The 144179-nt window shown below is 43.1% G+C and overlaps 1 protein-coding gene across 1 annotated transcript; it reads right to left on the reverse strand.

Annotated features, from left to right (window-relative positions):
* Positions 1-5037: 5037 nt before the first annotated feature.
* LOC144493570 (scavenger receptor class A member 5-like) lies at positions 5038-98574 on the reverse strand. The gene is made up of 9 exons (XM_078212673.1): positions 98316-98574; positions 81599-81741; positions 68521-68652; positions 53346-54020; positions 49715-49795; positions 48579-48683; positions 31078-31131; positions 27225-27416; positions 5038-5364 (listed from the first exon to the last, which is right to left on the reverse strand). The coding sequence occupies exons 2-9, from the start codon at positions 81714-81716 to the stop codon at positions 5228-5230; spliced, it is 1494 nt and encodes a 497-aa protein (XP_078068799.1). The 5' UTR covers positions 81717-81741; positions 98316-98574; the 3' UTR covers positions 5038-5227.
* Between the last annotated feature and the right edge of the window lie 45605 nt (positions 98575-144179).

The following is a 144179-nucleotide window of genomic DNA, read 5'->3' on the forward strand; positions in this document are numbered from 1 at the left end:
GGCGCTGAGTCCATGAAAAGATCAGCCATGATCTTATTGAATGGTGGAGCAGGCTCGAGGGGCCAGTTGGCCTACTCCTGCTCCTAGTTCTTATGTTCTTATGAGTGTGTGGACTTTGATCTCAAGTCAACCGTGATATTGGAGTCATGTGTCTCCTCAATTTACCATCTCTATTGATGGATTGATCTTGATAAAATGAACTAACTGCCTGTGGAGACACAGCAGATACCGACAGCTCACCAAAGTAACATTTATGAGGATCGAGACCCAATTTCAGTCCAGCCTTTGCCCTCCCACTCTGCCACGCCCTCCATGTGTGATGCTCATTTCAGGCAGCCCAGAAACTGGCCTAGAGCGAGTGTGTGTTTTTTAAATGAATTGCTTATTTTGTGTTTACCCTGCAGCTTCCTGCAATTATCTTTTCTTTTACAGTGAAAGAAATAGAAGACTATCAAAATGATTATCAAATTTTATTTTGCATAACCTGAGGTAAATTTTCAAGCAAATACTTAAATCTGTGCATTGTGGCTGGAAACAAGTTACAGACAGTCATACTAAGGGACAGCAGAGTACTTCATTGTTCGAGCTGTCCAGATACAAAATCTGATTGAAGTATGAAAAAGACATCAGAAATGAAAATCGATCAAATCCTTCACAATTAAACAGGTGTAACTTTCATACAAAGTACTAATTTGTGTCATAAAAAGGCCCTACTAATGGGTGATCTTCTGTAAAACACTCCCAAGTTCTAAAAGTTGATAGGCTGATGCTCTCATCACTATTACTACAGAATTGATCTCAGTGCTAGAATAAAAGATTTATAATAAATCCCGACCATATCTCCGGAGGCAAAACAGATGGAGGACCTTCATGTGTAAAATAATTCTATGCTAGTTGCATTGATTTAAGATCTGCCAGAATCCCAATTGCAATTTTTGCATGTAACCTAATTTTCGTATAAATTCACACTTTGTTGTTGACAAAGAATGCTTGCAAGTCAAAGTCAGAGCATTGGAGACATTTGAATGGGAGAGAGTTAAAGCAGGGAGCAATATTGAAAGGCATCTCAACTCATCAAATATCTTTGCCATTGTAGAGAGGGCATGGAATAAAGAAGTGGCAGTCAAAAATGAATGAAAAGAGACCTGTATGTTACATGTATCTACAGATAAGTGTGTATAGCATTTGGCCTCTCCTTTGATGGCTGCTGAAGTCAAGATGGTGCAGTTGTCAGGTGAGTTTTCCTCTGGCATTGCACATGAATAGTGTGGCATTTACAGAATAGTTATTCTGTTGGATTGTAAAGGACTTTAATTGATCTTAGTGCTATTGTAAATAGGAAGCAGGTGCCAGGAGTTTTACTCAGCGATAGCGAAGCAACAGTAGTGGTTTGGAGGGGATATTGCAGGTGGTGGTGTCCCCATCCAACTGCTGCCCTTATACTTCTAGGTGTGGAGGTTGCAGGTTTGAAAGGCGCTACTGAAGAAACCTTTGTGAGTTGCTACAGTGCATCTTGTGTATGGTGCACATTGCTGCCACTGTGTGTCAGTGGTGAAGGAGTGAATGTTTATGGTGATAGATGGGTGTCCAAATTTATGCTGCTTCCTTACTTGGCATTTGGAGCAGCACACCCTCGGGAGTAGCGTTAGTTGGTACATGCATGGAGATGTGGAAGATTGTTTTTCTCTCAGAGGGTCTTGAACTCTCTTCCCTAGAGGATCATTGGATATTTTTAAGACAGAGCTAGATAAGATTGTTGAAGAATAAGGGAGTCACAGGATATCAGGAGTAGGTAGGAAAGTGGTGTCGAAGCCTCAATCAGATCAGCCATGATCATGCCAATTGGCAGAGCAGGCTAGAGAGGCTGAATGGCCTACTCTTGCTCCTACTTTGGAAGTTGCAGGGCCCTGGAGCGGTTAATGCTGAATGCATCTCCATCACTGGCACAACAAAATCCAGTTCATGATTAACGACACTTTAAACAGTCTCAGTTAGTGGTGGTGTGGGATGGCCATTCACAAGCCTTCCTGCTCCAGACTTATTCAAGGCAGAGGCAGGAAGTCAGCCCATCTGCCACTCCCCTGTCCGATTAAATGCCCCCCACCAACAAACTCATTTCAGGGGTGACAGTAAATTCTGACCTAAGTCGGATTTTGATTTATTTGATTTATTATTGTCACATGTATTAACATAGTGAAAAGTATTGTTTCTTGTGCGCTATACAGCCAAAACATACCGTTCATAGAGAAGGAAAAGAAAGAGTGCAGAATGTAGCTAGGGTGTAGAGAAAGATCAACTTAATGCAAGGCAAGTCCATTCAAACGTCTGACAGCAGCTGGGAAGAAGCAGATTTTCACTCAGTCCCATTCTCCCATCATCCCTGTGCTTGCTGATCTAAGTCGGCTTCCTGTCAAGCAAAACCTCTATTGCAAAATTCTTATCCTTATTTTTAAATCGCTCCATGACCTTGCCCTTCCCTATTTGCATAATGTCCTTCAACCCTACAACCCTACCACCGCTCCTCTCTACCCCACCACACCTGATCACTGGAGTTCACAAATTCTGGTCTATTTTAATTTCTGTTTTTAACTATTGTATAGTTGGAACCCTTGGGTTGGGTGCTAAGGTCTGGAATTCCTTCCCTATATCTCTCTGCTTCTCTTCCTTCCTTGAAGGCATTCCTTAAAACCTACATCTTTGGCCAATCTTTTTGGGTCATAACATCTCCATGTGTGGCTTGGTGTCAAATGTTGTTCCACAATATTCCTACAAAGCATCTAAGTGTGCTTTATTGCTTCAAATAAATAAATAAAAGTTGTTGTTGTATCACTGTCCTTTCACCATTGCTGGGTCAAAATCCTGTAGCTCTCCAACTAAGAGCACTGTGGGAGTACCCTTGCCGCATTGTTCAGGAAGGCAGCACACCACAACCTTCTCAAGCATATTTCGGGATATGCAATAAATGCTGACCTTGCTCATGACACCCAGATCCTGTCAATGATTAACAAAATTAGAAACTATGGAGGAACAAAGAGATTGTGCCCACCTGCCCTCATTTGGCAGATATAACTTGAGGGCCTTTTGTCCCCTTGTAAATATATCATCCTATCCTCTCAACCTCCTGCATTAAGGTCGCCATATCGGAGACCTTGGGAGCTCTGACTCTGCCCTATTGCTCCAATGTTTCCTACATTCCCTCCAACACTTTCTGACACAGTTCCAGCAACTGCTGTAGTATGAATGCACCTTCTCTTTAAGAGGGGCAGGCTGCCTTTAAGAAGTGTAGGCTGGCTGTACTTGGTACTAGCCACACACATTCCTGAGCCCCTTGCTGAGCATACAGCCTGTCAGCAGCATGTCTTGGCTGTGCTGCAGGCCACAGTTATTGAGATGAGTCTGGCATTCGCGTGGTGCCTGCCTCAACTCATCCGGGTACAGGGTGATCACACATTGTGATCTCTGAATTGGACTAATCTAAATTTTAATCCAAACTATTTCTTCTGGTGGGAGAATCAAGAACAGCAGGATATAATCCTAACATTAAAGTCAGACAATTCGGGAATGAAATCAGAGAAAACTTCACAATGCAGCTGGAAGAATTCTGAAACTTTCCACCCCAAAAGGCAGTAGATATTGAGACAATTAAAATGTTCAAAGATTGAGATCAATGCGTTTTTCTTAGATCACAGGAAATATGGGGCTGGAGTGTACAGTCCCCACTGCTGAGGGCAAAACAAAGTCCAGCTGGTGGCCTGCCCACTGCCAACCCGTGTGTCCCTGCCCCCACCAGTAGAGGTGTGGTGTCAGGCGGCCAGCCACTAGTGGGCCATTTGAAAAATTTAAGTTGGCAAATAAATCCCATCTAAAGGCTTCACCCTGCCATTACAATGGGCAACTTGCAATGGGAGGGACTCATGCCAAGCAGTCAACGCGGCAGGTTTCCCTGCATGGGCTGGTGGCAGCTAGTGGGCAGATTCCACCTGGGCCCATCGAAGAGGCCCCAAGGTATATCTGCACCCACCATGCACACCCCAGGTTCCACTTCCTCCATGATCTCTCAAACCCAAACTCCAACCCCCTCCCTGATGCCAGCGATGGATGCCCCATCATCACCTAAGTGCAGTACCAACAGCAACAATCATTCTCATTATTGGGGAGCTGCTGGCCTCTGATTGATTGGCAGCTCTCTGAGGTGGGATGTATGTGTCCCTGATGGGTGAAAGTCCCACCTCCATTCTATTAATGTCCATTCTTCACCTGGGCTCCTCCACTGACCTTTTAGTCATTGGGATGGAGGTATTGGTGCCCTGTAAAATCCAGCTCATGGAATAAATACAGGTAATCGTGATTGAGGCAGAGATCAGCTATGATCTAATTGAATGGTGGAACAGGATTGAGGGGCTGAATGGTCTATTCCCTATTCTTACGTTCTAACATGTTAAGAGCAGGAACTTGCCACGTAGGAAGCCACACGCAATTTGCTTCATCCCATTGCTGAAAAGATATGTTTGAGGATCAGGATATTGAATTATTGTACAGCTAAATGTAGTTAATCCTTAAACAAAATTGTGCCATTGTGCTCTGGGTAAGACCATAACTACTGTTAATGAATGGATTACTTGAAGACACATCTTGGAAAAAATAAATTATTGGTACAACAAATTAATGAGATTTTGTTTGGACATTCAGGGTGGGATTTTTCGGCCTCATTCGTCCCAAAACCATAAAATCCCGCCCAAGGTCAACGGACCTTTCCATGTTCCACCCCTCACCCGCTCCGATTCCCGTGGAGGGCGGGGCGGTAAAATTCCGGCCTCGGAGTACCAATCTACCCCAGATCATCCCAACATACACATTGTAATGCAACACCAACACACTCTTTGGGAACAAATGACAGTAGCAGCATTTTCTGCTATTGCTGCTTTTCAACATCATGCCAGCAAAATGCAAAATAAAATCAGGGCCCATATTCTTCAGTGCATAAAATGTGGTTATCAAATTATGTAACTATATTTATAATAATGGTCTTGTCTTTTTCACACATAATACTTTTTTGAATATAATTGCTTTCCACGGATGTTGTGGCATAAAAATGATAAACTTATGGAAAGGAAAGAAAAGGTTTTCTTTTAGTAAGATTTTAACGATAGGAAAGAAATGAAAGCAGAAACAAATACCATTCAAAATGAACGATGCCCTTTAAATGCTTAATGGTTCCCTTTCTGAATCAGTCAGTCTTGCAGATTACCCCTGCATCCTCCGCATGCCCACAGTTATTCTTTCCCCATCCTGAGAATTTGCATTGAAGAATTGTGTCCTCTGCTCCAGTACAGGCAACATCATCCATCCAGATACGGCCAGTACCTGCAAATAATCAATCCATTTCTTTTAGTGGATGAGTTGCCTTTTAAAAACAATACTCAAGGTGAAAGTTCTCATTGCAAATATAAAAGTAAATCCAAACAATCTGATACTTTTGGGTTAATGACTGAAAATGAAACCATGTTTTCCAAATCTGTCTTAAATTTAATGCCTACGTTCAAGTCTGTTATTTGCTGATCTTCCCACAATATTTTGTGTTATTGTTCCAGATTGAAAGCGCTGATAGTTTCTGGGAACAGAAAATATAACTTTGTATGCCAGATTTAAGACATTAGCACAATTGTCCTGAATATGGTCAACACTGAAATGAATTTGTCCAAAATGTGCTTCTTTCAGCTTTTTTAGGAAGTCACAAAATTTGCACAGTCTCCATCTTTTCAGCTTTGGGATAGGTTTTGGTTTCAGAATTCCATTGTGAACATTCCTGTGTATTTTTCTGGAAGTGAAGTGGACTGAGAAGGAACTACATGGTGAGTTAACTGCATGTAAGGAAAATGTAACACATTTAATACCTGCATTTTAATAATTCAATGTTATAGTTCGTGATTCAAAGTGCTGACAATTTCTGGGAACAGTATACATAACTTCTGTGCCAGATTTAAGGCACTAGCATATTTACACAACTACAAATGTGCATGCAGTACTGGAAAGGAATGGCTTAGAAATCTGATATTGCTGTGCTGTGCTTGTTTTTCAGGCATTAAAGAGCAGCATTATAAGGAGATGGTGGCATAGCGGTAATGTCATGGAACTGACAATCCAAAGGCCCAGGGCTAGTGTTCTGGGGCCATGGGCTTAAATCCCAGTATGGCAGCTGGTGGAATTTAAATTCAGTAAATGCAATCTGGAATATAAAGTTAATCTCAGTAATAGTGACCATTAAACCATCACCAATTGTCATAACAATCTACCTGGTTCACTGATGTCCGTTCAGGGAAGGAAATTTGCCATCCTTACCTGGACTGGCTGACATGTGATTCTAGATCCCAAATGTGGTTGACTCTTAACTGCCCCCTGAAATTGTCTAACAAACCACCCAGTTCAAGGACAAGCAGGGATGGGAAACAAATATTGGCCTTGCCAGTGATACCCTCATCTCAGGAAAGAATAAGTAAAGCTAAGCCTCCAATGTGGTGGGTAGAAAACATGGGCCAGAATTTTACATCCAAAGTTTGGACAATTGCCTGACCTGGAAGCATGTGAAATCGCGTGAGAAGATGTTGGGCACACATCCTGACATCATTGTGCACTTGCATGATATTTTGGTCAGTGGGCGTGAGCAAGAGTTGGAAATGTACCCACTGACAATCGCGAAGCCAGTTTAAATTAATTAAACACCAAGTGACCAGAACTTTACATTGCCCGTCTACCTTTATGGTTTGTGGGCAGGCCAATTGGCAAGATAGTCTTTATGTTTCAGCTGCAACCTCCATCCAGGGTGGAAAGAAAACCAGGTCTTAAAGATACAGACAATGTGAGTGGAGGGAGCAGTAAAGGAAATTTAGCATGTCCACTACGACTCTCACCAACTTTGACAGATGCACCATAGAAAGCATTCTTTCTGGTTGTATCACAGCTTGGTATGGCTCCTCCTCTGCCCAAGACCACAAAAAATTACAAAGGATTGTGAACGAAGACCAGTCCCTCACGCAAACCAACCTCCCATCCATTGACTCTGTCTACGCTTCCCGCTGCCTTGGAAAAGCAGCCAGCATAATCAAGGACCCCACTCACCCCGGACATTCTCTCTTCCACCTTCTTCCGTCGGGAAAAATATACAAAAGTCTGAGGTCACGTACCAACCGACTCAAGAACAGCTTCTTCCCTGCTGCCATCAGACTTTTGAATGGACCTACCTCATATTAAGTTGATATTTCTCTACATCCTAGCTTTGACTGTAACACTATATTCTGCATTCTCTCCTTTCCTTCTCTATGAACGGTATCCTTTGTCAGTATAGCGCGCAAGAAACAATACTTTTCACTGTATACTATTACATGTGACAATAATAAATCAAATCAAATCAAATGTGTTGAGAGATTGAGGTATGTCTATGATTGTGCTGTAAGAGTTTTAACAACACCAGGTTAAAGTCCAACAGGTTTATTTGGTAGCAAATGCCATTAGCTTTCGGAGCGCTGCTCCTTTGTCAGATGGAGTGGAAATCTGCTCTCAAACAGGGCACAGAGACACAAAATCAAGTTACAGAATACTGATTAGAATGCAAATCTCTACAGTCAATCAGGTCTTAAAGATACAGACAATGTGAGTGGAGGGAGCATTAAGCACAGGTTAAAGAGATGTGTATTGTCTCCAGACAGGACAGCCAGTGAGATTCTGCAAGTCCAGGCAAGTTGTGGGGGTTACTGATAGTGTGACATAAACCCAAGATCCCGGTTTAGGCCGTCCTCATGTGTGCGGAACTTGGCTATCAGTTTCTGCTCAGCGACTCTGCGCTGTCGTGTGTCGTGAAGGCCGCCTTGGAGAACGCTTACCCGAAGATCAGAGGCTGAATGCCCGTGACCGCTGAAGTGCTCCCCCACAGGAAGAGAACAGTCTTGCCTGGTGATTGTCGAGCGGTGTTCATTTCATTAAAACTCTTACTGTGTTTACGCCAGTCCAATGCCGGCATCTCCACATTGTGATTGTGCTGGCCAGACATTGGTGGCATAGCTTTTCACAGGTCAGCAGCTCACTGAGACAGCTCCACTGTGGCTGTGCCTCTGAAGGAGCATACTGGAAATGTCTGCCCACACCCTCCCTTTACTTGGTGGCCACCTCTTCCATGCCCCCCCCACTCCCGCCTCCCCCCCCCCCCCCCCCCCCACCCCCAACCCCCACCCCCACCCGCCCCAGCGGTGCTCGGACTTTCACACAATGCTTGTTTCATGCTGGCTGGCTGGTAATTGGTCAGCCAGCGTGAAATCGTGCTCCAGGGCTGTCTGCGGCCGGGAGCGGGTTTTGCACGAGCTTCTGGACCCGCTGAGTGCTCGCATCCCACAGACACAAAATTCAGGCCCTGCTCTTATTTAGAGCTGATAAATGTGTTGCTGCCACATTGGTATAACGATAAAAATAGGTGACCAGGTATCATGCCTGAAAGCATTTGATCAGTCTAATTGAAGCATCACTTACTTGAAACTAGCTGAAATAGTAACCAACAGTCGGAAGTGTATCCCAGGACATTGTGGGAGGCTAGGGAGGAAATTGCGGGTCCCCTAGCCGAGATAGTCGATAGTCACGGGTGAGGTGCCTGAAGATTGGAGAGTGGCAAATGTTGTGCCTTTGTTTAAAAAGGGCTGCAGGGAAAAGACTGGGAACTACAGGCCAGTGAGCCTCACATCTGTGGTGGGTAAATTGTTGGAAGGTATTTTGAGAGACAGGAACTACAGGCATTTAGAGATGCAAGTACTGATTAGAGACAGTCAGCATGGCTTTGTGAGTGAAAAATCATGTCTCACAAATTTGATTGAGTTTTTTGAAGGGTAGATGAGGGCAGTGCAGTTGATGTTGTCTACATGGACTTTAGCAAAGCCTTTGACAAGGTGCCGCACAATAGGTTGTTGCATAAGGTTAAATCTCATGGGATCCAGGGTGAGGTATCTAAATGGATACAAAATTGGCTTCTTGACAGAAGCCAGAGAGTGGTTGTAGAGAATTGTTTTTCAAACTGGAGGCCTGTGACCAGCGGTGTGCCTAAGGGATCAGTGCTGTGTCCACTGTTATGTGTCATTTATATTAATGATTTGGATGAGAATATAGGAGGCATGGTTAATAAGTTTGCAGATGACACTAAGATTGGTAGCATAGTGGACAGTGAAGAAAGTTATCTCCAGTTGCAATGGGATCTTGATCAATTGAGCCAGTGGGCTGACGAATGGCAGATGGAGTTTAATTTAGACAAATGCAAGGTGATGCATTTTGGTAGATTGAACCAGGGCAGGACTTACTCAGTTAATGGTAGGGTGTTGGGGAGAGTTACAGAACAAAGAGATCTAGGAGTACATGTTCATAGCTCCTTGAAAGTGGAGTCACAGGTGGACAGAGTGGTGAAGAAGGCATTCGGCATGCTTGGTTTCATCGGTCAGAACATTGAATAGAGGAGTTGGAATGTCTTGTTGAAGTTGTACAAGACATTAGTAAGGCCACACTTGGAATACTGTGTGCAATTCTCGTCACCCTATTATAGAAAGGATATTATTAAACTAGAAAGAGTGCAGAAAAGATTTACTAGGATGCTACCGGGACTTGATGGATTGAGTTATAAGGAGAGGCTGGATAGACTGGGACTTTTTTCTCTGGAGCGTAGGAAGCTGAGGGGTGATCTTATAGAGGTCTATAAAATAATGAGGGGCACAGATCAGCTAGATAGTCAATATCTTTTCCCAAAGGTAGGGGAGTCTAAAACTAGAGGGCATAGCTTTAAGGTGAGAGGGGAGAGATACAAAAGTGTCCAGATGGGGCAACTTTTTCATACAGAGGGTGGTGAGTGTCTGGAACAAGCTGCCAGAGGTATTAATAGAGGCGGGTATAATTTTGTCTTTTAAAAAGCATTTAGATAGTTACATGGGTACGATGGGTATAGAGGGATATGGGCCAAATGCGGGCAATTGTGATTAGCTTAGGGGTTTTTTAAAAAAAGGGTGGCATGGACAAGTTGGGCCAAAAGGCCTGTTTCCGTGCTGTAAACCTCTATGACTATATGACACTATGACTCTGATTTTTTTTTCCACAATCCTCTCTAATTTCAGAAGTGGGCCCTAGTGCCACAATGGGTCAATGATGCCCAGCATCAATGATACCTTGGGCCACACTATTCTGGAAAAAATAATGGGTGCTTCCAAATTTCTAAGTACTTCTCATTTCTAATACTCTCAGTTTATTCCGGCATCCATATCCATCTCCCCAGTATAATCACCTGGCACTCCTCTCCTCTTCCTACCTAGTTAAGCACACATGAACAAAATGGAAGTGATTTTCAACCAGTAGATATGTGTGTTACTTGAAAAATCTCCAACATCCACAATCTATTCCAGATCTGGAAGATCTGACTTAAACACTGGGATTTGAACTCACAGCCTTGTGACTCAGAGGCAAGGGAACAACAACTGAGCCACAACTAACACTAGAGTTAAATCACTGCACACTGAGAGCAGGAATTTACATAGCTGATAGGCAGCCCAGCCTGCTGGTTGCACATTGCAGGAAATTGGTGGGAAATTTTAGGCAGGATGCCCACTACATCTTGCTGTGTGCTTCCCCTCACCCCCATCAGCAGTATGGACAATCACTCTTAATAAGTCATGGCAAAACTACTCAGATATTTATGTAGGATGGTTCATGGTGCTTGGAATCATGTTCAAAGTCTCAATTAAATGCAGACATCTGTCTTTAATCACAATTTTCTTTAAAGTCTTACAGCCAACAAATATGTAGCCTATCACCCTGACAAAGCCATCTGTGTAACAAATGGATGTCATTTTTTCTAAGGTGAAGTGAATTGTTTTTGACATTTTTTAAATAACTCTCACTTACAATGTTTCTTTGCTTTTCTCTTTCAAATAATAGGGAAATATTTGTAACGATCCCACTTAATGCACATAAATAATAATCTGGCTTCCCTCATTATAACATATTCTAATTTATATCAAATGTAAAGGCAAGAAATGCTGCAGAATAAGGTTTTTTTGCAAACAGAATTTGTTCTTTATGTAGAAGAAAGAAATTATGTGAATTTCCTGGAATCAAACTGAGAGCTATATACTTTTGTAACTCATTACATTTGCCCACCTGGGCTACAGCTACAACAAACTGGAAATATGAGATATGAACATTCTTAACAATCAGTCTGTACAAAGCTCTTTGATTGGGATTCTCTGGCCGTTCTTGCCCCAAAATCAGAGAATCCCGCCCGAGGTCACTGGACCTTTGCATGGTCTGTCACCCCCAACGCCCACTACAATTCCCGTGGCGGGCAGGACGGGAGAATTCCCCCCTTTATTTCTTTATGCCAAGTTTTCTTCTGGTAGATGTGTAAACAAGTGCAGCTGATCATCAGTAAGTTAATTTGGCAGGCACTAATTTAATTTGTTTTTGTTTCCTTTCATGTTCCCATTCAGTTGATGCTGACAATAGATGAGTAATTAGCAATAATGTGCATTAGAATATCAGAACTGGATAACAAATTCTGGAAAGCTTTGATAACCAGCCGATAGCTCCTTCTACTCGTCACATGGACTCACTAAAAATGGTCATTCAGAAATAGTTTTTCTCTTTGGCAAAGAGTCAAAACATTAATGTATGGCACTGGGGTATGTGTATGAATAATAAGCAATGTTACTTCAGTTGTGTGGTGTTCTCAATCTGGGAATGGTTAATACTTAATGCCAAAATATTAAATTGCACCCCCTCACCTACCAAAATCAAAAGTCCATAATCTTCTGTTAGTTAAAATATATGGATTAATTCCTGATATGTAACTGGAATGGGAATTCATAAATTAATTCAGAATTCATAAGACATGTCTTCTGTAACCCATTGCACATTCCTGGGTAATGGGATTATTTTTAGTTTTGAAGCTTTATTGCCTCATGAATCATATAGCCAACTGAATTTATGCAGATGTTTAGTTATATTGCTATAGAATGCCAAAGCTCAAGGTACATTTGGAGCTGATTTTGCACTTGATCTGTAATGCTGGCAGAAATAATTGATGGACCACAATCCCTCGCACAAAATGAATTCTGATACTAATATAGGTGAAAACTTCAAATGAAGTTTAACCCTAGCCTATTTTGAATACCAGATAAAACATGGCGCATTCACAGTAAGACCCAGAAACTGTGGTGGTGTGATTCTTATCTTCGGGATGAAGACCTGCCAATCCAGGACTTCCGTCCACCCTTTTATATCAGCCTCAACTCCATGTCATGTTCCCGATTTGGGCCTCATTAAGTATGAATTGTGGGAACTTTGCCCACCTTAAAAGGGGCAGATTTATTTTCCCAAAAGTGGGAAACTAAGGCACAGTGCAGGCCTTAGTAGAGGTCTTTACTGAGAACAAAATGCAGAGAGATTAATTCACTACAAGATCATTATCCCTTTTGCATCTCAGGGCATTTACCACTGCATCCTGAGATAGTTCTGGAAATTAGTAGCAACACTGGAGGAAAGAAGAAAAATGCTTTGGGATATAGGTTCCGACTTTCGCATGCAATGAGCAGGAAGAGGAAGACGGTGGGGGTGGGGTGCGGTGAGTGTGGGGAATTGTGATCACGGCTGTGAAGCATTGGTAGGCCTCATTGTCCCATTTTCCTGAAATTCCGGTCAAGGTCTCAGCAAGTTTAGAGTGCAGTTAGGAAGAAAGTTCCTCCAAGATGTTTATTCTATTAAAAAAAGCCTAGTTCTAACAGATCAAAACAATTATGACTACACCGAATGATTATTTGAAGATTCTAAATAACCTTTAGAATTCAGAAGGGCTTTCTAAATATCACTCCCATCTTTAGAAATACAGAATAATCTGGGCCATATTCTGGAATCCCCAGTCTCCACAAATGTGACAACCTCTCCCTCTGTGGATCTTCCTGAAACTTCAACTGGCGAGCGGCACTGGAACACTGGTTTTGATTCCCCACAGTTTAATTATTTCAGGTTTAAACATGGCTGGGTCCTTAAAAGGCAGGGACTGTTTCATCACAGAGTGGGGTTATCCAAAAGTCAAAATGGACCCCAATGAATTTTACGGGGCTTGCATGATGGAATATTGGCAGCAAAATAGGTGTGTCAAATTTACATATAAGTACACAATATATAATCCAAGGAAGAGTTATCTAACTCAAAAAAGTAGGGAAACAGTCACATTGTGGCAATATCACTGGGCTAGTTATCCCCAAATGAAAGCTGTGGTGATAAAGATTGAAATCCCACAAAGGTGGAATTTTAGTTCAATTTAGTTAATTCAATTTTTTAATTGGTTAGCACTGCTGCCCCACAGTCCCAGGGACCTGGGTTCGATTTCTGGCTTGGGTGACTGTCTGCGCGGAGTCTATACATTCTTCCTACGGGCTCCTGTTTCCTCCCACAGTCCAAAGGACGTGCTGGTTAGATGCATTGGCCATGCTAAATTCTCCCTCAGTATAACCGAACAGAAGCCGGAGTTTGGCGACTAGGGGATTTTTTTCATTGCAATGTTAATGTAAGCCTACGTGTGACAGATGCATCTATCCATTACTGTCATTATTATCCATACCACTCATATTGATATGAGTGACCAGCGCACAGTCCTTGTGAAGATGAAGTTCTTTTTTCACACCGAGCATACCTTCCATCGTGTTGTGTGATACTAACACCATTCTAAATGAGACAGATACAGAAGATATCAAGCAGCTCTGAACTGCATATCAATGAGGCACTGTGGGCCATCAGCAGCAGTGGAACCACAGTTCATAACTCTATCATTGCTATCAATCTAGGGAATCAACCTTAGTTCAATGAGAAGGGCAGCAGGGCATGCCAGAAGCAGCACCAGGTGCCTGGTAAAACTATAACACAAGACTACTTGCATGCAAAACGGTGGAAGCAACATGTGATAGCCAGAGCTAAGTGATTTCAAAACCAACAAATCAGATCAAAAATCTGCAGTCAGTCACATCCAATTGTCAATTAAACAACCAACTGGAGGAGGAGGCTCCACAAATATCCCCATCCTCATTGGAGGGGGAGCCCAGCACAGCAATAATGTTCAACTGATACATCTCGGCCTCCTCCTCACATCCCCAACATCACAGATGCCAGTCTTCAATTCGATTCAATCCAATCCATGTGACATTAAGAAATGGGTGAAGGCAGTGGATGTGGCAAAGGCTCCTGACAACATTCCAGCCCATGCTGAAGATTCACACTCCAAAGCTAGCTGTGCCCCTAGCCAAGTTGTTCCAGTACAGCTACAGCATTAGCTTCTACAAAACAGAGTGGAAAAACAGTCAGGTTTGTCCTGTCCAGAAAAAGCAGGGCAAATTCTCTGAAATTGCTCAGCAAGCCACTCAGTTGTATCAAACTGATTGGAGAGGTGGTATGCAATGTCACTGGACTAATAATTGAGAAGCCCTGGCTAATGCTCTGGGGAAGCACAGTAAGAAGTCTCACAACACCAGGTTAAAGTCCAACAGGTTTATTTGCTACCAAATAAACCTGTTGGACTTTAACCTGGTGTTGTGAGACTTCTTACTGTGCTTACCCCAGTCCAATGCCGGCATCTCCACATAATGCTCTGGGGACACATGTTTAAATCCCACCAAGGCAGCTAGTGCAATTTAAATGTGTGTCAGCTGTGTGTTTGGCACAGGTTGGCACTGTGAGGTTGGCACTGTGCCAACCTGTGTCACGGGGTGGCGCCAGGGTTTAGTGCCCGGGCTTGTCCCTCTTTGCCAGAGGCTATGCTCACCTTTGCGCCCCCAGAGGGATTTCTCGACAGGTTTACATCTGGGTAAACTTGTCATGTTGGCAAGCTTTGAAAATACGGCGATGTGTGAAAATACGGCGAGGGGGGAAAATATGGTGGGGGCATGATAATTAAATTAAAATTTATTCAATACATGAAAATGAGGTTCTCGCTCTTTGTGAGTGTGAACCTTGCAACGTCATCGGCAAGAGGTGAAGAAAAACACGAAATGTGATCTCACCAGAGAGAATCGCGTTTCTCGATTCTCTCCGGATTTTCAGCCTGCATCGCCGTTCTCTCTAATGGTGAACATGGGCTGAAAATAACCCACAGATTATAAGCTTGGGAATTTAAACTGCAGTCAAGTCTTGCATGAAGTAAGCAAGTGATAATAGGGGTTTAAAAGAAAAGTACTGCAATAATCACAAGTGACTTTAATTTTCACATCGATTAAACAAATCAAATTTGCAAAGATAGCCTAAAGGATGAGTGATTAGATTCAGGACAGTTTCTCAGGCTATTTTGGACCTGGTAATGTATAATGAGGCAGAGTTCATTAAAGACCTGATTGTCATAGAAATCATAGAAACCCTACAGTGCAGAAAGGGGCCATTCAGCCCATCGGGTCTGCACTGACCACAATCCCACCCAGGCCCTATCCCCATATATTTACCCGCTAATCCACGCATCCCGGGACACTAAGTGGCAATTTAGCATGGCCAATTAATCTAACCCGCACATCTTTGGACTGTGGGAGGAAACCAGAGCACCCCGAGGAAACCCACGCAGACACAGGAAGAATGTGCAAACTCCACACAGACAGTGACCCAAGCCGGGAATCGAACCCAGGTCCCTGGAGCTGTGAAGCAGCAGTGCTAACCACTGTGCTACCATGCCATGATTGTAAAGGATCCTCCAGGCAAGAGTGATCATATCATGGTAGAATTTCACATTCAGTTTGACAGTGTCAACTCTAACCTGTGCCTTCATTTTGGGCTATGGTGAATTGAAAGAAAGGAGCTTTCTGTAAAAAGGTTACAAAATTCCTGAAGATGAACTGATGTTGTTGGTTTCTATTTTTCTATTTCTAGTACATAAAACCAGAAATACTGAGAGAAATAATCAACTGCTGTCTACAGCTTTCATACTAATGGCATCCTTGCTAGAAAGAGGTAACATCCAGGTTAAAAGAGAAAACGCTGGAAAATCTCAGCAGGTCTGGCAGCATCTGTAAGGAGAGAAAAGAGCTGATGTTACGAGTCCGGATGACCCTTTGTCAAAGCTAAAAGGCATAGAAAGTGGGAAATATTTATACTGCAGGGTGAGAGAATGAAGGATGAGTCACAGACATAGAAACCAGGGGAAAAGATTGCTAATAGCTGTCCAGAAAGAGAATAAAGGGTGTGAATGGCCAAATGGCAAAGAAGCTGTAAGCTGTGACAGATGAAAATGTTGAGGGGGGGGTGGGAATGGGACAGAGGTAGAATGTAGAAAAGGGGAAGCAGGGGGAGAAAAGGGAAGGGAGGGGCGATGAAGTAGGGGGAAAGAGTGGGGGGCAAGGAAAATGAAGAAAGACAAAGAAATGAAAGGTAGATAACACTAAAAAATTAAACAAAATGGAATGAAAACAAAAGGGGCCAAGATGGGGTAGAGCAAATTATCTGAAGTTGTTGAATTTGATGTTGAGACCGGAAGGTTGTAAAGTGCCTAGCCAGAAGATGAGATGCTGTTCCTCCAGTTTGCATTGAGCTTCACTGGAACATTGCAGCAAGCCAAGGACAGACAAGTGGGCATGGGAGCAGGATTGTGTGTTAAAATGGCAAGCAACTGGAGGTCAGGGTCCTGACTGCGTGCAAACCGAAGGTGCTCAGCAAAGCATCCAAGTTAAGATAGCTGGCATCATAAAGTAATAGAGTGAAGTATTTTCCTGCTAATAAAATTGAGGGGCGAGTCATATTGGGCATTTAAAGCAACATGTCTTCCACCAAACGCTCACTGCATCTATGGGAATTCTACCAGTTTGCAGTCCCAGACTGCTCATTTTCTTTGCTTTACAGATTCATTTAAGAATGTAATCGAAAACTCCATTTAAGTGATGCATTAGTGACCACCCTTATCCTGTGGCAACTAGTACTGTCTGACCTTTAGAAGAATGTTACCTGAGGCTATCTAAAACAACAGTTGTGGGTCATGACTCCAATTGGGATCACAGAAACATCAAGTGGGATCATGACAAATAAAATAACGTTATTCTCCCACCACCACATATTGTCCCAGCAGTGGGAATTAACCAATCACAAGATGAACACCCAGCATTGGACACTCTGATTGGCTGTGCTGGCTCTCATTGGGTGCTGTGACGTAACTATCTATCTATTTAAGTATGTCAGAGGTTTCCCGCAGCAACTTCTTGAAGCAGCAGTGATGGAAGAGGACGCAAATTTAGCAACTGGCGGAAGTCACTGAGGACCCAGATTTTATCACAGACTTTCACATTTATACCATGCGTTGATTTATAATATGCAAACTTTAAGAATTATATACTGAATGTTAGTGCACTAGTGCATTGCTATTTTGTTTTGGCTGGTGTCTGGAATCGCCTTAATTTTCAAATGTTAAAATGGGGCAGTATTAGGAAATATTTTGGGCAGCACTGACCTGGAAAGACGCAGTGGCAAAAATATTCAAGGAAGCGGGTATGTTCACTGCTACAGATAAAGTTACAGGCCTCATTACAGCAATGAGCTATGTATCGAGCAGTTGGCATAATTCCCCATTAACCTCCAGAGAGAAACACAGCCCTTTAAGGCATTGCAGGTCAGGAAAATCACTACAGAATTGGAGATCTGCAAACTCCATGAAATGAGTCTAACTGGTTTGGAAACAAATGTCTTCTGTGGTGCATTACTTGAAGTTTCTCTGATCAAGCCTATTTCATTTCTTTATCTCCTTCCTCTTCATAACACAGGAATAGAAGACCTCCCATTCGGAAATCCTTTTCCTCAATGCCAAATTTTAATTTGTCCCATACTCGCTTTAATGTGAGGAAACCTCTTCAGTGCAGTGGCATTGCATAAAATACCAAAGCTAACTGTCCTGTGAAACTTATAATAAGACGCTGTTCGGTTAAAAAAAACAACATCCTGTACGTTTTATCCATCTCAAGGCTTCACTTTGTTGAGCTCATATTGCATTTACATTTTGCATTTTGGATTTAGGACATTTGTTGGGAACAATTGAAGGGATATTATGGCCATCCCAAAATATTGCTCCCTTGCCACCCCCCGACCAACCCCTTACCACCACCCTTCTCCCCGACCCCTGCCTCTGCCTTCCCCCTACTGATTTAAATGTATTGAATCAGATGTAAAGTAGGCAGTTATCAGATTTTGTAAAGGAAAGTAAAGTGTATTTATTAGTCACAAGTAAGGCTTACATTAACACTGCAATGAATTCTCCTAGTTGCCACTCTCCGGCACCTGTTCGGGTCAATGCACCTAACCAGCACGTCTTTCAGACTGTGGGAGGAAACCGAAGCACCTGGAGGAAACCCATGCAGACACGGGGAGAACATGCAAACTCCACACAGACAGTGGCCCAAGCCGGGAATCAAACCTGGGTCCCTGGCGCTGTGAGGCAGCAGTGCTAACCACTGTGCCACCGTGTCGCTCATCATTTGGAGGGGAGACATGTGGCAGTTTCTTCAGGGCTTGATCGTGATCCAGACTTTAACACCTCAACCCTCCTGTAAAGGAGCGACATTTCAAAGGTAAAATTCTGGCCAACATTTTTAATGCCTACAATAACATTGAAAACTCGAAAGCGAATTCCCAGCCATGTGCAACAAACATACTGCACTCATTACAGGCAAAGTTAAAAGGAGCCCATATGTGAGGAATCACAATGAGCTCCTGCCCCTGAAATTAAATATTAGAATAACATTCTGCAGCTTTTTTCTGTTAGGAAAACATACTGTGACTATTTCCTTCAATGTGCAAAAGAAAATTTAGGAAAATTCTGAAGTCCGTCCTGCCAACTGGTTTTTGAAATATAAAAATATCAAACATCAAAAGTGAGATGATGTTTAACATATAAACAATAATAAGTTAAATTAAATCCTCCCTCCACTATTTATCCAGCACTTGCCATTAAGCTCCACTTTGTTCCAATATATTGGTCACTTCTGAAGCTGACTTCTCACCTATATACGAATCTGTTATGAAGCAGGATCTTTGAGGCATTTTTAAACTTCTAAAGCTGTATGTCTGGATCAAATTGATACAAGATTATTACACATTGTTTGCAGATGCTTTGTCTGGTCCATTCATTTATTAGTCACTGTATTTTTTTCAGCAATGTTAGCTCAGTGTGCTTGGAACTAAAGTGTAATATTCATTCCAATTTACAAAAGTGAATTAATTATATACCAACAATCATTGATCTGTTTCCATTTAAGTAAGTACAAAGCAGCAGAGCTCACAGGCCCTGAGCAGAACTCCAGTTGTTGACACATCACAGAAAGACCCAAGATGGGTGGAAGGTGTGGCCTTCTATATGAAGGAAGTGCCCAGTTTTCCAGCAATTCTGCAAAGCACGTGGCAGAAAGGTCCATTGGCAACTGAAGTGCATTAGAGCAAAGGCTGATGCAGCTGTAAAGAGCTGTGCACTGATCGAAATAGACTGCACACAACAGGTACCTTCAAGCAATAAGAATGACCATCTGGTATGCTGACAGAAACATATATATGAGGTGACTGACAAACCAAAATGTGACGATGATGTTCATGATGACGCAAAGAGCAGGGGACGCATGATTCACACCACAGTCTCGAGGGAAATTTAGATATCATCACTCATTCACACATGGGCACACATTGGACTGGTTTTTGAAATGTAAAAATACCAAACATCAAAAATGACCTGATGTTTAACATATAAACAATAATAAGTTAAATTAAATCCTCCCTCCACTATTTATCTAGCACTTGCCGTTAAGCTCCACTTTGTTCCAATATATTGGTCACTTTTGAAGCTGACTTCTCACCTATATACAAGAATAACAGTCTACTGGCTGAGTATGAGCAATAACATTGAAGTTGTCGTCAAGTGTGAGACAAGTCAAGAGCATATGCCAATTAGCACAAACCACCATTGATTCCATATGAAGTTCCTACCTATACTTTGTCCAAAATTGCACCTGACCTCTTTCATGTCCATGGCACTGACTTCATTATCATCATCGACTACTTTACCAAGTACCCATTTGTAGTAACTGGCCCTTTTAAGGGGTGTACACCAGGAAGGTCATGTGACCCAATTGCCCAATGGGGAATGAGCCCAGGGATCTTGGTGCAGAGTGCAGGTTTTTGCAGCCAGAGTAGATCCTAGATTTGAAGTGTTAACATCCTGAAAGTTCTCTGTATATTTATCTGCTTGTAAATAAACTGTCATAGTTTGTTATATACTAACTGGTGACCTGGCATCAATGCTGATATAGAAGGAATTGGGAAACAATGTGACCAGTGACAATTACAGCAGAAGTTACCTGCTACAGCCCCATTGCACCCTTGGAAATGGACAGGTCGGTCATGGGTGAGAGTTCACATAGATTATGTTGGCCCTTTTATGGGCTCAATGTTCCTTTTGCTGGTGGATACCCATTTAAAATGGATGGAGGTGTTCAAAATGAAGTCCATGAACCTCGGGCCAGTGGTTTTAGCTGGGGGAAGGGTAATTATGAGGCTATTAGGAGAGAATTAGGAAACATAGGTTGGACTAGGAGATTACAGGGACTGGGAACGTCCGACATGTGGAGTTTTTTCAAGGAGCAGCTACTGCGAGTCTGTGATAGGTATGTCCCTGTCAGGCAAGGAGGAATTGGTAGGGCTAGGGAACCGTGGTGCACCAAAAAAGTTTCTTTGTTGGTTAAAAAGAAAAAGGAGGCTTATGTTCGGATGAGACGTGAGCACTCGGGTAGTGCACTAGAAAGCTTTAGATTGGCTAAGAGGGAGTTGAAGAGCGAGCTTAGAAGGGCTAAAAGGGGACATGAGAAGACTTTGGCGGATAGGGTTAAAGAGAATCCTAAGGCGTTCTATAGGTATGTCAAGAACAGAAGGTTGGTTAGGGCAAGTTTAGGGCCAGTTATAGATGGCAGAGGGAAGTTATGTGTGGAACCGGAGGAGATTGGTGAAGCATTGAACCAATATTTCTCTTCGGTGTTCACGCAAGGGGACATGAATATAGCTGAGGAGGACACTGGGTTGCAAGGGAGTAGAATAGACAGTATTACAGTTGATAAGGAGGATGTGCAGGATATTCTGGAGGGTCTGAAAATAGATAAATCCCCTGGTCCGGATGGGATTTATCCAAGGATTCTCTGGGAGGCAAGAGAAGTGATTGCAGAGCCTCTGGCTCTGATCTTCAGGTCGTCGTTGGCCTCTGGTATAGTACCAGAAGATTGGAGGTTAGCGAATGTTGTCCCATTGTTTAAGAAGGGGAACAGAGACTTCCCCGGGAATTATAGACCGGTGAGTCTCACTTCTGTTGTCGGCAAGATGTTGGAAAAAATTATAAGGGATAGGATTTATAGTTATTTGGAGAGTAATGAATTGATAGGTGATAGTCAGCATGGTTTTGTGGCAGGTAGGTCGTGCCTTACTAACCTTATTGAGTTTTTTGAGAAAGTGACCAAGGAGGTGGATGGGGGCAAGGCAGTGGACGTGGTATATATGGATTTTAGTAAGGCGTTTGATAAGGTTCACCATGGTAGGCTTCTGCAGAAAATGCAGATGTATGGGATTGGGGGTGATCTAGGAAATTGGATCAGGAATTGGCTAGCGGATAGGAAACAGAGGGTGGTGGTTGATAGTAAATATTCATCATGGAGTGCGGTTACAAGTGGTGTACCTCAGGGATCTGTTTTGGGGCCACTGCTGTTTGTAATATTTATTAATGATCTGGATGAGGGTATAGTTGGGTGGATTAGCAAATTTGCTGATGACACCAAAGTCGGTGGTGTGGTAGACAGTGAGGAAGGGTGTCGTAGTTTGCAGGAAGACTTAGACAGGTTGCAAAGTTGGGCCGAGAGGTGGCGGATGGAGTTTAATGCGGAGAAGTGTGAGGTAATTCACTTTGGTAGGAATAACAGATGTGTTGAGTATAGGGCTAACGGGAGGACTTTGAATAGTGTGGAGGAGCAGAGGGATCTAGGTGTATGTGTGCATAGATCCCTGAAAGTTGGGAATCAAGTAGATAAGGTTGTTAAGAAGGCATATGGTGTCTTGGCGTTTATTGGTAGGGGGATTGAATTTAGGAGTCGTAGCGTTATGTTGCAACTGTACACAACTCTGGTGCGGCCGCACTTGGAGTACTGTGTGCAGTTCTGGTCCCCACATTACAGGAAGGATGTGGAGGCTTTGGAGAGGGTGCAGAGGAGGTTTACCAGGATGTTGCCTGGTATGGAGGGGAGATCCTATGAGGAGAGGCTGAGGGATTTGGGATTGTTTTCGCTGGAAAGGCGGCGGCTAAGAGGGGATCTTATTGAAACATATAAGATGATTAGAGGTTTAGATAGGGTGGATAGTGATAGCCTTTTTCCTCTGATGGAGAAATCCAGCACGAGGGGGCATGGCTTTAAATTGAGGGGGGGTAGTTATAGAACCGATGTCAGGGGTAGGTTCTTTACCCAGAGGGTGGTGAGGGATTGGAATGCCCTGCCAGCATCAGTAGTAAATGCGCCTAGTTTGGGGGCGTTTAAGAGATCCGTAGATAGGTTCATGGACGAAAAGAAATTGGTTTAGGTTGGAGGGTCACAGTTTTTTTTTTAACTGGTCGGTGCAACATCGTGGGCCGAAGGGCCTGTTCTGCGCTGTAATGTTCTATGTTCTATGTTCTATGTTCTATGACTCCATATGCCAAAATTGAGAAATTGCGCCAAAGTTTCGTCACTCATGCCATACCAGGAGTGCTTGTCTCAGACAATGGAACAGCGTTCTCAAGGGCCAAGTTCCAGAAATTCATGACATTTTATGGAATAAAGCATATCTGAACCACACCATATCATCCCTCAGCAAATGGATTGGCCAAACACGCAGTTCAGACTTTCAAGGCTGGTATGAAGGAATAATTACCTGCATCACTAGAAACCAAGATAGCATGCTTCCAGTTAGCCTATAGAACCATCCCGCATACCACTACTGGAATGACTCCAGCTGAGCCACTGATGGATCGATGCTTAAGAGCCATGTTGAACCAGGTGGTTCAAAATTTGGAAGGAAGGTGGAGACGAGGCACAGTGGAAGGAGCATTGGAGGTAGACGATCCAATTTTTGTAAACTATTTTGGAAGCGGACGAAGTTGGGTCTTAGGAACTGTGGTGGCCAGGACAGGGCATCTGTCCTATGAGGTGAAAGTGTGTGAAAAAACACAATCATTTGCAGATGTGGGGGACATCCCAAGAGCTGGTGCTACTGCTTGATCCAATTGTGTAAGCAAGTCGTGCTGTTGTTTGTTCAAGGGATGAAGAGGCTGAACAGCCAGTGGCAGGCCAAAGTGCTGCACCCCATGAAACCGAGGAAAGTGAGATACAGAATCTGGAACGACGGAGGTTGAGGGGAGACCTGATAGAAGTCTACAAAATTATGTGAGGCATGGGCAGAGTGGATAGTCAGAAGCTTTTTCCCAGGGTGGAAGAGTCAATTGCTATGGGGCATAGGTTTAAGGTGCCAGGGGCAAGTTTTAAAAGAGATGTACGAGGCAGATTTTTTACACAGAGAGTGGTGGGTGCCTGGAACTTGTTGCCGGGGGAGGTAGTGGAAGCGGATACGGTAGTGACTTTTAAGGGGCGTCTTGACAAGTACATGAATGAGATGGGAATAGAGGGATATGGTCCCCGGAACGGTAGGGGGTTTTAGTTAAGTCGGGCAGCATGGTCGGTGCAGGCTTGGAGGGCTGAAGGGCCTGTTCCTGTGCTGTAATTTTCTTTGTGCGTTGTTCTTTGAATAGCAGCAGTCTAACTTCCAAAATGGGAGATATTTTCCCATAAAATTGAACATTAAACCAAATTATTGCTGTTAATTATTTCACATGCTGCCAAGTAAAAGATCAATCAAACGTGGAATGGGCATCTCACACAATTAACCAAATGGCTCCCCGTTAGAACTGGCTTTCTATGTTGCTTTTAGAGACAGGTTTGGTGCACATGTCTACCTAACGGCTATTTTTGCTGAGACTTGTCTGGGTCTTGAGCATTAAATGAGCAGAATTCTTGCATACAGAGCAGGAACGGAGGGATGCCTTTTAACTTGCCCTTTCTGGAGTCGCTCAAACTCCGTTCCCACCTCACATATATTGTTAAGGGCAGCAGGTCTGCCGGCCGGCCATACTAAAGCCTTGACCACGGGAAAATCCCACTTCCCAGCAGACTGGCAGTGGAGTCAGGATTGGTTCCAATTCCCGATTTTTGCCCCCATTAGGACAACCTTACCCAAAGTATCTGCCTTGGCACGGTGGCACAGTGGTTAGCACTGCTGTCTCACAGTGCCAGGGACCCGGATTTGATTCCTGGCTTGGATCACTGTCTGTGTGGAGTTTGCATGTTCTCCCAGTGTCTGCGTGGGTTTCCTCCGGGTGCTCTGATTTCCTCCCACAGTCTGAAAGACGTGTTGGTTAGGTGCATTGACCCGGACAGGTGCCGTGGTGTGGTGACTAGGGGGATTTCACAGTAACTTCATTGCAGTGTTAATGTAAGCCTTACTTGTGCCTAATAAATACATAAAATTTACTTTACTTTACTTTGCCTCAGCATCATTTATCATTTGTGCTGTTTTGGAATGGGGCATCATGCATAATGGTGATGGTCAGCTATAAGATGAACATTGAAATCCATGACTCACTGGGCATAGGAGCATATAAAAGTTACAACACAGAAAGAGGCCATTTAGTACACTGTTCTGTGCCGGCTGAAAAAGATTAGCTGCCCGTTCCAATCCCATGTTCCAGCACCTAGTCCATAGCATCACAGGTTACTGCACATCAGGTACCGATCCAGGTGATTGTTAAATGAGTTGAGGGCTTCTGCCTCAACCACCAATTCAGGCAGTGAATTCCATACTCCTACCACCCAGTGGGTGAAAAAGGTTTTCCTAATACCTACTTTAATTATTCTACCAGTCACCTTAAATCTGTGCCGCTTTGTGATTGACCGCTTTGCTTGGTAAAACATTCTTTCCGGTCTGCTCTATTTAGGCCCCTCATAATTTTGTACACTTCAATTAAGTTACCGCTCAGCTGCTTCGGTTCTAAGGAAAACAAGCCTGGACTGCCTGATCTTCCTTCAGAGCTGGAACTGTCCAATCCAGGCAACATTCCTGTTAATCACTTCTGTACTCTCTCCAGGGCAATTATGTAATTCTTGTAACCAAAACTGTATGCAAAACTCCAGCTGTGACCTAGCCAGCGTTTTGTACTGCACCAGTATTACATCCCGGCTTCTTTATTCTATACCTTGTGGAATAAAGGATAACATTCCATACACTTTCTTCACCACCTTATCTACCTGTCTTGCCAAATTCAGGGACCTGTAGATATGCACTTTAAGGTCTCTCACTTCCTCTACCCTTCTTAATATCCTCCTGTTAATGGAGTCTTCCCTTGCTTTGTTTGCCTTCCCAAAATTTATTACCTCAGACTTTTCCAGATTGAATTCCATTTGCCACTTTTCCGTCCACCTAGCCGAACCTTGGCTATCATTCCTGAATCCCCAGCCATCCTCTTCTTTCTCCACTAAACAGCTGATTTTTGTGTCATCTGCAAATTTCCCAATCATGCCCCTCACATTTAAGTCCAAATCATTAACATAACATATTAACTTTTCGGGGCAGCACGTTGGCACAGTGGTTAGCACTGCTGCCTCACAACTCCAGGGATCTGGATTTGATTCCTGGTTTGGGTCATTGTCTGTGTGAAGTTTACACATTCTCCCCGTGTCTGCATAGGTTTCCTCCGGGTGCTCCGGTTTCCTCTCACAGTCCAAAAATGTGCGGGTTAGGTTGATTGGCCATGCTAAATTGCCCCTTAGTGCCCCGGGATGCATAGGTTAGAGGGATTAGCGGGGTAAATATGTGGGGCTACAGGGTAGGGCCTGGGTGGGATTGTTGTTGGTGCAGACTCGATGGGCCGAATGGCCTCCTTCTGTACTGTAGTATTTCTATGATTTTCATGATATACCAAAGGCCATGATATACACTCAGCCCTGTGGAACATCACTGGAAACTGCCTTCCATTCACTAAATCATCCTTCGATCATTACCCTTTGTTTCCTGTTAATGAGTTAATTTTGAGTCCAACCTGCCACATTCCCCTGTATTGCATGGGAATTGACTTCACTTTTCTGACCAATTTACCATGTGGTACTGATGCACTATCAATCAAGTCAAGACTAGTTGTGAGCAAGACAAATAGGCTTTTATTAGCAAGAACTTGGAGCCATCCCTGTCGGAGATCTGGTCTGTACTGAAGGCTAGGGGGAGGAGCCACCGCCTTTATACCCGGACCGGGGGGAGGAGTCTTGGGCGGAACCGACAGGGATGTGCCACATATACAGGTAATAATAAATACTAACTAACAGTGGTTAACCACAATAGATAACAGATAACAGTGGTTTACCACAGGTACCTTGTCAAATGCCTTACTGAAATCCATGTAGACCACATCCACTGCACTATGGTAGTTGCAAACCTCAGGAAGAAGGTGTGCGTATTGCCATGCCTACTTCTGGTCTCTGCAACTCATTCATACCATGCCTTTGGTCTACTTTGTAAACAGGTTTGTAACGTTGAACAGTTTCACGTGCTTAAACATTTCAGTCTATTAATATTATAATTTTAATAGTGCTGTGTTAAAACCTGCACGTCTGCGGGGAAAGAGCAGGGCAGTGGGACTAATTGGTAGCTCTTTAAATGAGTTGGGACATGCAATGATTCGGCCAAATGGCTTCCGTCTACGCTGTATGATGCTATCATTAAAAGCTCCCATTCTATCTGAATTTAATTGGTGAAAGTTTGACGGTCGGAGCAATGCAATTTTCATGTAACAGTCAAATTGGGTATCACACTGTCAGTCTTTCTCAATGGGATGTAACATCAGCATCCCAAATCATTGGACTCTTTGGATGAGAAATTTATCTGCGACAATTGGAAAGCAGCCAGGATCAAACTGAATGGCAGAACAGGCTCGGTGGGCCATATGGTCTACTCCTGCTCCTATCTCTTATGGTCTTTAATGTCCACAGTTCTTTAAATGGAAAACGTACTGCTGCCCATCCAGTATAACATTTGATTGATGAAAATAGAAAATCTGAACACTCTTTAACATTTTCATTTTCTCAAAACCAGAATGTTACCTTGTCCAAATTTATTTGCTGTATGGATTTCCGAAGCTTCTTTGAAACCGAGCATCCTGCAAACCACTTCGGCATCTGGCTTGTCCCATTTATCATCGCAAACCGTCCCCCATAGCTGTTCATAGAAAACTTCCACCCTGCCTTCATGAGGTCCTGTACCATTCACCAGTCTTATGATCGGTCCAATTTCTCCTAATGAAAACATGAACAAACTGATTAACATCAAAGCAAGATAAGTACATCCTCAGCGTACTCAAAGAAATAGATCAACTTTGGGGGGGAGTGGGGGGGTTAGGAATTTTGGGATGGTGGGGTTTCCCATCTCGCCACCTGAAGAATCAACAGGAAACACAACCTCACCAGTTATAGCTGTCCACAGCCATTTAACACTCCAAGGTGCCTCCAAGGGCGGCACGGTAGCACAGTGGTTAGCACTGCTGCTTCACAGCTCCAGGGTCCCGGGTTCGATTCCCGGCTCGGGTCACTGTCTGTGTGGAGTTTGCACATTCTCCTCGTGTTTGCGTGGGTTTCCTCCGGGTGCTCCGGTTTCCTCCCACAGTCCAAAGATGTGCAGGTTAGGTTGATTGGCCAGGTTAAAAATTGCCCCTTAGAGTCCTGAGATGCGTAGGTTAGAGGGATTAGCGGGTAAATATGTGGGGGTAGGACCTGGGTGGGATTGTGGTCGGTGCAGACTCGATGGGCCGAATGGCCTCCTTATGCACTGTAGGGTTTCTATGATTCTATGATTTGGCCGGACTGGTCTCCCACCTCTCACATGGGAGGAAGTCTTGTTTCCTAGAGCTCCTGGCCAATCTGATGCCCCAGCACTGTCAGTGGCAGTGTTGGCCAGGTAAGTAAGTGATCTCATGACAGGGTGGGGAGGTGAGTGGGTGAAGGAGGTGTGGGGGACTCTTGAGGATAAGGTCGGGGTTGGAGTGGGAGGGATGGTGGCAGAGAAGGTGCAGCTACAGGGGGCAGACCTTGATATGGAATGGGAGCCCTTGAGGAAGGCACTGCCTCCCCACTTCCTGCTTGAGGCCTGAGCAGGATGACCTGCTGAGCTTCTTCCCTGCTCCTGAACTCCCTTCACCAGCCTCAAAATGGAGCCCTGGCAGGAAGTGGCCCTTCAGTGGACAATGATTACACACTTAGTGGCCTCAGTTGGGGGTGAATACCAGGGGGGGCCACCCTAGGTCTTACCTGTCCCACATAAAGTTGCAGACAGGTCAGGGGTGAATAAGAGGGTGATGGTGAAGCCACCCAGGAAACTTTACAGATACCCACCCTCCCTCACCCGGCTGTAAACCTCTGCCCCAGGAAATGCTGAGCATTTGGGGGAGTCTAAGCTGATTGAGGAGACGGCATGGATTTGTGGTCTCTCTAATCTTGTTGAATTATTGTGAAGAGATTATTAACAAAAATGAAAGTGGACAAAATTGGAGGTAACCTTACGACATAGATTGCTGTTGGTTGGGAGATAGGAGATAAAGAGAAAATAAAACCAAGGTAGACTTATGAGTGATAAATTCAGAGGGTGAACAAAATGTTATTGTACAGCACAGTTTGAAATGAACATGAGAGTGCAGTTTTAACCATTACAGTGTGTTCTCAACAGCTGTAACAGCGGTGTATGAACCACAACAGTGTCGGAAGCGGTTAGTGTGTTGTGAAAAAGTGGTCCATAAAAGTACCACAGACCAAACTACAATAAAAGAAAATATTTATAGGAATTGAACCGCAAACTGCTATACCTGAATAGTTAAGATAAACAATTCAGATGGGTCAATCAGGTAATTCTTAACAAAATAAATTTCCTTTATCCCAAATTGTCACAGAATCATAGAATGGTAATGGCACAGAAGGAGGCCATTTGGCCCATTGGCATGTTTCTTCAAAGGAGAACCACACCCTGGTTTTTCTCTATAGTTCTGCACACTCTTCCTTTTCAGACAATAATTCAATTCCCTCTCGAATACCTCAGTTGAACCTGAGTTTCTACATCTAAATGATGATTTAGGCAACTTTTCCTAGCCCACCTCCGAACATAGCAGCCTCCACACCATTTCTGAGTGACTCTCATTTTCAACCATTCCTACCCTTGGACTGAACACCCGCTGTTCCTTCTTTCTGAGTTGTGTTTGTGGAGTTGGGAATTATGTCAACTGTATTCCTGACCTGGGAGTGAAGATTTCAACACAAGTGGGAGGCAGTCATTCCAAGGGGGCGATCTTATCAAAATAATTCTAAGTCCAGAACAGGTGTGAAAATGGGAGAATTCCAGATCCGTTTTCTCAGTGAGGCTCCCAGTCGAATCTTATTCACTCTGTGCAATAAAAAAACCTCGATCTGATTTCCACCTGTAGGGGGAATGGCCAGAGCCTAAATCGCCAGATAGCCAGCTGATAGCAACAGAGGACACCACTGCACATGTGCAGGTCTCTGTGCTGAGACGTGTCACTGCCTCTACTGCTATCAGTCGGCTCCATGGCCCAGCACCCCCACACGCCCCGCACTACATCAGAGCTCACTGGCCATTCACGAGTCCCCCCCACCCAAAATGATCACGACTCCCCCCACCTAGCCCGGAATGATTGCCACAATGGTTCCCCCCCACCAATTGCAATGCAGAATGGCAGTGGTTCCTCCTCCATCCCCCTACCGATCGCTGTGCAGTGTGTGCAGTGGTCCCCCTCCCTCCCCCCACTGATCGCTGTGCAGACTATGCAGCAGTACCCCCTCCCACCGAACAGCCCTCCCCCGGTCTGGCCCCAGTAGGGCCTGCCCCCTTGGCACTACCCAGTGCCCAGTGGGCACTGCCAGTGTGCCAGGCTCGCAGTGCCTGGACAATTCTGTCCCGGGCTTGCTAATTCCATTTAAATGAGCTTTAAAATAAATTTAAATGATGTATTCAGCCTCGTACCCATTCTGGGTGCCAGTAAGATCACGAGAGGTGAGAAATCGAGCGCGAACCTGATTTCTCGGCTCTCTTGCGAACTTACTGGCTCACCTCTCCCATCAATCGGCAAGGCGCAATGGTAAGATTGCCCCCCTCATGTGTTTTGTCTGTATAAATGTGTCAAATACACTGGTGAGAGAAACAACCCACGTTCCATTACTAATGGGACAAAATCTCAATCTAATTCCTTACATAGAGCTAAATGCTCTAATTATTACTGGGTGATTCCTATTCAATGTCCACACTAGAAGACCAAAATTGCAAATGTGGATTATTCTGATTGTTTGGGAGTTCCTAGCAGTGCTTTACAACTTATGATTAATGGTTAACAGATGGTGCTGCTAGAAATACTTCCATTTACAAAAGCAGGCCCATAGGGTCTGTGCAATAAAAAACCCTCAATCTGATTTCTGCCTGTAGGGGAGTGGGCGGAGCTTAAATCATGATGGGAAAATTCACACACTATATTACAAATTGGCGTAGAACGCACTAAATTCTCCGGACCGGCTCCGATCTAACATGCTCTGCACTGGGCACGACGTGGCCAGAAAATCACGGCCAATGTTTTTATTGAGCCTAAAAAAATGTCACTGCCAGCCCATCTGCCATTGGTAAACAAATGAGTCTCATGTGAGAAAATGAACAGTGCAGACTTGATAGTCTAAATGGACTGATTCTGTACTCTAACATTTTCTAATTGTGCAGTAAATCTTAAACAATTTTGAATTGCAGCAGAACCTTTTGGGTGCAGATCAGTCTTAGCAGTCTTCTACATACCCAACAGAACCTTCCAGAACCAAGCGCCCCCCACAAAGCACCAAGTAGGAATTATCTCAGCACACATGGGCTTTACTAGCACTGTCTTTTTTTAAAAAAAAGATCCGCTCAGGCACTCACCACTATCGCCCTTCTCGCCTTTTTCTCCTTTTCTTCCTCTCTCACCTCTGCGACCTTTAAAATAAATCACAAAAAACATGTATGTTAACATACAATGTTCATCTTTTAAATGAATTTGAACTTTTGCTTCCTATGTTGTAGGCAGCAATCAAAACACATGGAAAGAAAACTTGGAAATTACCATGATGATAAAAAGATGTTTTCTCAAAGAAGAACAAAGAACAAAGAAAATTACAGCACAGGAGCAGGCCCTTCGGCCCTCCAAGCATGCACTGACCATGCTGCCCGACTGAACTAAAACCCCCTACCCATCCGGGGACCATATCCCTCCATTCTCATCCTATTCATGTAGTTGTCAAGATGCCCCTTAAAACTCACTATCATATCTACTTCCACTACCTCCCCCGGCAGCGAGTTCCAGGTACCCACCACCCTCTATGTAAAAAACTTGCCTCGTACATCTCCTTTAAACCTTGCCCCTCACACCTTAAACATATGCCCCCTAGTAATTGACTCTTCCACCCTGGGAAAAAGCTTCTCACTATCCACTCTGTCCATGCCCCTCATAATCTTGTAGACTTCTATCAGGTCGCCCCTCAACCTCCGTTGTTCAATTGAGAACAAACCAAGTTTTTTCAACCTCTCCTCATAGCTAATGCCCTCCATACCAGGCAACATCCTGGTAAATCTTTTCTGTACCCTCTCCAAAGCCTCCACATCCTTCTGGTGGTATGGCGACCAGAATTGAACACTATGTTCCAAGTGCGGCCTAACTAAGGTTCTATAAAACTGCAACATGACTTGCCAATTCTTAAACTCAATGCCCCGGCCAATGAAGGCAAGCATGGCATATGCGTTCCCATCATGACTTTTTACCTTATTGGTTATTGTTTTGGCATAAAGTGAGGATTATTGTAATCTATTACTGACTTATAAATTTGGCCCCCAATGTATTCACAATGTTTGTTGAATACTGCTAGATGTTGAATAGATTTAAAATAAGTCAATTGTAAAAATGCATAGAAAAATATATGTAACAAACTCACGGGTGGGTTTTCTGGCCCTGCTCGCCCCGAAACCAGAAAATCATATTGAGGTCAACGGACCTTTCCATGGTCTGCCCCTAGCCTACTACGATTCACACGATAGGCAGAATGGGAAAATTCACCCCAATATTTAGTTACACCAGTAGAATAAGCAAGATGAGGATTTTTTTCAGGTAAGTATTCTGAGCATTAAAGGTGAGGTATAATGTTACAGTTATGAGGTTTGTAATATTATTCTGTTTGGGATAGTGTTTTTAATTTAGGATCAAATGAATGGGGGTCATGTGACCTTTTCAACAGCCCTGGGGCTGTTAAGGATTAAAGGAAGGACTAGATTGTTTTTCTGGGAAGAAGGTGCAAGGGATTCACACTGGGAGATAATATCTGCGTTTACAGTGGTAAGGCTGCTAGTTTTCAAAGTCCCTGGAAGGTTTTGAGAATATCAGTTGTGCTTTAAGCTGTCTATTAAATTCCAAGATAGAATAGGATTGTGGTCTAAAGAATAGTTGATTAGCATTTCTACCTGAATACAAAGCCCATGATGTTCATGTTACCATGGAGGTGGGCTATGAGAGGAAAGGGTTTCTAAGATATCCCTGAATGTGATTCACTGTGCAGGAATGTGGATGGGAGGGTATGTGCCGATTTAAAGACCAAATTTGTGAGGATTTGAAATGAGTCTGGGAGAGTTGTCTAACTCAGACTGGTGGGAGAATCTTCAGGGAAAACCCTCATTGTGAAAGATAGTTATGGGGTTACCTGTGAAGTGGATTTATCGACTATTTTAAAAATAAAAGGGGTAAGTTTTGTTCTGGAGTTTAAAGTATAAGTTGTCTACAAAAAGTGTTCAGTTGATAGTGTTTCAGTCTGTTTGTTACAATAAATAGCTTTAATCATGAAATTTTGTGGTGACACCCTTTTAACTATCAACTATAAATTCAAATTTCTCTACGGGGATTGAAATACCAACAATGGTGTTTCTGCGGTTTCACCAATATGTTAAATTATTCAGGTGAATTGTTCAGTTCCTATTGAACATTTCTTATTGCAGCTATTTATTTCCCTCAAATCAGAGGCAGTGTAAAACTACTTTACTTTTTAGCTGAGTGTTTTTTTCAGTTAAACAGGAAACCGGAAGTAGGCCGTGGAGAGGCCTGGGAAGGTTTTTTGCCCAATAAATTTGAACGGGGAGGAAACCCGAGACTCTACACGTGTACAGTCTCCCACCCTCCCCCCTCCTCTAACCTAAAAAAAAAGACTCGGAGTGAGAGCAGGGAAGCTTTTTTTTTCTCTTTCATTTCTTAGTAAGGGAAGTTAGCAGGGATGTCAGTGCAGGCAGTGCAATGTTCCTCCTGTGGGATGTTTGAGGTGAGGGACACCAGTGTCCTGGCTGAGTACACCTGCAGGAAGTGCATCCAATTCCAGCTCCTTGAAGACCGTGTTAGGGATCTGGAGCTGGAACTGAATGAACTCAGGATCATTCTGGAGGCAGAGGCAGCTATAGATAGAAGCTACAGGGAGGTAGCTAGTCCTAGAAATGATGATACGTGGGTGACGGCTAGAAGGGGTAAGAAGCAGTCAAAGCAGCGATCCCCTGGATCCCCTGTTCCTCTGTATAACAAGTATTCTGTTTTGGATACTGCTGGGGGAACGACTTAACAGGGGTAAGCCATGGGGTACAGGTCTCTGGGACAGAGTCTGTCCTTGTTGCTCAGAAGGGAAGGGGGAGAGGAGTAGAACATTAGTCATTGGGGACTCCATAGTTAGGGGGACAGATAGGAGATTCTGTGGGAACGAGAGGGACTCGCGGCTGGTGTGCTGCCTCCCAGGTGCCAGGGTCTGTGATGTCTCAGATCGTGTTTTCGGGATTCTTAAGGGAGAGGGGGAGCCCCAAGTCGTGGTTCACATAGGCACCCAAGACATAGGTAGGAAAAGGGATGGGGATGTAAGGCAGAAATTCAGGGAGTTAGGGTGGAAGCTTAGGGCAAGAACAAACAGAGTTGTTATCTCTGGTTTGTTACCCGTGCCACGTGATAGTGAGGAGAGGAATAGGGAGAGAGAGCAGTTGAACACGTGGCTACAGGGATGAAGCAGGAGGGAGGGATTCAGATACCTGGACAATTGGGGCTCATTCTGGGGTAGGTGGGACCTCTACAAACGGGATGGTCGACACCTGAACCAGAGGGATACCAATATCCTGGGGGGGAAATTTGCTAATGGTCTTTGGGAGGGTTTAAACTAATTCAACAGGGGGATGGGAACCTGAATTGTAGCTCCAGTGTACAGGAGGTTGAGAGTAGTGAGGTTATGGATAAGGTTTCAACGTCGCGGGAGTGTACCGGCAGGCAGGAAGGTGGTTTGAAGTGTGTCTACTTCAACGCCAGGAGCATCCGGAATAAGGTGGGTGAACTTGCAGCATGGGTTGGTACCTGGGACTTCGATGTTGTGGCCATCTCGGAGACATGGATAGAGCAGGGACAGGAATGGTTGTTGTAGGTTCCAGGGTTTAGATGTTTCAGTAAGAGTAGGGAAGGTGGTAAAAGAGGGGGAAGTGTGGCATTGTTAGTCAAGGACAGTATTACAGTGGCAGAAAGGACGTTTAATGAGGACTCATCTACTGAGGTAGTATGGGCTGAGGTTAGAAACAGGAAAGGAGAGGTCACCCTGTTGGGAGTTTTCTATAGGCCCCAGAGATGTAGAGGAAAGGATTGCAAAGATGATTCTGGATAGGAGCGAAAGTAACAGGGTAGTTGTTATGGGGACTTTAACTTTACAAATATTGACTGGAAAAGCTATAGTTCGAGTACTTTAGAAGGGTCAGTTTTTGTCCAATGTGTGCAGGAGGGTTTCCTGACACAGTATGTTGATAGGCCAACAAGAGGCAAGGCCACATTGGATTTGGTACTGGGTAATGAACCAGACCAGGTGTTAGATTTGGAAGTAGGTGAGCACTTTGGTGATAGTGACCACAATTCGGTTACGTTTACTTTAGCGATGGAAAGGGATAGGTATATACCAAAGGACAAGAGTTATAGCTGGGGGAAAGGAGATTATGATGCGATTAGGCGAGATTTAGGATGCATAGGTTGGGGAAGGAAACTGCAAGGGATGGGCACAATTGAAATGTGGAGCTTGTTCAAGGAACAGCTACTGCGTGTCCTTGATAAGTATGTACCTGTCAAGCAGGGAGGAAGTGGTCGAGCGAGGGAACCATGGTTTACTAAAGAAGTTGAATCTCTTATGAAGAGGGAGAAGGAGACTTATGTAAAGATGAGGCGTGAAGGCTCAGTTAGGGTGCTTGAGAGTTACAAGTTAGCCAGGAAGGACCTAAAGAGAGAGTTAAGAGATACAGGCTATTAGACTAGACGGGATTGAGGTTAATAAGGAGGAGGTGTTAGCAACTCTGGAAAATGTGAAAATAGATAAGTCCCCTGGGCCAGATGGGAATTATCCTAGGATTCTCTGGGAGGCTCGGGAAGAGATTGCAGCGCCTTTGGCCTTGATCTTTATGTCGTCATTGTCTACAGGAATAGTGCCAGAGGACTGGAGGATAGCAAATGTTGCCCCCTTATTCAAGAAGGGGAGTAGAGACAACCCTGGTAATTATAGACCAGTGAGCCTTACTTCTGTTGTGGGCAGAGATAGGATTTATAATCATCTAGAAAGGAATAATTTGATTAGGGATAGTCAACACAGTTTTGTGAAGCGTAGGTCGTGCCTCACAAACCTTATTGAGTTCTTTGAGAAGGCGACCAAAGAGGTGGATGAGGGTAAAGCAGTTGATGTGGTGTATATGGATTTCAGTAAAGCTTTTGGTAAGGTTCCTCACGGTAAGCTATTGCAGAAAATACGGATGCATGGGATTGAGGGTGATTTAGCGGTTTGGATCAGGAATTGGCTAGCTGTAAGAAGACAGAGGGTGGTGGCTGATGGGAAATGTTCATCCTGGAGTTCAGTTACTAGTGGTGTACCGCAAGGATCTGTTTTGGGGCCACTGCAGTTTGTCATTTTTATAAATGACCTCGATGAGGGCGTAGAAGGATGGGTTAGTAAACAGTATATGCAGGCAATGGTAGTTACAATTGTCATCCACAAATTTACTAACCCATTTTTATAATTTACAATTCAATCACCAACAATGGGCATAACATAAATTCTAAAAGTTCATCTTGGAATTATAAAAAGCCACATATAATTCAGAGGTAGGGAGAGAGATAGCTTATTTCAAATTTTATACTCGGAATTTAAGTTGGAATTTAAGTTTGAACTGTCATAGTGGGAATTGATAATTATTTCACAAAGCACCAACATTACCGTAAGGAGCTGAGTGTCATAGAAAATGCTAGAACATGTATAAGAAATTAGCTGAAAGAGGAGAAAGAACTCCTTATAGGAATATGATGTTCGGCTAGTGAGGCATAATAAGTAGAGTGCTCTGACTTCTCCTACTTGACGGCTTTGCTGACAAATTGGGAAGTGAGAAAAGTGGGAAAATGATAGCAAAAGGCTTTGGAAGGGACAGGAGGTGAGCAGCCAATTATGCCAATTAATTGGCCTAGTGACAGCCAATCTGTCTGGTTGCCAGCATTTGGCCAGTAAAGTTTATTTATTAGTCACAAGTAAGGCTTACATTAACATTGCAATGAAGTTACTGTGAAATTCCCCTAGTCACCACACTCCGGCGCCTGTTCGGGTCAATGCACCTAACCAGCACATCTTTCAACCGTGGGAGGAAACCGGAGCACCCAGAGGAAACCCACGCAGACAGGGGGAGAACGTGCAAACTCCACACAGACAGTGACGCAAGCCAGGAATCGAACCCGGGTCCATGCCACCCCAATAGTGGCATGGCATTCTGTCAAATGGGAAATCCACCAGTTGCATTGAGGCAACCTTCCAGTGGCTTCCCTGGCTGTTGGAGGGCATGGGAGGTTGTAGGGGGAATGGGGTTGGGGAAGGGGGGTTGTGTGCAGGTTGAATTTTGCTTTCCAGAGGCTCCATGCCCAAAGAGGGCATCACCAGCAGCAATAGTTGCCCCCATGGCTCTGATTCTGTGAGAATTCTTCAATGCACATGAAGAAGAGATTAGAGAATTCTAGTGATATATTTTGATGAGGAAATGTAGTGGGAGGAGGCTCAAACACCAGCATGAACTGATTGGGCTGAATCGTTTCTGTGTCATATATCCTACGTATTCCTTTGTAATATGATTGGATGTTTAACCTACTTGAGGACATCAGTATTGCTGGACACTGAAGTTCCCATGAACTGACACCAGAATCAAAGTAACATTGTGAAAGGAAAATTTAGGCCATAGATATTGATATATCTTTGTAGGCATCTGTCTTCAAGGTCAGTTTCTTTCACCATGTCTTGCTGCTGACTGTGAAATCCAGGCTATTACTTTTCACAGATGCAGAATGTTCCAGGCTCCATAGGTCACATTACACTATTATATAAATATATATACAAATATACTATTTAAATGGAGAGAGATTAATAAAATTAAATGGAATCTGAATGTCCAAGTACATGAATCACAAAAAAATAGTGTGCAGGTACAGCAAGTGATTATGAAGCCAAATGGAATGTTGGCATTTAGTGCAAGGGGAATGGAATATAAAAGCAGGGAAATTTTACTGCCAATATATGGAGCTTTGGTGAGACAACATCTGGAATACTATTTACAATTTTAGTATTCTTATTTGAAAAATATAATTGCGTTAGAAGCAGTTCAGAGAAGGTTCACTTTCTAAAGCCTTGGCTTTAGAAATTTAATGGAATTCTTTGAAAATGTAACTAAATAGTTGTAATTTACTTGAATATTTCAGAAAATTGAGTCATGTTGCAGAAGCTTTTTGTCTTGCATTCATCAGGATAAACGTAAGAATGCCAAATTTCAAACAATCATAACAATTTATACTAAAGGAGAAAAGTGTGCTGATCGGTTGACAAATTGTTTCTGATTGGCCAAGGCATTGCCATGGAGAAAGCAATGGAGAACTTTAGACTTTTCAAATTCCCAGGTAACTCAAAAAAGTCACAAGGCTTAAACATATTCCTTTTATTTGCAAAAAACAGGTCCTTACATATAAATGTATGTCACTTCTGGCAAGTGTAAATGAGCCTTGTTACAAGTTCAACTGATTATCTTAAATTGATTGTTAGTGTGGCTAATGGCAGGACTATTCATTAAGAACTGCATTCACTCCACCCAGCACTCAGAGTCACTTTTGATATGGGGCAGTCTAATGGGCTCCCTTTCCTCGACATGCTAGTTGAGAAAACTGCCAATGGGTTCTCCACTATTGTCTACTGCAAGCCTACCTTTACTTTACTAATCAATATACATGTTGGGATTTGTATAGATCCACATGCTATAAGAGTTGTCTCCATGGCAATGCCTCAGCCAGTCAGAGTTGACTTGCCAACCAACTTTACTACTATTGTATAAATTGCGGCGTTTGTTTGAAATTTGGTATTCTTGCATTTGTCCTAAATAGCGCAAATAAAAAGTTTCGGCACCATGTCTCCCTTTTCAAATTCTGGACAATTTACTTGGATTTGCTACAAGCATTTAAGAAAATGTTGAGTTAAGAGAGGAAGTTGTGGTTCATGGAATAAATGACATTTTCTACATGGCTTAACAAAATCACAGAATAATATGATTCATAGAAAATTTTCTGCCTGGAAAAAAGTAACTTCTTATGTTCCACAGCAATCTGTTCTATGACTTCTCTTAATGAAGCATTGAATGTCAATAGGGCTCATTGCCAGATAGAGTTTATCCTCGAATTCTCAAGAAATTTAAGAGTAGTTTGTGAATGATATATGGTGTACAATATATACACAGTAGATGGTAATATTGTTATCATAAAATCATAGAATCCCTACAGTGCAGAAGGAGGCCATTTGGCCTATTGGGCTTGCACCAACCACAATCCCACCCAGGCCCCAATCCCGCAACCCCACACATTTACCCCGCTAATCCCCTGACACTAGGGTCAATTTAGCATAGCCAATCCATCTATCCTGCATATCTTTGGATTGTGGGAGGAAACCAGAGCACTCGGAGGAAACCCACGCAGACACGGGGAGAATGTGCAAACTCCACACAGACAGTGACCTGAGGCCAGAATCGAACCCGGGTCTCTGGCACTGTGAGGCAGCAGTGCTAACCACTGTGTTACCGCGCCGCCCCAAAACCTGGATTGAGACATCTTTCCAAAGGTAAGTTTAGTTTCTTTTTTAGTGTCACAAGTTGGCTTACATTAACACTGCAATGAAGTTACTGTGAAAATCCCCTAGTTGCCACACTCTGGTGCCTATTCAGATACACTGAAGGAGAATTTAGCATGGCCAACTCACCTAACCATCTTTTGGACTGTGGGAGGAAACGCACGGAGACATGGGGAGAATGTGTGAACTCCACACAGACAGTGAACCAAGCTGGGAATTGAACCTGGGTCCCTGGTGCAGTGAGGCAGCAGTGCTCACCACTGTGCTACCGTACCGATGTTCAATTTGGTTATGAATCTGTAAACCTTTGATACCAGGTTGGGTTCCATGTTGGTTTGAAGTAACATTTCAGTGTAGTACCTTAGCCATTTTGTACATAGTTCAGTATGAATTTCTGCTGGTGAGATCATTAACATTTAAGGTATCCTGGGAACAGGAAGGCAGAAGTTTGTATGGAACTATTCTTGATGAACCAATGACTTTAATGATGTCAAAAGATCTAGGTTCAGGTTCTGGTATTTGTTTTAATTACACTGTGCAATCCAAGGATTCCTTGTCAGCTTTCAAGAAATAAGCAAAGGATTCGATTTGTGCAGCTTGAAACAAGAACCAGCCGTTCACTCCAGCGGGATTCTCCAGTTCCGCTGCAGTGAGCGGAGATTTGGCTGAACGGCAAATTCGCCATACTCTCTGTCAGCAGCAGCAGGGCATGAATAGAGTAATAGAAACAGGCTCTTCAGCCCAACTTGTCCATGCCGCCCTTTTTTTTTTAAAACCCCTAAACTAATCCCAATTGCCCGCATTTGGCCCATATCCCTCTATACCCATCATACCCATGTAACTATCTAAATGCTTTTTAATAGATAAAATTGTACCTGCCTCTACTACTACCTCTGGCAGCTTGTTCCAGACATTCACCACCCTCTGTGTGAAAAAATTGCCCCTCTGGACACTTTTGTATCTCTCCCCTCTCACCTTAAACCTATGCCCTCTAGTTTTAGTCTCCCCTACCTTTGGGAAAAGATATTGACTATCTACCTTGTCTATGCCCCTCATTATAAGTACATAAGAAATAGAAGCAGGAGTAGGCCATCTGGCCCCTCACGCCTGCTCCGCCATTCAATAAGATCATGGCTGATCTGATAGTGGGTTCAGTTCCACTTACCCGCCCGCCCCCATAACCCTTAATTCCCTTATTGGCTAAAAACCTATCTATCTGTGACTTAAACACATTTAATGAGGTAGCCTCTACCGTTTCATTGGGCAGAGAATTCCAAAGATTCACTACCCTCTGGGAGAAGAAGTTCCTCCTCAACTCTGTTCTAAATTGACTCCCCCGTATTTTGAGGCTATACCCCCTAGTTCTTGTTTCCATTGTAAGTGGAAACAATCTCAATGTTTCTACCCTGTCTAGCCCCTTCTTTATCTTATATGTCTCTATAAGATCTCCCCTCAACCTTCTAAACTCCAAAGAGTACAGGCCCAGTCTGCTCAATCTCTCCTCATAAGCCAACCCCCCCCATCTCCGGAATCAACCCCTTCCAAAGCCAATACATCCTTTCTTAAATAAGGGGACCAAAACTGTACACAGTACTCTAGGTGCGGCCTCACCAGCACCTTGTACAGTTGCAGCATGACCTCCTTGCTTCTATACTCCATCCCTCTTGCGATAAAGGCCAACATTCCATTTGCCTTCTTGACCACCTGCTGCACCTGCAAACTGTGTTTTTGTGATTCATGTACAAGGACGCCCAGGTCCCTCTGCACAGAAGCATGTTGTAATTTTTCACCGTTTAAATAATAGTCCCTTTTCCTATTATTCCTTCCAAAGTGGATAACCTCACACTTACCAACGTTATACTCCATCTGCCAGATCCTCGCCCATTCACTTAACCTATCCAAATCTCTCTGCAGACTCTCTGTGTCTTCCACGCAATTTGCTTTCCCACCCATCTTAGTGTCATCCGCAAACTTTGTTACCCCACACTCGATCCCCTCCTCCAGATCATCTATGTATATGGTAAATAGTTGAGGCCCCAGCACTGATCCCTGCGGCATGCCACTAGTCACGGATTGCCAATCAGAAAAGCACCCATTTATACCTACTCTCTGTTTTCTGTTAGATAGCCATTCTTCAATCCACGCTAACACTTTACCCCCAACTCCGTGCACCTTTATCTTTTGCAGTAACCTTTTGTGAGGCACCTTATCGAAAGCCTTCTGGAAATCCAAATACAATACATCCACCGGTTCCCCCCTGTCAACCGCACTCGTCACCTCCTCAAAAAACTCCAGTAATTTATTCAAACATGACTTTCCCTTCCTGAATCCATGCTGCGTCTGCTTGATTGAACCATTCTTATCCAGATGTCCTGCTATTTATTCCTTTATGATAGATTCCAGCATTTTCCCAACTACGGATGTTAAGCTAACCGGCCTGTAGTTACCTGCCTTTTTTCTACCTCTTTTTTTAAACAGTGGCGTTACATTAGCTGTTTTCCAATCAGCTGGCACCTCCCCAGAGTCCAGTGAATTTTGATAGATTACAACTAATGCATTTGCTATTGCCTCTGCCATTTCTTTTAGTACCCTGGAATGCATTTCATCGGACCAGGGGACTTGTCCACCTTTAGTCCCATTAGCCTACCCAGCACTACCTCTTTAGTAATAGTGATCGTTTTAAGGTCCTCACCCACTACAATCCCATGACCGTCTATTTTTGGTATGCTATTTGTGTCTTCCATTGTGAAGACCGACACAAAAAACTTGTTTAAGGCCTCAGCCATTTCCTCATTTCCCATTATTAAATCCCCCTTCTCATCTTCTAAGGGACCAACATTTACTTTAGCCAATCTTTTCCTTTTTATATATTTGTAAAAACTCTTACTATCAGTTTTAATATTTTGTGCTAGTTTACTTTCATAATCTATCTTTCCTTTCTTTATTGCTTTCTTAGTAGTTCTTTGTTGCTTTTTAAAGCCTTCCCAATCCTCTAATTCCCCACTAATCTTGGCTACTCTGTATGCATTGGTTTTTAATTTGATACTCTCCTTTATCTCCTTAGTTATCCATGGCTGGTTATCCCTTTTCTTACATCCCTTCTTTTTCACTGGAATATATTTTTCGTGAGTACTGAGAAAAATCTCCTTAAAAATCCTCCACTGTTCCTCAACTGTCCCACCAATTAGTCTGTGTTCCCAGTCTACATTAGCCATCTCTGCCCTCATCCTATTGTAATCCCCCTTGTTCAAGCAGAGGACACTGGTTTGGGACCCTACTTTCTCACCCTCCATCTGTATTAGAAATTCAACCATATTGTGGTCACTCATTCCAAGAGGATCCCTCACAAGGAGATCATTTATTTTACCTGCCTCATTACACAGGACCAGATCCAAGATAGCTTGCTCCCTCGTAGGTTCTGTAACATACTGTTCGAGGAAACTATCGTGACAGCATTCTAAGAACTCTTCCTCAAGTGCACCGTATCCGACTTGAGTTGACCAATCAATATGGAGATTAAAATCCCCCATGATTATTGCTGTTCCATTTCTACATGCATCTGTTATTTGTTTGTTTATAGCCCGCCCCACTTTGAAGTTATTATTTGGGGGCCTATAGACTACGCCCACCAGTGACTTTTTCCCCTTACTATTCCTTATCTCCACCCACATTGATTCCATATTTTGCTCCTTAGAGCCTACATCGTCTCTCACTACCACCCTGATGTTATCCTTAATTAACAGAGCTACCCCACCTCCTTTTCCTTCCTGTCTATCCTTCCGAATTGTCTGATGCCCGTGGAAGTTTAGTTCCCAGTCCTGGTCACCCTGCAACCACGTTTCTGTAATGGCCACTAGATCATACCCATATGTATTAATTTGTGCTGTCAACTCATTCACTTTGTTTCGAATGCTACGTGCATTCAGGTAAAGTGTCTTTATGTTAGTCTTTCCTACCTGGACCCGATTTGTTAGTGCATTCCTTTGTTTGCATGCTCTGTCCCTTCCTATCACAGACTGGTTTTTCTTCCCCAGCCCAACTCCCTGCACTGTGTTGACCATCTCCCTTCTCATACTTGTCACCTTTTTTACTTTGCCTGAGGTTAGATTCCTGCCATCTTCTATACTCCTTGTTCTATTACGTGGTCTGGAAACTTTACTAACCTCTCCTGAGGCTCGTCTCCTTTAACTAATTGAAAGTCCTCATCATTAACCTGCACTCCTACCCTCTCCTTTACCTTTGATTTTCTAATTCTCCATACCACTGAACCCTCCCCCCCCTCTTTAGTTTAAAGCCCTATCTACAGCCCTATACGATTCGCCAGGACTCTGGTCCCAGCACGATTCAGATGAAGACCATCCCATCGGAACAGGTCCCATCTTCCCCAATACTGGTGCCAATGTCCCATGAATTCAAACCCCTTCCTCCCACACCAATCTTTGAGCCACGCATTTACCTCCTTAATCTTCTTAACCCTGTGCCAATTCGCTTGTGGCTCAGGTAGTAATCCAGAGATTATTACCTTTTTTGTTCTGCTTTTCAATTTAGATCCTAGCTTTTCATATTCCCTCAGCAGAACCTCAGTTCCTGTTCTTCCTATATCGTTGGCACCTATGTGGACCACGACAACTGGATCTTTACCCTCCCACTCCAAGTTACTCTGCAGCCCAGATGAGATATCCAGAACCCGAGCACCAGGCAGGCAACACAACCTTCGGGATTCTCAATCCTGGTCACAGAGAACAGTGTTAATGCCCCTAACTATACTATCCCCAATTACCACTACATTTCTTTTTTCTCCCCCCACTTGAACGGCTCCCTGTACCATGGTGCTGTGGTCAGTTTGCTCATCCTCCCTGCATTCCCATATGTGCCCGTCCACACAGGTAACAAGAATCTCGAACCTGTTGGACAGGTTCAGGGACTGAGGCTCCGGTAACACTACTCCCTGGATCCCTCTACCTGCCTCACTCGCAGCCACACCCTCTTGTCCCTGACCACTGTCTGAATTCAAGGTAGTTTTTCTAAGGGGTGTGACTGCCTCCTGAAACACAACGTCCAGGTAACTCTCCCCCTCCCTGATGTGTCGCAGTGTCCAAAGCTCAGATTCCAGCTCATCAACCCTGAGCCGGAGTTCCTCAAGCAACCAACACTTACTGCAGACATGCTCACTGGGAACCACAGTGGGGTCCACCAGCTCCCACATCATGCAGAAACAACACATCACATGACCCTCCATCCTTATTGTATATGCTTAGTTTTTACAGGAAAAAACTTATAAACAAAGCACTAAACCTACGCTGCCTCGCCCGTTTCCTCCTAAGCCCGTTGAGCCAAAGCCCTTCAGCCCTCACTCTGCTACCTGCTCACTCCGCTGCCCGCTAACGACGCTGCCTGCTGGATAGTGCGGCCTGTTTTTTAAAGCTCCCGTGTGCTTAATAAATTTTTCTTCTTTTTCCCAGGTGGTGACCACGCCCGGCCTACTTCTGCTTTTCCCTTAAACTCGTAAAAGAGAAACCCCGCGATAACGTAATGAAAATAAAGTTATTCCCTTACCCTTTTTACTGTATTACAAATCGCTCCTCTCAGCCTTGCTCCGGTTGAACAATAACCTTATAGAGGTCTATTTTATAGACCTCTATAAGGTCACCCCTCAGCCTCCTACGCTCCAGAGAAAAAAGTCCCAGTCTATTCAGCTTCTCCTTATAACTCAATCCATCAAGTCCCGGTAGTATCCTAGTAAATCTTTTCTGCACTCTTTCTAGTTTAATAATATCCTTTCTATAATAGGGTGACCAGAATTGCACACAGTATTCCAAATGTGGCCTTACCAATGTCTTGTACAACTTCAACAAGACGTCCCAACTCCTGTATTCAATGTTCTGACTGATGAAACCAAGCATGCCGAATGCCTTCTTCACCACTCTGTCCACCTGCGACTCCACTTTCAAGGAGCTATGAACATGTACCCCTAGATCTCTTTGTTCTGTAACTCTCCCCAACGCCTTACCATTAACTGAGTAAGTCCTGCCCTGGTTCAATCTACCAAAATGCATCACCTCGCATTTGTCTAAATTAAACTCTATCTGCCATTCGTCAGCCCACTGGCCCAATTGATCATGATCCCGCTGCAATTGGAGATAACCTTCCTCACTGTCCACCCTGCCACCAATCTTGATGTCATCTGCAAACTTACTAACCATGCCTCCTATATTCTCATCCAAATCATTAATATAAATGACAAATAACAGTGGGCCCAGCACTGATCCCTGAGGCACACCGCTGGTCACAGGCCTCCAGTTTGAAAAACAACTCTCCACAACCACCCTCTGGCTTCTGTCAAGAAGCCAATTTTGTATCCATTTAGATACCTCACCCTGGATCCCATGAGATTTAACTTTATGCAACAACCTACCATGCGGTACCTTGTCAAAGGCCTTGCTAAAGTCCATGTAGACAACATCAGCTGCACTGCCCTCATCTATCTTCTTGGTTACCCCTTCAAAAAACTCAATTAAATTTGTGAGACATGATTTTCCACTCACAAAGCCATGCTGACTGTCCCTAATCAGTCCTTGCGTCTCTAAATGCCTGTAGTTCCTGTCTCTCAAAATACCTTCCAACAATTTACCCACCACAGATGTGAGTCTCACTGGCCTGTAGTTTTTAAACAAAGGCACAACATTTGCCACCCTCCAATCTTCAGGCACCTCACCCGTGACTATCGATGATTCAAATATCTCGGCTAGGGCACCCGCAATGTCTGGAGAATTCTGGCCCATATATTTTAATTAAGTTCTAGCTTACTAAAAGCCTTGAACTATTAACCATATTTGGAGGACAGAACACCTGAAGATATCTTGCTAAGATATTTCCTGAAGATACCTTGCTAGGAGCTACTACTAACATATATTTTTAATTACCTTAGTATCAGTGGGAATAGGTTAACATGTTTAAATGAATTATTTACAACAGCTTGTATTATTAAGAAGAGGATGTCACATTGTACAACTGCTCTTTATCTACAAGGATGTGTCATGTGTTTATAATGGAGGATAACTCCTGGAGCCTAAAGAAAATAAGAGATGGGCATTTGTCTCAGCTCTACATGACTAATTACAAAGCTGGGATGACACCAGATGTCCCTCACTCTAAACCAATGAAAAGAGATAGGGTTTAATTCTCCGGCTATTTGCTGACGGTGAGATTCTCTGGTCTTGGCGGCAGCGTATTCCCGCCCAAGTGTTTCCAGCAGCATGGGATGGTTTCAATGGGAAATCCCACTGACAGCGATGGGACCAGAGAATCCTGCCACTAGTGAACGGCATGCCATCTTCTGCCGCAGAGAAACATGTGGCTGGAAGGCCAGAGAATTCCAACCATAGTTTGGACTATTTCCTAATAAGGGACAAGGAACAATTAGACTTAGAGATTAAAGTTGGAAACTCAGAGGCACAGTTTCACCATTGCTTCTATAATGTCATTCTTCTGTGATACAGTTCAATGTAACATTATTTCAGAGACTGAAGAAGAAAGGCATCACTGGCAGTCTTCAAGGAATCCTAGGCCTTGAGGGATAAGAAACTTCCATGCTATCTTCATTGCTTTCCTTACGTATTTATAACATTTTGCTTAATACATTCTATATGATTCATGAATACTTCTTACTAGGTCAGCTACAACTGCAGACCCCATTGTTGTAACTTAAGAATTTGGAGCCTAGATATTTGAATTGCAAGGGTTTTATACCTCAAAATCCCTAAAACTTACCAAGTAAAGGTCTGCGTGTGGATAATGAGCCACAAGTAGATTCATTATTTTGGAGAAACATGCACCAATTAAATAGTGCAGTAAGACTTTGATCTAGATAATGGTAGACTAATATGTGAACAGTGGTGAGGCCAATCTTGTAATAAGGTGTGCAGTTGCGGTGACCACAAACTAAAAGGATATCAATGACACAAATGTATAAACTGGAGTTAGGTTCTTATAATAGCAATCCACAGGACCTGTGAAAGAGCTAGTTATTGCCAGAAGGGAGTCAGAGATGGAGTTATTCTAATGATGGATTGACCTGTCCCTGGTCTGATATGAAGAACTTTACAGCGAATGAATTAAAATGTTTTATTTTTCCCTATTGTAACATCAGTGTTATAATGAAAGAATGTTGACCGTACCAAGGTGAAGTGATGATTCACTATAAATCAATGACAAAGAAAACCAAACCACTTAACAAACAATAAGCACAGCACTAAATGATGTAAGTGCAAAATCTGCAAGTCCTGGGAAGATTTATGGGTCTATGAAAAACTTTCTTCCTCAAAAAAACTCAGGAAATCTGGAATGAACTTCCAGAGAAGGTAATTGAGTCAATTTGCTCTTTTAAGAAGAAGGTACATGAATATTTGTTGAGGAGAGGAATTGGGTTAAAAATATATCACCAGCAATGGGGGAAAGGAAATTCTCTTTTCTTAAAGTAGATGATCAAAAATGGTAAGGAGGTGGTGGGGGGGGGGGGGGGGGAGGGGGGGGGGGGATGATTATCAGAACCATGACAGAATAATTATACATGAACTCTTAATGGAATAGAACTTGAATAGTTTCTCACTCTCGCTTTTCCTATGTATAGTGCCTGATTCTAGTCTGCATCCTTTTGGAACACCAGCTGAAGTTGGAAATTTGTCAGTTAGGGAATATTTGAAGAGAGCTATAACACCATGGTGAACTGTAGTAATTGTAGGAGCGATGGTCTGCCACATCATGCCATCAGGTGAAGAAAGACACATTGCTTTTGCACCTTGAACCTTGAACAAATCTAAAAGCAACTATGCCTAGATTGAATGGGGGATCATCTTCAGAGTCAATAAATTCCATCAGTTCCTATATAGGAGAGAGTTTACATTGCTGACGGACCATCACCCACTCACTACCATTTTTGGGGTACACAAACCGGGTCTGCATGGGTTTCCTCCGGGGGCTCCGGTTTCTTCCCACAGTCCGAAAGATGTGCTGATTAGGTGTGTTGACCTGAACAGGCGCTGGAGTTTGGTGACTGGGGGAGTTTCACAGTAACTTAAAGCAGTGTTAATGTAAGCCTCACTTGTGACTAATAAATAAACTTTACACCACAAATAAAGTTCCATTTGTTTTTACCCAAAGTGCTCCCAAGTGTCATGTCTCCAAATACACAAAAAATATGGGAAGATAACAGCATACCCCATGATCCTTTTTGTCCCTTGACAGAAATTCCAGGTAGTCCACGCTCTCCTGGATCTCCTTTGAGTCCTTCTATTCCAGGTACTCCAGCCAGACCAGGTAAACCTAAAATGGAAAATTACAAAGAGTTACTAATATCTGGATTTCTAGCAATACAGTTAAAAGTAGATAAAATTACGAAGAGGAACATAGAAGTTCTCATATTTTGAATGCTGTAATAAAAAGATAATTAAAGTGCCACACAATAAAAGTACAAATGTACTCTCTCTCGTTCCCCAGCCCTCTTGCCTCTCCTCCACCCCTGCACTCGTGCCTAGATTCAAGTTAGAAGGCGCATGTCTGAAGTGTGCTTTGCTTAGCCCAATCTGAACCTGCCCATATGTACACTAGACCCAATTTGCCCTGGTTCATGAGTCCCTTCAAAAACCTCCATTGCCTATTTCATCTCTGGGGTGGCATGGTGGCACAATGCTGCCTCACAGTGCCAGGGACCTGAGTTTGATTCCCGGCTTGGGTCTCTGTCTGTGTGGAGTCTGCACATTCTTCCCGTGTCTGCATGAGTTTCCTCCAGGTGCTCCGGTTTCCTCCTACAGTCTGAAAGACGTGCTGGTTAGGTGCATTGACCCAAACAGGCACCAGAGTGTGGTGATTCGGGGAATTTCACAGTAATTTCATTGCAGTGTTAATGTAAGCCTTATTTGTGACTAATAAATAAACTTTAAACTATTTATTCTGTTAAAAATATATATTCAACTGACTACAAGAAATATGGGCAATTTATGAGGAAATTATAAATGATAATTTAAAAATTATTTTGTTGAAGAACTCTCATTTAACTGTTTTATTATCATTATTTATTTGGCATCACTTAAATATGGATTGACAGTTTTTAATGCTTCTTGTTTTGTGGAGGCTTTTGCTACCAGGATTTCCTTTGAAAGTACATCTGCTGTTAATTATTATTGATTGTGATAGGCAATCCTCCTCCTTGCATCTACGTTGTGGTATCAGTTGAGGAAAATTTGCCTTTGGAACAAAACTTGTTAGGCTAAAGTTTTTTGTAAAGTCATCTAAAGGAGATTCGCTCTTCAACATCATAACATTATTTTCCGCGTAGCATTTTTTATTGAACTCACCTCTCTTCCCAGTTTCGCCAGGAAGTCCAGGAATTCCCTCCAAACCTTCATCGCCTTTGTCACCTTTTGGCCCAGGAGGCCCTAAAATGTTGAATAGTTAGTAAAGCAATTGAAGTGCAGTTAGTCAACCTCTGTAGGTAATTCTATTTCATTAGAAAATGCAATAAGTTTAGACCTGATCAGTTGTTTCAAAGATCACTGTTCATCCACCTTTTTGCTATTTATTGTGTTCTCAGATTCTACATATATATTATAATTTGCTGAAAATTCATGTCTTAACACATGAAAATCCCAATAAAATACATTCTGCAGGGCTCCACAGCACCAGTGATGCCACGCATGCAACCAGCATATGTTGGGTTATCAGAGGCATGTTTTCACCCGTGACCAGTTTAAGAAAAAAATGTAACTTACTTTCTCTGCTGCTTTGTTCTGATCATTTTAAATGGTCTTATCCAAATTCTGAATATTGCTGGCAGCATTGAGGAAACTGTGATGTTGCACAGAGACCAATAAGGCACCTTTTATCACCGTCAGTAACTTTCATTCATCTCACCATCGAACCATATCCATATCTCTGCAAATCCTCCCTGCATTATCTGGTGTTGAAGCTTTTAGTAATGTAATTGAATACTTTCCTTCCCATAACCAACACATAAGCCACCAGCTAATCTACTCATTCATGCTTTATTACAGATATTATTCATGGCATTCATGGTGGAATCCTGCAGAGGTACACTTCAGATTTCAAATGAACTGTTTCCCAGTTGCAGAGATCACTTTACTACTTAACTTTGGCATTCTCCTTAAACTTTTCTGAGTTTGGTTCGTTGCCATGTTTGTGGTTTCTAGAGAATGGCGAGCTTTCAGGCCTCAATGTCAGAAAATGTAACTATACTACAAGTAGAGCACTTGTACTTGGCTGTGTTTGTGACTTAATCAGACACAGAGGGACAATGTATGAAAGAGTAAGTACAATATGTGGAAACAAGCATGGCTCGGTTAAGGTCATGTGCCATGAGCATGTAACCACAAACCAAAGATTAAAATTCTTTCTACTTATTAAAGACTTTCAAACTTCTTTTTGTGTTTATGTTGGTCTGGAACAGTACAATGTAGAGCAGGGTATATAATGACTGTAGAGTTCAATTTAAGGCTTAGGAATATAGGAACAGTAGTAGGGCATTCAATCCCTCGAGCCCGGTTCACTTTTCGATAAGACCATGGCTGATCTGTGGCCTAACTCCATGTACCTGCCCTAGATTCATATCCTTTGATACTCCTGCTCAATAAAACATTGTCTATCTCAGACTTCAACGTGACAATTGAACCAGCATCCACTGCTGTTTGAGGAAGAGTTCCAAACCTCCACCACTCTCTGTGTCTGGAAGTGTTTTCTAACATCTCTCCTGAATGGCTTGGCCCTAATTTTTAGATTATGGTCGCTGGTTCTAGAGGCTTCAACTCATGGAAACAGCTTATCCTTATCCACCCTGTCCTTCCCTGTAAATATTTTGTAGACTTCTGTCAGATCACCCCTCAACCTTCTGAATTTGAGAGAATAAAGGCCTAATTTGTCTAATCTCTCCTCGTAAATTAACCCCTGAAGTCCATATAAATACATATTACATATAAAGTATTATTCTTGCTCACTGAGCAGCTGAACTTAAAATTGTGCTGAAGGAAGTCAAGCAATAGGTTGCCTGCCCACCTTTCTTATCAGTTATGGTGAGTACTTGAGGAGGCCCAAGATGGAAAAAGGGCTTAATCTCCCTTTAACATAAAAGGGAGAATTGCATTCAACAGCAACATAACAATAAATGCATGTGTTGTAAAGTGAAACAAAATATGGTCCAACTTGGCTTATTTAAAATGCTTAGTAGTGATCTTTGATGAAATTATTCAATGCCCCTGACATTGGTTGAATCTACACCCATAGCCACACCACGAGCACTAAATTGTCCGATGTGGTGTGTTAGAAGTGTGATGTTCTGCACATTTGTTAGGGAAGAATAAGAGTTGTCCAGTGCCTGAAAACAACATTAGGCCATTTACAAATAAGGGATCTAATGCTTATTTGAGAATCTCAACTGAACAGAACTCAAGAGATATGGGACTGCATTTTATGGGGTGCCATATTCTCTGCCTCACCCTGACTAAACAGTCATTAGAGAACCTACCTACCAAAATAAATCAGCTGTAGCCATTTTACGCTGGAAGCAGCATTGTCTTAGAGTGAGACTTCCACCCCCCATTTGAAGAGGATGTCCTGTCTTAGAGAGCCGCTAATCTGATGGGCTAGCAGCTCTGTAGTTCCAGCAACACCAGGTTTGAGCAGCGGCCACTTTTGGGATTACAAGGCAGTCCTTGAAGAACAGGAGGCTATAGAGACAGACTTCATGGTATGTCGGGGTACTGTTGGGGACTGCCTGGCAGACCTCAGCAAGGAGGTGATTGTGGTGAGGGGCCGGTTTTGAAAGACCAGGGAGGAGGGATAAAAAGGGTATAATCTTGGTTGGGGTGCCTCTGATGAGCACAGGGGACCCTCAAAGGAGGTTTCCCCTCACACTTGCCTAACAACAAAATGCAGAGAAAAGGCTGCCAGGTTACCCACCTGATGTGAGCCTCCTCATGCCATGGGTAAAATAGCTGCAAAGGAAAATGAAGCATGGTAGGCCGGAGCAGGGGAGGTGGGGGGGGGGGGGGGGGGGGGGGGAGATGGGGGGTGTGGTGGGGTGGCTAAAATCCAGTTCACAGCTACATGTGGCTTGATAGCAATTCATAAAGGGACAGTTGGAGGTCATTGTCAAAATGATAGGCTTCTTGAAAATATTAACCTGAGTGCTTCTCCAATGCTGAACTCCACTGGCACCATTCACTTGACCACTTCTGCCTGCCCTACCTTCCCACCTTCTTAGCCCTCTGCCAATTGTTTACCGCCCCTATTAACCCCCTCGCTCCTGATTTCTCTCCCTCTCACCAATTGCTTTTATGCTCCAATTGTTTCCCCTCTCCTGATCATCTCCTACCTTTGTACAATCCTTTGTCCCCTGCCTCCTGATCACCTGCTCTCCCTCCCACTCACCTCCCTAGGCACTGAGACTGATGACCTAGCAGCTGAAAATACAACCCCAATACTGAAAAGTTGCCTGTGTCCAAGTCTTCAGGCTCTCCTAGGGTAAACCTCGAACCTACCCTTATGATGTAGATATTGTTCTCTATACCAGTTCAAACGAGCTGCCAGCACAAACCAATTTATTAGCCAATATTTGCTTTGGATAATTTGATCTCCTTACAAGACAAGCTTATGCCTGTCTCCAGCATTTGGTCATTGCCAAGTATAGGTAGCATTAAATCCATAAAGATCTTCTTCATAGTCTTGCAACATGTGTTCTTAAAGGTCTAATATTCAGTAAAAAAGATGTCAGCCTTGCACAAAATAAATTAGGAGAAAGCAAAATAAAAAAATATGCTTCAGGGAATAAATAATGAAGATAAATTGAAATTATCCTTCAAATTACTCTTATCTTTCGCCGTACCTATAACTTACCTTCCATTAGGAGTATTATTAAAATGGAAACATAAAAGGGTAAAAAATATCAAAGTGACTAAAATGAAAAAGTTCTCATACCCTGCACTAAGGTCAGATTTTTCAGGGTAACTGAGTGTTCCCAGTCTTTCAGTTTCAGGTCCTCTGTGACATTGTTGAGTACAGCTACCTCATCTTTCAGCTGTTTCTCCATGTTTTGCTGAACGGCTTTCAAGATCTTTGCATCTTCTGACACATTTGCTAATTGTATTTGAAGACGCAGTAGATTTGTGTGGTGGATGCTAATGTCCTCCGTGATGGTGCTGTTGACTACATTCAGTGTCCAATGTGCCTCCTTTATCTGCCTACTCAGATTTCCTACATTTGATGTTATTTGTTTCAAGTTTGTTTGCTGGTGTTGGAGTGTACCCTGTGCACTGTTTAAACCTGTCGACAAATTGTATATCTCTTGTCTGTTTGTTGAAGTAAACTGTTGTAAGTCATCTTCTAAATCATTCACAGATGCATTAATGTCATCCATGCGTGCCTCAAAGCTCTGTAACTTGTTTTCCAGTTTCTGAACAGACTGACTCAGTTGAAAAAATAGGATTGAGTGATTTCGGAAGAGCTCATGCAGTTTGAAAATATTATCCATGACATCTTCCTTGGGTGCCTTCTGCTCCATTGTTTGACGCATGTCTTTGAAGCCTTCGCCTAAGTTTGTAACATTCTCTGACAATATTTTCCAATCAGCAGATGGACGTTGATATCTGGGAACTGAAAAATATTAAAACAAGTGTTGTAAAAACATACTGCTACTACTTCTTACACTTCTTGAACAATTTTTTCTTCAAGCACCTGGCAAAAGCGAGCAATTTGCAATTCTTTGTATATCAATTAATTTATTACTCAATTCAGAATTAAAATTTGTATATTTTATATGAAGTAGTAACGCTTCTAGATGTGTTGCTTTCTCCAAAAGATTCACTAAATTTATTGTGCTGGTCATTGAAAGCTTGATAATTGGTGACACATTATGCTTGGATGGGGAATTTAATATCATTGTTTGATGTATTGAATGGGAAATATGTTTGGATAAAGTAGACTTGTACCCATGTATGCCTTTAGTTGCTTCTCTTTAGAAACTGGCCATCATGCCTTTCTGCAAACCTGCAATGGCCAATTTAAAGGAAGATTTTTTTCTTCTGCAAGCAACTTAATGCCTTTTTCATTCCGTCTCTTTTAAAGTGGTGATTTCTACTGGGATGCAGTGCCACTGGCCTTAGAGACCCTCTGGCACTTCATCCATGTGACTATTCTTCAAGGGTGGACCTAGAAATCAACATCAGATGAGCACTTGAATGTCAGAATCACACAGCCAACATTACTGTCTTCAGATGTCCAAGCATTCAGGGACATTGGATGCAATTAGATAGCATTAAGAAGAGAGAAGTACATTGTTTTTCTTTTTGGACACAAGTTCACAGACAAATTTGAGCTGGTGAGGGTGGTATTGAAAATAACCTTTGATAGGAGTATGACATAGATTTAATGTTTCAGCAATGTGTTTTAAACTGTGCCCATTTATTTTGCTATGAACCCTTTCATGTTACTGGTAAAGGACAATTTTACCCTTCACTTTTGGCTGAAATCATCTAACTGAACATAAAATCATCAGTGGACCTTTTTAATTTTGTGGTTAAATATTTTTCTCACTAAATCACAAGAAAAGCTTAATTCCAAATTATCCTTTTCTCTTTTAAAACACTTGGCTATCAAATGATGCTCCTACAAATCATAATTATTTCTGTACAGATAAAGGCCAATCAGCCCATGGGGCAGAATCTTAAGAGAACAGAGTCACATAAAGGTCAGAAATGAAGTTGTAATTGAACCAGGTTTTGCTTTGTAACTTAGCCACCACATTAGCATCCTACATCCAGGTTCCCTGACTTCCCACAGCGGCGGGTGTGATGAAAGGAGGGATTTCTAATTGAAGGGACTCTGATATGGGTCAGATTGGCTGAGGTGAAAATTCCTAAGGCTTCACAGTACAGCGTACTCTTGTTATGGACTAACTGATGTTTTATGTAATTCTACATAACCACTCTGCTCATACATTTTGTGCCTCAGCTACTGAAGGGAATTCTCCTGTATACCTTCTTAAGCAGTCTATTGCTTTCTTCCACACTGTCAACAACATGGTCAATTTTGTTTCATCTGAAAACTTCTTAACTATACCCCTATATCTAAGTTTAGATCATTGATATATAATACAACAAAAGCAAGGGACCCAATACTGAAACCCTATTGGAAACAGCTATCCAGACACAAAAACACCTTTCTGTCCCTGAGCCAATTTTGGATCCATCTTGCCACCGACCCTTGGATCTTTTGGGATTTTAAGTGGGTTTTAAGTGAAAAACCTACTAAAATCGATATAGATTACATCAAATGCACTGCCCTCATTTACCCTCCTCGTTGCCTCCTCAAAAAATTCAATTCAGTCAGTTAGACACAAAATCTGATCATGAAATTGTGAAAATTCATCATCCTGAGCTGGATTTTGGTTGGAGGCCCAGGTTCCGGTGGTGATAGGGTCATGTGGTTGGCAGAATTGGATTGGTGGTGGCTGACTAATTAACTATCTGAAAGCTCTGAGTCCATCCAATTAACGAGTTGGGGCAGGATGCAATATAATGCAAATAAGATGCATTTTTTTCTTTTTATTTATTTTCTAATCTAATTTCACAAAAATCAATCTGCATACGTTTGCATTTTTTTCTTTTTATCTCTCTCCAAATGCAATGACATTTTCAAACTTTGAAACGCTCATATATAAAAAAACAGAAAATTCTGGAAATACTCACTATGTCAACTTCTTTGGAGTGTTGAACAGAGTTACCACTTCAGGTTGCCAGAACGTGACCAGAAATGTTAACTCAATTTTCTCACTCTGCAGGTGCTGGCCCACCTGCTGTGCGTTTCCAGAATTTTCTGCTTTCATTTCTGATTTCCAGCAACCACAGTATTATGCTTTTGCTTGAGAAAATATATTATTATGCTGCACAATAATCTATTACTGTAAGGCATAAAACTTTCTTCATCTGGGCAATACCCATTTACCAATACATAGATCAGGTAAAAGAAGTATGACCCATTATAACTGGTTTCCACATCTTTTACAGTGTCCTGGTATTATCATGGCTTTGAGATAGGATGGGTATGGTTCGTTCTGCAGGCCTCAAGACTTCGCAGAGACAAGAGGTAGTTGGTATATTAAGTTGATCTTTTTCTACACCCTAGATATGACTTTAACACTACATTCTGCACTCTCTCATTTCCTTCTCCCTATGTAGTCTATGAACAGTATGCTTCATCTGTAGAGCGTGCAAGAAACAATACTTTTGTATACCGATACATGTGACAACAATAAATCAAATCAAATTTTCCCTGCCTCATGCCCCTATTTCCGTCTCTCATGTTTATTGGACACTTATTTTTTGCAAGTCCCAAAAAGAAGAGACTTGAGGTCAATGCTGGGGCTTCTTGGAATGTGCAACCTGCAAAAATTCTAGGGGCAGCCGAGGGAAAAAAAGGTTCTTGTAGCCAGAATTACAATCGTTATTATCAGCAATGGCAACAGCAACAATAGTTTACATTTATGTAGAATCTTTAACTTAATCAAATATCCTGAATGGCAACAACATTTTTATTTGGGCAAGAGGTTACCATTTTGGATTGATGACCTATTGTCTGAATGCGAGCTGAAATGTTCATTCTGTTTTTCTCTCCACAGATGCTGCTTCACCCGAGCATTTCTAATGTTTTCTGTTTTCATTTTCCATTTCCAGCAACTACAGTATTTCAATTTTGCATGAGAAAATACATTATTATGCTGAACAAAGATCCAGTACAATGAGGCATAAAATTATATGGGGTTAATTTTCTTAACATGGGACATGCCCATTTGCAGATCCTGTACTTCTGCCCCAGGTCTGTCTTTCCACCACTGTTTAACTAAGCATGTTTCTGATTTGTCACTCCTGTTGTAACCACTTTAGTTATTTTAATATTCCCTTAAGCTGGAGCATCTATATCACTGTTTGTGGCCTGAACTGTGAGCCCATTTTTTATCCTTAAAGTATTATTTTTAGTAATATTTCTTACATGAATACATGAATAGGGTGGTAATAGAGGGATATGGTCCCCGTAAGGGTAGGGGGGCTTTAGTTCAGTTGGGCAGCATGGTCGGTGCAGGCTTGGAGGGCCGAAGGGCCTGTTCCTGTGCTGTAATTTTCTTTGTTCTTTGTTCTTTTCCTGCCACCCCATTTATAAGTTTAAAGAATAATAAAGAGTAAATTGATTGGCAAGTGGATTCTGATTGCTGGTGGAGTTGCCATGGAGAACATACCAGGAAACTGTTAACTGCCAAGCCTCTGTTCAAATTCAAAGCAGGCACCTCAGCTTTGATTGGCCAAAGCATTGCCATGAGGAATGAACCAGGGAATGGCTGTCCCCCAAGGTCTTGTTTAACTGAAAAACCGCAATGCACAACCATACTCCTTCTGCTTCCAAAGGTCAAGGTTCATGGGTGAACCCCACATAAGTGAGCCAGACTGATGATCTTAAATTGGTTAAAAGTGTAATTCTTAGCACAATCATGATTGTTTAGCAAGTTCTGTCCAATCATGGAATCACATCTAATGTTGGACAGTCTAGGTGAGATTCTCCCATGGACCTGCTGGCAGGTTGATTGAGGCGGGGGTGGGGGGTCGGTGGGTGGAATTTGGTGGGAGACTGGAATTTTGTGGGAGACTGAAAAACAATTTTGCGCCAGTGTGAATTTCTTGCGCTGATGCCTGCCATGGCGGATCATGAAACCTGCCGGACGTTGACATGAAACTGAGTTGCATCCAGCCAATGGGCTGCAGATGAAGGCTTAGACGGAATTTCTCCCCCCCCCCCCCTCCTCCTCCCCCCACTTCCGATTCTCCACAATGCCAATAGGAAAACATGTCGATCCAGAGCATGTCTGTTGGGACTCACCCAACCAATGCCCCAAGTTGCCTCAGGATGGAGGCCGCTAACAACTCTGGACACTGGAACACCACAGCAATGGGTGGGGGCAGCATCTATCAGGTGGATCCTTCAGCTTCAGTGTCATCGGGGATGTCCAACTTCCAGCCTCAGAGATTTCCTGGAGATCCATCTTCTTTTTCAGGAAGCCCATCTTCTTTCTCTAACGGTGGATCAGCGATGTTGGGTGTCTTTTCAATTTGGCACCCAGATATGCTGCCAGGACGTGTTTCAGCATGCATGCCCTGCAACGGATACAGCACAAACACTCAAGGTGCATAATTAATTAGGTTGTGGCCAAAAGATATGGTGTCGTTTCCCATTGGCCTCCACAATGGGCGGCACGGTAGCACAGTGGTTAGCACTGCTGCTTCACAGCTCCAGGGTCCCGGGTTCAATTCCCGGCTCGGGTCACTGTCTGTGTGGAGTTTGCACATTCTCCTTGTGTCTGCGTGGGTTTCCTCCGGGTGCTCCAGTTTCCTCCCACAGTCCAAAGATGTGCGGGTTAGGTTGATTGGCCAGGTTAAAAAAAAAAATTGCCCCTTAGAGTCCTGAGATGTGTAGGTTAGAGGGATTAGCGGGTAAATATGTGGGGATAGGGCCTGGGTGGGATTGTGGTCGGTGCAGACTCGATGGGCCGAATGGCCTCCTTCTGCACTGTAGGGTTTCTATGATTCTATGATGAATGGGAAACAAATCTGCGTTCCTGCCCCTGCCACAGGACCTAGTCCCAGATGGGAAAATTCCACACTATTTTTGAGTTTTGCAAGCACAGACTGTTATGGTCTGTACTTTATCTGTTGCAAATAGCTGAAGGGATGTACTATTTAATACAATCCCATAGTCATTGGTAATGCGAATCAGCAAAATAATCTTAAAAACGGTCATTTTTATTCTTCAAAAAATTGACAAGAAACACCGGCTGGAATGGTATGGCCATTTACGCCGGCAGGATTTTCCCATCATGCTACAGTGAATGGAGATTTGGCTGGGCACCAAATTATCTGACTTTGCTGCAGTGGGAACGTGGCGTGAATGGCCAGTAAAATCGCGCTCACCAACTTTCAAAACATGTAGCAACCATTCCTGAACTGCTGAGTGTATGGAACTGGAACAGAGGGTGACTATGTTACCATTATGTTAGCAAAGTTTTGCCTTCTTTAATATAAAAATAATGATCTTCGTCAGTCACAAAGCTAGACGTTTGAAAGAACTGCAAGACAGCTGAAGTAAGTCGTCTTTTCAGCATATTTAAGAGAAGAGAATATTCCTTTTTCCTCTGAGGCAAGAGTTGTGTGGTTTTGCTTCATGTTGATGACAATGCTGACACATTCCAACTGGGTTAGAAATTCTTACCAGCTCTATGAAAGCTTATTGGCATAATGTTTTTTCCAGCTGCACTCATCCACTAAAGGGATTCTGGAAAATGGCAGCTAAATATTTAAGAACATAGGAATTTTAAGGAACAGGATAAGGCCGTTACACACAAGCCCATCCCTTCTGGAGTGATGGGAAAGGCAGGTCAAATTACCTAATGAGAACAAGGGAAGCACCAGCCTTTAAAAATTAAGAAATGACATATCAAACAGAATCACTTTGGGTGATAACAGAGCAATGCAGAAAATATCAAGTTCTGGTGAATCTCACTTCTCTGTGGCTTTAACACTCCTTTATGCTGGGGCTCATTATAATCTTATTGGGCTGCTTTGTCTTGGATGGTGTCAAGCTTCTTGAGTGTTATTGGAGCTGCACTGGAGGCAAGTGAAGAGTATTCCATCACATTCCTGACTTGTGTCTTGTAGATAGTGGACAGGCTTTGGGGAGTCAGGAGGTACATTACGCACCACGGAATTCCCAGCCACGTATGCGCTCTTGTAGCCACAATATTTATATGGCAACTCCAGTTAGATTTCTGCTCAATGGTAATGCATAGGATGTTGTTGGAGGGGATTCAACATATATTCTGAATTATTGGAGCTGGTCATTACCTGGAATTTGTGTGGCACTAATGCTACTCGCCGTTTATGAACCAAAGACTGAATGTTGTTCATATGGACATGGACTACATCGGTATCTGAACCGTGAGTGCTACTGGACATTCTGCAATTATCAGTGAATATCCTTCTTCTGATTAAAATTCTTACAGCACTGCATCCTGGTCCTCAGAGCTCAAATCATGGCACTGGTCTCCGTGGCTTTCTCCTAATCCTCTGAATGTGTGTCTGGAGTTCCTCTTGATCCCCAGCAGATACAGGACATCTCTCCTCCTTTCTGCCTCCTCCACCATGACCTCCAGTGCAGCATCGGAAAATCTTGGGACCCACTCTGCTGTGTTTTTGAGCCATTCCTCAATGATACCCAGGTCAGATTTACTTCCTGCCCGACTGGATATTTGCCAGCACTTGCTGCAGCCACAGTGTGCTTCCACTTTAACAGGTGCAGGCTACTTTAGGAAGTGCAGGTTAGATTTAATCAGTGCTAACAAGTTACGATTTTGGGTCCCCTGCTGATGTGTGCAACTAATGTCTGGTTAGCCTGGTTAGTGTGGCTGCATGCAGAAATCATTCAAATGAGCATAACTTTGATGTGCTGCATTCTATTGAATGGGCACAGGTTAACCACTCATCACGATCCCAGTGTCCACTTGTTGGTCTATCCAATTCCGGTCACAAGGAATTTTAGAGTACAGAGAAGGGTTAATATATGGCCTATCATGCTTGTGCAGTTTTCTGAAAGGACTTGTTCCTTTCCCTTTCTTCATACCGTGAATTCTCTAATTTGTGATACATTCCCACCTAAATGCTGAATTTATGAGTTTTTTCATGTTGGGTGGAATTCTCACATCTAGGACTAGGTACTACGACAGGATGGGGCGGGGAAGAGTTTTGCGCTGCAGAAGCTGGCAAGAACCCACACCAGATCTTCGGCCCTTATCTTATTAATTATGCATCCAGGGGTTTAGCTCTGCAATCCTGAGTGGGACGGTTGGATTGCACGTGTTCCGCTGTCATTTCTGGGTGTCATATTGAAAAGGCACCCAACATCATTAACAAAGAAGGTGGACCAGGAACACGCTTAGACTGGAGGTTGGACCTCCTTGATGACACTGAAGCTGAAAGACCCACCACTCACTGCTGTGGTGCTCCAGAGTCCAGGGTCATTGGTGGCCTCTATCCTGAACTCCAGAGGCAAAATCAGGCATGGTTCAGGTGAGTCTTGTCTTCTACACGCCACATTCTTCCAGATGTGTTCCTGACCGACGTATCTTCCACTGGTATCACAGAGAATTGGGCACAGGGGGATGATTCTGGTCAGGCCTTCTTCGGCGACCCATTAGCAGGATGCACAGGGGTTTCACACCAGCCACCAGTGGCTTCCAGATCTGCCATGGTGGGCACCAGCAGAAGATCCCGTCGGAAATTCACACCGGCATAAAACCGATTGATACACTCCCGCCGAATTCTCCCCCTGGCCGCCATTGAACCTGCTGGCAGGGGCTTGGGAGAATTCCACCCGTAGTTTATTTTTGAATGAGCTAGTTAGAAGTTTCAATTTTGCATGGAATATTTTCAGTTGGTTTGCCTGTATGGGTTACAGAATCAAAGTTCTTCAGTGAGATTCTAATTTCCCACTGAATGCTGGTTTAACCACTAAGGATCACTTCATGCCAGCCAGTGCTGATTTGATTTATGATTCAAGAAAGCTATGACTCATTTTTCATAGCTGAGCCAGATGCAACCAATTTTCCATCGCTGAAAAATATTGCTTGGTCGAGAAAAGCAACAAATTGCATGTCACAAGTGATATGAGTGTAATATTTTTTGGGATTCAACAAACTTGTCTAATGAACTTCATATGTGAAGGCATCAGAGAGAGTGCAGAAAAGCTTCACAAGAATGGTCCTAGCAATGAGGAACTTCAGTAATGTAGTTAGATTGGAGAAGATGAAACTTGGAGAGAAGAAGATTGAGAGGAGATTTGATAGAAGTATTCAAAATCATGAGAAGTCTGGACAAAGTAGATAGAGAGTAGGTATTTCCGTTGGCGGAACGTTCGAGGTAAGCAGAAGGCACAGATTTAAGGTATTGCCATTGGCAAAAGAAGCAATGGTGACATGAGGAGAAACATTTTCATGCAGCAAGTGGTTAGGATCGGGAACGCGCTGCCTGACATTGTGATGGAAACAGGTTCAAGTAAGGCATTCAGATGGAATTGGATTGTTATCTGAAAAGGAAGAATGCGCAGGAATATGGGGAGAAGTCGGGGTCGTGATACTAGGTAAATTGCTCCTACGGAGACCTGGCACAGACACGACAGGCTGAATGGCCTCCTGTTGTAACCGTCCTGTGATTCTGTATAGAGGCATATGACTGAATTTTAACACACAGAAATCAGTGGGCTTGGTTTGTGGTGAATGTTAAAATTTTAAAAATCTGAAATCCATCTCCAACCCACACACTTCCTGATTTAGTAATGGCCGGGCAAGAGGTGGATAAACCTACTCAAAGGAGGTGGTTTGGGGCTGGACTGTTTGTAACTTGCAATGTATTTGATTACACTATTAGTGCATCTCCACTGCTGTCCATCTGGTGGGGCGGGGTGGGGACCTACCTGTTTCCATTCTTATCTATCTAATCATAGGTAGAGAATTACCTGTGATAGCTTCTCTACCTACTCCCATGTAATTAGTTACCTTTGGTATCCCGCAAGGGTCTCTCCCCTCCCCTCCAATTCATCTACGTACTACCCCTCGGCAACATCATTGAAAACACACAGTCAGTTTTCATGTTTTGTTATCATTCATTCAAAGGATTTGGACGTCGCTGGCTAAGCCAGCATTTATTACCCATCCCAAATTGCCCTTGAGAAGGTGGTGGCAAGCTGCCTTTTTGAACTGCTGTAGTCCATGTGGTGTAGGAGCACCTGAAGTGCTGTTAGGAGGAGTGTTTTGGGATTTTGATCCAATGATAATGAAGGACCGGCGATATATTTCCTAGTCACTTTGATGTGTGACTTGAAGGAGAAATTGCATGTGGTCATGTTGCCATGCAACTGCTGTCCCTGTCCTTCTCTGTATTACAAGTCTTGGGTTTGAAAAGTGCTGTCCAAGAAGGCTTGGTTACTTGCTGAAGTGCATCTTGTACATGGGACACATTGCTGCCACTGTGCATTGGTGGTGGATTGACTGAATGTTTATGGTGGTAGTTGGGATGCCAGTCAAGTAGGTTGATTTATCCTGGCTGGTGTCAAGCTTCCTGTGTATTATGGGAACTGCAGTCATCCAGGCAAGTGAAGAGTATTCCATTAGACTCCTGATTTGTAGATGGTTGACAAGCTTTGCATAATCAGGAGATAAGTTTCTCTCTGAAGGATTCCCAGCCTCTTGTCTGTTCTGTAGCCAAAATATTTATATGGCTAGTCCAGTTCAGTTTCTGGTCAATGGTAACCCCCAGGATGTTGAGAATGTAGGATTCAGCGATGGTAATGTAATTGAGGGGAGATGGTTAGTTTCTATCTTGTTGGAGATTATCGTTGCCTGGCACTGTGTGGCCCGAATGTTACTTGCCACTTATCAGCCCAAGCCTGAGTATTGTCAAGGTCTTGCTGTATATGGATACAGACTGCTTCAGTATCTGAGGAGTTGTGAATGGTGCTGAACATTGTGCAATCATCAGCGACCATTCCCACTTCTGACCTGGAGGGAAGGTCATTGATGAAAGAGCTGGACATCGTTTAGCCTAGGGCAATACCCCGAGGGACTCCTGTAGTGATGTTCTCGGACTGAGATGATTGACCTCCAATAACCATAATCATCTTCCTTTGTGCTAGGAATGACTCCAACCAGTGGAGCATTTTTCCACAGATTCCCATTGACTTCAACTTTGCTAGGGTTCCTTGATGCTATACCAGGTCAAATGCTGACATGATCTCCAAAACAGTCACTCTTCACTCACCTCTCGAGTTCAGCTCTTTTGTCCATGTTTTGACCAAGGCTGTAATGAGGTCAGGAGCAGAGTGACCCCAGAGGAACCCAAACTAAGTGTCAGTTAACAGGTTATTGATGAATAAATGCTGCTTGATGTACACTGATAATAAACAGCGTTATTTCATCACCACCTCTTTCGACCTTGCCACTATCTCTAAATTATCAGACTGCCTGTCCAATATTGGACAGACGTTTCTTCCAATTAAACAAGGAGAGACCAAAGCCTTTGTCTTTGTGGTCCCCGCCACAAACTCCTCTCCCTTGCCACCAACTCTATCTCTCTCCCTGGGATTGTCTCCAATTGGAAACTCGGTGTCATATTTAACCCCAAGAAGAGTTTCCATCTAAATGTCTGCACCATTACTAAGATCATCCATTTCCACCTTCATAATATGCCCAAATCCAGTCTTGCCTCAGCTTATCTGTTGCTTCTTATGTGGCTTGGTGTTATATCTTGTTTTATAATGTCCCTGTGAAGTTCCTTGGCCCTGCTTGTATTAAAACTGCGATATCAATGTAAGTTGTTATTGGTAACAATAGTGTAGTGGCCTCATCTTGTGCCAAAATTTTAAAGCCAATTTAGACACTAAGTCACAAAGATATATTGGGACAGAGATGAGATGAAGAGGTAGGTTTGAAGGACTATCTGAAAGGAGGAAAGTGAGGATAGAGAGGCAGTGAGGTTTAGGGAGGGAATTCCAAAGACAATAAAAATTTGCAATTATGAAAGGGGAATCCTAGAAAGGAATTAAATAAGTGCTTTTCAAACTTTCTATAAGTTCAAAGGAGATCATTTTCTCCTGTTGAAGTTGATTCACTTTGCACCCCTCACCTGCAAACCGTGTGGAGTTCCAAAGAAAGAAAATTGCTGGGACAGGTTAATTTTGGTACCTCACCAACTCCTGCATTTAGCTGTTAAAAACTGAAAACTCATTCCAGTTTGACATATTTTGGATGGTTGATTCAGGGTATGAGTTGTTGATTTCTGGGTCACAACCTCTTGAATGTTTTATGTTGTGTACAGTTTTCACTATGGGGAATAATATAATGGTAACTGCCCAAGATTGAACTCGAGTTGCGGACTTTGGTGCCAGCTCATTTTCAATGATTAAAATAAGCTGACAACATAGTGCTGAAAGAAATAGTGAGAATTGTCAGCAATAATCATATTCCACATTCACCTCCACCCTAGAAATTTGAGTGTATAATTGTGGCTCAGTTTTTACACTGACAATCAGTGAGGAGCATTGCATTATCATTCTGAACAATATATTATCAAATTAACTGTAATAATACAAGACATTTATCTGATCATACACCCAATGCTTGCTATCTGCCCTCAAGTCAGCACCTTCTTCAGGAAAACACAATACTCTGGCCACCAATATCAAAAAAACAAAGGTAGTTTTAAAGGATTTATATTTGTATTGGTAAATATTAGAAATAAGGTATAGTTTTAAGTGTGTTTAATTTAATGGTTCTGTGCCTGGAAGGGTAAACCTATAGTTTATGCTGGACAAAGGTGTTTGCATATGTGGGGTTGGTGCAGTTCCAACTGTGTCCCTATTGGGCTTAGAGAGGGTTCTGGCGCAAAAAGTAAATGGAAGTAAGTCATTGCTTAGCAAGAAGGGCCACTTCCCAGAGGGAAGGCATTTCCCTTGTTCTTAGTATTTAGCTGAATTTGTTGGCAATTGGAGACAGGACATTGGGGAATGAATGTCTCTCAACTCTGCTAGGAGCAGCTGGACAGGACAAGGGAGTTGCAAAGCTTCATAAGGAAAAAAATACAGTCCAGATAACCAGGGAATTGGGACAGAAAGAATGCATTAAGATGACTGAAGTCATGAAAACAGAGACCAAGGTATTGTTCTGAAGAATTCAAGAGAAGTAAACAAAATATTCTGAGTTAAAGAGACAATTGCAGTAACCAGATTTAAGGTGGGATAGCAGATTTCAGAGGTAAATTAAACATTTGATGCCATTTTATTGGTGTCTGGGAATTGAGAGTTAAAGTAATAATGGACAGTTTGTACAGCAGTCAAGACAAAAGAAATCCTGAAAGGATGGCATTGTGGTATACTAGTTAGCACTGCTACCTCACAGTATCAGGGTTCGATTCCGGCCTTGGGTAACTGTCTATATTGAGTTTGCACGTTCTACCTGTGACTCCATGGGTTTCCTTTGGATGCTCCAGTTTCCTCCCACAGTCCAAAGATGTGCAGGTTGGATTTGCCATGTTAAATTACCCCTTAGTGTCCAAAGATGTGTTTGTTAGGTGAATTAGCCATGGTAAATGCTCAGGGTTATGGGGATAGGACAGGGGACTCGTGTACTTTTGGGGAGTGGTCAGTTTTATAAAACCTTAATTTGTATGTTTCAAAAGCGGGAAAGTGTGATTAAAACTCTGATTGGTACACACATTTTGGGCTAAATAAATTTTCCATGATTCCATTTGTTTTGGAGAATCATTGCTTTAAAAGAAATGAACAGCTTTTTTCACTGCCTGCATTATGTCAAGGCGTTTTGTTCTGTCATTTCATGTTACTCATACACAATGGTTGATTACACAGATGAAGATAATGTAAATGGCTGATTTACCTATCTTATACTTTAAATATTGGTAGCAAATGGAGAAATAAAGCTTGATTGGGTAACTGTTTGCCTATAAAAGCTGAGTTGAAAATGTCAAAAGGAAATGAGTGATATTCATGATCAAAAAATGAGACCTACTGCAATACATTTGTCATAATTATTTTTAAGGGTGCATTAATAACTGGGATTTTAAACCAAGGTAAGTGGCAGCTTGTATGTTAGAGACATAAACAAAACTAACAATGCTGGCGGATTTTATGAAAATCAGAAGCACAAGACATTGCTTCAGATTTTGTATTTCTGCCAATTCAAACTGGAACAGAACAAGAGTCAAAGTTAATGCAACTGGCAAACGTTAATGGAACGGGAATATTTTTATGAGCCTAGGTTACCTTTGATACTGGCTAAAACCGTGATAAAAGTAAATGAGAACTTCAGGAAGCTTGGCTGGTGCTGATTATGATCATTGGCCTCTGTGTCCAAGTTGCTGTTGGTGAACCTAAGTTGCACTGCAAACCGAAGGATCCCACCAGTGGGAGGGTGGAACTTCAAATGCACACAGCCTCGTAAAAAAATGCAACTCTCCACTATAAACATAGTGTGGGATGACAAACAAATAAATACCAGCTGTTTCCTCACTAAGATAGCTTGTCTTGCTTTGAAACCTCCTCTTTTGTTATTACACAATAGATAACAGTCTCAAAAATGCATTGTACAATGCAAAATTGGGCAGACCGGAACTACACAGCTGGTTATTACGTTTCCTCTGGATTTCAGTGGTGAAACAGTATACCTTTGCATAGGTAGAAGCTATTACCTTGGTAACTAATCCTTAGTTGTAGCATGGCTTCTTTGTTGACATCAAAAGGGTCACAAATAAGTGTATAAAGTTCTCAGTATGTCCAATGTACAACAAAGGATTTTAAAATGGGGTTTTGCACTGGAGTGTGGTTACGCTACACCAAGCATGTACCACTAATGACATGAGACTACCACAATTTTTGTTTCAGTGGGTGCGATCTTACCGACTATTCATGCCATGCTCCCACTGCAGTGAGGTTGGAGAATTTGGCGCCCAGCCAAATCTCCGTTCAGTGCAGCAGGATGGGAAAATCCTGGCAGCATGAATGGCCATAACATTCTGGCTAGTGTATTTGGTAGTCAGATGCCCAATCTGATTCTCATGTTATACTGCCAGCTTTGTTTTGCCATGTATTCAAGACCATTGTACATCAGTAACCATATAACAACAGCCTCAGATAATTTACTAAGTGAATACTAAGTATTGACATCAAGGTTTTTATAAAGTACACAGTACCACATATGAGGCATTTTAATTACTTATTATGTACAATAGACTATTAACCTTTATCTTTTAAAAAATGTGTCACATTGTTAAACTTACTCTGTATTTCACTCCTAATTAATATTTACACATTCTCGTTTATGTTTATACATTATAAATATTTCAAAAATGGCAGTCTTGCATCAATAAAGCAATCCATGTTCTATGAAAAAGTGGGGGAAATTCTGATCAACTGGTAAGTTGGTCACGGAGTTTTTAAAGAACTATTCAATGTCTGTTTAAAATATTTGCCACATGAAAATGGGATGTGTTACCTGCAACAATGACAATTCCAACACAAATGAGGAAAACAAGAAGATACAGGACTGCTATCGCACACTTGATCCTTGCCATTGAGTTCCAGTGGTGGCAAAAACTGCTTGCTGTCCCTCGCCTTCCAGCTGGTCCTTATGTAAATGAAATCAACAGTTAGTGGTTGTTCCTTTCCTCACTTGCCACAACCGGTTTCTATTAGCAGGTGACACTTACCAAAGATACTGCATACATCCTGTTAACAGTGTAAAATTATCTACATAAAAAATCCTTCACAACACCACCATTACAGAGTGAATGCTAAACATGTGGTTCTCTGATTGAAGCCTCTTTACCAATGGAGTGTGGCAGTGAATTGTTATCTGTAAGGATCCATGGCCATTCTTTCTTCACATTGTGAGAATATATATATAAATGAAAAATATATTCATTTAAATTTACAGTAGGTATAAGAAACGACATTTTAATTTAAAAAAATATTTTGAGTCTAATTATTTAAAGTTAATCATTACAGTCGGTAGACTTTAAATGGAGGTTTCTCAATTCTCTCTGTAACTCTGCCTAAGATTAGTGAAAACTCAGGAATGAGGATAGGGCCTCTGAACAATCAACAAGGTCATCTATGTGTGGATCAACAAGAGATGGGTGAGATCCTAAATGAATATTTATCATCAGTATTTACTGTTGAGAAAAACATGGATGTTAAGGAACTTGGGGAAATAAAGTGATGTCTTGAAGAGTATACATATTAAAGAGAAAGAGGCGCATCAAGGTAGATAAATCCCTGGGACCTGATGAAGTGTATCCCAGGACACTGTGGGAGGCTATGGAGGAAATTGCGAGTCCCCTAGCAGAGATATTTGAATCATCGATAGTCACGGGTGAGGTGCCTGAGGATTGGAAGGTGGCAAATGTTGTGCCTTTGTTTAAAAAGGGCTGCAGGGAAAAGCCTGGGAATTACAGGCCAGTGAGCCTCACATCTGTGGTGGGTAAGTTGTTGGAAGGTATTTGGAGAGACAAGATCTACAGGCATTTAGAGACGCAAGGACTGAATTGGGGCAGTCAGCATGGCTTTGTGAGTGGAAAATCTTGTCTCACAAATTTGATTGAGTTTTTTGAAGAGGTAACCAAGAAGGTAGATGAGGGCAGTGCAGTTGATGTTGTCTACATGGACTTTAGCAAGGCCTTTGACAAGGTACGGCATGATAGGTTGTTGCATAAGGTTAAATCTCACGGGATCCAGGGTGAGGTATCTAAATGGATACAAAATTGGCTTGATGACAGAAGCCAGAGGGTGGTTGTAAAGGGTTTTTTTCCAAACTGGAGGCTTGTGAGCAACGGTGTGCCTCAGGCATCAGTGCTGAGTCCACTGTTATTTGTCATTTATATTAATGATTTGGATGAGAATATAGGAGGCATGGTTAGTAAGTTTGTAGATGACACCAAGATTGGTAGCATAGTGGACAGTGAAGAAAGTTATCTCTGAATGGAACGGGATCTTGATCAATTGGGCCAGTGGGCTGGCAAATGGCAGATGGAGTTTAATTTAGATAAATGCAAGGTGATGCATTTTGGTAGATTGAACCAGGGCAGAACTTACTCAACTAATGGTAGGGCGTTGGGGAGAGTTACAGAACAAAGAGATCGAGGGGTACATGTTCATAGCTCCTTGAAAGTCGAGTCACAGGTGGACAGAGTGGTGAAGAAGGCATTCAGCATACTTGGTTTCATTGGTCAGAACATTGAATACAGGAGTTGGAACGTCTTGTTGAAGTTGTACAAGACATTGGTAAGGCCACACTTGGAATACTGTGTACAGTTCTGGTCACCCTATTATAGAAAATATGTTATTAAACTAGAAAGAGTGCAGAAAAGATTTACTAGGATGCTACTGGGACTTGATAGGTCTGAGTTAAAAGGAGAGGCTGGATAGACTCGGACTTTTTTCTCTGGAGCGTAGAAGGCTGAGGGGTGATCTTATAGAGGTCTATAAAATAATGAGGGGCACAGATCAGCTAGATAGTCAATATCTTTTCCCAAAGGTAGTGGAGTCTAAAACTAGAGGGCATAAGTTTAAGGTGAGAGATACAAAAGTGTCCAGAGGGGCAATTTCTTCATACAGACGGTAGTGAGTGTCTGGAACAAGCTGCCAGAGGTAGTAGTAGAGGCGGGTACAATTTTGTCTTTTAAAAAGCATTTAGAGAGTTACATGGGTAAGGTGGGTATACAGGGATATGGGCCAAATGCGGGCAATTGGGACTAGCTTAGGGGTTTTAAAAAAAAGGTGGCATGGACAAGTTGGGCCGAAGGGCCTGTTTCCATGCTGTAAACCTCTATGACTCTATAACTCTATGATGGTGTAAAGAGCTGTTTATGCCATTTCTCTAGTAGTTTTTTCTGAACTTGCAACAAAGTTACATACCCAGACAATTAGGGCAACCCATGTGCAAACAAATGATGAATATGCTATTAGACATTCACTTTTACTAAAAGGACAGTACATTTTCCATAGCCCTCATGTGCACCAAATTGCAGCATTTTGAGATCCACCATTAGTTGAGAAATGACAGACCACATAAGAAAGGAGTTAGAAAAAGTATGCAGTCACATCCAATCTGCACTTCTGTCTATAATTCTTGAAATTGGTCATAAACAGTTACACTAGTATCAGAATTATGTTCTCCGACTGGAATTAGAGAGAAGGAAAGGATTTGCATTTACATAACACCTTGCACGGCCTCAGGTCATCTCAAAGCATTTTGCATCCAATGAAATTCTGATCACTATTTTTATGTAAGAATCATGTCACCCAATATATGCAAATGAAAACACAGAGGCCAGGAACACACTGTGAAAATGCTGTAGAGACTCTTCATACGATTCACCTTTTCAATAGTGTACTCCTGACAATTTAAAGATGTCTTTGCACTAAAAAATATTAATTATCCAATAAATTGTATTAAATTGCAATTAAATAATGTGGGAAAAAGTAATTCAATGCTGAAAAATTGATTTGTCAGATAATTTAATTTAAATAACGTTGAAAAATAGACTGTATTGAAACTGCATAGAATTTACAGCACTTTCTGCCCAGTTTATGCCAATGTTTCTATTGCACATGAACATCCTCTCATCCAATGTTTCCAACTCTATCAGCAGCGCATTTGTGTTTTTCTAGCTTCATATTATTTGCATCTATCCTATTCACTGTAATTACTCAGATTAGTAAACGTTAGGAAGTGATATTCCATCAGGATCAATGCTGGCATCACTTTTCATCATTTTGAGCTTAAGAATTGGCAGCACAATTTCAAAATTTGCAGATGGCATCAAATTGGGCAGCGTAATTACTACAGAGGTGATAAAATACAGGAAAACATTAATAAACTTGCAGAATTGCTGTGTAACTCTCAAATGAAGTTCAGTATAGCGGAGTGCCAGGTACATTTGGTAGGAAGAATGAGGAGGCACAAAGTTCTTGGAAAATAAGGGTGGAATTTTTGGGCCCTCCCTCAACAACAAATAATGCAGATGGGAAGCCCTGAAAATATCAGCCCTGGGCACCGTGTCAATTTCAATGCGAGAATCATAATCTCCCTCCAATTGAGGCCAGTTAAAACTGTTGAAAAGCTCATTTGGAATTTGTTGATGGGAGAGGGGGAACAGCGTGGACAAATTCTAGACACTGTCAGTTTCAGAACAGCTGAAGGGACATAGGTGCACAGTGGAGAACAAGTCATGGCTGCCCTGAGGTATTGCCCCCAGCCCCTTAAGAGGGGCAAAGAGGAACTAGGCACTTGGTAAAGGGATGCACTTGGCAGTGCAGAGGTGACGGGGAGAGTGGGTACTCAATACCAGGGCTTTGAAAGGAGACGCTGTGACCTGTTATCGCAAGGGCAGAAGATCAAGGGATAAGTGGGCACTATTTGCCTCGGAGGAAAGTTACAGTTGTCAATGGGAGCATGATTGTCAGATTTTGGGCCCTGTGAGCCCAAAGAAGAGCAGCCAGGCAACCGAGGCCAAACATTCAGCACTGGATTGGCCAGTGAAGGTGGGTCTACGTGGAGTTATCTGAGAACCTGTGCCACCATAAATTAGAAATCTCCAGACAGAGGATCACAGACTACGGGTGGGATTTTATGGCCTCACTCATTCCGAAACCGTAAAATCCCATCCGAGGATAACGGACCTTCCCATTGGAAAATAAGGGTGGACTTTTTGCCCCCCCGCCCCGCTCAACAACAAATAATGCAGATGGGAAGCCCGGAAAATATCAGCCCTGGGCACTGCTCCGATTCCCGTGGCGGGTCGGGCAGTAAAATTCCGTTGATCATCAGCGAAAACCTCATACCTCACGGTACTGGTCGCCATTCTTTGTCAAAGTCACTGGCCTTGAACTTCTTCATTTTTGGCTCCTTCCAAGGATAATTTGTAAACCTTAGTGGGATCTCAAAATCAGCTGCACACCACTGCATTTTGGAAGTCACTGATGTCCTTTTTACCAGAGTTGGACAGAATGTTCATTTAATGACAGAGAGAGTCTCGCAGGGACAGTGCGCATTGGGTCTCACCTTGATCACTGGATTCTCTCAAGTGCAGGGTACCATCAATTGCACCCATGTGGCCATCAAGGCCCCAAGTGACCAGTCAGTGCGATCTATCATGAGGAAGGGCCTCAATTTCCTCAACATTCAACTGGTTTGTGACTACAACAAGATATTCCTCCTAATGTGTGCTCTCACTTTCCTGGAAGCTACCTGGCATCTATCACAATCCCCCTTCATCATCCACCAGTCCAGGCAGCCTCAGATCTTCACTGCAACCCCCAAAGTCCGTGGATAGATCTTGGGGGCAAAGGAAATCCTTAGCTCACATAGTCCTATACAGGAGCCCGAGACAGAGACAATACAAACCATGCCAATTGGGACAACCATTGAGTTGGCCATCAGGATTCTGAATATGCAAATTCAATGCCTGAATCAGATCAAGTCAGCACTGAGTCTGTCTTGTGCTGAGTGCTAAATGATTTCCACATTTTATCTGACCCACCTCCACTCCTGCCCCCACTGGATCTGAATGCACGGAGATCCTGTCTCCATATCAATTAAAAGCTCAGCACCATGAAAATCTGAAATTTAATAAATTTCCCACAGAGGTGGATTTCTGACCGAGAGACAGATCAAGCCCTTTTCCCCACCTCTGTCCTGAACATTCACCCCTTCAGTGACTAATTGCTTTGAGGATTGAAGGGATATAGGTGTATAGCTACAGAGATCACTGAAAGTAGTAACATTGGTTCCTAAGGCTACTGAAAAAAGCAAATAAAGAACCATGGTTCATTTTTTGAGGTATAGAACTGAAAAGAAGAGATGTTATGTTAAACTTGTGTCGAACTTTAATTAGACTATGTTGTGAACAGTTTTGATCTCCATAATAGGAAAAGGATTCTCTGGTCCTGCCGGCGGCACACTGTGGGTTTCCCGGCATCGTGGGCTGGCTTCAATGGGAATTCCCATTGGCAGCAGAAAATCCTACTGCCAGCAAAGGCACGTCACCTCCACTGCCGAGAAAATCACTGAAGGGAGGCCAGAGAATCTCACCCATAACCTTTTTTTTAAACCAGAATGATATCAGAACTGAGTGATTTGGAAAGATTGAACAGGCTGAGGCTTCTCCAGAATAGAAAAGGCTGAGGGCAAATGGATGGAGTCTTCAAGATTATGAAAATGTTTGACAGGTGGACATAAAGAAGATGTGGACTCGTGGGTGAGTCCAGAACTAGGGTCCATAAATATAAAATTCTTGCTGATAAATGCAATCTGGAATTCAGGAGAATTTACTCAGAGAATGATTAGAAGTGGAACTGGAGTAGTTGAATTGAATAACATGGATACATTCAAGGAAAACAAAATATGCACATGAAGGAGAAAAGAACAGTGAGATATGATGATGGGGTTAGATGAAGAAGGGTTGGAGAAAGCTCATGTAGAGCATAACATTGGACTGGACTTGTTTAGCTGAAAGGCCTATTTCTGTAATGATACCGTAGTACAGTCAACTACCCCTCTGCTGTGCATTTGTTTACATGCATAAATGTGTAAATGCACCAAATCACAGTTCACAGCTGCAAAACTCTGTTCCTCCATGAGTTAGATTCTCATATTAAACTGTTGGACTGTTAAACTCTCACCTTTCCCATGCAGAAAGCCAGCGCTGCGCATGCACCATCTCTGACCATACACAAGTTCACCATTTGCAATTTCACCCTACTCAAAATTTCACAGGAATGGAACCTTTGTGAATGATAGGAGTTGACTACTTCATAATCACTCCACATCATGACAATTTCCACATTCTAACCACTCTCTGGATAAAGACGTTTTTCCAAATTCCTTATTAGATTTATTGATGTCCAACTAATATTTATAATTCCTAATGACATTCATGATTTTGTTTGGCTGGTGTGTATCTTTTGCAGAAGTAGATAGATGTTTAGTACTGTGATGTTTGGTACCCTTTTAAAGGCATTTTTAGGCATAATTGTTTCAAGCTGTTATTCTTTTGGAGCATTCTATTGGGTACATTTGGTGTAAATTAAACTGCTGCCATAGCAACTAGAACAATGTCTTTATTCGTTCAGCAAAAAAAAAGCAGTGTACTGAAGTTGTTAATGAATGGCACATTTCACAACTTTTATAAACAGAAGTTCCAAATCATCAAATAAACTTGCTAGCCAGAACACTTCAACCTCAAATCAAAATATAAGGTTCCTTCATTTAACATGTTGCCTGAAACATGTTCCAAGTATTGACATACTGAAGTACGCCATGATAAGCAAAAGCTATGCAATTGTTTCATTGCTTGATCTTTATTTAGGTCCATGGATGCAAATTTATAAAATATTGAATCTTTCACCTCCAAAGGCTATTAACTCTATGCTTAATTTCAGTTCCATGGATTTGGCATATCACCCATGGCCGGGCTTTTAACATGGTCTTTAAATGATCAAGCCATTGAAATGAATCACAGATGTTACAACAGCCAAGCTTGACTGTGTCCTAGCCTGTTGTTCACTTGTCTTTATCATGGTTGCTGGATAAGCATTATGGTTACGGGCCAAAGTACAGCTACCTAGCCTGACGTAACCCTTGCAGAGAGATAACTATGGAGCTGTTTCATCAGCAGCAAAGCACAACTGTAGGCAACTTTGCATGTCATGATGGCCCTACCAATTGTCATCAATGCGACTACAGCCCTGAATTTTAGTCAATGGGCATCAACAGCTATATTCAATTTACAGTCTCGACGTAGCAAACAGAACCAATCCCTTCAATTCCTTTCCCATTGAACAACAACTGCCAATTCACAAGCCTGTTCAGATGTTATTCAACTGCTGGATTTCTGAATGTACAGTGATTCATTGCAGCCCATATTACAGGGAGGGATACTTGAAATATCATAACATTCAAGGATATGGGACAAGTGCCAGAAAATGGGATTAGCATACTTTTAATAGTAGTTATTGTTGGCGAGGATCGATGGGCCGAAAGGCCTTTTCTGCTCTGCATGCCTCTAGAACTCTAATGTTTCTCTGTTTCAGTGTTCTTAATGGCTTTTGTTGGAGTCTTCTGAGGCAGGGTTTAACATCAACTTGATTCAGCAAATAATGACTACATCAAGAATGAGGCTTCATCCTTGCCACAAGGATGTCCAATGACAATGGTCATGTGATCTTACATCACTTTTCCAAGATAATGTGAACTGTCTCATTTATATCTTCACATTAACACTTTACTCTACGTCACCCCCACATCACTGACTCCTTCTTTGATTCCGAGACAATCAGTGTGACAGTTTCACCAGTCTAACCAATGGTGTTCTCAGCTCTCCTGGAGGAGACTGAGAATTTAAGCTCTCCATGCATTCTCTCAAACTGTTGGGCAGAATGCAAATTGTCAGGCAGTTACCAATTCACCATCCAGGCCACCTTCCAGGTCTCCTGAACAAAATTGACCAACTCTCTAGAAGGTTTGATTTGATTTGATTTGACCTGATATTTTATTGTCACATATATTAATATACAGTGAAAAGTATTGTTTCTTGCGCGCTATACAGACACACTTTGGAGAAACTATTGCAGTCCTGTTCCTTCAAACTATACTATTTTCTGCCTCCACAAGCTGGGATCGTGGATGTGATGCTTTCTCAAGAACTTGGCCATGACAAGCTTGATGATGAATCCACAGTGACTCTTGATGCTGGAGGTCTGTGTACTCTGTGGTTTGTGCACTCTGTGGCTCTGATTGGAGCACAACTCATCCTCCTTCTCCCTCACCTTATTCAAATCTGCTGCAGTCAGAAATGGCATAAGTGTGTGCAGAAGAAAAAGAAGTTGAGATTTCAGCCAGCTTCCCATTAAAAGCATGCTTGAAGCCATACTGATCTGGAGTGGGATAGAATGATGACATTAATCTGGCACTGCTAAACTATCATTCTTTTCTAAATAACCTTTACCCTCTGCACTCCCCTTTTAATCTTAACATTAGTCTGCAGTATCTAAGCGAGCTAGTCATGTGTGAAACCTGTGCGCAGTTGTTCAAAATGATGAGGTCTGGAAATCCATGGCATGAAATTTTTGCCCATTGTATGTTTGTACTCGGAGGGCCCAGGAGCGGACGCAAAATGTGTTCCCAGCTGCGGTCGGTACCAGTGCGCGATTGCACGCTGTCTGCCCAATTATTGGCCATCCAGCGTGAAACGAGCTCTCGAAAGGCCGAGTGTTGCTGGGGAGGATGGGAAGAGAGTGGTCGCCGAGAAAAAAAAGAGGGTGTGCGGGCTGGTATTTCTGCTCCGTCAGGGAGACCGCTGCTGCGGAACTGTGGAAAATAAATCTCAGTGTTAAAGCTAGGCCATGAGTGTCTGGGCAGCAAAATCATACAGTCCCCAGACACATTTGGTAGCTTTATTTGAACCCTAAACTTTCATCCCACCTTGAATTGAGGTGGCAACCTTAATTTAAAGACCATTTTGCCATTCGGCATGCCAACTAACCGTAAAGGCAGATGGGCAATGCAAAACCCTGGCAATTGGTGCTGAAGTAATTTAAATTGTCTTCTTGACTATCAGCGCTTCTGACTCATGTGTGCGCCTGACTACAGAAATATCGCTTGTGGGTACGATAAAATTGGAGTATGTGCCCGACGTCTTCCCACACAATTTTACATGCTTCTAGATCAGTGCACGTCTGAGCTTTATACCTAAAATTCTGGCCCATGCATGGCAAAAATGTCTTTCAATGATGCATAGAGACTAGGCTTGTCTAACCCATGGCCCATGGGCCGGGTTGTGGCCTTCTTTGTGGCCCCCATAGCCACTGTTCAAAATTCCCATTAGACAGCTAAGTGAAGTGGAAGATCCTCCAAGGAGCTGCTTCTCCAATCACAGGACGCTCCTCTGAATCCTCTCGGTCTGTGAACCCTTCAACCTCATCCTCTGGCACAGAGGGAGCAGCTGGCCTATTGGTGGAAAGTTCCTTCAGGAACGTGCAGGTGAATGTACACGTTCCCGGTCTGCCTGAAAACTCCACCACCATCAATCTCCCTGACCTCCTCCTTCTCACCACCCCACCCCACACTTTCCCCTGCCCACCATCTGTGCTACCGCTGTGTCCCCAACGACCACCCTCATTGTCCCTATTACTGCTACCAGCACATCCTCACCCTCCCACCCAACCAGTTCTCTCTGCTTCCCCCCTCCCTCACACTCACCATTGCATCCTAACATGCCCAGCCTCGGTTCGCTCCCCAGGGCGTAGTCATTGACTCCACAAGCCCCTCCCTTGCATGTTCACCTGGACATTCCACCTCCCCCCTTACTCCTTCATCCCTCCTTACCCTTACCCACTCCGAACTCCCTCCCTTACTCCTTCTTCCCTTGTTACAACTATCTCCCTACTTGCATCTTTCTTCCTATTACACTTTTCTCCCGCCAACACCTCAGTTGTGTGCTGTCCCTTTAAAAAATTTGAATCCAGTACTTCTGGCTTCAGCATTTCTTATCCAAGGATTCTCCCCTTGGGATATGAGCTCAGCAAGTTTTTAACAAAGCGATATCATCTCCAAGATCAGTCCAGTGTCCTGTGACTCAGTTTCCTGGAATTACAAAGGACTCTCACAGTGAGCCAAGGAAGCTATATATAAATCATCAACTTTTACTAAAGACATGAAACTCACACGTGTGAGTTTCATTAAATTGGGGAGGTAGGATTAAATCACATGGGATTGCATTTAGATTATATACAAGTGTGCAATTAAAGCAAATCAATGAGCTTCCTGTGCTAATGGACATTTCTTGTTTTTTCACATTGCTGCGCTGATTTAGCACTGCTAGAAGTCTGCTGCACAACCTACCGGGTAACTCTCTGTGACCACCCACCAACTTGCCTGCTCCACTGGGCTCCACAAAATCCAGCCATTCTGTCCATCATCTAAACTTAAGATGTGGTTTCTTGTATGGAAGTATACAGTATGCTGGCTGGTGTCAAACTTCGTCGGGAGGCAGTTGGAAATGTGGGTCTCTGTATCTTTTATCTGTCCATTGTTAGGATGGCACTGCAACTGTCTTGACGAAGCAAACTTGTCCTCGCTATTGGCACGGTAGCGGGGGTGTAGTGTACACAGTGTTGTTCTGAGAGACTATACAGCTTCATTTGTGACTACTCCAGTCATGTTGGGCATTCCCTCAGCATTTCACCTGGCCTGTGAGAGAGCAGGCAGCAGTGAGATCTCTGCCAATGAGGTTTGTGGATCACTGCTCGAAACTAGTGTTCGTCATATTTCCCCAGCATACTGAAGCTACTAAAGGAGATCTCTTGCACACTAGAATCAACAACTTTACAACCAGCTGAGCAGTAACAGGTGGTACTCTGACTGTGTTTACTGTCTGTGTCAGTGACGGCTCCAATTCAGATGCTCTGGGGTTGTCACACGCTCTAGGGTAGATAAGCAAAGACATCAACGCATACACAGATGTGGCTGGTGGTCTCCCTCCTCCTTATACCAAGCTTTGCAAGAAGTCTTGAGCAGGTTCAAATGACTTCTGTAGATACTTTTGCACAGAGATCGATCACCTTTTTATAAGAAGGTGCTGTGCATTCAGAATCCATAGGCACTCAGGACCTGAGTTGGCTCTCGGGCAGCAAGACTCTGTTGTTCCCATGACTGTTTGCTCCTGAACATGTGGGCACAGTGATTCTTCCAGTGCTATCCACACAGCATCTATATTCATGAAACTCTATTGATGCATGCTAAATTTGGAGAATTGGCGTAGCATGCCCTGAGTTGCTGTCTTGCTCTTGGACACAGCAGTGTCCATGAGCAAGGTCTGCTCTCACTGACTTACAATTACAAAAGGAATTCATGTCATAATGCTGACCACTGACAGCACCTTCAGGCATATCTTCCATTGCAATACACCATTTGCGGTGAAAGCCTAGAATTTCCCCAAAATAAGTCGTCACAGTTGCCTCATTGCCTCTCAGTTGTCACCATCCTGTGGCCCAGCACAGGGAGTGACAGGTGGATTTCCTGGGCCTGCTCATTTGCATTCCTATTAAACATAGAAACCAGAAGCAGGAGTAGGCCATTCGGCCCTTCAAGCCTGCTCCACCTTCATTCTAATCATAGCTGATCATCGAATTCAATATCCTGATCCCCCATACCCCCAGATCCCTTGATCCCTTTAGCCCTAAGAGCTATATCTAATTTCTTCTTGAAATCAGACAACATTTTGGCCTCAACTACATTCTGTGGTAGTGAATTCCACACATTCACTAGTCTCTGGGTGAAGAAATTTCTCCTCACCTCAGTTCTAAAAGGTTTACCCCTTATCCTCAAACTGATCCCTAGTTCTGGACTCCCTCGGGAACATTCTTTCTGAATCTACCCTGTCTAACCCTGTTAGAATTTTATAAGTTTCTAAGAGATCCCCTCTCACTCTCCTAAACTCCAATGAATATAAACCTAACTGGCTTAGTCTCTTCTCATATGACATTGATGTAGACATTGGAGTAAAACCCAAATAAAACTGTCTGGAAACCTTGGTGCAGCCTTTAAAAATACAGTTTAACCAAAGCTCTTCAGCAATAGACAGGGAACAAACATGTGAGAGGAATGCAAGAACATAAAGGCATAAGATATAGGAGCAGAGCTAGCCCCTTCGGCCCATTGAATCTGCTCTGCCATTTAATGAGATCATGTGATAATTCTTAACTCCATTTTACTGCCTTATCCCCATAACCCATGATTCCCTTATTACTTAAAAATATTTGTCTCAGCCTTGAACATACATAATGACCGAGACTTTACAGTCCTCTGAGGTAAAGAATTTCACAGATTCACCACCCGCTGAGAGTTGAAATTCCTTCTCATCCCTGTCTTAAATGGGTGACCCCTTACTCTGAAAGCAGTGCTTGGTTTCACTGTAGTCGCAGAAATCTCTACTTAAGTGCTTCAAACGCTTCTGTGACAGAAACCTCACAATTTCTGACAGCCACTCCATTTGTTGAACTTGATTGCCCACCATGTATCAGAGTGCAACTCCAGGAAAGTTGCAGCTGCTGCACCATTGGCTCTCACTATAGCCAACACAAATAAGACCAGTAGAGAATCAGCAGTTAGCCCCACATCAATGTGGTTGCCTCATAACTACTTGTTTAAGTGGCCATAGGGATGGACAATAAATACTGGCCTTGCCAGTGATGTCCCCATCCAGCAAACAGATTTTTTAGAAAACTGCAGCCTTGTTAGGAATTGATTGAAGGAATGTACTAAAACTTCATTCATCAGTAATAAGACATGTCCACTTCAAAAGCAACACTGGAAGGGCAGGAATTGGTGAACTTGGGAGCTCTTTCAACCAATCACATTTATGAAAATCACTTTGGGCTTCCAAGTCGTAGTCATCAAATAGGAATTCAGAATAACAGCAAAGAGAAGAGAATGGGAAGTGATTCATCTTTCAATGAAAACAATCATACTTTGCTATTCATTTCCAATTCTCTTCATAAGGAAGGATACTTACTTTCTTCACAGAGGTTCAACTTTGAGAGATTTCTTCCATCAAATTCAAGTGATTCTTCACACATTGAGCCATTCTCCTGAAACTCATTTGGGATGAGAGGCAGATCTTTGTTCTCCATTTATTCTGAGCACTGAAGACTTCACCTGAGAAATGCATAGCTCAATTACTGAGTTGTGTGAGTAAAAAGTTTGCTTCAAATGCTAAATTGCTAACCTTCTAGCCGTCTTAATTTAATAAGAAACAATTTTTAAAAGTCAGATTCTGTTCATGCTATCATGATGTTTCCTTAGCCTTGCCTAAGAGAAAAGTTCCATCCCTTTGCTTGCATGTGCAGCATATTACATATGACGGGGGGATTCTTTTAGGTGGGTGAATCCCACCTGCAAGATCCTGCCAATGCCAGCAACAAATACTCTCATTTTCCCACCGGCGTGGGCACTTTGTCCCAATTCAGAAGAATCGTGGCCGACAACATTAGCAGAGAAATATCCTACAGCATTTTTAGATGCGTGCTTATTTTAAGGTAGCACTATTTGGATGAATAATCAAAAATTTGGATAAAGAAAATAATTTTAAAGAATCAGGTAATGAAGTGGCCCACAGGCTTATGGAGAGAATTCCAAACTAGGTGGCCTAAGATATAGCCATCGATTGGGAGGCAAAGGGAGAGGTGAGACTGGGGAAGAGATGGGGGAATGCACATGAGGCCAGAGTCAGGGGAATAGATGTTTTGAGAGAAGGTAGATTAGAGGTATAAATAGGGCCAAGACCAAGAAGAGATTTAAGCATGAGGATGTGAATATTAAATTTAACATGCCAGAGGATTGAGGGTCAGAACAGGTCAACAAGGGCAGAAATATTGGCCAGAATTCTTGGACCTCGCCTGCGGCTGGGATTCTCCAGTCCTGTTGCAGTGAATGGAGTTTTGGCTGAGCACCAAATTCTGTTCTTGTTGGCAGCGGTGGCGGGGTGAACAAGATCGGAGAATCCTAACCATTGAGTGAGTGGAGCTTGGTGAGAGATGGGATAAAGGCAGTAGGGCTGTGCATGGTATGGTTTTACCGAGGGTGGGAGTCTATCCAGGATTATTCAACTCTGGAGGTTTCAAGGGGATGAATTAAGATATTATCTACAGATAACTTGAAGTAGGGGCAGGCGAGGAAAATGTTGTGGAGGTAACAGTGGGCCAATTTTGTGATAGTAATGGGTTGGGTCCAGCCAACATGCAGTTCCCCCCAAGAGGTTTAGCCTGCCTTCATGTACAGCAGGCTAGCTTGAACTCGTTCTGTGATCTCACAATTTTGCTCAGGTGTGCAGCCACTCATGTTAACCGACTTCAGATTACTATCAGGTAAGCCTAAAGAAAGAGTTAAGAAGAGATTTAAGCATGAGGATGTGAATATTAAATTTAACATGCCAGAGGATTGAGGGTCAGAACAGGTCAACAAGGGCAGAAATATTGGCCAGAATTGGCCTAAAGAAAGAGTTAAGAAGAGCCAGGAGCGGACATGAGAAGTCTTTGGCAGGTAGGATCAAGGAAAACCCTAAAGCTTTCTATAGGTATGTCAGGAGTAAAAGAATGACTAGGGTAAGATTAGGGCCAGTCAAGGACAGGAGTGGGAAGTTGTGCGTGGAGTCTGAAGAGATAGGAGAGGCACTAAATGAATATTTTTCGTCGGTATTCACACTGGAGAGGGACAGTGTTGTTGAGGGGAGTACTGAGATGCAGGCTGTTGGACTGGATGGTATTGATGTTCATAAGGAGGAGGTGTTAGCAATTGTGGAAAGGGTAAAAATAGATAAGTCTCCTGGGCCAGATGGGATTTATCCTAGGATTCTCTGGGAGGCTAGAGAGGAGATTGCAGAGCCTTTGGCTTTGATCTTTGTGTCGTCATTGTCTACAGGAACAGTGCCAGAAGACTGGAGGATAGCAAATGTTGTCCCCTTGTTCAAGAAGGGGAGTAGGGACAACCCTCGTAATTATAGACCGGTGAGCCTTACTTCTGTTGTGGGCAAAGTTTTGGAAAGGATTATAAGAGATAGGATTTATAATCACCTAGAAAGGAATAATTTGATTAGGGATAGTCAGCACGGTTTTGTGAAGGGTAGGTCGTGCCTCACAAACCTTATTGAGTTCTTTGAGAAGGTGACCAAAGAGGTGGATGAGGGTAAAGTGGTTGATGTGGTGTATATGGATTTCAGCAAAGCGTTTGATAAGGTTCCCCATGGTAAGCTTTTGCAGAAAATACGGACACATGGGATTGAGGGTGATTTAGTGGTTTGGATCAGGAATTGGCTAGCTGTAAGTAAACAGAGGGTGGTGGTTGATGGGAAATATTCATCCTGGAGTCCAGTTACTAGTGGTGTACCGCAAGGATCTGTTTTGGGGCCACTGTTGTTTGTCATTTTTATTAATGACTTGGATGAGGGAGTGGAAGGATGGATTAGTAAATTTGCGGATGACACTAAAGTCGGTGGAGTTGTAGACAGTACGGAGGGAAGTGGCAGGTTACAGAGGGACATAGATAAGCTGCAGAGCTGGGCTGAGAGGTGGCAAATGGAGTTTAATGCGGAAAAGTGTGAGGTGATTCACTTTGGAAGGAGTAACAGGAATACAGAGTACTGGGCTAATGGTAAGATACTTGGTAGTGTGGATGAACAGAGGGATCTGGGTGTCCATGTGCATAGATCCCTGAAAGTTGGCACCCAGGTTGATAGGTTTGTTAAGAAAGCGTACGGTGTGTTAGCTTTTATTGATAGAGGGATTGAGTTTCGGAGCCAGGAGGTCATGCTGCAACTGTACAAAATTCTGGTGCGGCCGCATTTGGAGTATTGCGTACAGTTCTGGTCGCCGTATTATAGGAAAGATGTGGAAGTGTTGGAAAGGGTGCAGAGGAGATTTACCAGGATGTTGCCTGGTATGGTGGGAAAATCGTATGAGGAAAGGCTGAGGGGCTTGAGGTTGTTTTCATTAGAGAGAAGAAGGTTAAGAGGTGACTTAATAGAGGCATACATGATGATCAGAGGATTAGATAGGGTGGATAGTGAGAGCCTTTTTCCTCGGATGGTGTTGGCTAGCACGAGGGGACATAGCTTTAAATTGAGGGGTGAGAGATATAGGACAGATGTTAGAGGTAGGTTCTTTACTCAGAGAGTAGGAAGGGCGTGGAATGCCCTGCCTGCAGCAGTGGTGGACTCGTCAACGTTGAGAGCGTTCAAGTGGTTATTGGATAAACATATGGATGATATTGGAATAGTGTAGATTAGAGGGGCTTTAGATTGGTACCACTGGTCAGCGCAACATCGAGGGCCGAAGGGCCTGTACTGCGCTGTAATGTTCTATGTTCTATGCCGGCACCAAGTCTGGCCTTTTCGGAAGCAATCAGCCCGGTTTAATTATGCATTGTGATCTCCTTACCCGTTTTTGAGACCATCACATTTGTTTATAAAACTTATAAAAAGCTTTTCCTGTATATTTAAAAAGCAGGATGGCAACAAATATAACTTATTTGTTGGGGAGAGCTTCATTTTGCACTCTCTTTTTCTCATGGATCATTCTTTAGCTGAAAAACTGTCCCAGCGCACCAACAAGTTAAGTTCCACATGGATGGAGTCAGAACCGATTCACACTGCACAGCAGGAGCAGAATGTTTCGCATTCCTGAGAAACACCATTGCAAATTCATCCGTGTAAAGACATTGCTGTTAACAAATTGGAATGCTGCAGAGGAACAGTAAAATAAATTAGAAAAAAAATGTTTCAACGGCTTTGTGCTCGAGCATGAGAATTTTTCAGTAAGAAATATTTGCTGCATTTGTCCACATACGTTTTTGTGATGGTGTCAGTACATGCTGCCACATGTTAAAATAAAATTTAAAAAATACATTCCGTCAGTTAAAATAAAAGTCACTTGCCAAATGACAGAGAGGGAAAAAGTTTCATGTCTGCCATTGGGGTAAAGTATGCACTGCAGCAGAAAACATCTGTTTCATGGTAATCTTTATCCTAGTTACTAACATAGGAACAGAGAAAATAGGAGCAGGAGGAGGCCATTCAGCCTTTCGAGCCTGCTCCGCCATTCATTCTGATTATGGCTGATCTTCCAAAGCAATAACCTGTTCCCACTTTTCCCTCATATCCTTTGATCCCTTTAGCCCCAGAAGCTATGGGGGCGATCTTACTGGCTCACCCCACCGGTTGATCGGCGTGGCGACCTGGTAAGATCGTGAGAGAGGCGAAAAAGCAGGTGGCTGCCCAGTTTCCCGCCTCTCGCGAAACTACTGGGACTGTGAAGTCTGTGTGATCAGCCTCGCGGCTGGGAAGGGTGCGAGGCTGATTATATTATTTAAATCAGAATTTAAATATTACTAGTGAGTCTGAGATGGAATTGTCCAGGCTCACTTGCCTTAACGGTCTTGCTGGTGAAGGTCCTCACCGGCGAGAACCCCCAGCAACAGGGACCAGATGTCATGGCCTCACCGGTGGGACCGGAGGAGAGGGTGGGGGGGGGGGGGGGGGGGGGGCGGAGCGGCTGCACACTCTGCAATTGGTGATTGGCTGGGACGGCAATCAGCCAGGGCAGGGCGTGGAATGGGCGGCTATAGGCCGGGGGACGGGATGGGGATGGGGGCTGAAGTCAGCCGGGGGTGCTGCCATGATTAGGTGGGGGAGGAACGATCGGACAATCTGGCATGACCGGTGGGGCTGAGGATGTGATTCCTGGTGGGTGGGCGGGGGAGTGAGATTTTTCCCAGTGCATTAATTGTGTACTCTTGGAAACACTTGATGCACTGGGAGATTGGCGCATGTGCAATGGTGCCCGCTAACTATCAGCAGCCGGCTTCCGAGTTAGAATAGATTTCGTCCACTCGCCTAACTGTTGTGAATCACAATTTGCCTCTTTTTTGCACTAAGTGGCATAAGATCATGTCTGAGAGCTCGTCCAAAAAATGGGCACGATTCTCTGCCATTTTCACACTCGTTTGGCACTTAGAATGTTTTTGGTAAGATCGCCCCTTTATTTCTCTCCTTCTTGAAAACAATGTTTGGCCTCAACTTCTTTCTATGGTAGAGAATTCCACAGGCTCACCACTCTCTAGGTGAAGGAATTACTCCTTATCTCAGTCCTAAATGCTTTATCTCATATCCTTAGACTGTGAACCCTGTGAACTCTCCTGCCATCGGGAACATCCTGCATCTATCCTGTCAGCCCTGATAGACTTTTATCGGTTTCTATGAGATTGCTCCTTATTCTTCTAAACTCCAGCAAATATAACCTTAACCAACTCAATCTCTCCTCATAAGTCAATTCCGCCATGCTGGAATCAGTTTGGTATACCTTCGCTGTACTCCCTCCATAGCAAGAACATTCTTTCTCAGATACGGAAACCAAAACTGCATACAATATTCCAGGCGTAGTCTCACCAAGGCCCTGTATAATGGCAGTAAGACATCCCCGCTCCTGTACTTTAATACTCTTACTATGAAGGCCAACATACAATTTGCCTTCTAGACTGCCTGCTGCAGCTGCAGGCTTACTTTCAGCGACTGATGTACGAGGAAATCCAGGGTGCAATTTTCCTGTCTCGCCCGCCATAAGAATGATAGCAGGTGGGACACGGATCATGCCAAGGTTCGTTGACCTTGGGCAGGATTTTCTGGTCTTGGGGCGAGCGTGGTCAGAAAATCCTGCTCCCAGTTTTTGTTGCACACTCCCATCTCTCAATCTATAGCCATTTAGATAATAATCTGCCTTCCTGTTTTTGCTACTAAAGTGAATAACCTCACATTTATCCACGTTATCCAGCATTTCCCCACTCGCTCAGCTTGTCCAAATCACACTGAAGCAACTTTGCATCCTCCTCACAGTTCCTCCCCTCCCCCTCCCCCGAACTTTGTGCTGTCTGCAAATTTGGAGATATTTAGATCCCTCATCTAAATCACCAGTATACATTGTGAATAGCAATAGCACTGATCCCTGTCTACCCCTTTTGTCACTGCCTGCCACTTGGAAAAAGGCCCATTTATTCCTATTCTTTTAAAGCAAATTACTGCAGATGCTGGAATCTGAGACATAAAGGGAAAATGCTGGAAAATCTCAGCGGGTCAGGCAGCATTTTTAAGGAGAGAAAAGAGCTGACGTTTCGAGTCCAGATGACCCTTTGACAAAGGATTGTCTGGCCTTGAAACATCAGCTCTTTTCTCACTTTACAGATGCTGCCAGACCTGCTGAGATTTTCCAGCATTTTTTCTATTCCTATTCTGTTTCCTGTCTGCCAACTAGTTTTCTATCCAACTCAATACACTACCCCCGATCCCAAGCGCTTGAATTTTACACGCTAATCTCTTATATGAGACCTTGTGAAAAGTCTTTTGAAGGTCCAAATAAACCACATCCACTGGCTCCCCCTCTTCAACTCTACTAGTTACATCCTCAAAGAATTCCAGTAGATCTGTGAAGCAAGACTTCCCTTTTGTAAATCCGTGTTGACCCTGTCCGATCCTGCCACTGTTTTCCAAGTGTTCTGCTATTAAGTCTTTTATAAGCGACTCTAGCACTTTCCTCACTACTAACATCTGACTAACTGGTGTATAATTCCCTGTTTTCTCTCTACCTCCTTTTTTAAATAGTTGGGTAACATCAGTTACCCTCCATTCCATAGAAACCATTTTATAGAATATTGGAAGATGACGACCAATGTATCCACTATTTCCAGGCCCACTTCCTTAACTAATCTGAGATATAGATTATCAGGCCCTAGGGATTTATCGACCTTCAATCCCATTAATTTCCCCAACACCATTTCCCTGCTAATTCTGATTTCCTTCAGTTCCTCCCTCTCACTAACCCCCAACATTTCTGATATTTCAATGGTGTCCTCTTTTGTGAAGACAGAACCAAAGTATGTATTTAGTTGGTCAGTCAGTTATTTGTTCCTCATTACATATATTCTCTGTTTCTGACTCTGTGACCTACATTTGTGTTCACCAATCTTTTTCTCTTCACATACCTATAGAAGCTTTTACAGTCAGTTTTTATGTTCCCCACTGAGACATCTTTAACCTAGCAACATAGGGAGGCAACATACCATCCTGGAATCTAGTTTGCAGCCACAGAAATGCCTATCTATTCCTCTCACAGTTGAATCCCCTATAGCTATTGCATTCTCACACTTTTTATTCCTCTCTCGTGCAGCAGTGCCAAACATGGTGCAATGAATTTGGCTGCTGCTGCTTTCCGCTGAGACGCCATTCTCCCCAACAGTATCCAAAGTGATATATCTGTTTGGAAGGAGAATAGCCACAGGAGATTCCTGCACCACCTTTCTAGCCCTCCTGTTCTGCTTGGTGGTCACCCATTCCCTTTCTGCCTGTGGAGTCTTAGCCTGTGGTGTGACCATCTCTCTATATGATACTCCATGATACTCTCTGCCTCACGGATAAGCCACAGTGACCCCAGCTGCACTCCAGGATAAAAGAGTGTGAGGAGACCGGTGGTTACACAGGATAAAAGAGCGAGGAGACTGGTGAAGACACAGAATAAAAGAGCATGAATAATTTACAGATTATAAGCTAAAAACCAAGTTACAAACTAATTAAATAATATAGGGATGCAGTGCCTGCATGATGTGGGAGCTGGTGGGCCCCATTGTAGTTCCCAGTGATTATGTCTGTAGTAAGCATTTGTCACTTGAGGAACTGAGGCTGAGTTGATGAGCTGGAGTCGAAGCTTCAGACACCACGGCACATCATGGAGGGGGAGAGATACCTGGACTCTGTGTTTCAGGAGGCAGTCACACCCATGCGATTAACTACCTTGAATTCGGCCAGTGGTCAGGAACAGGAGAGTGTGAGTGTGACTGTGAGTGAGGCAGATAGAGAGATCCAAGGGATAGTCCTGCAGGAGCCTCAGCCCTTGCCCCTGTCCAACAGGTATCAGATTATTACTCTTTGTGTGGATGAGAGAAGTGCCTGTAGGAATGATGAGCAAACTGACAATGGCAGCGTGGTTCAGGGCGCTATTCAAGTTGGGGGGAAGAAAAGACAAATGTAGCTGGAGTTGGGGACCGTATAGTCAGGGGAATAGACACTGTTCTCTGTAGCCAGGATCGAGAGTCTCGAAGGCGGTGTTGCCTGCCCGATGCCAGTGTTCAGGACATCTGCTCTGGGCTGGAGAGGAACTTATGATGGGACGGGGAGGATCCAGTGGTCGTGGTCTATGTAGGTACCAATGACATAGCAAAAATTGGGAAAGAGGTACGGTGTAGGCAGTTTGACAAGTTAGGCACTAAATTAAAGAACAGACCTCCAAGGTTAGAAGCTTTGGATAATTATCTGAGCCACATGCAAATTGGAAAAGGATACACAGAATTTGAGAGGTGAATACATGGTTCAAAGACTGGTGTGAGATATTGTCATCAGTTCTTGGGAAAATGGGGCTGTACCATTGGGACAGCCTACATCTGAACCACACTGGGACCAGTGTTTTGCGGACTGCCTACCTAGGGAAGTAGGGAGGGCTTTAAACTAAAGAGTGAGGGGTGAGGGTTCAGTTGCTTGGAAAATTAGGAAGTCAAAGTTAAAGGTAAAAATGCAGGTTAGTGATCAGTCTGCGTGTCAACAGAAAACTACAGTTAGGTACAGATCATATGAAAGTTATATTACACCAAGGACTCATACAAGACACCTAACTAGGAGGGGGGAGGGTTCCAAGAATGGAAGGTTTAAAAAATCAGGGTCATATGAGGGAGCAGTGGCACAGGATAGTGAGAAGGGAGCTGACCCTCGTAGTGTGACAGGCTGGGGCAAGAAACTTAAACAAAAATATGCAACACAGAGCAAATCCAGAGTTGCAAACAATTGTAAAAAATCAAAGCTAAATGTTCATTACCTGATTACACAAAGTATTTGCAACAAGATAGATGAATTGACAACACAGATTGCAACATACGAGTATGATATATTAACCGTTACAGAAACATGGTTGCAAGGTGACTAGGACTGGGTGCTCAAAATTCCAGGGTATGCAATGTTCCAAAAGAACAGGCTAAAGGGGAAAGGAGGTGGGATAGCGTTGTTAATCAAGGAAGGTTTCAGAGCAGTGCTGAATTGTGATATAAAGGCAGTGGATAGTGATGTAGAATTTAGGTTGAAATGAAGTCATCTATAGACCTCCAAAATGTGACCTCTCAAGAAGTCAGTGCATAAATAGGGAAATATCAAGAGCATGGTTGAAGGGAACTGCAATTATCTTAGGAAATTTTAATCTGCATATTGATTGGACAAACCAAACTGCCAAGGGCAGCATCGAAGAAGAATTTGTGGATTGCATCAGGGATTCCTTTTTAGAGCAGTACGTTGTGGAACCTACCTGGGAATGGGCTATTTCAGATTTGGTTTTGTGTTATGAAGGAGGATTAAAAAGGGATTCTGTTAAGGATCTTCTGGGAGTAGAAATCACAATATAATAGAATTCCAGATACAGTTTGAGGGTGAACGCCAAAGATCCATGATCAGTGTCTTGAACTTAAATAAGGCAATTATAAATGTCTGAGGGAGGAGTTGGCTGAGGTGAACTGGGGAAACAAGACAAGATACAGATCAGCAGATGAGCAGGGGCAGATATTCAAACAGCTGATCCAAATGCTCAGCAGTTTATCTCAATCAAAAAGAGGGATTCCATGAGAAAGAGGCAAAATCCATGGTTAACAAAGAAGATCAAGGATAATGTTAAATTGAAAAGCAGGATATATAAAGTAGCAAGGAATAATGGTAGGCTAGAGGACTGGAAGGTTTTTAGGATCCTGCAGCAAAAGACTAAAATGTTCATAAGAAGGGGAAAAAAATGAATTTTGGGAGAAAACTTGCATGCAGCATAAAAACAACAGTAAGACTTTCAGTGGATATGTAAATAGGGAGTGAGCGGCAAAGGTAAATGTAGGACCTCTACTGAACAAGGCTGGTGAATTGATAACAGCAAACAAAGAAATGGCGGATGTGCTAAATAAATTTTTGCATTAGTCTTCACCGTGGAAAATATTACAAATATCCATAAGATATCAGATGGGCTGATTTCAAATAACATGGTCGAACTTACAAAAATTGTAATCACAAGTGATAGAGTATTAGAGAAACTCAAGAGGCTAAAGGCAGACAAGTCACCAGGATGCAATGAACTACACACTAAGGTTTCAACAGAAGTGGCTGCAGAGGTAGTGAACCCATTGGTTGAAATTTTTTTGTAACTTGCTAAATTCCAGGAGGGGTACCAGAAGATTGGAAAACAGCCAATGTGACTCCCTTACTTAAAAAGGGAGAAAGGCAGAAGGGAGGGAAATATAGATTAGTTAGTTTAACATTTATTATTGGTAAAACGTTGGAGTCAATAAGACTGGGACTTTTTTCTCTGGAGCGCAGGAGGCTGAGGGGTGACCTTATAGAGGTCTATAAAATAATGGGGGGCATAGACAAGGTAGATAGTCAATATCTTTTCCCAAAGGTAGGGGAGTCTAAAACTAGAGGGCATAGGTTTAAGGTGAGAGGGGAGAGATACAAAAGTATCCAGAGGAGCAATTTTTTCATACAGAGGGTGGTGAGTGTCTGGAACAAGCTGCCAGAGGTAGTAGTAGAGGCGGGTACAATTTTATCTTTTAAAAAGCATTTAGATAGCTACATGGGTATGATGGGTATAGAGGGATATGGGCCAAATGCGGGCAATTGGGATTAGTTTAGGGGTTTAAAAAAAAGGGCAGCATGGACAGGTTGGGCTGAAGGGCCTGTTTCCATGCTGTAAACCCCTATGACTCTATGACTCTATAAGCAAAGACAAAATAGCAAATAATTTACAAAAGTTGAATATCAAGCCTAGTCAACATGGTTTTATGAAAGGTAAATCATGTTTGACAAATTTGCTCAAGTTCTTTGAGGATGTAACAGGGAGAGTCGATAGAAGGAAACTGTAGATGTAGTGCATTTGGATTTCCAAAAGGCATTTGACAAGGAGTCGCATAAGAGGCTGGTGCATAAAGTGTGTTGCATGCATTGAAAACTGGCTGTCACATCGAAAACAAAGTTGAAATAAATGGGTCCTTTTTCAGAGTGGAAAGATGTAAGTAGTGGAATACTGCAGGGATCAGTTCTTGGCCCACAATTGTTCACTATTTGCAAAATGACCTTGAGAAATGAACAGAATATAAGGTTTCCAAATTTGTCGATGATACCGAGATAGGTGGAAGGGTATGTTGTGAAGGGTATGTATGTTTCCAGGGCCACTTCCTTAAGTACTCTGGGTTGAAGATTATCAGGACCTGGAGACGTATCCACCTTCAATCCCATTAATTTCCCCAAAACCATTTCTCTATTCATGCTGATTTCCTTCAGCTCCTCACTAAAACATGTTTCTCTCAGCACTTCTGGTACATTATTCATGTCTTCCTTTATGAAGACTGAAGGAAAGTACAAACTTAATTCCTCAGCCATTTCTTTATTCCCTATTATGAATTGTCCTGTTTCTGACCGTAAGGGGCCTACATTCATTTTTGTCAATCTTTTTCTCTTTAATATCTATAGAAACTTTTACAGTCAGTTTTTATGTTGCCTGCCAACTTACTTTCATACTCTATTTTTCCCTTCTTAAACAGTCCCTTGGTCCTCCTTTGCTGAATTTTAAACTGCTCCCAATCCTCAGGTCTATTGCTTTTTCTTGCCAATTTTATGCTTCTTCCTTGAATCTGATACTGTACCTAATTTCCCTTGTAAGCCATGGTTTGGCCACAATTCCCTTACCACTCTTGCGCCAAACAGGAATGAACAACTTCTGGAGTTCACCTTTTCATTTTTTAAATGCCTGCCATTGCCTGTCCACTGTCTCTCCTTTCAGTAATGTTTCCCAGTCCGTCATGGCCAATTCATGCCTCGTACAATCATAGTTACCTTCATTGAGATTCAGGGCCCTGGTCTCAGAATCAACTACATCACTATCCACCTTGACAAAGAATTCTACCATATTATGGTCACTCGTCCCCCAGGGTTCTCTCACAACTAGATTGCCAACTAATCCTATCTCATTGCAGAACACCCATTTCAAGATGACCTGCTCCCTTGTTGGCTCCTCAATGTATTGCTCCAAAAACCCCTCCCACATGGACTCCAAAAATTCCTCCTCTATTGTACTGTGACTATTTTGACTTGACCAATCTATATGCAGATTAAAGTCGCTCAAAATCCCAGATGTTCCTTTAACATGTGCATTTCTGATTTCCTGTCCAATGCTTTTCCCAACATTACCACTACAGCTTGGTGGTCTGTATACCACCCCCACCAATGTTTTTTGTCCCTTGCTGTTTCTTAACTCAACCCCACAGATTCTACATCATCTATGCTAATATCTTTCCCCAATATCATATCAATATCATCTTCAGTCAACAATGCGACTCCATCACCTTTTCCTTTCCATCTTTCCTTCCTAAACACTTAATGCCCTCAATGTTTACTTCCCATCCTTGCTTACCTTGGAGCCACATTTTCGTAATGCCAACCATACTATACCCCTTTACATCTATCTGTACAATTCATCCATTTTGTTTCAAATGCTCTGTGCTTTCAGGTACAAAACCTTAAGTGGGTATTTTTAACATCTCTTTTGTGGCAATTGTGCAGGTTGTTGATGAAATCTCCCCTTACCTAAAAAAGGATATAGTAACATTGGAGGCAGTCCAAAGGAGATTCACCAGGCTAATTCCTGGAATGAGAAAGTTGTGCTATCAAAAGAGATTAAATAGCCTGGGTCTGTATTCCTTGGAGTTTAGAAGAGTGAGAAGTGACCTTATTCAAACACATAAGATCCAGAGGGGGCTTGACAGGGTAGATGGTGAGATGTTTTCACAAGTGGGAGAGTCTTGAGCAAGGGAGCATAGCTATAAAATAAAGGGCCAGTCATTTAAAAGTGAGGTGTGTAGAAATTTCTTCTCACAGAGAGTACAGCTGGAGATGCTTCCTGCACATGTGTCAGTCCTGGAAATATTCTCCCCTTCCCACATAGAGCAGGGGGAGCACACCATGGTTTTGAGCTCTTCTGCCATGACTTAACCCTTTAAATTAAACCATTCGGAAGATACCTAACATCAAATAATATCAATTACTCGAGGGTCCTTCTTCCCTGGTCCCTGTTACTGCAGAATATTGCCCATACAAAATATAGACCAGAAAATAAAGACCTTATAAACTATAAGCAATAAAGTAGTAAATACTCACTGACGTACTCATTCAATCAGCTACTTCCACTTCCCCACATAAGGTTTGAATCCTGACATCACCTCAGGAGCGCCAAACTCCAAGATAGCAATCAGATTTCTCACTGCACTCTTACAAATTTTCCTGTGATGTCACTCTTTTTGTTTTTTTAACAAGAACTGACTGCAAGGACACTCTTCCCAGACTGCTTCACGGTGATGCTGACTGCAAGGACACTCTTCCCAGACTGCTTCATGGCCATTCTGACTGCAAGGACACTCTTCCCAGACTGCTTCATGGTGATTCTGACTGCAAGGACACGATTCCCAGACTGCTTCTCTGTGATGCTGACTGCAAGCGCACTCCTCCCACATGTAAGAGTTTTACTATAAACTGCACCCAACGAATCAAAACAATTCATGACAAATTATCCTTGAAATAACAAGTGTCCCTTCAGTGGAAAGTTTTCATTGAGGATTTCAGCCTGCCATTATTCATTACTCATTTTGAAGCAGTTACGTAAGTGGCATAAAGATGAAAAATGTGTGAAAGTAACTCCCTCGCTAACAGCACTCTGGGTGTACCCAGACCACATGCTTTGCAGCAGTTCAGGTGGCTCAACACCACTCTCTCAAGGACAATTAGGGATGGGCCACAAAAATTGGCCTAAGCAGCAACATTCACAGCCTATGAAAGAATAAATAAAACAGGCCCACAGCACAGCCATGAACACTGCAGAAGAATATTTACTCTTATTTGGTTTGATTTGATTTATTATTGTCACATGTATTGATATACAGTGAAAAGTATTGTTTCTTGCGCGCTATAGAAACAAAACATACCGTTCATAGAGAAGGAAATGGAGAGTGCAGAATGTAATGTTACAGTCATAGCTAGGGTGGAGAGAAAGATCAACTTAATGCAAGGTAAGTCCATTCAAAAGTCTGACAGCAGCAGGGAAGAAGTTGTTCTTGAGTCGATTGGTACGTGACCTCAGACTTTTGTATCTTTTTCCCGAAGGAAGAACGTGGAAGAGAGAATGCCCGGGGTGCGTGGGGTTCTTAATTATGCTGGCTGCTTTGCTGAGGCAGCGGGAAGTGTAGACAGAGTCAATGGATGGGAGGCTGGTTTGCGTGATGGATTGGGCTACATTCACGACCTTTTGTAGTTCCTTGCGGTGTTGGACAGAGCAGGAGCCAGACCAAACTGCGATACAACCAGAAAGAATGTTTTCTATGGTGCATCTGTAAAAGTTGGTGAGAGTTGTAGCTGACATGCCAGATTACTCAGGCAAACAGCCCTTCTCCAAATCCTGCCTTGGGTTCTCCAACATCCTGGTGATCATATAGTTGCTGGAGCAATGATAAAGATGATTTCCCTTTTATTTGTGAAAATCTATGGCTGTTAATTAGCTCTGGGAAAGTCTAGAGATTTGAGCACATTATTTTTGACAATCAAATGTTTTGTTGCCTATCTTGGCGGTAAATTAAATGTTTTCAGTTTCCCAAGCAACACATGGAGTGGATAGCATCTGCGTTCCCTAATGATTTAAAGACTTTATGTGCTTAATAATGGGATTATGATTGGATTTTGGACACAGGCTCAAAAATATCACTTCTTCTTGCCTCTTAAAGCCACTCCCACTCCCTCTCCCCACTCAAAAATCTATTCCCAAATGGAAGAGCCTCCACGATATTCCAAACTTAATAAATTTATTTATAGCTTTACATTCCATGCAGTTCAATGAATGAAATAAATCTGTACATTAATATTGCTTCAACAAAGGAATATTTTCTCTTGACCAATATTCTGTTACACTATTCTTTTACATTTAATAACTTTTTACTGCCGATGACGTGAGGGATAATTTTTTTACACAGCAAATGAATAGACTCTGCGATGTTCTACCTCAGAGTATGGTGGAGGCAGAATCAATCCTGGCTTTTAAGAGGAACTGGAGAGAAATAAATTGAAGAGAAATAAATTGCAGGGAAAAAGCTGGAGAGTGGGATTAGGAGCATTATTTTTGCAGAGAGTCTGCATGGTCACGACAGCCCAAATGGCCTCCATTGCTGTTAAGGTAACCATTCTATCATAGTATAGGCTGGTGCTTAGGATAATGCTCCCCCGTTGGTATACAGCCAGCTGGAACAATTTGCAATTGCATAGCTATCGTGTAGTTAACAATATCCCCAGGTGCTTCACAGCAGCATTATCAGTCAGAATTTGACACCAAGCCTAAAGTGATATTAATACAGATGACTAAAAGCTTGATCAAAGAGATAAGTATTCATGAGTATATTTGTTTAAAGGAAGAAACAAATAGAGAGATGAAGAGTTTTAGGGAGCAATAAATGCAAAAGTTTATGGTCTACATAGCTGAAACCACGGCCAGCACTAGTGAAGAGATGGAAATCGGAGATGTGCTAGAATTGAAAGGATACGGAAATCAGGAAGAGTTGGAAGAAGTTAGAGATAGAGAGTGGCAGTCCTGCCTTTCTTACACCACATTTCCGAAGCACAGGAATCTTTTTACATTGTAGATTTTTATCTTTCTAATGTTGTTCCTTATTACCTCCTTTAGGAATGTACCATCACCATATTGGTCATTTAATCATCTGCTGCTTCTGCCCAATCATAGATCGCTTCCTTTTATTCTCTATCCTGCCTCCTTTTACCTGATAATTTTCCAGTTGCAACGATCTGCCATCTGCCTGCAACATTAACCTTATATTTCTCCTTCCACTGGCTGATTGTTGTCAGTATTTTCTTTTTCATCCTTTGCAAGTTTACTTTTCTAGCTCAGGAGGAGATGCAATGCAGTTACTGCCAGCCAGCTGGCATCAATAAGCAGGATCAGAACTTAATCATTCCTGGGAGCGGGGTTAAGAGTTCCTCTGGCCACCTGTCGCAGTGACATTTTAAACATGTTTGTGAAGATTCCCCGTGCTCAATATTTATAGTGAATGTGTGACTATTCCCTTTTCAAACATGTTCCTTATTTTGTTGGCACTAGCTAGCAGAGAGAGCTTCACAGACATTTTTAAAATGTCACTGCAGAAGAACTTCCAAAGGAATTCTTCCCTCTGGTTCGAATGGCCCAGTGCCACCACATGTGGTGCATTACCCACTAGAGTGATTCCAGGATTCTGTGTTTCCAGCAGGGAGCCACATTCACAGTAAGTGCAGGCTACAACGCTGCAGCCCAAAACCCCAACGCTTGATCCCTACGAGTGCGATTTCCCTGTTGGGAAGCACAAAGATTATCGAAGAATCTCATCATAGGAGCGGGTATTTTAATTGCCAGAAGTGCACAAAAAATCTGATTGTACTTAATAATATCATCTAATCTTTTGAACAGTAGGAAGCTGTTTTTCATGTATTCTGTACACATAATCTTAGAGCAATAACTGAATTTTAAACACTGTTTATCATTTTTTATATAAAACTACAACAAATCATTTACGGTAAAGTTAAAATGACTTACCTTTGTGTTAAAGAACCTTTCGTGTTTTCTCCTTGCAGTTATGGTTAAAGCAACGTTGCGTCATTTAAACTGAAGTACGGTATATGTTAAAACCATTAGGATGATTCACATTCTTTGAACTTTGAATACTTTTGTATTTCTTTAAAGTGACATATGAACATGGTCTGTCATTAAACACAGTGCATGATCCTACAACAACATTGTATCAATGTTGTCACTAGAATGGTCCTGTTCTTAATCCAAAAAAACTTTTCCCAGAAAGGAAATTGTGAAATAATGGGAGGTGGAAAAGATTAAAGGGAGGAGACGGAATCTGCATCAGGCCCTGTGTTCCAAGAGTTCTGTAACTCAAGAAGTTGTTATTACTGCAAATGTTGAAATGTCCGCTCTTTTGATGGGAAAATGTATTGGTGCTCCCTGCTGATGCTGTTTGTCATTGATGTTTTGTAATCATTTTAAATGTCAATTAACCCAGACTATTTCATTCAGCTATGTTCATTATACAATACTGCTGCATTTCTCTGTTGCTGCAGTGCTGGCACCTATGAGCACTGCTGGCAAAAGCAGATCATAATATTAATGGAGACTGCAACATTAACCCCGCAGCTTTATAGTGTGTTTATAAAAGTCACCTAACATGTTGCTGTTTTCTTCTTGTGTGAGAATTATTAGGGATTATTTTTGCAATGCAATACAATACTCTCACGTAGTTTGGAGCAGCTTTAATTGCGTGTAATCTTTTTCCTTCTGTATCTGAGGGTGGTTGGTTCTGTCTTTAACTTTCACCATCTGCTACTTATTATTTTTCTTAACACTTCACAGTCAGGAATTATGAAATGGCTTTCTAACAATTCCGATGGCAGCAATGAATCCACAAAACAAAATGCCATCAGGGGAGGTTAAAACCATTGCTGTCAATTGGGAGAAGGTCAACACATATCTTTACATTTAATATTACTATAATCTGTACAGTATGTTTCATAAACTTGTTCACAGATGGTAATTGCAACCAAGTGTATAATCAGACATGTGCAATTCAGCATCCACATGAATTAGTTCATTTATTTAACAGAATGAATCATAAGCTCTGTACACAGTGTGAGGAAAACAGAATTACCCTCCAATTGAATCCATGTAGCATCACTTAATGGAACACTTATCAGGAATTAATCATCAGCCCTAACAGAGACACTTTGATGGAAATTAATTGTGGTATTCAGGAATCACAAGGCACTAAGCACTGGTGAATCTGGGGCAGTGATATCATTGACATCTTCAATAAATATCTCTCAAAAATAGACCATAATCATAGAAGAAGTATCTAAGGAGAGTTTCAAACTCCAAATTGTAGTCATAGTTCACTTTAGGTCAAATGGCAAGAATTCCAAGTTGCCCACTATTCAATGCTGGGGCAAATTAGTGGGTAACTGAAGGAAGTATATAGGATTCTCAAGGGGCTCAACAGGGTAGATACTGCGAGGTTGTATTACCTGGTTTACCTTGTTTTACCTTGTGGGAGAGTCTAGAACCAGAAGTCATGGAGTCTCAGAATAAGGGTATCAGCCATTTAAGACAGGGATGAGGAAGAATTTCTTCTCTCAGTGGGCAATGAATCTGTGGAATTCTTTACAGCAGAGGGCTGTAGAGGCTGGATCATTAAGTATGTTCAAGGCTGAGGTAGACAGATTTTTAATCAGTAAGGAAATCAAGGGTTAAGGGGATAATTTGGAAAAGTTGAATTGAGGATCATCATATCAGATCAGTCATGATCTCATTTAATGGCAGTGCAGCTTCCATGGGCTGAATAGTCTACTTCCGCTCCTACATCTTAAGTTATGCTAAATGCCCTCTGGCAGTACTAAGCAGAAAGTAGCACTGGATCAGAAATTTGACATTCATGGCAGAAGGTGCCAGTTCTGAAAGCAATGAGCCCGCAGCAATTTGAGCAAATAGTATTTTCACCATTGATGCAGAAGCTTCAGGGTTAGTTGCAGTTTCAGGTCATTAGCCTTTTGCACCCCCATGCAATGCAGCAATTTTGCACTCTCACCAGCACACTAGCAACATAAATAACCTATTATTGCTGCTCTATTAACTATTGAAACTTGTAGTGGTAGGATCTACACAAGAAGCAAATCCTCCAGCAAAACAAATTAACTTCAAAGACTGTTACCATTATATAACTGCATAAAATCAATTCATTTTTATTACATCCTGCAGAGTGTCACTCCTTTATCAGGTAGTAATGCCAGTTGCACAAAAGGCATACAAAGTATTTGACTCCTGTAATGTTATCTAAAAGGTTCCTGGAATATTGACATTGTCGCTGCACTACAAACAATTAACTAACAATAAAGAGCTTTAGTAGAATACATGGGCAATCACAGTCACAGCCTGTCTCCTTATGCTCAGCCTTCCGTAATGTGCAGAGCTTGGTCCTTTCAGATATATTAGCATCCTAGATTAACCTCAGCTCCCGTGCCCACTGCACTTCCAGGTCACCCTTTCCTCCTCCTGCTCTATTATGGCTTATCCACTGCTACACCTGTACTCCCTGATTTTAAAAAATCCCACATACTATTTATGCACTGACGCTACTGTAGTAATATTTCAAATGTTCCATTTTGTTAAGGGAACCAAAGCCAATTATCAAGTCTAAAATGAAGTAGAATCTTTCTTGTTTCGATTGTGCATCAGCGAAATACTGCTCACGTTTCATATCAATAACTTGAACTTCATTTGGATGAGCTCAATGTTCGCTAACGTTTGGTAATATGTAAAGAGCAGAAATACTTAAAGTGACACCAAACATGCGAAAGTGGCCTGCCAATCTTTTCTACCCACATTCCGGCACTTTTAAATTCTAACCTACTTTTTCTGTTAAAATTAACATAGTCAGGGATTTTGACCTTTTTGTGACTTAACAACAGAACTAGAAAGAATAGCAGGTAGCAGCTGAACATTTGTACCAGTGAAGATTTTCTAAGTTTAGTCCAGTACACAACAGGATTTTCACTTATAACTGAGCTAATCTATCCCATGCGCATACCAATATAATGGTGGTAGTTTAAATGCACTTTAATTGAATCAGTGTGTGTGTGGTTAGGGAGAAAGGCAGCAGCTGGTTTATGTACTGAAAAGAGAAATGACAAGCCAAGTCTTGCAGTTTCTGATTTTATTTAACTCTTTTGTTGCTCTAACGCATTTTGTTTTCACTCCAATCCGAGAATGACAAGTCCATAATTTTTTTTCACCAGTTTTTTTTTTAACCAGTTTCATTGAAGGCTCTTACCTCAGTTTTGATGCTGTATTCTGGACGCTCCTTCAGCACAGCAGTTCCTCAATTGCTGTTCAGTTTCAGTTGCAGCTTCTAACACCTATGCCTATTTTCTTCACAAAAATCACACCAGACAAAGGATGACAGTCGAGAAGAGGCCTACTTACTGTGGACACCTCCTTTCAAATGAATTCCCTTTCTGGACAGAGCGGTAAAGTTATTGTCAATTGTACCACATCTAATTGAAGACAGGCTTGTTTAAACTACATCTGGAAAATCTGATGTTGATTCAATCTATAATCTGAATGCTTGCCCTTTGGCCATGGGATGAATGAATTTCACCATGTTATCATCTCTGAGGCAGCAGGTATTAAGTCTCCTGGTGTGAAGCAAAAGCAAACTTTTGTGGCCTGGTTTGATTTTAATTCAAGTTCACTTGGTTGAGGCTTCGTTCTTGAAAGGAGTCCACGTGTGTTCAGAAGGACCGCACTGTAATTAACCAGAAAATAACACCGCTGGCCCAAACACCAGCTCCTTTGATTCCTTCCCAAAAGACAGGAGATTCTTCAGCTTCTGTTGTGAATGAGCAAGCACATCTGAGGGAGAAAAGGAAATGACATCTTCACCTTCTTCATCTGGAATGTTGAATTGAAGCCTCGCACTCAAGATGGGAAGAGGGCAAAATGGCAATGAAAACAAAGGAAACTATAGTGGATCATAACATAATCTCTTAGAAGATGTATCCCCCAAAGACAAGGAAACAGCAAGCAGACAACAAAAATATAACACCATCTGCACTTGTCTTTTTGCTCACACTGTGACTAACTCAGATTCAAGGACTAATGTGTTATATGTCTATCTAGTAAGCCCTCTGGAATGCTAGAGTCCCTTGCCTTGATTTTGATATTGTTTGGAAATTTTACTGTTAATTTTCTGCTGAAGATGGTCCGGATATGTTCCAGAATGTTTCCACTTCTGCTCAGCATGGCCACTTGACAAAGTTATAGTGAAATGAGACCAGAGAAGATTTATCAGGCTTAGTGTCTTATCACATCCACAGAATGGCCCAAAGGATTTCACAAACCCAATTAATTATATTTTTAAATTGCAGTTACTATTGTCCTATAACAAGCAGAGTAGTTAATTGCTGCAAAGTCAACAGCAAATGAGTTGAATGCGAGTCAATCAGTTTTCCCTGCTCTCGGCTGAGTGGTGCCATTGAGTCTTTTACATCCACCTGAATCATTAAAACAGGAAAATAATTGCTTTAACATCTTACCTGAAAGGGGACATTCCAAACATTGGAGAACTCCATTGTTCTTACTTCTTACTGTGCCCACCCCAGTCCAACGCCGACATCTCCACATCATGTGTTTAGCACATTCTCCTCGTGTCTGCGTGGGTTTCCTCCGGGTGCTCCGGTTTCCTCCCACAGTCCAAAGATGTGCGAGTTAGGTTGATTGGCCATGCTAAAATTGCCCCTTAGTGTCCTGAGATGCGTAGGTTAGAGGGATTAGTGAGTAAAATATGTAGGGATATGGGGGTAGGGCCTGGGTGGGATTGTGGTCGGTGCAGACTCGATGGGCCGAATGGCCTCTTTCTGCAGTGTAGGGTTTCTATGATTCTATGAACTGACTCATTAGTTCAATGAAATATCATAAATGAATGCAGCAAATACTTAATTGGCCAGGCAGCACCTCTTGAGAGAGAAACAAAAATCAGGGGCGAGATTCTCTGGCCTCCCAGTCGTGTGTTCCCCACTGGTGGGAGGTGGCGCATTGTTTGCTATCGGCAGGATTCTCTGGTCCCGCTGCTGTCAATGGGAATTCCCATTGACGTCACCCATGCCGGCAGGAAACCCGCAGATGGGGGTGCGTTGCTAATGGGACCGGAGTGAAAGTAGCAGGAGTGAAAGAGAAATGCTCTGAAAGCTTGCGATTCCAAATAAACCTGGTGGATTTTAACCTGGTGTTGTGAGACTTCTTACTGTGCCCACCCTAGTCCAACGCCGACATCTCCACATCATGTGATGGAAGTGGAAAGGAGGAGAAGCATCATATTTCCACATTGAGGCAGCAAACCCTTCAGGCATATGCACTGTGAAGACAGCCACAGGAGTCAATGCTGCAAAGAGTTCAGTAATCTTACATAAATGGCCAAAATCCGTGAGTGCAACTTCATCTGTCATATCCTATTCACCACACACATTTCAATGCACCATACTCCCATCACTCATACAACAGCAATCGCTAGCAATCAGGATTCATACCTAACATGCATATGTTCCACCTCACTCTAACACATTTAACATTTCTGCAAGCATCACACCCACATCGCACAGCCCCCATAGGTATTAGCTACTCAGCTATGACAGGCACATCACCTCAACACATTGCAACACACTCATTGGCACAGTTCTCTCTCTCTTGCAGGACAAGATCATACATAGCAGAAGGAAGCAGCAGAGGCAGGAGACAGGGACACCTGTATTTCCTGAGCCCCTTAGAGAAGACAGAGCTTCAAATTCACTTCAACCAGTGTTGCTGAAAACATTCAGGATGGCAGTATCTTTCTGCTTTATGCACCTTCTAAAATCCCTCATCCTGCAAGTTACTCATTACTGCATCCTTAATGAGTACTTTGTATCAGTATTCACCAAGGAGAAGAATATGATGGATGTTGAGGTCAGGGATAGGTATGTGAATGCTCTTGTGAACGTCAATATATCAAAGGAGAAAGTGTTGAGTATCCTAAATTGCATTAAAGTAGACATGTCCCCAGGGCCAGGTGGGATCTATCCTGGGTTACTGCGGGAGGAAAGGAGATAACAGATACCTTCACACCCTCCTTGACCACAGGCGAGGTTCCAGAGGACTGGAGAATAGCCAATGTTGTTCCCCTGTTTAAGAAAGGAAGCAGGTGTTGTGAGACTTCTTACTAAGGCCTCCAACACAGCATCGGAGAATCTGGGAGCCTCCAATCTGCACATGCTACTCCAAATCTTTCCTCTTTATTCCTGATAGGAAACCTTCACAGAGACCGTTCTAAGGTCTGCTACAGGCACAATGCACCTCCGCGTTAGTGAAGGTTAGTTTTAGGAAGTTCAGGCTAGCTTTAATTCATGCTAGCCTTGGTCAAAACTGTTGAATATGCAGACTCTCCACATGTTTAGCGCGGGTCAACATACCACAGTCATGGAGAAGTTTGCATGTTGCTTGCATTACCTCAATTGTGCACAGGGTAATCATGTGTCAAAGAATAGGCCACAACAAATTTGTAATCACTGATTTCCTTTGATAATTAGTGTGCTTTCAAGAAAATTCTTTTGTACACTATTTCAATACAAACATCATCAGCGTTCATTTTTAATTAATTAATTAAGGATTTTACGTGAGGATATTACCCAAAGGCCACCCTTTGTAGATAGAGGCCAGGATTTTTTTGGTCCTGTTCTCCAGCCTGTGATTCACTGCCACGAATCATTTAACTGGACAAGCCAACACAAAACATAAAATATTGACTGAGTTAAGGGAGCTAGATTCAACATTCTCATGCCAACCAGGTCATCTGAGTTAATATGGAAGAATTCAACAATTTTTTAAAAACTGAAATCAGATGCTGGGGTTTGCTCTCATGTATACCAGTCCAGTGTCATATCAACTATGTAACCCGCCTGCTGTTATTATTAAACTTGCAACCTGTCTGCCTAAGCTTGTGATTTTGCATTATTCTGTTGCAATATAATACGGATCTTGTTAGAAATCATAGAATCATAGAAATCCTACAGTGCAGAAGGAGGCCATTCGGCCCATCGAGTCTGCACCGACCACAATCCCACCCAGGCCCTAACCCCATATATTTACCCACTAATCCCGTTAACCTACGCATCTCAGGACTCTAAGGGGCAATTTTTAACCTGGCCAATAAACCTAACCCGCACATCTTTGGACTGTGGGAGGAAACCGGAGCACCCGGAGGAAACCCACGCAGACATGAGGAGAATGTGCAAACTCCACACAGACAGCGACCCGAGCCGGGAATTGAACCTAGGACCCTGGAGCTGTGAAGCAGCAGTGCTAACCACTGTGCTACCGTGCTGCCCCGTTGTTTAAGGTAATATTGCAACGTAAGAAGTTCTCCCTGAAAGGGCTAAGCAAACCTACTGGGGAATAGACCTCATTGTTGGGCAATCAAGAGCAATGGTGGGGGAGAGGTGGGGGGGAGGGGATGGGGTGTACAGAATAATGCTGGAGAAGGAAAGAGTTTTGTTAAGTAAATCATGAAGGTTTACACACAAACATAACGGGAATTAAAAACAATTCCGCAATCTCAAATTGAAGTTAAAGAGTCCCCAACCCCATCCTGCCAGCATCAAGGCATCACAGTCCCCTCTCCCACCCCCCCGCCCCCCTCCCTGCAGCAATTCTCCCCTCTTTCTCCCAATGCAGGCATCCCCTAACCCTCCCCCCCACCATGTAGGCATTCACACCCCTCTCACCATTGCTGCCCCCCCCTCCCCCCCAACAAATAGGGGTTCCCTAGGCACGCCACCCCAGCCCGACCCTGACCCGAGCAGTGCCAACCTGTGCCAGTTGTCAGTACCAGAGCACTGCCTGACCGTGGTCTCTCTCTCTCTCCCCCCCGTGAGCTATGCTCTGCACCCCTGGAGGGAACACCTCGACAGATTTACATCTGGCTAACCCTGTTGTAAACCTCATCAACATCGGCCAGATATGAATATTTAGTGAGGGCAATCATGTGAGAAGGGGGGGATAGATAATTAGATTGAAATTTATTCAAATGTATTAAAATCAGGTTCTTGCCCATTATGGGCATGAACCTGATTGCATCGCTGGTGAGGGGCGGGGAAAATAGGAGATTACAATCTTGTTGGCAAGATTTGTGATTTCTGGTTCTCTCCAGATTTTGTGCCCCCGCCGGCAATCCTGCACATGGTGAGTCTGGGCTCAAAATACCTCCATAGTCACACTTCCTGGCTGTAGCAGGAATGTCCTTGACAACTGTGGCTTTATACCCTTTTCTGACCCTGGCCCCTTAGCATCATAAGTTATTGCCTTAAATCGAGTTATCCGATTGGATTTTCGATCCCACCCTGGCTATGCAAGGACATTTTGCATGTGGTTACTTCCTGTCAGAAGGGGGTGCCTGCAGATACATGTGAGAAATGGATGTGGTTGTGCATCTTGATCAGACAGAAAGACAGTCATTCATACATACCTGAGAGGCCATTGTCCAGGTCAGTTGCTGTCGTGTCTGATAGTTGACCACCGCTCCAGTGACATGTCCTGACATATCTGTGCCTGTGTGTATGTCCTTGTTTAATTGAAACTGTCTTTAATTTTGATAAATTTAATAACATTCTCAGTGATAATGTATTCGATCAGACTTCTCTATTCATCCTGATATCCTCCACATTCCATGTACCTACCACTCAGTGTTGAGCTCTGCACACTGACCCACACCACAATTAGTTACTTTCTCCTTATAAACCGAAATACCAGACATATTAAAAAGGCCCCACAGTATGACACAAAATATAAAAATCTCCCAAACACCCAGAGCTTTTGCTATACTTCGTGCCTTCAGCAATTTTTTGATATCACATGGAGTGAACCAAATTGGCTGAAGACTGGTGTCTGTATTACTGGGGACACCAGGAGGAGGCAGAGATGGATAATCCATGCAGTACTTCTGGCTGAAGGTGTCTTTTTCACAGATATGCTGCGCTCCCCCAATATTGAGGATGGGGAGTTTTAAGGAGCCTCCTGCTCCAGGTAGTTGTTTAATTGTTCACCATCATTCACAACTGATGTGGCAGGACTGCAGAGCTTAGATCAGATTGGTTGGGAAATCGCTTCGCTCTATCACAGAAAATGGAAGAAATGTTATTGGTAATGGTAGATTTGGTGGACCGTGAGGTTACAGATTGTGGTTTAATATAATTCTGCAGTTCAGTTGTCTCAGTTTTGAGCTGCTGGATCTGTTCCAAATCTATCCCATTTAGCACAGTGGTAGAGTCATACAACACAATGGGTAGTATCCTTAGTGTGAAGATGAGACTTCACCTTCACAAGGACTGTGCAGTGGTCACCCTAACAATGCTGTCATGGATAGATGCATCTGTAAATGGTAGATTATGAGGATGAGGTTGAGAGGGATTTTGGCCACAATAGCTTCATGATCATCATTAACAATAGCAGCTTTTCCATTTTAGAGATAGTGAACAAGTGAATTTAAATTCCATCAGCTATTGTGATGGGATTCAAACTCATGTCTTTAGACATTAGTCAGGGCCTCTCGATCATTACCGGTACTGTAACATTCACCAAAAAACTCCATCCTCGTTCACGGCTGGGATTCTCCAGTGTCATTGAAAGTGAATGGAGTTTTGGCTGGAATGCCAAATTCTCCACTCTCACTTGAGCGAGGCGGGTACGGATGAGACCAGAGAATCCCTCCCATTATCACAGTGCTACCATTCCCATTGTGGGGATAGTGCAGGATGGTGGAATTGAGGCCAAAATCCAGACATTATATTCAATGCTACACCAAGCTCAAATAGCAGAATAGCCTACTCCAGCTCCTTTGTTCCTAAACTTCTCCATTATTCTCTTATATTCTTCCTTAGGATGCATTCTTACTGGCCATGCAATGTCAGAGAATTCGGCCAAATCTCCATTCATTGCAGTGGGATGGGAAAATCCCGCAGCGTGAGCAGCCATAACATTCCAGCCTTAGCTTTTTTCATTACAACTTATTCTTGCAACTGTTTTCTTCAATTTTTTCAGTAACCAGACCGATAATCACCTTGTCTGAGGAATATATTGCCTGAGGAAGGATGTCTGTATACATTTTGGGTATTTCATGACTTTTTGATTTCAAAATTCGTGAGATTATAATTTTGATTTTTTTTTACTTACCTCAGTAATTTGGTTTCAGATTTGAATTTTGAATTCCTTTCCATCATTTAGAATTTTGTAATATGTCAATAATGCAACATACCCCCTAATTTAATCTTTGAGCCACATTATCAGTGACCCCCCGCCCCCCACCACCCCCCCCCCCCCCCCCCCCCCCCCCCATCATTATCTACATCAACCAGCTTCACTTCATGGACTCTGCTTTAAGCTTGGTTTGGAATATGTTCCATCCCCCCTGGATATATGGATCCTAATTTTCCAGTATCCTGTACCATTGTAATGGGAGAGCAACATTGTAAAGACTCTTGAATAGCAGAAAAGAGGAAATTATGGAGTAAATTACTTCTGCCATGACTCACACTATATTCTTTTGGGACATTTGCATAGCTCCATTGTTGCTTAGCCAAAAACAGAGAGAACTTACTTCCTAAAGCTCCATTCCCCCATTTAAACCAATGCCAATTGTGATTTTCCTGGCTTAGTACCAGCTTTTTAATACCATTGTTGTTTAGACTCAAAAATGAAGGTGCTTACAGCTTGACAGCAGTGTGATTTATTGCTCCTAAACTGGTTCCTTTAAACATATTTCCAATGCCCACAGAATATTCTAATCAGATTTAAAAAGATCAGTTAAGCCAGAAGCATTGGATCTGCAGTGAGGAAACAGTGTTCAGCGAGTGCAAAAGCACCACTTTCATATATTCCCACAGAACCAAGATGTTCCAATGATATGTTTGGAGCCCTGCCATTCATGAGATATTCAAAAAAATCAAGCCAATTGTATTAAAGCTGACAGTAACATTTTTGACAGATATATTAAGATAAAGATAAATGGGAAATATGAGCTTTTTAAGAACAGATTTGGGCAAGGTTTTATCAGATAATAGGGAAATGACAGACTCGCTGAATTAATCTCACTGCCTCTCTTCACAATGGTGAAAGGAGCTTAAATCTAAGTCAGGAATGGAACCTCAGTGGATTTAATGTCAGTATAAAATATGGGAATAGAGAAAATAATGGGACTTAAGGTAGACAAACACGACATAGTGAAGTTTCAGCAGCTGATTGGGAGAACAGAAGTCAGCAGCACAGGAGAATCTCAGGGCACATGAATCATCTTCGTTTAAAGGTGTTGTGCAACAGTTGGCTTTGTGCAATTGTGTCTGAGGTCAGTGATTATCCTGGTTGAACTTTATGGCACAAGGAAAGGGGGCAGGAGAATGGCAACTTGCATGGAGGCGTTGACCGGCACGGTGAATCAGTGGTGAGAGTGGTGGGGAAGTTGTAGAGTAGGGCCAAGGGCATTGAGGAATTGAGGAGGGATCTAAGGGAGCACAGAGGTTGGGGTTGGGGCATGGAGGAATGAAGTGGGAAGGGAGTGGTATCCTGGGTGCAGCGAAGGGTGCTGGGGACAAGCAGTTAACAGTCAGAAAATGAAGGGCCTAAAAGGCAGTGTGCCACCTCAAGGTGCTGGCTGGCGGAATCCCGACAGGGCTTTAAGTTCACCTACATTTCAACAACCCCACTTAGAGTGTTCCCAAACAATGGGCGGAGTTTCACAGCCTCGCTCGAGCGAGACCAGAAATTCCTGCCCGAGATCAACAGACATTTCCATTGTCCACCCCTCGCCCGCTCCCATTCCATGGCAGGCGGGGCGGTAGGATTCCGGCGAATGTCTTTCTCAATGCAGAGAAGGGAAAGCCAGGCCAGTCCAGCACGGTGGGCGGGGTACAACACTGGACATTAACATGAACATTCAATAAAGAGCAAACACAAAAGCACATCATTATTTCTTTCACAATAAATAAATGTCCTAACTCCCCTGTACCCATCGGGTTGTGCCAATGAGGCGTGTCAGTACGTTTAGCTCTCTGACTCAGCTCCTCTCAACAAAATAACTATGATGCACTCTTGAAAAAAGTGAAAACACTGAAATGTGAAATATTTATCAATGAAGTTTAAACTTGACAACCCTTCCAGATTAATGCTCTCAACAAGTCTCATGTTAATGGCAATGGAGTTGGGCAGGAAAGTCGCGGACATGATGAAGAGAGTCCCTCTGTTTTCCCAGGAAGTTCTTTTATAGACTGCCTGTACCTGCTGCATTGTCAGCTGAAAGTGAGTTTATTATTGTTGACAAAGTTTCCACCCACCCCACACCGCTAACCCCCCCATGTGATTGTTAAATTTTAATTGTATCTCGTGGGAACCAGCAAAAAACAAGAGATCAGAAGTAGCACCAGTTTCCTATTCCACTGCAGGGAATGGCAGGCCATGATTAAAATTCTGGCCATTGGTTTTCTTATTTGGGTCTGGTTCCACGAGCAACAGTTTTGTTTAATAAGTGTCCAAGTGGCCTTTGTTCATAGCTGAGCCTTGATTTTGGCTGTCAGCAGATTGTTTGGCAATAGAGAATCTCGTCGTTAAAATGTAAGACCTTGATTTATAGGGTAAATTCCATGACCCCTGGATGCCACAAAGTGCTTTATAACAGATGAAGTGCTTCGTGCTGTTACGTGGGAAACATGGCAGCCAATCTATGCACAGAAAACTCCCACAAATGATCAGTGACAATGATCCCATAATCTGTTTTTGTGACGTTGATTGAGGGATAAATGTTGGCCAAGACACCAGAGAGAATTCCACTGCTCTTCTTAAAAATAGTGCCTTTGGGTCTTTTACCTTCACCTCTGGCAGGTCAGTGCGGCACTGGAGTGCCAGCGTTGATTATTGTGCTCAAGCCCGGGGGCAGAAATAAACAGATAAATTGTGTTTCCCACCCCATCATCCAAAGAGTCGATGGAGGACACATCCCCACTGATACCAATACTTCCCCAGTCATTGGATTGGCTGGAGACAAGACTTCTACCTCTCACCCAAGAGGAATACCTTCCACAAAGAAGTGCCGGCCACTGAGATTATTAACAGTCCCCAGATAATTCTACGTCCCAGAGCCAGGATGGAGGTAATTATCGGGGTTTCATGGAAGGGATGGGAGCAGGGTTCCCGAGGTTTATTCATTTAGATAGAATCCGTACAGTGCAGAAAGAGGCCATCTGGCCCATCGAGTCTGCATCGACCACAATCCCACCCAGGCCCTACCGCATCTCCCTACACATTTACCCGCGAATCCCTCTAACCTACGCATCTGAGGACACTAAGGAGCAATTCTAGCATGGCCAATCAACCTAACCCGCACATCTTTGGACTGTGGGAGGAAACCGGAGCACCCGGAGGAAACCCACGCAGACACGAGGAGAATGTGCAAACTCCACACAGACAGTGACCCAAGCCGGGAATCGAACCCAGGTCCCTGGAGCAGTGAAGCAGCAGTGTTAACCACTGTGCTACCGTGCCACCCATATAATAAAAAAAAATATTTTTATTAGTGTCACAAGTAGGCCTATATTAACACTGCAATGAACTTACTGTGAAAATCCCTTAGTCGCCACACTCCGGCGCCTGTTCGGGTACACTGAGGGAGAATTTAGCATGGCCAATGCACCTAACCAGCATGTCTTTCGGACTGTGGGAGGAAACCGGAGCACCCGAAGGAAACTCAGGCAGACACGGGGAGAACATGCAGACTCCACACAGACAGTGACCCAAGCCGGGAATTGAACTCAGGTCCCTGGCGCTGTGACACAGCAGTGCTAACCACTATGCCACTGCGCCGGCCATGTATAAGAATTATGAGTGCGAGCTGCCAACCTGCACTCACTGGGCCACAGAAAAGTAACAAAAAGACCATTCGGCCCTGAGTGCCAACACAACATGGAGCCCAAGCTGACAACGTACAAGAAAATATCTGCTTCTTTTCACCAGAAAATAACATCCTCCTTCCTCTTATACTCAGAAATTACAGAAAAAGGAAGAAGTAATGAATAACAGCAACTGAGCAGCTGTGTTCTGGTTTCCTGGTTTTCCACTAATAATTGGCTCTGACTCTGACAATTAGACCCTCCGCATATTGCAGCTTTACAATATAGTTCTCTGCCAGAACCGGAGGCATCCAATGGGAATGGATGAAAAGGCTAAATAAAATCAGGAAATGGACAGAATAATGGCAGACAAAAATCAGCACACATAAACACGAGTTACTGCACAGTGGAAGAAACAATTGCTGACCCTTGTCCTCCATGAATAGTGTTGAGCTACAATAATGATGAAGTCGGATAGTCTAGAGACTGTGGTCGACCCGACATTAAAAATGTCCACTCACTGCACATGGGCTCTCATCAATACAGCCAATGTCTAAATCAATCGACTACAGGACAGAGAATGAAACTCTACAGTTCCTGCAATGTCCAATCCTGATTCCCGAAGCATAAGAGAAATAGTCAAACCCTGGAGGGATTACAAGGAAGAACCACCGAGAGAGTACATTTTATTTTCATCCATTTGAATGGTGAAAGCAGAACAGATTGCCTATCCTACAGAGAAAGATTTTCATTTCTATTGAAATCAGATTGAATAATGAACAGAGATCCACGTCACCATCCCCTTTACCAAGTGGTGAAAGTGCTCTCCTGGTGTTAGGAAACAGTGGAGAAACAAAAACCCTTCAGTTCAGAGAAGAGCTCGTTGAGATACATTCTGAAAGATTTATAGCGGATGCAGTAGCATAGTGGTTATGTTGTTTTCAAAGAACAAAGAACAAAGAAAATTACAGCACAGGAACAGGCCCTTTGGCCCTCCGAACCTGCATTGATCATGCTGCCCGACTTAACTAAAACCCCCGACCCTTCCGGGGACCATATCCCTCTATTCCCATCCTATTCATGTATTTGTCAAGATGCCCCTTAAAAGTCACTACCGTATCCGCTTCCTCTACCTCCCCCGGCGAGTTCCAGACACCCACCGCCCTCTGTGTAAAATATCTGTCTCGTACATCTCCTTTAAACCTTGCCCCTTTAAACCTGAAACCTATGCCCCCTAGTAATTGACTCTTCCACCCTGGGAAAACGTTTCTGACTATCTACTCTGTCCATGCCTCTCATAATCTTGTAGACTTCTATCAGGTCGCCCCTCAACCTCCGTCGTTCCAGTGAAAACAAACCAGGTTTCTCCAACCTCTTCTCATAGCTAGTACCCTCCATACCAGGCAACATCCTGGTAAATCTTTTCTATACCCTCTCCAAAGCCTCCACATCTTTCTGGTAGTGTGGCAACCAGAATTTAACACTATAGGCCTGACTTTACCATTTTCATTCCAAGTGCTGAATCTGGGCGCAATTCAGATCCGACTTGGAAATCTCTTCTCAGGCGCCCCCATACGCACTCAGCCTGAAAAAAAAATCACGAGTCTGAATTGCGCTGTGGGCGGGGCTTAGCGTGCCTGAAACAATCGGAGCTCTGAACTGCGCATGCGCAGTTAGAAACAAATTTGAAAAAGTGTTAGATCGCTCCTGGGCCGCAGAAAGCGGATAAAGCGACCCGGGAGCGAAAAGTGGGAGTGATGGCCCCCACAGACATAACTGTCCCGCTTATCCATCCACCCCCACCCCCCCCCCGCTACCCAGACGATCGCGATACCCTGCCCCCTTCCCCCCCCCCATCGATCGCCCGCAGACTGGCAGTGGACCCTCCTGCCCCTCCCATCCCCCCCACCAGAGATCCATCTGGCCTCCCCCCCCCCCCCTCCCCCCCCGCTGCACCAGTGAGCGATCGGGCCTCCCCCCCCACCAGAGATACATCTTACCCGCCTCCCTCCTCCCCCTCCCCCTCCAGAGAATGATCTGGCCTCACTCTCCCCCTCCCCCCCAGAGAATGATCTGGCCTCACTCCCCCCCCCACCCCACCCCCCCCCCCACCCCACCCCAGAGAATGATCTGGCTTCACTACCCCCCCACCAGAGAATGATCTGGTCTCACTCCCCACCCCCCATCTCCACCCCCACCCCCCCCCCCCCCCCCCGCCCAGAGAATAAGCTGGCCTCACTCCCACCAGCCCCCCAACAGAGAATGATCTGGTCTCACTCCCCCCTCCATCTCCCCCCTGCACCGTCCGGCAGACCCCTCACCCCCAGCAGATTCCCCCGGCTGACCAACAGCCCCCCGGCCGCCCCGATCGCTGGCCTCTCTCCAGCCCCGACCGATCCACATGCAGAGTGGCAGCGGGAACCCCAACCCCCGTGGATCACCCTCAGGCCATGCCCTGAGCTGGCCCTGCTCTCTGGGCCTCTCCTCCTTGGCACTGCCCAATGCTTGGAGGGCAGTGCCAAGGTGTCCCCTGGGCATTGGCACTCTGCCCCTTGGGCAGTGCCAGGGGGCACAGGCTCCCACTGCCAGGGTGCCCATGCCCAGGGGCCACCACCCCCCTGCCACCCGAGCCCCTGGGGGGGGGGCCCGATTGCCCCCCTTCACTCCAGCGGGGTCATCCCGCTAGTTTCCTGAAAGTGTGGAGTTAGCCTGAACCCCGCTGGAGTGAAATACTTCTCTTTGATGTTACATTCCATGTGTAAAACAGAAATACTTTTCAAAGGTTCGTATCTCCCGCCCAATCTGTCATCCAAACTGGATGATCCAATTATAATAATACACATTATTTACTGGGGCCCCCCAGCGGCTCACACAGATGCCGCTGAAAATCCAGGCCTGGGAGGCTCAATCACAGCACGAGCGCTCACAGGAATCCCACGAATTGGCCAACGCATGATTCTCCTGGCCCGCTGCGCTACAAAATTAGTGTGGCAGGATGGGAGAACCGCCCCCAGATGTCTCTCTTTTCCTACAAATGAAAGTTCAGAGCAAGTAGTTGACGTGAGTGCCAGAATCAAATATTGTTGTCAGAGACATATCTGATGTCACGGTGCACTGTAGATTTTAATCCTGAATGAGATTGCCGTGAAAGGTGGGGGTATAGAATTGTTAAAATATGGAAGACCAACAGTTTAAAGTTTATCTATTAGTGTCACAAGTAGGCTTACATTAACAATGCAGTGAAGTTACTGTGAAAATCCTCTAGTTGCCACACTCCGGTACACTGAGGGAGAATTTTAGCATGGCCAGTGCACCTAACTAGCACATCTTTCAGACTGTGGGAGGAAACCGGAGCACCCAAAGGAAACCTATGCAGACACAGGGAGAATGTGCAGACTCTGTGCAGACAGTGACCCAAGCCGTGAATTGAACCCAGGTCCCTGGTGCTGAGGCAGCAGTGCTAACCACTCCTTATACAGTTTGAGTATCCGTTATTCAAAATCGTCAGGGATGATTGAATTCAGATTTCAGATAATTTTGGTTTCAAATACTGCAAAATAACCATAGTCTAAAGTAAAGAGAAGATAAGCAGTGAACAGAAAATAACAAAAGATAAGGAAAAGTTGGCCAGGGATTCGTGTTGAAAGTGTTGATGTTCTTGTCTGAAAGCTTGTCTATTGCAAAACACATGAATTGTTTCGGAGAAATCATTTTGTATTGTATGCAGCACAGTTCTGTTTCATTTTCATTATCAGATGAATGTTTACTGACAGATTAGGGAGTCTTTGAATTTTTGTGATAAATGTCACCCTGTCTGGCTGTCCATATTCACCAAGCGGTTCAAACTCTTGTGCTTTAACTTTAATTGACAAGGTTACAATGGCCTTGCTTATTTTTCCAGTCAATTTTCTCCTGTCCTCCCAATCCCCTGCTATGGTTACCTGTAATAAATGCCTATCTGTGGCACCATTTGGGATTTTCCTTGTAGACGAGTGTTCAGAATGTTGGCAAGGCTCGTGCTGGCTTAGGTCATGTCTCGTCAGCTTGGGTCAGGGACTTCCCGCGCTAAAGGTCGATGAAGTTCAAAGAAGGTGCAGTTTGTGGACGTGTTCAATTTTCAGATTTACAGATGATGGATACTGGAGCTGTGGTTAGGTTGGTAGAATCTACTTCTCTTCACTTAGCTTTTCTGTTTTCAGATGCTGATTGTCTTGCTTTATGATTCTAATTTTATTATCACCAGAGCTCATTACATGAAGGACATTTGAAACTAGTAAGATGAATTGTTAAACACTTAATATGTTTTTACATTTGAATTTGGAGTTCTGAAAGCCATAGTCATGACATATTCAATTGAGGACAATGAATATTGCATACTTTTAGCTGCTTATGAAATCTATGACACCGGTGTTGATGTATCTATGGCCTTGTTACAATTATAAGATTTACAAATAGTTGTTTGGTTGTACAAAATTTCAGTATTGCTAAAAAAAGGCACGTTGTCCGTACAGTCATCGGGACAATCACAAGAGTACCAATGGGTGGCATGGTGGCACAGTGGTTAGCACTGCTGCCTCACAGCGCCAGCGGCCCGAGTTCGATTTCAGCCTTGGCTCACTGTGGAGTTTGCACATTCTCCCTGTGTCTGCGTGGATTTCCTCCAGGTGCTCCGATTTCCTCCCACAGTCTGAAAGGCATGCTGGTTAGGTGGATTGGCCATGCTAAATTCTCCCTCAGTGTACCTGAACAGGCGCTGGAGAGTGGCGACGAGGGGATTTCACAGTACCTTCATTGCTGTGTTAATATAAGCCGGCTTGTGACACTAACAAATAAAACTAAAAAATAAAGTTGGGGAACCTTGACTCTAACTGGGTCAAGACATTACCATGGGGAATGAACCAGCGAATGGGTATCATTTATTTTGTTTAGCCTAAACAGGCGGAATGTGTGTACATATTCTTTCTGTCTGCACTCACGAACAGGTCAAAGACCATCACATCAGCCCTGAAAAATGCCCAGCTTACTTCAGATTACCTGGAATGGCAAGCTGTCTCAGGTGTAGCTCATTGTTTCATGCCGTTACTATTCAGTAGCAACCACAAGTGGTAGTCCCACTAATGGGAAGCTGCTGTCAAGCCAAAAAGACATTCTGCCTATCACACAAATGAGTAATGTGGTATAAGAATTTCACTGCAAGTGTGATGCTAAGTATGTAGGCCATATGTCCTAATAATTGACATTTCTACCCTGGGAATAAGACTCCGGCTATCCTTTCTATCCATGCCCTCATAATTTTGCAAACACCTATCAGGTCGCCCCTCAGCATCCAACATTCAAGTGAAAACAAATCAGGTTTGTTCAATCACTCCTCATAGCTAATATATTCCAAACCTGGTAACATACAACAGGCCATATGCCCCAAAGACAGGTGGATCATATCAAACAGCACATCCCTTCTGCTGTTCACAATGGGCAGGGTACAGACCATACCCAACCAGCTTGTGCTTGCCACACTCAAAACACAGTGTCCAACATTAGGTGTGATTCCATGATGGGACAACATTTACTAAATAATCCTCAGTGTGCTAAAAATTGTGCTGACAATCAAGTTATGATTGTCCATCCGGTTCACAGTGCATGTACTAGAAGCTACATATATCAAGACACAGGGCTCTATTCTTTACAGACAAAAAGAACATGTATGCACATTGTGCCTGTTTTAGCTATAGACAAAAATAAATGACAGCTATTTGCTGGTGATTCCTCAGGGCAATACATTGACTAATTAGAGTGAAACTGCTTGGTTTAAATTTCAAACAAGACTTGGCTGTTAACTGTCAATCACCATTAGCTGGTGCATTCTCCATGGCTATGCCTCTATCAATTAGAGTCCACTTGTCAATGAATCAGCAATTTCTTCTCAGACAGGATAAAGTTGTTGCTTCCACTGCGATTTTTGGAATTCTTGTGATTGTCCTGATAAGTGCAAGATAAAAAGCTTCAAAACAATATATTTTTTCAGCATTACTCAAATGATGAAGTTCCTTATTAATTAAAACTTCTCAGATAACCTATAACCATGTTACTTGTGATTACACCAGTTACAAATTACTTGCAAAAACTGTCCTTGGAGAGGCCTTGCATGAAAATCCCATTACAATTGCAAGGATGTTCAATTTTGTATCTCATGTCTGCTGTGGCTCAGTTGGTAGTACACTTGCATCTGAGCCAGAAAGTTACAGGTAACATGTCCTATTCCAGAAAATTTGAGCCGACACTCCAGTGCAGCACTCAGGGAGCACCACACTGCTTCCTGACCCAGACTCTGCGGGGCTGCCTGCTCATTGATCCCCAGGGGTTTTACATATATAGTAGCCCCATATGTTTTGCTCTTGCATGCACTTTTAATGTTGAAAACAATCTCAATGCACTTTGCAGAGATATGAGGGGGAAAAAAAATTAGCCACAGGAGAGTTGAGGAGGCCCTTGGTCAAGGAGCTGGGTTTTAAGGGTGCCCTTTGAATGTGACAGTAAATCGAGTCCATGTCTGTCCAGTCAGGCAGATGTAAAAGATCCTGTGGCATATTTTGCAGATGAGCCAGGGAGTTCTCCATGAGGCAAATATCCTTGCCAATATTTATCCCTCAATCAACATCCCAAATCTGGGGATTGTCATAATGTGGTTTGTGGGACTTTACCGTGTGCAAATTGGCTGCCTTCTTTCTCAAAGTACAGCAGTGACTACACTTCAAAAGTATTTCAATGGCTGTGAAGTGTTTTGGGATGTCCTGAGGTCATGAAACACATTATATAAATGCAAGTTTTGCTGAATTCCCTGGTAACATTTGAAATTAAAGCAAAATAAAAAAAGAATTTATTAGTCACAAGTAGGCTTACATTCACACTGTAATGAAGTTACTGTGAAAATCCCCAAGTCGCCACACTCCGGCACCTGTTCGGGTACACTGAGGGAGAATTTAGCATGGCCAATGCACCTAACCAGCATGTCTTTGGATTGTGGGAGGAAACTGGAGCACCCGGAGGAAACCCACGCAGACACGGGGAGAATGTGCAGACTCCACACAGACAGTGACCCAAGCCGGGAATCGAACCTGGATCCCGGGGGCTGCGAAGCAGCAGTGCTAACCACTATGCCACCATGCCGTACTTACTGTGTTTTTTTTGTTCAAACAAATTTCTGTGACCTTTGTTTCACTTTCTACTATATTTGATGTTTCAGGCCTGAAAATTGATCAAGATTCTCACTTAATAGGAACAACCTTCTGCACCTCTGATTGTCCAACCAGTAACATTAATTACCTCTTCCCCTGCACTGTCCATTGCCTCAGGACTTTATGGGACTGTCTGCTCATAGGTCCCCATGGGTGTAATGCACATAATAGCCCTTACTGTCTTTCATTTGTACCACACGTTAATGTCAAAAAGCATTCCAAGGCACTTTGCAGAGATGTGAGGAAAAAAGAATGGGTAGTGAGCCACAAGAGAGAGGAGGAAGCTCTTGGTTAAGAAGTTGGGTTTTAAGGATGATCCTGAAGGAGGAAAGGGAAATAGAGGGGCCAAGGTGTTAAGGAAATACATGTGAAATTTGTAACATAGGAGCTGAAGGTATGGCTGCCATGATGAAATAAGAGAAGGGAGGATGCACAATACACCAGAGTCAGAGGAATGGAGAATGCAGGAGTAGTGCAAACATGGAGGTTCTAGAAGTAGGGAGGGATGAGGTGAAGGAGGAATGTCAACTCAAGAATGAGAATTTTGAGCTAGAGAATTTCAGGGTCTGCAAGCAAAGGTAGGTTAGCAAGAGCAGAGATGATGGTTGAAAAGGATTTGGGGTGGAATAACATTCAGGCAGCTACACTTTGGAAGAATTAAATCTAAAGGAAAATAGGCTGGTGCAACTGAGTCTGAAGATGAGAGTTGTAGGAACAGAAGGACGAAATAGGGAGAGGCAAAGATAATATGTCAGAGGTAGAAATAAGGAGGATTTTGCACGGTTCAACATAGAAATTCATCTCAGAGTTGAACAAGGCGAATTTACAAACAGTCTGACTCAACCTGAGACAACAGCTGGAGGAGGGGGTGGAGACATTAGTGAGGGCACAAAAGTTGTGGTGGATGCGAGATATGATGGCTTCAGTCATTCCAATAAGGAAATAGTACAGAAAAGGTTATCAGGATGTTGCCTGGTTTGGAGGGTATTAGCTATGAGGAGTGGATTGGACAAACTTTGTTTGTTTTCACTTGAACGTCAGAGGCTGAGGGGCAACCTGGTAGAGTTCTTCAAAGTTATGAGAGGCATGGATAGAATGGATAGTTGGAGTCTTTTTCCCATGGTAGAAATGTCAATTACTAGGGGACATAGATTTAAAGTAAAGGGGGGAAAACAGATACGTTGGCAACGTTTAAGAGGCATCTTGACAGATACATGAATAAGCAGGGAATAGAAGGATACGGACTGCATAGAGGCAAAGGGTCTTTAGTTTAGAAAGGCATCATGTGTTGGTGCAGGCTTGGTAGGCTGAAGGGTCTGTTCCTGTGCTGTACTTGTTTTTGTTCTTTCTAAGGATGCAATTTGACTCACAAAATCCTACCTTATGTCAGTTTGTGAATATTCAGAATGCAAGATGCATGTGTTGCCAGCATCCTTGGAGTTTGCACCTTACTGCATTGCAGGGGCCACAGTGGCATTCACAGTGAGCAACAAAAATGTAATTTATGCATTTGGGGAGCAGATGAATTTGTGGGCGGAACTAGTCATGTTCTCTATGACGGTTGCAATGAATTACTGTGAGCAGTATTGTAGAATTTATGATAAGGATTATTTTGAAAACTCAATCAACTCCCTGCTTCCACAATCTGTGGACGGGTGAAATGGCTGTGGCCTTTTCTGTTACTTTCAAGCATGACAATCTTGCATTGGTCTTTACAGCAGGATGTCTCTTGCCACCATAAGTTAATGTACTTCTGACCAACATGACCTAAGTTTAACCTCTAGATTACTATCTGCAAATAGCACCACTCTACCTCTTAGCCTTGTTGCAGACATTTCTTACTCCCACTAGTAGCACAACTTTCTCCTCATAGAATCATAGAATCCTGCAGTGCAGAAGGAGGCCATCTGGCCCATTGAGCCTGCACCGACCACAATCTCACCCAGGCCCTATCCCCGTAACCCCACTTTATTTACCCTGTTAATCACCCTGACAATAAGGGCAATTTAGCATGGCCATAAGACCATAAGACCATAAGACATAGGAGCGGAAGTAAGGCCATTCGGCCCATCGAGTCCACTCCACCATTCAATCATGGTTGATTTCAACTCCATTTACCCGCTCTCTCCCCATAGCCCTTAATTCCTCGAGAAATCAAGAATTTATCAATTTCTGTCTTGAAGACGCTCAACGTCTCGGCCTCCACAGCCCTCTGTGGCAATGAATTCCACAGACCCACCACTCTCTGGCTGAAGAAATTTCTCCTCATCTCTGTTCTAAAGTGACTCCCTTTTATTCTAAGGCTGTGCCCCCGCGTCCTAGTCTCCCCTGTTAATGGAAACAACTTCCCTACGTCCATCCTATCTAAGCCGTTCATTATCTTGTAAGTTTCTATCAGATCTCCCCTCAACCTCCTAAACTCCAATGAATATAATCCCACGATCCTCAGACGTTCATCGTATGTCAGGCCTACCATTCCTGGGATCATCCGTGTGAATCTCCGCTGGACCCGCTCCAGTGCCAGTATGTCCTTCCTGAGGTGTGGGGCCCAAAATTGCTCACAGTACTCCAAATGGGGCCTAACCAGTGCTTTATAAAGCCTCAGAAGTACATCCCTGCTTTTGTATTCCAAGCCTCTTGAGATAAATGACAACATTACATTTGCTTTCTTAATTACGGACTCAACCTGCAAGTTTACCTTTAGAGAATCCTGGACTAGGACTCCCAAGTCCCTTTGCACGTTAGCATTATGAATTTTGTCACCGTTTAGAAAATAGTCCATGCCCCTATTCTTTTTTCCAAAGTGTACGACCTCGCACTTGCCCACGTTGAATTTCATCAGCAATTTCATCAGGATTTCCAATCCACCTAACCCGCGCATCTTTGGAGTGATAGGAAACTGGAGCACCCAAAAGAAACCCACACATATACTGGGAGAATGTGCAAACACCACACAGTCAACTGAGACCAGAATTGAACCTGGCTCCCTGGCGCCATGAGGCAGTAGTGCTAACGTCTGTGACACCATGCCATCCTAATCAGTTGATATAATGCATGTTCACTGGATGGGTTATCCACTGCCAACAGCTATTAAAAGAAAGTTTTCCTAGCCACTGACACCAGATATGCTGATAGGCTTTGATGACGTTCAAAGAGAAGAGATTTTGTATGGACCATAAACAGTGACACAGACCATTTGGGTTGACTGACCTGTTTCTGTTCTGCAAATTCTGTTTGCTCGCCTTTGATCCTGGTTTTCAAATAATGAGCCAGGCATTGAATATCAACAACACCATGATATTATGCAAAAACATTTGATCTTATGTTGTAGGGATCAAGCATGTGCAATGCCCAGAAAGAAGCAATCCCACATTTACAGCATGCAGCCACATTAAAGGTCCAATCATTGAAATATCTAGAATGTAACATCTTAACAACTTAAATACAATGTACATCTTGCAGCTTTTGTTGCTAAAATGCTTTAAAACAATCACAATTTCTTTGTGATCAAAAAGTTGTACAACCAGAACCTCATTCATATTATAAGTGAACACAATTCCTGACATCATCGGTTTTCTTTGCACTGCTGACTTGGCAACTTTGTACAATTTTTATTAAAAGCAAATCTTTATGTTTAAAAAGTATTTTGCTTCCCTCTGTAAAATTCATTTGTTGGGAATGTTTTATTAACCATTTGCCATTAATGTACTAGATTGACATGGTGCAATAAAAGCAAAGCCTTAGAGACCAAAGCGCTTTACGAAAGAGTTTTTTTTGTTGAACTGATTGGCCATTTCATCCATCCAGAACTCATTGAAAAAGAATTTTAGAATAATTTACTGGTGAACTGCAATCTTTTGCAGTGAAAAATATCCCCAAAAGATGTGTTTACTTCTGCAAGCACTTCTAAACCTACCCCGCAGTATAAATCATTAAATTCTCGCACTCCCATTAGTTAGACGTAGTTATGCTTACAACTCAAAAGGTGAAAAAACTTCCATTTAATCTACATTAAGTCTATTAGTGGAGATGTGTGCTGTCAAACTTAGTGTGCAACTTTAGATTGAAGGTTTTTCTGTTTGCTTAGACTTCATCTGCTGTGACTCTTAGGGATTATTTACATTTTCAGCCTTTGTAAGAACTTTCTAAATGAGCTTTACTATAGTAAATGACCAGGGTTTGTTCAAGATTCCCTGTATAATTGGGTTGGAGCAACCAGAGTTGATGATGAGCATGGTCAGTATGGAATAGATCATTTCATTGCAGAAGTGGAGAAATGCGACGTGTGGGTTTTCTGAGAACTGTTCTCTGCATTGTATATTTATTTGACCAAGGCACAGATTGGCAGATTTAAATAAATAGCCAAGACTATTGTTCGCAGTTCAACAGTTCATCTCATTGTTTCCTTCTGAACAAGGTCCAAGTTGTTGATCCGCATAGGGAATTACTTCCTTACAAAATAAATTGGGCAAGGATTGAAAGTATATGCATGAGCTGCAAGTAAACATGTGGCTACGCTGCTTAACAGTTCCAGTTTTTAAGCAGTTGGGGTGCTTTTGTTTGAGAAGGGAAATATTTCAAAATGTAGTAGCTATGTGTGATTATATTCTCAATACAGGGAACGCTGTTTCAAAACAATAGCCCAAACTTTCTTACAGATGGAAGGGCTCCACGCCTTAGTCAAAATGGTGCCAGAGTCCTGAATCTGGAAGTCCTGCTCCCGTGCCTGGGAGTAGTGTAGGGGGAGGGGAAAAGAGCGTGGGATATATTTCACACAACCGCGGGTTCACGGAGGTAGTGGCACATTTAGAAGTGCAGCTGTCTTTACTCAGAAGTCATTTTCTTTAACAAGATTGTTTTTTATTCATTCGTGGAACATGGGCGTTGCTGGCTGACCAGCATTCATTGCCCATCCCTGAAACATGATTGAGGAAATTTGAGGAAAATGTTTAAGCCTACTGAAGTTCTTTGGAGATGCAGTTATACATTTGGAGAGCTCAGGTACCCTTTTGGGATTGTTATTAGTACATCTTGCAATTTCAAAAGCTGCTTGGTGACACAAACCTGAGGACTCTCATTATAGGATTAGTACTGCTTGATTACTTCCACAACCTATCATTATCACAGCAGGAGATATGAAAGTTCACAATTTGATTGACAGCTCAAAGTAGCTATAAAGGGATCCACTGTTTTTGATGTGGGGCTATGAATATATATGCTTCTTTTTATAATGGATTAAGTACTTGAAGGGATTTAAATGTATTGAATGGGCTCTTACTAATGTAGGTTTTGTTTAATCTAGTGCAGTCTGTAATTGATACTTAGAACTTAATTTTGTTTAATCTCAGAACGTCCCTTGAATCTACCCATGGTGAATATGGGTGGTTGGCATGGAAAGTGTAAAAGCAAATAATAGTGGATGAGGGCATGCGTTGGCACAAGTTGGCACTAAGTTGGGATAGAGGCTATAAGGAGCTATGGGAATAAATAGGGACTCATGGGTTGGCATGGGTTGGCACTAAGTTGGCATAGGGGCCAAAATGGAACATGGGGTGGGTAATGCCATAGGCTTACATTGAAGGTATGAGGGGCACTAAGTTGTGTACAACTCTAAGATAGCAAGGTTATGATGGATGTGAAAGAGCCATAAACTTAGATGGTTGTTCTAGCACTGGAAGATGACCCTGAACAATCCAAGCAGCAGATACTCGGGGATTGGGTTTTAGCAACGATTTCTTCAAATGGTGCTTCTAACACTGAATTACTTAAAGGGTTCTCAGGACTTGATGGATTGAGTTATAAGGAGGGGCTGGATAGACTGGGACTTTTTTCTCTGGAGCATGAGGGGTGATCTTATAGAGGTCTATAAAATAATGAGGGGCACAGATCAGCTAGATAGTCAATATCTTTTCCCAAAGGTAGGGGAGTCTCAAACTAGAGGGCATAGGTTTAAGGTGAGAGGGGAGAGATACAAAAGTGTCCAGAGGGGCAATTCTTTCACACAGAGGGTGGTGAGTGTCTGGAACAAGCTGCCAGAGGTAGTAGTAGAGGTGGGTACAATGTTGTCTTTTAAAAAGCATTTAGATAGTTACATGGGTACGATGGGTATAGAGGGATATGGGCCAAATGCGGGCAATTGGGATTAGCCTAGGGGTTTTAAAAAGAAGGGCGGCATGGACAAGTTGGGCCGAAGGGCCTGTTTCCATGCTGTAAACCTCTATGACTCTATGACTCTATAACTGTTGTTTCAGGCACCAGTGGTTTCCACCACAATGTTTTTGTTGCAGTTTGACCCTTATTATTGGTGTGTTGCCCTTGTATGGTTGGGTGGCAGAGTGGAACCATTAGCTATGTTTATAGCAGATATTCAATGTCACCCAGCCTAGTTCATAATGATGGCACAAAAATGGTTGGTATGCGCGATTGGTGCTGGATGAAGGTTATCCTGGCTGCTGCCTGGGAAACAGGCATTTTCCAAGACAATCTTCTGGTCACAGCCGCACAGTAATTGAATATTGATAGTTTGGTAGATCTTGCAGTGATGGAACATGTCCCTGGTCAGATGTGGGGCCCACAGAGCCATGTACATGTAGTCAATTGCACCATTGGGAATCCCGCCAGCTTGTTTAATACAAGGATGGAAAGTGATATCATTCTTGGAGGGGGGGAGGGGGATTCCCAAGCATATTATAAATGTTTTGTGTTCTGTGTACTCATACATTTTCTGTTTCAATTTACTGTAACCGTTTTTTGAACTTTGTTTTCAAGAATGAGGCAGTGCAGCATACAATGTTTTGCGAGTTATTATTTTTACTGTTAAACTTGTCTATCGTGCCTTTCTTTCTCGCTGATCTTTTCCGGGGGATGCTGATTCTTGCTGAGATGTGGTTAATGGATGAGGCAGTGTTCACAATGCCTCACTTAAATATCAAACCCATCACCATGACACCAGCATTAAAGGGGCTGAGAATGCAAACCACACCTAATATGCTACAGGCATCGAGGTGGACTTTTAAAAATTTTATTTATTAATGTCACAAGTAGGCTTACGTTAACACTGCAATGAAGTTACTGTGAAAATCCCCTAATCGCCACACTCTGACACCTGAGGGAGAATTTAGCATATCTAATGCACCTAACCAGCACGTCTTTCGGACTGTTGAAGGAAACCAGAGCTCCGGGGAAAACACACAAAGACACGAGGAGAATGTGCAAACTCCACACAGACTGTGACCCAAGCCTGGGAATCAAACCTAGGTCTCTGGTGCCGTGAGGCAGCAGTGCTAACCACTGTGCCACCATGCTGTCCTGAAGAATGATCAGGATGAGACAGGAGTCATGCAAACAGAAAGATCACCATGGAAAAACAGTCTGTCAGCTTGTCCAAATCTCTGTGCCTCCTGTTCAAAAGAACAGGCCTTTCAGCACAATGTCTATCCGGCTGCAGTTGATCGGCAGCAACTTAAGGCAATTAAGCAGCCCACTGCTTCCAAACTAACTGGGTGGAAGGCATGAGGTGGCATAGATACCCATGAGTGTGCATGGGAAGTGAGTAGGCGGTGAGTGATTGTGAGGGTTGAGGTTTAGAAGGTCTTACTGTTTTTATTTTATAACTGTGACAAAGTCCTAGAACACCAATACGGGCTTATTAAATAACCTACTTCAGCACTCAGCAGACCAAGTGGCTACTTCCAAACTGTTTCTGGGGTCGGTGGGCTCAACTCCAGACCTGGTGCCTGGAATGAAAACGTGGTCAAGAGGTCCCTTTAAAGTGGTGTTCCCTGAGGGCCACATGGTCAGGCTGGACCCTATGGAGTGTCAAGGCAGGAACCGAGCCAATCGAGCGCAAGGGTGCATATCCCGGGTCGGGGAGGATCCTCAATTGGAACTAGGGAGGAGGCAAGAACAGTCACATAGTTTATTCTGTCTGACTCTGGTACTGTGAATACTTATTCATCGTTGGCAATAAAACCCTTATTACTTTGAGCTACATGGAATCGGCCTCGATTTATTACACTGGCAATGAGGACTGCAGTGTGCAATTTGAGGGGGAGAAGACTTGAGTGTAGAAGCTGTGAAGAAGCAAGATACATTCACACATTAAAACGTCTTTGATTGGAAAAACTGAACCATTTCACCCAGAAGTGGAAAACTGGGCGCAGTACGAAGGGCTGCACTACTTTTATAGCAAATGAAATAAAGCTGAAGAAAAGTGAAAGATTATTCTGCTCACAGTCTGTGGCTCACAGACCAATGGCTTAGTAAGAGGGTTAACACCACCTGAACTTCCAGAGACAAAGCGCGCAATCTTACCGCCCGTTCACGCCACGGTCCCACTGCAGCAAAGACGGAGATTTTGGTGACAAGCCAAATCTCCGTTCACCGCAGCAGGATGGGAAACTCCCGCTGGCGTGAATGGTCGAATAATTCCGGCCAAAGTCATTTTATCAGATCGTTGAATTGTGTTAATTAAACCACACCTAATATGCTACAGGCATCGAGGTGGACTTTTTAAAATTTCAGTTGGAGCCGGGAAGGAGTGTTGTACAGTTGCATAGTTAGACCGTCTGACCCTATTATTGTAAATGTTTATTGTCAGCAATAAAGCCTTTGTTACTTTAAGCCACATCGAGTCACCTTCGATTTATTACAGAAGTGGTTTATGTTTTCCTGAGTTGGATATTTACCATTTTAGTTTGTGGTTATTTAAAAAATAATTATTGGGATTTGAGCATTGCTAGCAAGGCTAGAATTTATCAGAAAACTCTGTTTGTCTATTTGTCCCTGAGAAGTTGGTGATGAACCACATTCTTGGACCACTGCAGTCCATGTGGTGCATATACACCCACAGGGGGCGATTCTCCCATTGCGACCCGCAAATTTTCTGGCGGGTCGGATCGGGAGATACGCATGTCGGCCATTTCGTGGGATTCGCGCATGCGTTCCTGAAGCATGCGTGTCTCCCAGAGCCGGAGAACAGGTGCAGTCAGAACTGCGCTGGAAACCGGCGGGAAGAGATGTAAGTAATTTAATTCTTTTTTCAATGTATTTTACATGTGATTATGGGGCCCGACACGGGACTTGGCGGGCCTGATAGCATCTCCCACCCCACGAGGAGTACTTCACTCCGGCGGGGTTTAGAGTAGCTACCCACGTTCGGGGATCTAGTGGGAGATCCCGCTGGAATTAAAGGGGGCAGCAATCGGGGGCCCCCAGGGGTTGGTGCCCTCTGGGCATGGGCACCCTGGCAGTGCCAGCCTGTGCCCCTGGCACTGCCCAAGGGGCAAAGTGCCCATATCCAGGGGGCACCTTGGCACTTCCCATTGGGCATTGGGCAGTGCCAACGGGTCAGGGCCTCTTGTGGGCGGGGCCTAGGGGGCGATCGGTGAGGGTGGGGGGTCCTGCTGCCACTCTGCATGGGGATCAGTCTGGGCTGGAGGGAGGCCAGCGATCAGGAGTGGTGGTCTGCCGGGAGCGGGGGGGGGGGCCGGGGGTGGGGGGGGGAGGGGGCTCTGCCAGGGGAAGGGGAGACTGACAAATCGGGACCACTGTGCATGCGCAGAGTTCTGGAACTGTCAGCCTCTGGCTCGAACAGGCTCCCCCCCCTTCTCCATACCGCCCAGGTTTTAATGATATTCACTATTGTGACCTGTGCATTTCACAGAGTGGGGAGATTCGTGTCTGAAGTTGCACTGAAAAAACATCGTGATCTAGACCAGTTTTCTCACCAATTCAGCACTTCTGGGAGAATCGGCCCTGCAGTCTCTGAGTAATGATTGTGAATCAACATAATTGTATGGGAACAACTTGTCACTGAGTGCAGGGAACCATCAGTTCCAAAGAAAAATACCACGTATTAATATATTGAGCAAATATTTAGTAGATAACATTAAGTCAGGCGATTGTTATAGAATTTATTTTGTGGTTACAGCAACATTACATGTTTCCAGGAATCAGACAGAAACAACTTTCATTTAGATAGCTCCTTCAACATCGTGATGTGTTCCAAGATGCTTCTCAAATGCAACACACAATGAGAAAAGATGCAACAAAAGCTTTGTCTAGGAGAAGGCCTGAGGCAATGATTGAAACTGGATTAGTGATCAGATTAAGGATTGGGCAATGCCACTGAAGAGTCTGCTGAATGTAAATTCATCATACAAATTTATACTTAAAACAACAATTGGCTTCAAGTTGGAAATTTAATTCCAAGTGGTCATCAGGAAAACTAGCTTAAGCAACAACAAAAATCATACAATCTAGCAGAATGAATGCATGTTATTTGAGGACAATTTTCACACTCTGCCAGAAAATGACCCATGCTGGCTCTATTACCAGTGCAGTGTCAGATACACTATTATGCATACAGATATGTGTAGGATTATGGCTTAGTTTAACCTCAAATGACTAAGTCCAGGAATTCCCCCCAACTTTAAGGGAATGCGTCAGGTGATCTTGGGTGTGGGGTCACCTGCCTGGGGACCGCCCTGGGAGGGCAGTTGTAGTTTGGAGTGTGGGGCAAGTAGACCTGCAATAAATACCTGTTCTCCCCAAGGTCTGTCTGTGGAGTGAGTTCTTGGGGATACACCCCTGTAGTGGAGAATTTAACACTGGCAACGAGGATGGGATGACCGATGGTTCGTGGGTGAAGGATTGGGACCGCTGTGGGTTTTCTGGAGGTGGGTTGTAATTGACTGGCTGGTTTCCTGGCAGGGCAGTGGGGAGCAATGCAAACGGTCATTAACATCAGTGGTAATGGAAGATACAACTAGTGGCCAAAAGTGAGCCACCTCTGCCACCAGAAAACCCACCACTGGGATTGGGAAAATCCTGGCCTAAGGCTTTTCCTTTCCTGTTATTTACAAGTGGTGTTCAGATTTATACTGCAGCCGGAACTAATGAAATGGTTACACTTGTTGAATCCTAGGATACCCTAGCTTTTAATGTGTCAAGGTCCAATTCAGCTATATGTGCTGCTTAGCTTCTGGTGAAGGTGCAGGATTTTAGGGATGGACAATAATGCTGGCCTAGTCATTATCACCCATAGCCCATGAAAGAATTTTTAAAAATTGTAACTCGTGTCTGTTTGACTAGGTCTTGTCAATACATTGTGAAATGGAAAGAAGGAGAGATGCCATGTTTCTATCTGGAGGCTGAAGGCCCTCACGGCAGACCCTGTGAAAGGAATGAGGGGGTAGGTAAACAGGGAGATGAATTTCCAGAGTCTGCACCCTGAGGTCTTGGCTGAAGGATGCAATTAATCCAATGGCATCATGCGGAAGGTCAAGTCTTGACATGGCAACTCCTCTCTACTGTACAATCAACCTCTCGCACTGCTCCATGCACCACTAAAGTTCTATCACTCACTTATTAACAATCTCTAACAATCAGGACTCAACTTAAAATTCAGGTATTCCACCTCATCCTCACACACCTACCAATGCTGTCAGCCTAACATCGGCCTTTCACTGCTTCCACAAAGCTCCAACTGTCCAGCTAGGGCAGCCATATCACCCAAATACATTGCAATATGTTCACTTGTATCCTTCGTTCTCTCTTATAGGATAGCTGCCCACAATATAGGGAGCAGCACAGAACTGGCGGATAGCACACCTCCATCTCCTGAGTCCCCTGGAGTTCAGAGTGCTCTGCATTATGTGAATGGGTGCATCGTAGAAAGCACCACAGATGACATTATCTTCCTGCCTTATGTCCCTTTGCAAATCGCATTTCACTCTCAGCTGAGCAGCAGAACTGTTGTTTCCGGCACCGGTGGTTTCCTCTACAATGTTTTTGTTTCTGCTTGGCCCTCATTATTGGTGTGTTGCCCCAGTGTGGTTGGGTGACAGAGTGGAGCCATTAGCAATGTTTATAGCAGATATTCAATGTCACCCAGCCTATTTCATAATGACTGTTGAAATGCTCGATTGGTGCTGGATGAAGGTTATCCTGGCTGCTGCCTGGAAAACAGGAATTTTCTGAGACAATCTTCTGGTCACAGTCACACAGTGACTGAATATTGATAGATTGGTAGACCTTTCAGTGATGGAACATCTCCCCGGCCAGATGTGGGGCCCACAGAGCCGTGTACATGTAGTCGATGGCATTATTGGGAATTCTACCAGCCTGTTTAATACAAGAATGGAAAAGTGATTTCATTCTTGGGGGTGGTGGGGTTGGTGGGGGGGGGGGGGGGGGGGGGGGGGTTCCAGTACAAGCATATTTTAGATGTTTTGTGTTCTGTGTACTCATACATTTTATCTCATGAGATAATGAGATAGAGAATGAGATAGAGAATCTGGTGAACTGGTGCGGCAACAATAATCTCTCCCTCAATGTCAACAAAACGAAGGCGTTTGTCATCGACTTCAGGAAGCGTAAAGGAGAACATGCCCCTGTCTACATCAACAGGGACGAAGTAGAAAGGGTCAAGAGCTTCAAGTTTTTAGGTGTCCAGATCACCAACAACCTGTCCTGGTCCCCCCATGCCGACACTATAGTTAAGAAAACCCAGCAATGCCTCTACTTTCTCAGAAGACTAAGGAAATTTGGCATGTCAGCTATGACTCTCACCAACTTTTACAGATGCACCATAGAAAGCATTCTTTCTGGTTGTATCACAGCTTGGTATGGCTCCTGCTCTGCCCAAGGCCGCAAGGAACTACAAAAGGTTGTGAATGTAGCCCAATCCATCACACAAACCAGCCTCCCATCCATTGACTCTGTCTACACTTCCCGCTGCCTCAGCAAAGCAGCCAGCATAATTAAGGACCCCACGGACTCCGGACATTCTTTCACCTTCTTCCGTCGGGAAAAAGATACAAAAGTCTGAGGTCACGTACCAACCGACTAGAGAACAGCTTCTTCCCTGCTGCTGTCAGACTTTTGAATGGACTTACCTGGCATTAAGTTGATCTTTCTCTACACCCTAGCTATGACTGTAACACTACATTCTGCACTCTCTTGTATCCTTCTCTACGAACGGTATGTTTTGTCGTACAGCTCGCAAGAAACAATACTTTTCACTGTACGTTAATACATGTGACAATAATAAATCAAATCAAATTTTATATTTCAATTTACTGTAATCATTTTTAAAATTTTTGTTTTAAAGAATGAGGCAGTGCAACTAACAATGTTCTGTGAGTTATTATTTTTTCTGTTAAACTTGACTATCGTGCCTTTCTTTCTCGCTGATTGTTTCCTGGTGATGTTGGTTCTTGCTGAGGTGTGGTTAATGAATGAAAGTATCAGACCCATCACCCTGACACCAGCAGTAAAGGGACTGAGAATGCAAACCACACCTAATACGCTACAGGCATCGAGGTGGACTTTTGAAGTAGGACGGGGGTGAGACAGGAGTCACGTGGGCAGATAAACAATACTGTCAGTTTGTCAGGACCTCTCCCATCAGGCCATTTTTAAAAGGGCAGGTCTTTCAGCACAATGACCATCTGGCTACAGATAATTGACAATGAGTTAAACTAATTAAGCAGCCCATTGAAGCATCACCCCAAACTGACTGGAATTTACCCTCGTCCCACAGTGACCAACACACAGCTAGTGAAAGGAGGTAGCTTCCCAATGGCAGGCTGGAGGTCAGCACTCCACATCACTTTTATTAACACCCCACCTCCCCCACACCTACAGTATTTGCAGCTGACTTATAAATGGTCACAACTGTGGCCATGGTCTTCCCTACAAAATTGTTTTCCCTTCAAAATGATGGTCTGGCAGCTGTGGCCATTTTAAATTTAGTTTTTAATGTTTAAAGGGCTGTGAGGACGTCTCCATGTTGAGGCAATCTCTCTCTTTCCCTTACCTGTATTGGTAAGTGTGGCTTCCAAATGCTAGTTGGCCTCCTATTGGCCCTGCAGTGTAGGGAACCCATCCACCATCTTTAACTGAATGGTGAACCATTATTGACCTATCCTGCAAAAACGGTGTCTGGCGACTGTTGTCGACAAGGCATAGATTTGGGACCCACATTTGATCTTGGTGTCAATCTCAAAAGGAAAACACAGCCCTAAGCATGCACAACAAAGCTAACGTCACTGGATTGAAGTGTATAAAATTATGCGGTGTCTAGATAATGGGGACAGGAAGGCCCTATTCCCTTGAGTTGAATGATTCACAAACATCGGCATATAGATTTAGGGTAAGATGTAGAAGGCTTAAGAGGGGAGATTTTTTTCACTAAGAGGTGAGGATCTGGGAGTCATTCTCTAAAAGGATTTTCGAGGCAGAAATGCTCATAACATTTAATAAGTATTTGGATATGCCCTTGAATTGATGCAATTCAAAAGGTTTTGGATCTCAAGCTAGAAAGTGGGATTCGGCTGGTTGGCTACCTGGTGGTCAGGGCAGACAAGGTGGGATATTCAGCATATATCCTTTTGTGCTGCAAGTTTCTATGCTACTGTCATTCTGACTCAGCTGGTTTGCATAATATTCTGTCACTCCCTCTAGTATATTGTTCATAACACACTGGGAAAGCTAAATTATCAGGTGGTAGCAGCCAATAATACACGAGGCAACTGTGTGGCATGGTGATGAAGGGCAGCAGAGGTACTGGACAGTCGTGGCTGGGAAGTTATTTTTCAACATTACTATTCCAAGTTCCATACCCATTCCAATTGGTTCTTTGCAACAAAAGCAGTGCTCAGATGCTACCCTCACATTATTGGGCTTTCTTCTAATTCAAATGGGGCTTGGGAGTGAAATCAGCCAAACACACATCTTACATACACCCTCCCGGCCACACACTGTGATGAGTAGATACTTCAAATATATTGTGTCCTCAGGCTTTAGGCCTCTGTTCGTGATAATACTGTATTTTTTGTCCCAGGAATGTTTTCTTTATTCCAAGCCCAGGGCACTGGACTCAATTGTGATGGCCCACACATCCTTTTGCTTTGATCAGCTTACGGCCCAGAGCAAGAGCCATGCTTGGATCTTCTTTTCATTAAGGTTTAATGTGCAGCTACTGTCTCCACTAGGCCTCTTAGAGAGTATTGTATGAATAATTTCTGATACAATCCATTTGTTTCTCATTGAGATGAAAGGGGAGGTTAGGACATGGGGTACCCAACCAGCGGAAACTGTTAAAAGGGAAATGAATAAATATCTGAAGATGACAAAATGTAAAGAATGTAGGGAAAGAGCAGGGAGATGACACCTAATCGATATTTCTTTCAGAGAGCTGGTGCAGGGGAGATGAGCTAAATGGCTTCCTTTTATGCTGTAAAATTATTTGATTCTATTACTCTCTCTCTCTCAACCTTTCCGTAACTTGAGGGTACAAAGGTCAGACTTTCATTTGTTTCTGCAGCTAATTATTCCTGGAACAAGTCATTAGTCTGTTGCCAGGGGCTTATAGCTTCAGGGGCATTACAACAAACTCATAACTATGATTCATAATTACCTATGGGTTTTTTTTTATTGTTTGTTTGATTGGGATGGGGGAGGTATAACCACCTGACAATCAAATATCACCAATAAACTTTAAAATGATAAAATTATGCAAATGGCTACATTCATTCAAACTGACTGATTTGCTTTAGGAACATAAGAACACAAATAGATCAATCTGATCATGACTGATCTGCACTGTAACCCTGTATAGAAACATGGGCCCCTTTGAGCCTGCTCTGCCATTCAGTAAGATCATGGCTGATTCTCTTGTGGTCTCAACTCTACTTTCCTGTCTATCCCACATAATCCTTAAGTTCCTTGTCTGTCAAGAATCTGTCTAACTCAGCCTTGAATAAATTCAATGACCCAGCCTCCACTGCTCTCTGGGAAGGAATTCCATAGACTAACGGCCCTGTGAGAGAAAAACATTCTCCTTATCTCTACCTTAAAAGTGAAGCTCTCTTATTCATAAACTGTGTCTCCTACTTCTTGTCTCCCCCATAGTTTGAAACATCCTCCCTGTATCTATGATCCCCACAGGCTTTTGTATGTTTTAATAAAATCACCTCTCTTTTTTCTGAACTCCAATTGGTGGAGGCCCAAACTCTTCAACCTTTCTTCATAAGATAAGCCCCTCATCCCAGGAATGAGTTCAGAACATAAGACCTAATGAATCTCCTCTGCACCCGACAGTGCCAGTATATCCTTTCTCAAGTAAGGAGACCAACACTGTACACAGTACTCCAGGTGTGGCCTCACCAGCACCTTATATAGCTGCAACATAACCTCACTGTTTTTAAACTCCATCCCTCCAGCAATGAAGGACAAAATTCCATTTGCCTTCTTAATTACCTGCTGCACCGGCAAACCAACTTTTTGTGATTCATGCACAAAAACACCCAGGTCCCTCTGCACAGCAGCATGCTGCAATTCTTTACTATTTAAATAATAGTCCATTTTTCTGTTATTCCTACCAAAATGGATGACCTCACATTTACCAACATTGTACTCCATCTACCAGACCCTTGTCCACTCACTTAAACTATCGATATCCCTTTGCAGGCATTCAGTATCCTCTGCACACTTTGCTCTACCACTCATCTTAGTGTCATCTGCAAATTTTGACACACTGCACTTGGTCCCCAACCCCAAATCATCTATTTAAATTGTAAACAATTGTGGTCCCAACACTGATCCCTGAGGCACACCACTAGTCACTAATCGCTAACCAGAAAAACACCCATTTATCCCCACTCTTTGCTTTCTGTTAGTTAACTAATCCTCTATCCATGCTAATACATTACCTGTAACACTGTGCACCTTTATCTTATGTAGCAGTCTTTGGTGCGGCACCTTATCAAATACCTTCTGGAAATCCAGATACACCACATCCACCGGTTCTCCGTTGTCCACCGCACTTGTAATGTCCTCAAAGAATTCCAGTAAATTAGTTAAACATGACCTGTCTTTCATGAACCTATGGGACCTATCTTCCCATTGGGACAATTTCTATCCAGATGTCTCACTATTTCTTCCTTGATGATAGATTCAAGCATTTTCCCCACTACAGAAATTAAGCTAACCAGCCTACAGTTACCCACCTTTTGTCTACCTCCTTTTTTAAACAGTGGCGTCACATTTGCTGTTTTCCAATCTGCCGGAACCACCCCAAAGTCCAGCGAATGTTGCCATCTCTTTTAGTACCCTGTGATGCATTCCATCGGGGCCAGGAGACTTGTCTACCTTTAGCCCCACTAGCTTGCCCAACACTGCTTGTTTAGTGTTAATGATCATTTTTAGGCCCTCACCTGCCATAGCCTTCCTGTCATCAATTTTTGGCATGTTATTTGTGTCTTCCAACGTGAAGACTCACACAAAATACCTGTTCAATGCCTCAGACATTTCTTCATTTTCCGTTATTAAATCCCCCTTCTCATCCTCTAAAGGATGAGTGAGCCTTCTCTGAGCTTCTTCTGAAGCAATTATATCCTTTTTACAAATTGGACTAAAACTGTACACTGTACTCCAGATGTGGTCTCATCAAAGTCCTGTATGGCTGCAGTACAAACATACTAAATAAAAGCAGGAGTAGACCACTCGGCCCCTTAAGCCTGCTCTGGCATTCAATAAGATCATGGCTAATCTGATTTTAACCTCAATTTCACATTCCTGCCTACTCCCAGTGACCTTTCACTCCCTCATTAATCAAGAATCTATTTACCTCTGCCTTAAAGATATTCAAGAACATGAATCCCTGGGTATCATTTTAATTGCCTACCTTTTGGAGTCTCATCATAGCCAGAGATTTTCCAGAGAACAATGACAACAATTTTGGAAGGATTAGAAGGGGTCATCTGCCACATGGATGATATCCTGATCCATGGTCTACCACACAGGAACAACAGCCGTGTTGCAACGCCGGGAAGAAGTCAGGTTAACTCTCAACAATATGTTTCCACAACCCCTTATAAAGTTTTTGGGCATCAGAGCTGATCCCCAAAAGATCAAAGTAATCAAAGATTTTCCTCCACTCTGCAATGTTACGGAGCTTCATGGGAATGGTTGGTCAGGTAGGGAAGTTCCTCCCTAACTTGGCACATTTGAACAAACTGCTAAGACATCTGCTCAGACAAGACCAGATATGGTGTTGGGGAGAATATCAGCAAATGTACATTTCAGAACATCAAGAACGTGCTTACTTCACCAAATGTACTGGCACATTATGACCAGTAACTGGTCACAATAGTTACTGTGGATGCATCAGAGACCGACCGGACTGGGAGCAGGACTCTTCCAAATCCAGAAGGACACAACCCTCACAGCCTATATTATGCATCAAGGTCATGGACTGGAATTGAACAAAGGTGATCAGAAAGGGGGCACTAGCAGTCACATGGATACATGAGAAGTTCAGCAACCACATCCTAGGTCTTCAGTTCACAATAGAAATGGACCACAAGCCATTAGTCACCTTAGTAAATATCAAGGAACCAGCAAAGATGTCACTTATAGTCCAGAGATTCTGGTGAGATTTATGAAGTTTAAAGCCAAGCCCAAATACTGTATGTACAAGGCAAGGAGAAAATAACAATAGTTTCACTGTTACACACATCTGTTGGGAAGCCACAACAGGAGAGCAAAATTCTTATTGGAGAGGGACAGTCATACAGCCGGCTCATAACAAAATTCTTACCAGCAACGACATGGAAGCTGACTGAAATGCACCAACTACAGGAAGGAAATCACAAATGTGCTAAAATCAGAGAATATGGCAAAAATAGATGACCAGAACATGTTCTTAACAATATTGTCTTCAATCAGTGCTTTGAACAGTGCAGACATCTCAGCATTGTGGAAGACTTATTCATTCATAATGAGAGATTGGTCTTATCAATAGTTCTCAGACTAGAAATCCTTCAAAGAATGCACCAGGGATACCTACCAAAGTGCCATGCTCGGGTGCAAAATTCAGTTTGGTGGCCAGGAATTTTGAAATCACCAGAGAATGTGATTTCAAGTTGCATTATAAATGCATCCATTGCTAAGAGCAGAAGGAATCTTTGATGATTTCATCATTCCCAACCAGATCCTGAGATCATCTTGCAATGGACCTATTTGAACTCAAGGGGGAGACATTCCTCATAGTCGTTGATGATTGATCGAGTTAGATTAAGGTTCAATGCCTACATGGGACAACATCAGAAGCAGTCATCAATTCACTAAAATTATTTTTTGCCACACATTCCAGATCTTGCCATTTCAAACAATGGGCCACAGTTTGACAATGAAGGATTCAAGAAATTTACTGAAGTCTATGGAGTTGTCCAACAATTAGTTTGCCCAGGTGCTCACGAGCAAATGGTGAGATCGAGAGAGCAGTAAGAACAGTCAAAGCTTTGTTTGAAAAGAATGATTATCTCAACTTAGCACTGTTAAGCTGCTGCACCAGACCACGGCTCCATCAAAAGTACTAATTGGAAGAAGACTACACACAAACTTCCTACTTGAGCACATATACTCACGGCATGTCTGAAAACCTCTGACATCAAGAGATTAAGAAGGAGGAGAATCATAGAATCATAGAAACCCTACAGTGCAGAAAGAGGCCATTTGGCCCATCGAGTCTACACCGATCATAATCCCACCCAGGCCCTACCCCCATATCCCTACATATTTACCCGCTAATCCCTCTAACCTACACATATCAGGACACTAAGGGGCAATTTTAGCATGGCCAATCAACCTAACCCGCACATCTTTGGACTGTGGGAGGAAACCCACGCAGACACGAGGAGAATGTGCAAACGCCACACAGACAGTGACCCAAGCCAGGAATCGAACCCAGGTCCCTGGAGCTGTGAAGCAGCAGTGCTAACCACTGTGTTACCGTGCCGCCCTGTAGTATACAAATCAGAAAGAATTATAATCAACGCCAAAGGGTACATGAGGTACCAGAACTCCAACCAGGTGAACCAGCCTGGGTTACAGACCAGAATAGAGAATGTCACGTATTGGAAAAAACACAAAGTCTGAGATCTTATCTGGTTGAAACCAAGAATGCAATAGTGAGAAGAAAAAGAAGTTCATGATGAGGAGAAGGCAATCAATTGGCTAACTATCCATATGATCAGGAAGACAACCTGAACAGAAAACCAATGGTCTCTGAAGGTTCATCAAGTGCAGTCCCAGGATTTAGGCTGAGGCAGTGCAGTGCAGTACCTCTTCTGATGTACTGATGTTGTTAAACCTGGTGTTGTTAAAACTCTTACTGTGTGTACCTCTTCTGGCCAGTGCAGTACTGTCTGAATGAGCTGTGGAGCTGTCGGCCAGTCAGATTGACCAACAGCTCTCCACAGTAGGAAGTCCCGCCTACCGTCAATCAATGCCCAATTGAGTTCTCACCTCTAGCTCCAAATAAGCTGCTTGTGCACAGTCACAGCCCAGTTACTGCATCAGTCGCAGAATAAACTAGGTGAGGGTAGCATGCGATCTGGTCTCCACATGAGGAAGAATGCCCATCTCCAGCCATCCCATTTCAATACAAAAAATGCTGTCTTGTTGTTTGTGGCAGAGGAAATGGTGTTCCCCTGTTAGTACTGACAGCATTGCAGCCCGTTGTGTGAACAGCTGTAAAGTTCATCGGCATGCCTACAGGAGGTGCTGTAGCTCATCCACTGCATTTGCCCACATCGCTGGTCATCCCCAATTGTCAATCCACCAGGAGCAGATGTTCAAAGCTGAGAAAGTGGGGTTGACCAAGCACATTCTTTCTCCACTCTCATTACCTTATATACAGCTATTTCTTACCTGTGTGCACACCTCACCAATTCCCTCACACACTCTCACAAAATGATCTCCTTTATTATTCACCCACACACAGCAGCACATTGCAGGCAAGACAAAAGAAGGAAAAACAGGAACATTCCTTAGCTTCTTACAACATGTGAACTGTACTTGATAAAGACGACAGCTCCCTGCTTCAGCCCAGAGCTGCCATGGTGAACAGGGAGCCATTGTGGTACAATATGGGAACTGCTGCTTTCAGCAAAACTTGTCTCGTTGAGGAGGGTCAACCAACAGAGCTAATAGCAACTACACATTCTTCCAGATAGTAAAGACAAACAGTGACAGGAGAGGCATGCGTCAACTTTGTTATCGGGTTTGACATTACTCACCCTGGGTGCAAAAACAACCATTTCATAACTCTAATCCTACCTCCTGAAAACAAGTTAGGCAACAGTCATCAGTACAAACAACAAACAATGACTAATCCTGAGGATATTAAGAACATATTCAAAGACTATTTCCTCAGGTGGATGGAGCTACTACAAGGGGGCATAACTATAGGGTTCGTGGTGGGAGATACAGGAAGGATATCAGAGGTAGGTTCTTTACACAGAGAGTGGTTGGGGTGTGGAATGGACTGCCTGCAGTGATAGTGGAGTCAGACACTTTAGGAACATTTAAGCGGTTATTGGATAGGCACATGGAGCACACCAGGATGATAGGGAGTGGGATAGCTTGATCTTGGTTTCAGATAAAGCTCGGCACAACATCGTGGGCCGAAGGGCCTGTTCTGTGCTGTACTGTTCTATGTTCTATATTCTATGAGGACTTGGATAGAGTTCTTACAAACATACAAATCTGGAGCAGGAGTCGGCCACTCGGACTCTTGAGCCTGTTCTGTCATTTAATCATGACTGATCTGACTGTAACCTCAACTTCACATTCCTACTGACTCCCGATAGCCTTTCACCCCCTTGCTTATCAAGAATCTATCTATCTCTGTCTTAAAAATATTCAAAGACTCTGTTTCCACTGCCTTCTGAGGAAACAAGTTCCAAACACTCGCAAACCTCTGAGAGAAAAAAAAATCCTTATCTTAAATGAGCGACCCCTTATTTTTAAACAGTGATCTCTTAGATTCTCCCGCAAGATAAAACATCATCTCCACGTCCACCCTGTCAAGATTCCTAAAGATTTTAAATGTTTGAATCAAGACACCTCTTTCTCTTCGAAACTCCAATGGATACAAGCCAAGCCTGTGCAACCTTTCCTCATAACAACCTGCTCATTCCTGGTTAGTCTGATAAAACTTCTCTGAACTGCTTCAAACACAATTACAGAAGAAGCCCAATACTGTGCACAGTTATCCAGATGTGGTCCCAACAGTGTCCTGTACAACTGAAGCATAACCTCCCTATTTTTGTATTCAATTCCTCTCACAATAATTCTATCAGCTTTCCTCATTATTTACTATTACTGCATAGAAAGCTTTTGTGATTCATGCACACAGGGACACACAGATCCCTCTGCATCACAGTGCTCTGCAATCTCTCACCATTTAGATATTATTCTTATTTTTCATTCTTCTTGCCAAAATGGACAATTCCACATTTTTCAGTATTATATACTCCACATCCCAGACCTTTGCCTATCACTCATACTCTTGAGGAAGCCCAGCTCCCAGGGGACTCCAATGCAAAGGTAGGAGCTGACCATCAGGCCTGGGATGACATCCTGGAAAATCATGGTGTTGGGAAATGCAACACTAGTAGCAAGCTTCTCCTGAGTCTTTGCAGCTGCTGAAATATCAAGACAGAAGGTAAAGTTGAACTAATGTTTGGGTGCACCCAAGATTTAGACACTGGCATCAGATTGACTTTAACATCACCTAGTAGAGAGAAAGTAAAAATGTTATGATCATTAGGATTATGAAAGGATCAAAGTGCTCTACAGACCACAGGATGTTGTGTTCAAAGATGAACTTTACTATCTCACGGAAAAGAAGAACCTATGCATTAGATACCCAGGAAAGGTACATGTGCAGAAACTGGCATTCACAGAGGACTACAAACAATTCAGACTCAGACCTGAAGAACTGCTGCTGATGTTTGAAGTGGCATGGTCAATCTTCAGACCAATATTCTGGAAGCTGCCAGTGATGTCGTGGGAACACAGGAAAGAAACCACTGAGAAAGGTCCAATGAAAATGATGATCAAATTAAGGAACAACTACAGAGAATAATACAACGGACAGCAAGGTTGGGAAACAAAGATACATCCACTACTAAACAATTATTGCATTGGAGTGAAAGGAACCTGGAAGAATCTGTATAGGATACAAGAATGCAAAACATATGGTGGAGCAAACAAGCCAGAGAGCTTCAAGCTTATGCTGATCAACATAATATAAGGCAGGTCTATATAACCCTGGTACCCTTCACTTCTCTGTTCTCAGCATTGATGGGAAACCTGCCCTGACAGACAAGATAATTATCTGCCCAAAAAGAGGACAAGATAATTATCTGGACTGAGCACCTCAGGATGTGCTTAAATACCCATCCATGTGGTAATTATGACAAGCTTCCAGATTGACCCAAGTGTCAAAACCTGCAAAGTAAACTTTCTGTTGTGCAGTCTCACAAAGCCATCGGATCCCTATTCTCCAGGATAACTCCAGGTTCAGATGGGATCCCAGGAAAAATTTATAAATCGGGGGAAACTTGAGCTAGTCATCAAATTCACACAATTATGTGACAGAATGTGGTATCGTTAAACCATTCTTCAGGAATTGAAGGTTGTCATGATTATTCACTTGTACACAGGAAAAGCCCAACAAGCTGCGTGTGTGAGACAACCACAGAAGAATCTCACTCTTATGATAGCTGGTAAGGTTCCAACAAAAGGCCTACTCAACGTGCTTGTAAACTATATAGCAGAATATGTACTGCCAGGAAGTCCAAGTGAATTCAGGAACAGCTCAAGCCCCACTTGGATTTGAGCCTGACAGTTTGGCACTTAATTACAATATTATGAGGGAATATAGGAGGTGTTAAACTGAAACACTGTTTGGTTACTCAAGTGGACATAAAAGATTCTTATCAAAACTCGCTTTCACAGTCATTTTTTTTTCAGCTCTGACGAAGGGTCATCTAGACTCGAAACGTTGGCTCTATTGTCTCCCCACAGATGCTGTCAGACCTGCTGAAATTTTTCAGCATTTTCCGTTTTTATATAAAAGATCCCATATCACTTCAAGAAAAGGGGAAGAGAATTTCCTCGTGTACCTGTCAATGTTCTTCCTTTATCAAAAAACTGATTACCTGGCCATTTGCTGCTTCTGGATTGTACTTGTAACATCAGTGTACAGAAAGAATCCCTGTCAACTTTCAAAGAAATATTGTAGGAGTAATTAAATTACACGTCATTCTATGATTACATAACTTGTATCTGATACATGCACAGAAGTATCATTACCATTTGTATGAACACACTCAGCACTTATCCTTGGCAAATTCGTACCAGGTATGAATTACCTGAAATTAAAATGAACTGAAGGGAGGTTCCTGTTTCTCAAATCTGTGGATTTCTGTTTTGTGGGTGGAGGGGGGTGGGGAAGTGAAACCAGATTACTACAGGCCTGCCAGCTTAACGTCAGTTGTGGGGAAATTATAATGTAAGGGATAATTAAAAATTGATCAAATACGTATGATTCAAGGGAGACTACATGGCTTTGTTAAAAGTTAGTAAAGTCTAACTAATTCATTTTAATTTTTCTCAGGAGGTCGCTAATAAAGTAGAGAAAGGAATATCTATGGATGTTAACAAATAAATTTCGAGAAGGCATTCAATAAAGTTTCACACAAAATATCACTGGTAAAAATGAGAGTGCACGTGATCGTAGATAAACATTCGAATTGAGTTGGAAATCAGTTGAAAGGCTGGGAATGGGGATAAAGGGTATATGTTTAAGTTATAAGGAAAGGCTGGATAGACAGGGACTTTTTTCTCTGGAG

This window comes from Mustelus asterias, chromosome 5, assembly GCF_964213995.1.
Source record: "Mustelus asterias chromosome 5, sMusAst1.hap1.1, whole genome shotgun sequence".
Taxonomy (NCBI): domain Eukaryota; kingdom Metazoa; phylum Chordata; class Chondrichthyes; order Carcharhiniformes; family Triakidae; genus Mustelus; species Mustelus asterias.

What these genes read in the sequence shown, in the direction of transcription:
- LOC144493570 (XM_078212673.1), bottom strand. Translation starts at nt 81,716, where the DNA reads ATGGAGAACAAAGATCTGCCTCTCATCCCAAATGAGTTTCAGGAGAAT. An exon ending in TGGCGAAACTGGGAAGAGAG is followed by an intron (nt 48,684 to 49,714) that starts GTGAGTTCAATA and finishes TTTCCATTTTAG; the next exon opens with GTTTACCTGGTCTGGCTGGA. An exon ending in GGGACAAAAAGGATCATGGG is followed by an intron (nt 31,132 to 48,578) that starts GTATGCTGTTAT and finishes TTTATTTTAAAG; the next exon opens with GTCGCAGAGGTGAGAGAGGA.